Consider the following 122,539-nt stretch of genomic DNA (forward strand, 5'->3'; position numbering starts at 1 on the left):
TACAAATAGTACACAGAATCAAAGAGTGTTTCAAAACTTACTTTATGCCAGTTTCAGAAATTAACTTGTACATTATGGGGCAATATTGGCCCCCTGGATTACATTTTTGGGGGGCATTTTTGACCTTAATTAGGCATACTTTTTTAACCACTTAAAACAAATGTGTATCATCCGTTTATGTCAAATATTTATCAAGAATTTATTACCTCTTAACCTAAGAATTAAATGTATTTAATTTTGGTGGCATTTGAGCCCCGTGCCCCTCTAAATTTCTGACCCTGCTTGCTCACTAGGGCTGTCAAATTAAAATGCAAAATTTGAATATGTCAAATTTACGGGGAAAAAAAATGCTCAGCGGTTAAGGCTCTGGGTCACTGGGTTACTGACCAGAAGGTCAGGGGTTCAAGCCCCAGCACTGCCAAGATGCCACTGTTGGGCCCTTGAGCAAGGCCCTTGACCCTATCTGCTCCAGGGGTGCCGTATCATGGCTGACCCTGCGCTCTGACCCCAGCTTAGTTGGGATATGTGAAAAAAAAGAATTTCACTGTATATGTGTGAATGTATAAAGTGTGACAGAATAAAGGCTTCTTCTTCACATTCAAATGCTAAAACTGTGCATTTAGATGTGTGCCAAGAACTGACAGAGACTTCATATCAATTGCATTCTTGCACTAAAAAAGGCTAGACACAGCGCACCAAATACAGTTTAACAGAAAGCAGGTGTCTCAAGCAATGGTGTAGCCAAGGGTGGGCCAGGGTGGACCTGGGCCCACCCAGAATATTAGAGATTATTCTTTGATTTCAAATATATATTTATAAAATAGTTTTAAAAAAAATGCATGAATTCTGATTTCTGAAAGTATAAAAGAACTGTTTGAATGTGCCGCTTCTCTGTTGTTAAGGAAAATTTGGTTAAAAACAATTGGCAGATGCTATTTGCATCCTGGTGCAAATAATGGTATATGCTATCTACACCCCAGTGCAAACAGTGGCAGATATTATTTGCACCCCAACCCTGGTGATGCACATAGTGTCAGATACTATTTGCACCCATATTTAAATACTAACATAAGTATGGGCATCACTGTGTTTTTATTGTGTTTATTTAGAGTCCCAGAGACACACTACATTACACTTAATCTTAACCTTACCTTAGAAAAAATAACCTTGGTTTTACTACAGTAATTATAGTTTCACCATGGTATTTTTTATAAATTTACAGTAACCGTAAAATTAGCCATGGTTACTATATTACCACAATATTACTGTACTAACACCATAGTTAATTGCATTAAAACTATGGTTTCTGCCAAAAACACACTACAATATTAGTAATACAGTGATGCAATCTACACACAAGCGATGCCGAGCCGCGGAAATGAGTGCGATCAACAGACCCCACCTCCGTATCAAACTTTTCTCTGCACACCTCGACATTCATCATGACTAAATCACTGCGATGAAATCAACATAAATATTAATCTGTATCTATTATTTTAAGTAGTGGAAACAGGAAATCGGATGGGAAAAAGAGTGGGACAAAACACGGATTCGAACCGCGGTTGCTAAGACAACAGTACACATTCACACCATCTTTACACCCCATGCCAATGCAGCGACATATATTGTTTTGTTTGTCGTATATTTATGTGGTTCCACCACACTATTGGGGTGCAAATAGCTGCACTGTGTGGCAGATGCTATTTATACCGGGGTGCAAATAGACATTCTGAAAAAATTTGGGTGAAAAATTGGCCCATCCATTATTATTGAGGCTCACCCAAAAACAATGTCCTGGCTATGCCCTTGGTCTCAAGATGCTTTTTAATGTAATTTTATTTAGAAATAGCATCTAAAAAACAGCGCTCTAGCTCGAGACGCTGAATAAATAAAAACAAAGAGAAACAAAGACGTTCGTCTAGTGCGCGTTTACAAAGAAAACAAATGGATGGTTGCAAAAGCTTTCGGTGTGAACAGCCCCTTACAGTAGGCAGAGGTCTTTGTTGTGTCTTGCTCTCTTATAAGCTTTGAGTGTAGTGTCAGAAAAAGCGCTATATAAAAATGTAACATTCATTCACAACATTCATAATATAACGGTGCTGAATGGTTTAAGTATTTATTGCGCCCTCTTGTGGACTATGGAAACAGTGTCAATTTCAAAATCAGCTGACTTTAAAATTAGAATATTATTCGAATTTTGAAAATATATAATGTAAAAATATGAATTTAGTTTCTCTGCTCAATTGACAGCCCTATTGCTCATGTTTCATCAGATGATGATTTGAAATTGAGATCAGCAATACACCTTTTAAATATAGCATCTTTGTGTCTTGCTGAAACACAATCTGTTATTAAGCAGGACAATTGCATTTCAAACTATGATGTCTTTTTATGGTCTCCTTTACCTTCTCATGGCAATAATTAACTATGAAATGAAACAGGTTCCCTGTATTGTTAGAAAAACTATTATTAAGGACTTTCTTCACGTTTCTGATTTGGAAATGCTATATTTCAGCTTATTTATAAATTTTTTTAGTTTGTGTTTATAATTAATGTTCTGTATTTCAAAATAGTAAAAAACGTATAATTGTGTGTGTGTGTGTGTGTGTGTGTGTGTGTGTGTGTGTGAAAATGTATAATTCCCACCTTTTGCACTAATATTCTTTATGATTTATGGGCGTAATATTTGTTGATCCAAAACAATCATACAAATCATCTGAATGCCAGTGTCTGCATCTATCTCTATTTAATTTGGTATAGACAAAACTATACAGCAACGCAATACTAATGTACTGATCCCCAAAGGGCAATATACAGTAGTTTAGTCCATACCTATGAATTGCATTGTGAACATTAAAAATAGGGGGGCCTGGGTAGCTCAGCGAGTATTGACACTGACTACCACCCCTGGAGTCACGAGTTCGAATCCAGGGTGTGCTGAGTGACTCCAGCCAGGTCTCCTAAGCAACCAAATTGGCCCGATTGCTAGGGAGGGTAGAGTCACATGGGGTAACCTCCTCGTGGTCGCTATAATGTGTGGTTCTCGCTCTCGGTGGGGTGTGTGGTGAGTTGTGCGTGGATGCCACAGAGAATAGCGTGGGCCTCCACACGTGCTACATCTCCACGGTAATGCGCTCAACAAGCCACGTGATAAGATACGCAGATTGACGGTCTCAGATGCGGAGGCAACTGAGATTCGTCCTCTGCTACCTGGATTGAGGCGAGTCACAACGGCACCACGACCATTTAGAGCACATTGGGAGTTGGGCATTCCAAATTGGGGAGAAAAGGGGAGAGAAGAAGAAAAGAAAGTGCACAGCCCCTTTAAGAGAGCAGTGCGGCCCCTTTAAGAGAGGTTGAAGTAGTCGCTTGCGCAGACAACTGTGGAATTTACTGAGGAAAAAGAAAACATAAGCTTGCTGCTCTAATATTTCACCGAAATACAGTCAACAAACGACAACGACTGAACTATGACGTGTATTAAGGTAGCTCATGAAACGGAATAATGATACAATGGATATTCCAGTTTCCTGCGGTTTATTTATGTGTTTGTGTGATTAGATGCTAACGGCTAGCGAGTTAGCAGATTGCTAATGATAGCTGAAGAGCTAATAGAACTTTATTAAAATAATAAATCATTGTTCATTTTTTATTATAATTGGACTGACGATAAGAGAGTGTTATTGTGTTGAAATGGTTTATATGGCTTCTTTTTGAGAGCAAAGTACAAGTTAGCAATTGTTTTACCCTTCAGCTCACTTTTTATTATTATAGACAATAATATGACTAATATCCAGTACATAAACGTTGTCCAGTTTATACAGATAAATCATTAAAAGGCCTTTCGAGACAAACGTTATATTGTAGCTCATGACAGCTCTCTAATTAATAACTGTTAAAATAATTACTTACATTTTGCATTGTTTTGTTTCTGTTTATTGTGTATGTATTAATAGTTCATTGTTTATACTGTGTTATTGTTTACCGTGTACCTTCTGTACTGTCTGTAAATTGCACTGCAGACCTGTGTCACTCCACAATATTCATGGTACTGTATATAGTCCGATTGACAGTAAATACTACTTATTTAAAAGCTGTACTTTTAGATTACATTATGGTGAATTCAATGTTTGACAGATCTTACATATCTATTAAACTGCTGTGTTTCTTATTTGTGTGTTAAAGGAATGGTTCAACCAAAAATGAAAATTCTTTCATTATTTACTCGCCTTCATGCCATCCCTGACGTTTATGACTTTCTTTCTTCTGCAGAACACAAAGATTTTTAGAAGAATATTTCAGCTCTGTAGTTCCATACATGGCAAGTCAATGGGGATCCAAACTTTGAAGCTCCAAAAAGAACATAAAGGCAGCAGAAAAGCAATCCATAAGACTCCAGTGGTTTAATCCATGTCTTCTGAAGTGATCTAATCGGCTTTGGGTGAGAACAGACCAAGATATAACTCCTTTTTCACTATAAATCTTGACATCAGCAGTTCCATTGGCGATCATAATTTCAAGCTTATTTACACATCCTTCGCCATCTAGCTCTCTGCGCATGGGTCGTGTCTAAAAGGTATCCCTCTCACGTCAAGTGCTCACGCATGCGCATTGTATTATGATGCTTTTGCCATGTATGTGTAACTATGTTCATCACTTGACTATGTTAATCAAAAGAACGACATATGAAGTGAAAAATCAGATCAAGATGGCTAGCAAAATAACAACGGCATGCTCATGAACTGCTTTTCATTTTAAAAACATTGTAAGTGTCAATTATACAGTATTAAGAAGATAGCGACATATGTGCCGCAGTGATGTACTTGGGGAAACGAGAATGGGTAGCGAACGCTCCTCATTGCTCTGAGTTCCACATATTGCACTCCTTTCCAGTTGAATCGCAAAGAAAAATGCAAACAAATATGTCCCCACTCAAGATATACATCCACTGAGGTGCAGATGCAATCTTTGTTTATTAAAATATATTGTCACCTAAGGGCTGATTAGAACCCAGAGCCTCTAATACAAGGGGTGAGTTAGTTACCACTAGACCACCCAGTTCTCTTGACTCTTGACCGACAGTATTGAATTGGTCATCAAGAATGACTATTTATAAAAACAGACAATTTAGAATAATCATTTACGAGCACTCCTTGTTGCTGTGCGACTTCAAATTAACGTAAGAATCTTGTAAGATTGACGTGAGAGGGATCCTTTCTAGACACGACCCTGCGCATGCGTCAAGCACTAGAAAGTATAACAAGCTTGAAATCATGATCGTGCCTAGAGACTGCAATGGCAAGATGTGCAGTGAATTTTGGTCTGTTCTTACCCAAAGACAATTGAATCGCTTCTGACGACAAGGATTACACTACTGAAGTCGTATGGATTACTTTTACGCTGCCTTTATGTGCTTTTTGGATCTTCAAAATTCTGGTCACCATTGACTTGCATTGAATGGACCAACAGAGCTGAAATATTCATATCTTCATTTGTGTTCAGCAGAGGAAAGAAAGTCTTTCTATCTGAGATGGCATGAGGGTGATTAAATGATGAGAGAATTTTCTTTTTTGGGTGAATTATTCCTGAAGTATTTGGGGAGATGGCTATCCATTTCTTTCCTATTTTTCTTATTTAATGTCTGTACAGTAGGGCTGCAACTAACGATTATTTTAATAATCGATTAATCGAGCGATTATTAGAACGATTATTCGGTGATTCTGCAATTATTGCAATGATTAACCATTAGCTTTTAATCGATTATTCAGCTTGTGCCCCGAATTAAAAAGTTGTATTAAACGTGCTTGCTAACAATAAAAAATATTAAGTTTAATTCAGTAAAGAAATTCACTGCAAAAAATGATATTGTTATCAAGTGTTTTTGTCTTGTTTTCCATTTAAAATTGTCTAAAAATCCTTAAAACAAGATACATTTACTTGAGAAGCAACATATAAGATATTTAGACTTGCTTTAAGAGAATGTATCTTCAGTATAAGTGTATTTTGTATATAAGTGTATTTTTCGCTTGGTTATACTCCTGCGAGTGCAGTAAAGACAAAATATACTTATATTCAAGATCTATTCTCTAAAAGCAAGTCTAAATATCTTATGTTGCTTCTCAGGTCAATGCATCTTTTTTTAAAGTATTTTTAGATATTTTAAAATATTTGTATTTTTAATATTATATTCAACATTCTCAGATAACAATTGTTGTCTTCTGCAGTATAGCTGCTAAAGTAAATGTACATTGTTTTAAAGGAGTTTTAGATATTTATATTGGAAAACAAGCCAAAAGAAAAACAAATCATAAACATATTTTTGTTGCCGTGTGTAAATGGTGCGAAGACTACCCTCTCTCACCTTTCTGTTCACTTCAATCCATCTTTAACTAAAAAAAACAAACTCTCTCTTATTAATAATCTTCACGATAAGAAATGCACAGTGACACATATATTATGATTCAATAAGTCACGAGTCATCACGTTATAATCTAGCTGCATTAAGTGTGTGCGCTCGAGGGATGAGCGTCCCGTGACAGAGTGTACATCAGCCGGTGCAGTTTCAATCTCTCCCCCTTAGATCGGGACATTCACACAACTCATAGAAGAGGTGCTGACCGCACAGAGAAATGACCGTTTCAGAGTTTGTAGTTATTTACATGATCTGCTTCCGTATTATTTGAACTTTAATAAAGCTATAACGCATTAAATATAACTGCATTAAAGATGTAACGCCGGGGTTTCTCCTTTAAAGAGCTCCGGCTCCACTTATTCCACAACGAGAGTGCTTCTGTATTTACTTATTTGGTATTTTTGCATTATAATTCCCTCATACTTTGCGATCTACATCACCTGAAGCTGTTTGGAAAGTTTCGAGTGCATCTGGACTGTGATCTGTGTAATTCTTCCTCTCCTCAGTCAGGCGTGAACTTCAGTGCTGCTCTCATGCATCATCATTAGAGTTTAATGTGATCTCATGTTACGTTAAATGAGAGCAAACGACTATTCAACAATGACAATATTTGTTGACAATGTTTTATTGTCGACGTTGTCGATAACATTGACTAATCGATTCAGCCCTACTGTCCAATATCACCAGCTGCCAAGGCTAATTCCTCTTAAGAAAGACTTTTTAAATGTTATTGTAGGATGTGAATATTTTTAATTTGTGGTCCTGACCCAACTGCCCCAATTTCTCTTGCAGGAGTGAGTGAGGTGTATCATACCCCTCCCTAAGGATGGACAGTTATTTTAAGGCTGCTGTGTGTGACCTGGACAAGCTGTTGGATGACTTTGAACTCAATGCAGGTTGGATTTTTTTTTTTTTTTTTTTGGCTTCTATTGAAAAACAAACTGAAAACAGAAAATAGTTAAATGTTTCTATACTCATTTAAGTTAACAATGTTTGTACATTAAAATGTTTTAATGTCAGTTGCTTAATGTAGGTTGTCTTAATTTACGTCTGTATACAGTTGAAGTCAGAAGATTACATACACTTTAGCCAAATACATTTAAACTCAGTTTTTCACAATTCCTGACATTTAATCATAGAAAACATTCCCAGTCTTAGGTCAGTTAGGATCACAACTTTATTTTAAGAATGTGAAATGTCAGAATAATAGTAGAGAGAATTATATATTTCAGTTTTATTTCTTTCATCACATTCCCAGTGGGTCAGAAGTTTACATACACTTTGTTAGTATTTGGTAGCATTGCCTTTAAATTGTTTAACTTGGGTCAAATGTTTTGGGTATCCTTCCACAAGCTTCTCACAATAAGTTGCTGGAATTTTGTCCCATTCCTCCAGACAGAACTGGTGTAACTGAGTCAGGTTTGTAGACCTCCTTGCTCACACATGCTTTTTCAGTTCTGCCCACAAATTTTCTATCAGATTGAGATCAGGGCTTTGTGATGGCCACTCCAATACCTTGATTTTGTTGTCCTTAAACCATTTTGGCACAACTTTGGAGGAATGCTTGGGGTCATTGTCCATTTGGAAGACCCATTTGCGACCGAGCTTTAACTTCCTGGCTGATGTCTTGAGATGTTTCTTCAATATATCCACATAATTTAGCTTCCTCATGATGCCATCTATTTTGTGAAGTGCACCAGTCCCTCCTGCAGCAAAGCACCCCCACAACATGATGCTTCATGGTTGGGATGGTGTTTTTCAGCTTGCAAGCCTCACCCTTTTTCCTCCAAACATAACGATGGTCATTATGGCCAAACAGTTCAATTTTTGTTTCATTAGACCAGAGGACATTTCTCCAAAAAGTAAGATCTTTGTCCCCATGTGCACTTGCAAACTGTATTCTGGCTTTTTTATGGCGGTTTTGGAGCAGCGGCTTCTTCCTTTCTGAGCAGCCTTTCAGGTTATGTCGATATAGGTCTCGTTTTACTGTGGATATAGATACTTGTCTACCTGTTTCCTCCAGCATCTTCACAAGGTCCTTTGCTGTTGTTCTGGGATTGATTTACACTTTTCGCACTAAACTACGTTCATCTCTAGGAGACAGAATGCATCTCCTTCCTGAGCGGTATGATGGCTATGTGGTCCCATGGTGTTTATACTTGCGTACTATTGTTTGTACAGATGAACGTGGTACCTTCAGGCATTTGGAAATTGCTCCCAAGGATGAACCAGACTTGTGGAGGTGCATGATTTTTTTTCTGAGGTCTTGGCTGATTTCTTTTGATTTTCCCATGATGTCAAGCAAAGAGGCACTGAGTTTGAAGGTAGGTCTTAAAATACATCCACAGGTACACCTCCAATTCAGTACACCTCCTATCAGAATTTTTTACAGACTATCTGTCTGTAAACAATTGTTGGAAAAATTACTTGTGTCATGCACAAAGTAGATGTCCTAAACGACTTGCCAAAACTATAGTTTGCTAATATTAAATCTGTGGAGTGGTTAAAAAATGAGTTTTAATGACTTCAACCTAAGTGTATGTAAACATCTGACTTCAACTGAATGCGTAGAACTCATGATCTTGTGATGTACAGCATGACATACATGTTGATAGATAGATAGTGTAGAAAGTCATTTTTATAAATATATACAGTAAATTGGACACACAACAATAATATATTTACTTACACACATATATATATATATATATATATATATATATATGTACACTACCGGTCAAAAGTTTTGAAACACTTATAATTTTTTCTCCACATTTTAGAGTAATAGTAAAGTCATCAAAACTATGGAATAACATAAATGGGAATTATGTTGTGACTAAACAAAATCCAAAATAAATCAAAACTGTGTTATATTTGAGCATCTTCAAAGTAGTCACCCTTTGCCTAGAATTTGCAGACTTGTACTCTTGACATTTTCTCAACCAACTTCTTGAGGTATCACCCTGGGATGCTTTTTAAACGGTATTGAAGGAGTTCCCATCTATGTTGGGCACTTATTGGCTGCTTTTCTTTATTATTTGGTCCAAGTCATCCATTTAAAAAACTTTTTTTTATTTTTATTACATTTTAGATTTATAATGAAATAAATTAATATGGTGGCACAATTATATTTTTGTCTACAAAACTAATTTCAAACATTTAAGCATACGCCTTCAGATCAAAAGATTTTTAAGATCATGAGAAAAATTTCAGTCAAGTGTTTTAAAACTTTTGACCGATAGTGTTATATATATGTATATATATGCAGAATTCTGCTTTTGCAGTGAAATCATATTTCACATGATTCACTCTTAAAATTATTCTGCAGTTATACAATTTTACACAAAAATGTATTCCAGAGTGCCATGAAAAATATATTTCTTTCATTTGTTGTGTTTAGGTATTTATAACTGTTGTATTTTTGTTTTTGTTAATTTGTTTTCAGAGGGGCTTGAAAACAAGCCTTCCACATTTGCAAGTCCTTCATGTCCGGACTCTGCACTTTTCACTGGTCATCATGTGGGCCTTCAGATCTTCAAACCAGAGCAACACACAGTCTCACAAATACTCCCAGATGTCAATGCACTGCACTATGGACTGTCATCACAAAGTATCACCTTAAACCAAAAAGATTCTTACTCGAATGAAAGGCCGCTGACAGGTGTGGACCTCCTTTCCTCTGTTGACAGCAGAAGTCTCAAAAGTTCTGCACCTCCTTGTCCAGACCGGTCTTTGAAACCTGTGTGTGACCTGGTGAATGATACGGGATCTGCTAAGCTCCAGCAGGCTGATAGTCATGAAGACTTTAAAGAGCTGGATCTTACTGAGACGCAAGCTGATGAGGAACTTCTAGTGGACTTTGAGAGTCCAGTTGTATCTTTCCCAGATGTTTCTGAGTCCAACTATGTTGAACAGAAACATTTCTCTGAGGTTCCTCCAAGTTCCTTCAGTTTGCTCGACGTCATATTACCAGCAGCTTCAGACAAGATTACAGAACCTCAGTATGCTTCAAGTAACCTTACACATTTAGAAAGCAAACATACAGACATCCAAAGTAGCATTCTTGAAGACTCAAACTCTGATGACCCAAACAGTGCTCCATGTAGTCTAGAGAATGAGGAAGTTGTTAGAAATTCAGGTTCTCATGCTACAGACAATGACATTTTGGCAGCTAATGAAGACCATGCTGTGTCATTCCAGTCTGACTCAATGGATACTCAACCTTCTGAAGATGACAATGTCAAAAATCTAGATGAGTCACCAGAAAGTCCCTTTTTGGAGAAGGAACCTTCTCTGTCATGCTTGCCAATTGCCGTATCTATGTGTGAGTCTCTTGTGGCATCTTTAGAACCTCAGGAGACAACAGTGCTTGAAACCAAAGATGAGGCTGAACCGGAAGAAACCTCAGCTATTCAGGAGGCTGAAGGGTTAATTCTTCCGTTAGAAGAGCCCGTAGCTCCATTTTCGCCCATTAGGCCTGATTCGTCACCTGAAGATGAACCCGAGCTGGTCCAGATCATGTCTAACTCTGAAGGGGCTTTGGTTGTCTCAGGTCATTGCCCTAAAAGAAACTTTAAGCGGACCTTATCCCCGACAGAGAAAATCATTTGTAGAGATTCTTCTCCCTATTCAGAGAGCCCGAATTATTCATACGAGTTTGGAATTGCCAACGATTACCTTCATGAAAGTGACCAGACCGGGATGATGGTAACAGACGAAGAACTAGATGCCTTTTTAATGGGTCAAGGTGTGAAAATCAACTCCGACACAGCCACTGAAAAATGTGTTGATGATGGTTTTTCAGAGTATAATGGAGATGTGGATGGAGATGCCTTTTTACATAGAGAATTGCAGAGCTGTAAAGTAGAGACGTTTGCTTCACCTGAGAGTGATGGTTCGCTTCAATATTTGGAAGAGAGTGAAGGCTCAAATATTTCTTCTTCTTCTCAGGAAAGTAGCCCGTTGAGAACAGACTCCACACAAACAGTTTGCAAGGAAAGCACATCCAACCCTGTTGCAATTCAGTCCGTTTGCTCCTCCAACCAAGAATCAAATTATGGAGGTGCAAGACCAAAGCAGTTGTCCGACCAAACCATACGATACAAAACAAGCCAGGCTGAAGCCGATGTGATTGGCCCAGAGACAGAGACTGTCACTCAAGTTTCCACAGTGGTGCAACCAACTCCCAACCTGGATGAGCATAACTCTAATCACCCTTCTTATCAGCAATATGAGATCAGTTATGGTCTCGAAGAGCTCTCAGAACCTCCGCCTTACCCTGGAGAGATACTGGAGGATGGGGAACCATCAGATCAGCCAGGACAGGAGGCAGATGGTTTGGGTTCAAAGCAGCCTCCATGGGTCCCAGATTCTGAAGCTCCCAACTGCATGAATTGTGAGCAAAAGTTTACCTTCACCAAGAGGAGACACCATTGCCGGGCATGTGGAAAAGTAAGTCTGTTTTAGTTTTTACTCTTAGTGTCAATAGTCAATGTTGTCTGGAATATGCTGCAGCTATAAGCCGTGAGAGGCTGTGCATTACATTGATTTTACAAGTGTTAAGGTATGTTTATCTCATTTAATGTGGTAAAGCATAGCCTTAAATGGTTCATTGTTTTTATAAAGTGTAATGTATCAATTTATCAATATTAATAAACAACACAATAGAGTAATTCCACCAAGTAATATAATTCATTATCCTAACTGTTGGTTGCAGTTGCCAATGTAAATATTTATTATTTTACATTGGCTTTAAACATGGCATATTGAATCAGATACATTTGTTAATACGGCTAGGTGTCGAGCCCTACAGATTTCCCAATTTGCAATGCATTCAGTGGAAAGGAGGAGGCGAGAACCGGCTTGATAATATAAATAGTTTAATAATAAAATTAACCAAAAAGACACAAACATAAACAGGTGTCGGACAGCTGTCCTTAACTCTCTCTGTCACACTGCCGTCTCCGGTCGGCCTTATCCCTCTCGGGCTTAATCAGCCTAATTCCCCTCCGCCCTGCCACATTCCTCCCTCGTTCTCTCAGGCCGTGGAGCCCCCGGCATGACGTACACCCCCCCCCTCTTTCCAGGGGGGAGGCATGCCTTTAAGGCCCCATCTGCTGGCAGGTCATCCCCGTCTTCCTGGATCTAGGGAGGGGACAAGGGGAGGGAAACAACAATAATAAAAAAAACAAAAAAACACGGTACATACACTGTAACAGTGATAATACCAACAACAAAAAAAAAGACAAGAATATTTAAAAAGAGAGGGAAAGGCCAACGCGGAGCGGCAGCAGGAGAGAGAGAGGAGAGAGAAAGAAAAAATAAATACAACTTATTTGGTGGTTCTCCGATACGCCATAGCCTGGTCCTCGGCCACTCCTCCACCCTCTGGTGGACGACAGCCACGCCTCCCCGGGCAGACCGGAGGCAGTCCTCCGGCCCCTGGCGGACGGAACGCCCCGCCTTGTTTTCGGTGGATGGTAGGTGTCTCCTCCGCCCCTGGCAGCGGCCCTGACCACTCCAGGCGGTCGGTTAGGAGCCCCTCCTCCTCGCGGTCGGCGGCCGTTCCTCCACTCTCAGGTGGCCTGGCTCCTCCGTCCCCCAGCAGATGGTTGCGGCTGCTCCTTTGGGGTGGATGGTAGTGGTGAGGACTCTTCTACGGCGCATCCCTCCTCCTTCCCGGGTTTCGGCACCAGTGTAACGCATTCAGTGGAAAGGAGGCGGCAAGAACCGGCTTGACAATATAAATAATATTTTAATAATAAACTTAACCAAAAAGACGCAAACATAAACAGGTGTCGGACAGCTGTCCGTAACTCACTCTCTGTCACACTGCCGTCTCTGGTCGGCCTTATCCCTCTTGGGATCATCCCTCTTAATCAGCCTAATTCGGGGCCGGGTGTGCGGAATCACGACCCGGCCCCACCCTCCGCCCTGCCACAATGACATACTAGAGAGTGTATACAATTGTTTACTTAAAACCTCACCTAAAATTTGAGTGCATTTTATCATTTAGTTGTGGTAATGCGGATGCGCGCCTTCGCTGGCGCTTTCATCAGAGCACACATGCACAAAGCATGCGTACCGAAATGATTGATATAAAAAGTGTTTTTCAAATGTAATTTTTTTTTTTCCCTATTTAAAGGAATAGTTCACCCAAAAATTCAAATTCTCTCATTTTCTTACCCTCATGCCATCCCAGGTGTGTATGCCTTTCTTTCTTCAGCAGAACACAGAAAAAAATAGCTCAGTAGGTCCGTGCAAGTGCAAGTGGATGTTGATCAGACCTTTAGAAACATCATCCATGTGACTCCAGTGGTTAAACTAATGCCTTCTAAAGCGAAACAATCACTTTTGGTGCAAAAAATATCAATATTTAAGTACTTTTTAACTATAAATAATCGCTTCCAGTCAGCAGCAGTATGCGCGTTCATAAGAGCGCAGAGTTCATGCGGTCTCTCGTGTGACGTGTTCGCATTGGCATGTTGCAGATGTAATCTCAGGTTTTTCTCTCGGTTGAGAGAAACCAACGAAGCTTCTGTACAGCATTCCTTCTACTTACTTGTAAACAGTGCTGCTCTTCTTGGTGTGTCGCACGTGCGTCAGTTCTCGTGTGCACATGCCAACGTGATTATGTCACACGAATACTGCTGCTGACCGGAAGAGAGAATTTATAGTTATAAAATATCTAAATATTGATCTTTTTCACACCAAAAGTGATCGTTTCACTTTAGAAGACATTAGTTTAACCGCTGGAGTTGTATGGATGACGTCTGTGCTGACTGTCTGTGATTTTTGGAGCTTCAAAAGTCTGATCACCATCCACTTGCATTTTAAGGACCTACTGAGCTGAGATATTTTTCTATTTTTCTTCAAATGTGTTCTGGTGATGAAAGAAAGACATATACATCTGGGATGGCATGAGGGTGAGTAAATAATGAGTGAATTATCCCTTTATTAGTTGCATTATTACATAGCTCTGGAATACTTGGTTCAAATTCATCAATCGCAGCATTCTGTGGTCAAAGGTTTTAGGATAATGACTGCTAAACTGTATAGTTGTCTCAGTAGTTTTATGTCTCTCGTATTACTCTGCAATCTCTCTTCTTGCATAATGAAATAATTTCAACTCTATAAGTTCATATTTAATGTACATTTATTTATTTATTTTCCATGTTATAATATACTGTTTTGTGGAATCTTTGTTGTAAAATAAACCCCTTCAGGATGATACAGTTAGGCTATACATTATCCTTTTTTAGGAGGTTATTTTTGTAATTTGTTCCAGATCACTTCAATTCTGAAAGTGACTTTGTATAGAAGTTGGGCCTGTCCTGACTTTTGGAGGTGAATGGAAAATAACCGCAGTGTGAATCAGTGAATTAACATGCAGTCAGCTGCGTTGATTTTGAAGTAAAGGTCTATGACGCAATCCTTTTGCGTTTTCATCTATTTACAGTATAACAGCAGGAAAGCCTTAGACCTGTAGTCCTCTACCTGAGACAGCAGAAGTATTAATTTGGTCTGTTGGTGTGAGGTCTCTCTTTGTTTTCATTACGTAAGTGTGTAGTTTATTCTGCTCTGGCGGTGCTAAATATAGAGACGGATTTGCTGGGTCAGCAGGGTGTATTTTTATTGCCGATATAGTTTCCCGCTTGAATTGCTGCACTGAATTGCTCTTCTCAAGACATATTGGGCCAATAAATTAAATGGGCTAAAGGACACTAGAGAGTTATCTCCAGGTTTAAGCCTGTTTTCAGAGATGAAGTACTGCGTTTACTCCATGTATGAGTGCTTAATGTGGTCTGGTTTGCAGGTGTACTGTGCAGGCTGCTGTAACCGTAAATGCAGACTGAAATATCTGGAGAAAGAGGCCAGAGTTTGTGTCATCTGTCATGTTACCATACAGAGAGGTGAGTGCTAAACCACTTTAATGTAGTACAGTGCTCCAGACTAACATTTGAGAGGGGCTGCACCGGTGCCACCAAGTTCTACAGCTATAGAATGAAAAATATAATATATTATTGCGATATTATTATTGTATTGCACAAGTAAGTACAATTACCAATAATATTTCATATTTTGTCCCATTGAAATGCCCACTTAACAGTAAAGCATTGCTTTTTAGTTGGGATGCAGATGTAAATTTACTGATATTAACAACAGTAATCTGTAAAGCAATAACACTTTATTTATATTGGGCTAAATTTAAATAATCTGACAGTGGGAATGAGTTAGGACAGTGTCCTTTCATCAGGCTCTTAATGATTAAAATACTGTCATCTGAAGACAGACAAAGCCAGTTAGTTTTTCCTACAACCAGACAGATTTCTTTGCCTTTTATGAACTTTTACCATATAGTTCCACCATAGTATCCATAGGTTTAACTGTGGTATTTGCAATAAGACCATGGTAATCACAGGTGAAAGTAAACCACGGGTGGCTCCTCACTACCATGGTTAAATGTACAGTAAGTATGGTGCCATACAACAAACTATGGCATTTTTCTAAACAAAAATGCCGTTTATGATTATCTGCGCTGCTGTCTGCGAGTAAATGCACGCCCTGCGCTCGCATTGCTGTGTTTCGCTGTTTCGTTCCGCTTTTGGAGTTTTTGCTGTTTTATCTTTCTCCTACCCAACAGAACACAACAGCGTGTCGACAGTACTTGAAGTCGCACTAGTGCGACCTCTTTAGAAATTTAGTTTTTTAAAATGTAGAAGTTTCCTTCTTGGGTGAAATATCCCTTTTAAACTATATTCTCAAATTTCTTTTTTTCTTAATGATTATTTTTAGAGTAGCCTTAATGAAAGGTGACACAGATGTCCTTAGATGTGACGTGCTGTTATCATGAATTAAGACTCATGGACCACTCGTGCACCTTTTGAAAGGAAGCTAATGAGATGAGCTTTTACCCTTCTTTTTTTATTTGTTGCCAACTTTTTCAGATTTAACATCTGAAGCTCTTATTTCTCAAGAGCTGAATTAGTGAAGATCAAGGTTTCATGTGTTTTTTTTGTTTTTTTTTCTGGATAGTCTATAAAAAGAGGTTGGCTCACGGTGTGTGTGGCCGAGCGTGTGGTCCATTTGCACATTAAAAAGGACATTCATCACAAAGCAGTGTGTCAGTGCTGCGAGTCACCAGCCAGCTCTCGTAGGGTTTGGTGCAGGACTGGGTGGAGCCAGGGCACTGGTACATGTCCTTGAGTGAGTGTGTGTGTGTGTGTGTGTGTGTGGGTGTGTGGTAAAGGACCCACCTGGTGCAGTATTCGTGATACACTCTCTCACTCACTCCCTGTTTGAGGAATAGAGTTGGACACACAAACACACACAGCTCCTGCTTCATCACGCATTTGAAGAGACAAGGGTTTCGTCACCTCCTCAGCCCGGCGCAGCCATTTAACACGACCTCGTCTGTTTCTTCGATGGACAGAGCTCTACTAGGAATTCAGTTGGAGACAGATATATTCATATGACTGAATCCTGGTTCAGGCCATAAGAGAACCGGGCCGTCCCCCGTCTGTTATGAGAGATGCTCAAATACTCCCTCTTCGTCACTTGCAGGCTCTCTCTCTCGTGTGTCAGCATGGGCGACACTTCATCCTTTGCTCAGCACGTACTGACACGGTCCTTGGAGACTAACGTGAAACCTGTGATGAAGCTGAAAGGGAATTTGGGTTGGAGTTAATTTGGGATGAGGTAAGTTTAGGACATCACAGAACCAAAGAGAAATCTCTTGGGACTTAAAGGGATAGTTCCCCCAAAAATGACAATTCTGTCATTGTTTACTCACCCTCATATTGTTCCAAACTTTCTTTCTTTCTTCTGTGGAATGCAGAAAAAGATTTTAGGCAGAATGATAGCTACAGTCACCATTCACTTTCATTGCATCTTTTTTCCGTACAGTAAAAGTGAATGGTGACTGAGGCTGAGCTTTCTCTTTAAAGTGTATTTGTACATTTTGGAGCTTTATTATGCGAACTACTTTAACGTTTTATTATTAATTCTAACTCGAGTTTGACCGATATATCGGTTTTACCGATTAATCTGCACTGATAGTTGCTTTTGGACAGTTTTTGTTGTGTGTGTGTTTTCTTTACAAAGTCAAGGATGGAAACTGCTTACCTTTCGGATTTTGTTACATTTAAAGTTATAAACATGAGCACTCCGAAGTAGAGGTCAGTGATATATCAGATTTTCGGATTAATCGTTAGTTGCGTTATATACAATGTATAGATACAATGCCATTCTAAAATTTCATTTAAAAATACAAGACTTGAGTTTCAACAATTTCGCATGGCAAACGCTTTGAAGAAGGTACCAGTGTGAGAGAGATTTATTGAAGTATCGCCATGGAAAGTGATACAAAATTTCAGCACTATTTTACATTGAGTGGAAAGTTTTCATTCATATTATAGATGTCAAAAACTATCGGCCGATTAATCGGCTATTGGCCTGTTTCCCCACCTTAGTTATCAATAGTGGGCAAAACCAACTATTGGTCGACCTCTATTCCGAAGAGGTTTTGTTAAGTATCAGTTTTTTACTGGAGTGTTCTTTGGTTCATTTTGAATGTAACCATTTTTATTTACGTTTATTTACATTATTCGAAGTGTTACTTTTTGGTTCAGTTTGGATATGTATATCTATATGTAATCGGTTATCGGTTAATCGTATCGGCAAAATCCACTATCGATTAACCTCCACTTCTAACTTTTCTGCAGCATCTTTAAGCTGTTTTAGAGGTATTTGTCTTCGAGGCAGGTCATATTTGCAGTATAGTGAAGTACATTTTGCTTTTGCATTTACTTGGCTTCACAGTTTTCTTCTGCCTTAGTGTATTTGTCGTTGTAGTCATTTTCACAGTGAGCTTGCATATTTAGGGTTTTGTGCGTAGAGCTGACATGTTTGCATTGTCAGATGCAGTGCCAAGGCAATCAGGTCGATGAGCGTCTATGAATGTTAATCAACATAATGCACAGCAAGCCTGACACACTACTAGAGGAGGTATCAGCACAAAAAGCTGCGGTTTGCACTGGACATCCTGTTTCTTCGGTTCAGTTTGGTGGCAGATTACCCTTCAGTTTATGAACAACTCTCTGTGATTGTAATCTCAATTGTTTATTCCACTAGCTTCAGTCACAGTACAGCTGCCACAATTAAAGCTGCAGAGTGTAACGTTTTTTTTAATATGCATAGACAACTATAAAGTCCCAAGTATACTTTTCCACGTGACGCAAATTTCGTCATCAGCACAGTATGCGCGGACTGTTTGCATGCAGCAGATGAGAGGGGTATTCAGAAAGCTGGTTGAAAACAGTGTTTCGTTTTGCAATTCTATTTGGTGGCATTAGTGGAAATGAATCTCCTTTAACTAATTGTGAAAAATGCCAATTACAGCCAGGGCCGTAGCAAGGTAATCTGGGCCCCCTGACTGTATATTGCTATGGGCCCCTTTCCTATTAAAAACAAAATGCAGTTTAGAATTTGTTGTGGGGCCCCTGGTCCTTTGGGCCCTAGAATCATTACCACCTTTCTCCCCACTAGCTACGGCCCTGATTACAGCATTGCATTATGGTTTGCTTTCATTGAGTAAAATGTTTTAATCCACAATGTTTGTTTTTTTTGGAGTGGTTGTGCATTGTAACCAATCACATGTCCATTGCTCACTTTGTGTATAATTTATATAAGATAGCAAATAGGGTCAGTTTTAATTTCATGTTGTCTTAATGGTGTTGAAAACTTAAAACGGCCACTTTTTCTGTTTTTATTTCTCTCATTCTCTCTCTTAAACCCAAAGAATACTTCAATCAGACGCGAACGCTAGGCGTCTGCGTACAGGATGCGTGACACAAATTTCGTCATCAGTAGAGTGCTTGAGCACTGAACACATGCGGCCCGATTTTTCTAACTGTGCATACTTTGAATACACAGTATGTGCATACACCCGGAATTATTTGCACTAGTTAGTGGGTCCACTAGGTGGCAACACCCACAGTTGAGCCATTGCGGTCTCGAAAAAGTACTATAAGATGAAATCGCAGCTAAACAACATGAGACAAAGGTGGAAGCAACAACAGTGGATGTGCACGTCAAGAGCGCGTATGTGAGGAGGTCAGGAGATACCTGCATTTGTATATCTCAAGTCTGTTGGAATACGAAGACATCGTTATGGGTATGCGCCAATCGCCTGTGTATGTGCACACTGTCAAATGAAGTATACTTTGAAAGGCTAGCGTTCGACTGTAAACAGATGCTTAAGTGTTCGCGTCAAAACCAAAGTATACTTTGGGTTTTAGTATGATAACGCTAAAAAAAAAACATGATTGCTGATGATTTTTTTGTGCTTGTGTGCAGCTCAAGCCCATGAGAGAATGATGAGCCCCACTGGGCCCAGTCCCAATCCTAACGTCCCATCAGAGTACTGCTCCACCATACCGCCCATGCAGCAGGCCCGTGCCGACGGCACCCTCAACTCTCCCCCACCTACCGTCATGGTCCCCGTGTCTGTCCTCAAGCACCCCGGTAATGACGGTACGCACTGCGAGTTATAGGACAGTCCCAATGACCTCCATTAATTCAAAGGAATAGTTCACCCAAAAATGAAAATTCTCTCATTTACTCACCCTTTTGCCATCCCAGATGTGTATGACTTTCTTTCATCTGTTGAACTCAAATGAAGATTTTTAGAAAAATTTCTCAGCTCTTTTTGTCCATACAATGCAAGTGAATGGTGGCCAAAATTTTGAAGCTCCAAAAATTACATAAGTCAGCATAAAAGTAATCCATAAGACTCCAGTGGTAAAATCAATATCTTTTAGAAGCGATATGATAGATGTGGGTGAGAAACGGATCACGTTCACATTCTTCTTCTTGTGTTTTTGGTGATTCACGGTCTTCATGCATACTGCCCCTTACTGGGCAGGGAGAAGAATTTCAAGAAAAAAAGGACTTAAATATTGATCTGTTTCTCACCCACACCTATTATATTGATTCTGAAGATATTGATTTTTACCACTGGAGTCTTATGGATTACTTTTATGATGCCTTTATGTGCTTTTTGGAGTGTCCAAAATTTTGCACCCATTCACTTGCATTGTGTGTACTTACAGAGCTGAAATATTCTTCTAAAAATCATAATTTGTGTTCTGCAGAAGAAGAAAGTCATACAAATCTGGGTTGGCATGAGGGTGAGTAAATGATGAGAGAATTTTCATTTTTGGGTGAACTATCCCTTTTATAGTCTTAATAATTAGTTCTTGAATGAAACTGGCTGCATTCCAATTTGCATACCATCCATACTGTGTATAGTATGCAATATTATGACTAGTGTCTCCCAAATAATAGTATGTTGAAAATAGTATGTCAAAGGTGCCTGGATGGTATGCTTTTTGCGGTGGATTTTTGAAGTGTGTCAATACAACAACATATAACTCACAACCCCTAGCACTATCAAAGAGGAATTTTTGACAGTCTTCATAAACTTTTTCTATTACGACAGCTGTAGAAATATGGTGACAATTGTGAGCCCAAAACAGGGGACATACAGGTTTACATACATGCAGTTTTACATTGAAAAACAATGAAAAATCAGTGCAGACGGATGCAAAAACATGTTTGGGGTGAATGGTCCTTTGCCTCAGTGTGAGTCAGCCATTTGTCGTTCGATTTCCCAGAAAAGTGTAAACACTGGTGCTATCAAAACATTTTGTTTTTATTTGCGCCGTCCAACAAAAGCTACATTGACTCAAGCAAGTGCACCTTAAGTATTAGGGGTGTAAATCACCAGTTTCATCACGATACAATCTTGTATCGATTCTCTTAGCCAGCGATCCAGTGATTGCCGATACCTCAAAGTCTTGCACTTTGATTTGGGGGCCTGCGACTGATATTACGATATTATGTGTATTATGATTTTACAAAATCAATTACATTTATAATGTAAAAAATGCAACCAAAATATTTAGAGTATTTTATTGAGCTCTCTGAAAAGTCCACATTGAGACAAAAATATGTATATACAGAAAAATAAATAATATAAAAAATAAAGTCATAAAATCACATAAAAGTGATCATCAATCATTTGATGACAGCTCATTGGCTTGTGGAATGAGGGAAACACTACAGACAATTTGTCATCTCTACAACAGTCAAGCAAGTCTTTCAATCCAAAATACTTACTTACCCATGACAGGAGAGTATGTGCTATCCAAGTTTTTTCTTGGCTGCACCTTCCACGGTTGTATTGAAAAATTCTCCTACAGTTTACTGTGATAAATGTTGGTAAGGGTGTTGATGTGAAGATGTGAAAAGTCTTGTAATTGATGTGGGTGCAGCAGGGCAGGTGTTTTCTCTTTCCCTCGTCAGCTCTGTTCAGAGGACCGGGACTCTTTAGCTGTTTGACATGGTTGAATTGCTCCAAAGCGATTTAAAAGTGAAAATGCTCATGTAAAATTCAGATGTGTCACATGCGCCACCATATTAAGGGAAGTCCGGTTTAATCGCGCATATGAGTGGCACACCGCTATCCTGTCACCGAAGCTCACAGCCCTGTTGACGTGCGCGCACAGATAAAGCAGTGCAACTTTAATTAATCACATCCATGTCCCACATGAGAAACATATTTAGCGCTTATAAAACGGGATGAATATAATAAGGATGCTGTATCGCATGATAGAAATGCATATGGATGAGGTTGGAATTAGAGCATTAAAATAAAGGTGCATCTTAAAAAAAAAAATACATTGATCTTTAAGTGTTGTATCGATGACATTGCATCGTTGGTTAATTAATTGATGCATCGATCCAGATCGATGGATCATTACACCCCTACTAAGTATATACTTACATTTATGATAGTATATATAGTATGTCCCAAAACTGTTACACTGCCTTAGTACAGACTCAAATTACATTCTTAAGTTTTATGACCAACTATAGATAGGATGTCCCTGTTCTTGCATACTGTCTTAGTACACACTCAAAGTATATACATTAATGACATAGTATAGGTAGTATATCCCAATACTGTCACACTGTCTTAGTGAACACTCCAATTATATACTTAAATTGTATGACAAACTATAAATAGGATCTTCCTACTGTCTTATTAGACACTCTAAGTATGTACTTTATGACATAGTATAGAAAGTATGTGCCAATACTTTCACACTGTTTTAGTGTACACTACAAGTATATACTTACATTTTATGACACAGGATAGCTAGTATGTCCTAATACTGGTCTTAGTACTAGGCAGGGGCGGATCTAAAATTTTTTCCATGGGGTGTTATAAAGACTATTAGGGGTGGCAACACCAAAGCAAGTGCCCATGCCTAGTTCTTATGGATTTAGGTACCAATCTCTATAAAATCTCTATTAAAAACATTAAAAAAATTCTATATGTTCCTTAACTTGACATATAGAACTGACAGTCTGAACTAAATGTCACCTTATGCGGGCCAAATTGTTTTATTTTGTTAAGTGTACCCATGGATGGAGAGTGCATGCATATCCCATGTTATTCTGCTTATAAAGTCCTGTAGGCCTATCACCTTTGTGACCGCTGGAATAATCCATTTGAAAGCAAACATTAACACAAAGTTAGGCCTAATAAAATAAAAACTGTATGACAGTTGTACTGTGGGGGGCAGTGCTGTGACATTCATGAATATTAATCATGTTATGCACAGTAAAATATTCTTTTAAATGACCTGTTTTGAAAAACAGTCATTCTGACTGATTCAAGCACTCAAATAAATATTTCACATCATATAGTAATTTCATCTCTACAACTGCCACTGTCAGTCTTGGGATTTTATTATTCAGTAGATGAACACTTTAATTAAGAACATGACTGACTGGTCTGGTAGTGACTTTTTGCCTCTAGTTTTTAGAGTTTCCGGGTTCTAATTCGCCCTAGGGGTTGCATAGACTAGTTTACTACAACTAAGTCGATGCCTGTAGTGGACTAGTCACTCTCCACATGATTTATAAAAGGCGTCTGTAGGAAATACAGCAGATGTGAAGCCTGGTGGCTCTGCACTGAAAAGGCACAGTGGCTCAAATTTAAGAAGTGATGTTCTGCCTGACTCACATTAAAAGACCCACACACAGAATGCACTTCAGAACTGATGTTTGTTTACTGTGTCACTCTGCTCAACAATGCAATGTATCATCAACAATCTTGCTTAAATTGGAGTACAGTGACCACCCCCTTGCACGCTGGATCCCATTGCCATGTGTAAGCATATGGTAAAGCGGCTGCAAGAGGAGAGGGAGCTGCCTACAGTTACACGTATTCCAGGCTAAACTAAATATGTTCAGTTCAGACACTTATGTTAACTATTAGCTACTTTACAGCTTAACGTATGCATACTTACTGTTGCACACTTTTAAAAAAAAGGTGTTTATGATGAGATAACGTAATGGTTGATGTTTTTTTCCATCCGATCCGTTCATATACAAAAAAAACGCTTATTCTCCCCTCAGTTGTCAAACTATTACGCACGTTTCCATGGCAACCTATAGGACCCTAATCTGATGCCTGATGACATTTTTGGTATGTTGATTTGTTTGTAATACATGTAATTTCGCCCAAATATAACTTTTTATATATATAATAAACCAAGATTGCATCTGCATCTGTACATCAGAGATGTGGAACACATTTTGCTTTTCTAGAATTTACTCAGAATGGTGCCAAAAACAAAAAACATCCAGTGGACGGAAATGTCTTGTTGATGAGAGAGGTCAACAGAGAATGGCCAGACTGGTTCAAACTGACAAAGTCTACGGTAACTCAGATAATCACTCTGTACAATTGTGGTGAGAAGAATATCATCTCAGAATGCTGTTCTGAGATGCGGGTTGGCGCTGTTTGGATGGCACGAGGGGGACCTACACAATATTAGGCAGGTGGTTTTAATGTTGTGGCTGATCGGTGTATATACCTGTGAGTGTGTGTGTGTGTGTGTGTGTGTGTGTGTGTGTCTGTGTGATATATATATATATATATACACACACACACACTGGCGGCCAAAAGTTTGGAATAATGTACAGATTTTGCTCTTATGGAAAGAAATTGGTACTTTTATTCAACAAAGTGACATTCAACTGATCACAATGTATAGTCAGGACATTAATAACATGAAAAATTACTATTACAAACTACTTAAACTACTTCAATGAGTTCTCATCAAAAAATCCTCCACGTGCAACAATGACAGCTTTACAGATCCTTGTTATTCTAGCTGTCAGTTTGTCCAGATACTCAGGTGACATTTCACCCCACACTTCCTGTAGCACTTGCCATAGATGTGACTGTCTTGTCGGGCACTTCTCACGCACCTTACAGTCTAGCTGATCCCACAAAAGCTCAATGGGGTTAAGATCCATAACACTCTTTTCCAATGATCTGTTGTCCAATGTCTGTGTTTCTTTGCCCACTCGAACCTTTTCTTTTTGTTTTTCTGTTTCAAAAGTGTCTTTTTCTTTGCAATTCTTCCCATAAGGCCTGCACCCCTGAGTCTTCTCTTTACTGTTGTACATGAAACTGGTGTTGAGCGGGTAGAATTCAATGAAGCTGTCAGCTGAGGACATGTGAGGCGTCTATTTCTCAAACTAGAGACTCTGATGTACTTATCCTCTTGTTTAGTTGTACATCTGGTCTTCCACATCTCTTTCTGTCCTTGTTAGAGCCAGTTGTCCTTTGTCTTTGAAGACTGTAGTGTACACCTTTGTATGAAATCTTCAGTTTTTTGGCAATTTCAAGCATTGTATAGCCTTCATTCCTCAAAACAATGATTGACTGATGAGTTTCTAGAGAAAGCTGTTTCTTTTTTTGCCATTTTTGACCTAATATTGACCTTAAGACATGCCAGTCTATTGCATACTGTGGCAACTCAAAAACAAACACAAAGACAATGTTACGCTTCATTTAATGAACCAAATATCTTTCAGCTGTGTTTGATATAATGGCAAGTGATTTTCTAGTACCAAATGATCAATTTATCATGATTACTCAAGGATAAGGTGTTGGAGTGATGGCTGCTGTCTAGATTTGATCAAAAATGACTTTTTTCAAATAGTGATGGTGCTGTTTTTTACATCAGTAATATCCTGACTATACTTTGTGATCAGTGAATTAAAGTACCAATTTCCTTCTGAAACAGCTAAATGTGTGTGTGTGTGTGTGTGTGTGTGTGTGTGTGTGTGTGTGTATGTGTGTGTGATATATATATATATATATATATATATATATATATACACACTAAATAGAAGTAATGGATACCATCGCCAGTAAGAACTTTTGAGTGTGTAATAGAAATATGCGAATAAGAATGCAGCCCATGTCTTTTAATATCTCTTAAGCACACCCAAGGAAGTCACAGTTTAGGCAAACTTTATTTGTACACCATTTTAAACGTGATCTTGATGAAGCTGCCGTTTGTGTTTCTCTATTTGTTCTAGTAGGTTTTCCACGCGAACAGAAGCACGTGTGGTTTGCTGATGGTATTCTGCCTAACGGTGAGGTAGCTGACACCACCAAACTCTCTGTACAGACCAGAAGATCCTCTCAGGAGTTGAGTCCAGTGACACCAGACCTGTTGGGGGTGAGACAGATAAATCCTCTTCACTGATCAGCTCGAGGTAACTGATAAAGACTGTTGAAGTCATTCATTGATTTGTTGCCTTTCAGACTGATGGTAAATTTCCTGGCGAGAGTGGTGAGGGTGTTCAGGGTGCTGGGGTCAGTTCCTACAGTCCTGCTGAGTTGAGCCGCCTGCCCGTCAGGGGTCCGTGGGACTACGCCCTGCTCTGTGGGGTAGGCAGCTGTGTGGAGCGAGGGGTCAGTCTGGTGCCTGAAGATGATGAAGGTCTTCCTCCGCTGCTCATTTCCACAGGAGAGGAGGAAGATGGGGGTAAGAACATTTAAAGGGATAGTTCACCCTAAAATGAAAATTCTGTCATGTACTCATCCTCATGTCACCATACAACAAATAACATAATATGGAGAAAGGTCATACATGTTTGGAACAACATGAGTTGGTAATTGATGACAGAATTTAAAAGATTGTAAGTGTAATTAATCCTAAATACATACTAAATGAAACCAAACCATTTTTGGGGGCATACTTTAATGTTTTGTTAATCAAAATACCGTTTATGATAACAATTCTTTTGTAAATGTGAATCTGTAACTACACATTTTCACATAAACATCTAGCTGGATGCTAATTTTGCAACCACTCGGTCAGATTTTGCCACAAGTTTTTGTATTGTTCAGAACGAATCTTTTTAAACGGTTCATTTAACCCTCCTATGGTGCTGAAAAATTACACCTCCTTTTGATATTCGCAGCCATTTTTGACTGGAAGGGTCAGATGCGTAACTTTTTTTTTTTTTTAATTATTATTTTTTTTATGATAATGATACCATTTCTTCTTCTCTGAAGAACAATAACATTATGCATTTCTTTTTAATTTTATGCTATTTTGATCTTATTTACATGGCAATTTCTAAATTTGACCAGTTATTTGCATATACAATTTTTGAAAAAAATAAATAAATTCCGAACCTACACTTCTATAAATTGAAACATGTAGAAAATATGAGAATGTGACATAAATTGGTGGCAGATTGCTGCTATCTGGTGAACAAAATATAAATAACATGACTTGAAAACCAGCCAGTAACAGCCAATAGATAACTGTGGACACCTACTGTGTAGTCTGATGGCTTGTTGTAACCTAATTTTATATTTTATCACAATATGTGCAGTTGGATATATATTTAAACATTATCAAACTATTATTTGTCAAAGTTTAGCATTTTAAAATGTATTTGAAATGTCAGTTTTTGCAGTTAATGTTACTATGCTTGCAATCAAACCTGACCATGGTGTTACAAAGAGAAGACACAGAATAAGCATTTTTCTACCAATAATTATTTCAAAGTAAATGCATAATAATATCAAGAAAATTAACACCAAGAAACAGAAATGAAATACAAAATTCTGAAAATTAGAGCATAAAAGTAAAAAATTTGCAATTTAAAAACATGTAGCAAGTGTTTGTGTGTGTGTGTGTGTGTGTGTTCTACATTGTCAGTGTGTTATCTCACCCATTCATTTCTGAGTGTGTGTGTTTAGCATTGTGACTGATTTATTTTATAAAAATATTTTGTGACAAATGTAAACAAAGCTCTTTGTTATAGTCTCACCAGTTCATTTGTGTGTAAGTGTGTTTGTGTGTGCATGGATGTGTTGCACCGAGGATGTTTTAGAGTCTCACTCTGTAATTTCTGTCATTTTTTATTTTCTGCATTGTGGCTGATTTACTGATTGTAGTTGACAGATTAAAAAAATTGCTCTTTTTTTTTTTTTTTTTTTTTTTGGTCTTTCCCATTCATTTTCAGTGGTCGGTCAATTTTGACCGCGAATACCAAAGGTGTGTGTGTTTTTTTGTTGTTGTTGTTGTTGTTTTACGCCCACTTAGACTTATCGAATCAAGCCCACTTTTTATTTTGTTTTATTTCTTTATTTTTTTATGTTCAGATGGTAAATGGAGGAAAAGTCACCAAGTGTTGTACTTGTCAGATAAAGGAAACAATTTTTATTAAACGAAAAAAATTATTTGGGTCAAAAATGACCGAACAGCTCAGGAGAGTCATATTTTCATGAATCAGAATTTTACTGGTGAATCGGAATTAATTCGATTCAGCAAATTTTATTTTCCATTGCACTTAATAATACATGATTTTCTTTGGATTTCATCACAGATTTATTAGTCGAGGAACGTCCTGCTGTTTGCCAGATATTGCTGCTATTGGAGGAGGGAGGCCCACGACCTTTGACCTTTGTGCTCAACGCCAATTTACTGGTTAACGTCAAGCTCGTCACATGTATGTTTTAAGATATAGTTGAAATACGTGAGAATATACAACCTGTTTGTCTGACAAACATCATTGCTATCTTTGTCTTTTGTTTGTGTTGTAGATTGTGGGCGGAGATGCTGGTGCTTGAGTTCTAATGGTCTTCAGGGAGTGGGACAGAAGGAGCTGGTGTTTATAATTGAGTGTCTCCCAGAAGAAAACAGTCTGCCTAGAGACGTATTCAACCTCTATGTTAGTATATATCAGGAAGCACAGAAAGGTACGCCACTCAAAACTTTAATCTTTTAACAGATGGTTTATTATAAACTTTTGCCTTATTTTCCCCCACAGAGTCTTTGTAGTCTTGACTACAATGTCACTCAAGGTTTCTTACACAAAAAAACAGCCATTTAGTTTTTTATGACCATTTTCCATACTCTCTCTGACCCTTAGAATTAAACAGGCAGTTTTTGCTGCTATACCTACAAGACATCTACATATAAATGCCCTTAATGTTATGATTGACTGAGAAACATCACCTACAGTTTGGAGTTTTGAACATTACAGTATGTGTAAATAGTACACCAAACTGTTTTATTAACAAAAACAAAAGAGTAAGAAAAATCCTGTTTACCATGATAAATCCCCTTTATTATGTTGGCTTTACAAAGCCAACATACTGTTATTCTATAGACTCTGTTTTTTTTTCAAAATCCCCAAACATAGACCAAAATTATCAATTGTAACTCCTCCTAGAGCTTTCAAGCTACATCCACCAAACTCAGCACAGACTGTTTCTAACTCATGTTGCTATATCTTTTCTAACTGATCGGGAAAAAACATTTTCACATAGCGGACCATCAAAATACTAAAAAATCCCATAGACTTACATTGACAATGTTCAAATGGACCAATGGAATGCTCGTTAATTCAAACTCCAAATGTCAACAAATTAAAATGTAAACAAACACACTCAAGGCCAGCCATATCATGGCTTTAGGTTACAATACAAAATCTATCCACCTTTCTTGAGGTTAAAATCTTTCAAAAACTTTCAAGCCAACATCTTGACATGTCTTGACTAACTTTACCGATCTAGTAAATAAATCAGATTTATACCAGCAAAAATGTATGGTTTGCGAGGTGTCAATTGTTGAATCATATTCTTATAATTTGTTGGACAACAACAGAAAACATTTATGTAAACAATTAAAAGCGTTTATGTGGCTAATACGGTGCTTTTCTTTTATGGTTTACAGGGAGGTTCATCGAGCACCTTGGCAACGTGACGTTCACTGACAGTTTTCTGGGCAGTAAAGATCATGGTGGCGTGTTGTTCTTCTCTCCCAGTTTTCAGCCGGAGGATGGTCTGGCTCTGCCGCAGGTCTCTTTCCTCTGTGGGGTTTTGATTCAGAAGCTCGAGGTTCCCTGGGCCAAAGTGTTTCCCCTCCGACTGCTGCTCACACTGGGGGCGCAATACAACGGTGAGCCCTCGTCAAAACATGAAGCACCTCAGTAGAGCCATCGTTGCAATGGAAAAGCTTGTATTTACCCTTTTAATTATTTTGTATTACAGTTGTCAGGAAACAGGGGGGGTCTCCATTATTTTATTTTTTTTATAGGTCATTTTCGATTGATGCTTAATTTACCGTGAAGTCATTTAGTCGGAAAGAGCATGTTATGTTATTGTTTCATTAAATGTATATTATACTTTATTGGCCGCTCAGACCGAACACATTCTTGCACTAAAAAAAGCTAGAAGCAATCCAATAAATCGAGAGATGTTCTTGTTAACCTGACATAGCGCAACGGCCAAAGACGTGTCTAGCGCATATTTATATAGAAAAACAATTTTTTAAAAAAGTAGATGAGCGGGAAAATGCGTTTGGTGTGAATGACTCCTTATTGCACACCATTGTCATTCAGACCACTGCTGAAGGAAGCATATACGAGAGTGTGGTCATGTGATAAATGTTACTTTTCTCAGCACTGGCAGCGATGGTCAAACTGGTCCAATCACAGTGGTTTGTTATCACAGAAAAGGACAGTTTATTACATAGTTTTCTAGAGATTTCAGAGATGGATGTTCAGGTGTAACTCCAGTACCAATCTTTGCAGTTAATAGATTTAAACAAGCATGTGTTTTTAAGTAAAAATGTCCCCAGTAAGACAAAAAAGTCTTCATTTGAATGGGGACCTATGGATGATTCTTCTTTTCAGGCCAGTAAACGCCCTGAGAAGAATACCGCGTTGTTTTTCATAGGGCGCATTTGTTAGACGACAACGTTTGCCGCCAAATGATTTCCCGATAGTATAACATTAACATTTTTACAGTCATTGAAGAGTTTCAGGTTGGGTTGCACCAACAAGGATTAATCTTACATTTAGATTAAATCAAGGTTTATCTGATAATTTTGTTGCACCGAACTTTAAACCTTGTTTAAAAGTAATCAGGGTTACATTTTAACCATCGATTTGATCCTGATTTAAATGTTACAGTAAACCTGAATTAACTTTAATCCTGTAGCTCCAATACTTTAAAATCTCAGATAACAATTAACTTTAACAGCTGAAGTGGTTTAAATAAACAACGGACCTACAATTAAACATGAATGACTAGGTAAATGAACAGTGCATGTGCAGTCAGCCCTCTGAGAGACGTTTATCATATTATTTATGTTATTATGGTCTGAAATGTTGGGCCGTTGGCCGCAATGTGTGCTTTCAAATTTGGTGTGCGAGTGTGGCGGCTTGTCTCGATTACCCGCTTTTCATCCTTTACATGCGGAGAAACCGGACAGAGATGGGTCTCTCGAGGAGAAGCGAGAGTAAAGTGTAATTTCGGCATTTAACGAGAGCGGTTACAATGACAAGTGATCTTTATTGCTCCCCTTCTCTCTTATACTCGTTTCAGTCGGCAGCATGGCTGTTCATTTCTGGCCACAATAGTGGCGTTGACGAGGGGAGGCGGTCGATCCGAGATTCGTAAATTATGATACCGTATTTTAAAGCTTGTGACATTGTACATGCTGCTGCGACATTTTCTTAACCTCCTTGGTCAGCACTGTGTACTAACTATCAACAGCTATGTTTAGAATCCATCATGTCGGACAAAATTAATCGCAGGTGACCGTTTAATCACGGCTTAAAAGTTTAATCTCTGATTTGTTAAACCGTATTTAAAATTAAGTGGTGCAACAACTCAGATTAAAATAAAACTTGTATCAACAAACCCTGGATTAGCTCTAAACTCCGCTTAATTTAATCCTTATTGGTGCAACCCACCCTCAGGGTTTGTTGACATTACATCGTAATGGCAACGAAGTTGTAACATTGCACATAACTTTACACAGATGTGGTTGGTAAATGATTTTATCACACTTAAATCATGTTAACACGCATATTGTTTGATTTGTGGCTATACTTCTGAAAAGTATTTTAACGTTCAAATCTTTTCCCCCAAAACTTTTCTTTTCTTAAAGAGACAGTACCGTTTTAGCACTTGTTCTACAAGTCAATGTAAATACTTGCCAATAGTGCAAATTATGCATGTAAACAGAAAGCAATATGATATATGTAATTTCAAAGCATCATATTGATTGATAGAATAGATGGAATTTGTAAAATGTTCTAATAGCTAAAATGATAAAATAAAAACCATTGTAACCTGGGGTGGGGGTCATGTCCCCCACATGTCAATGAAACATTCAGTTTATATTTTTAAGGAAGTTATACATTAGCCTTTATTTTTAATTTTACCAGCCATGCAAGGAAATACTAGGTGGCTACCTGAATGACACCTTCAAGACCCATCAGAAGTCTCGAAACACTGTCAATAACCCCCGTTTGGGGAAACCCTGATTTACAGCATAAGCAGAGAGTATTTCTTTCATATGTAAGCAAAATGGACATTAGATCTGGAATATATACCCAAATGAATTGGAATTCAATCTAAATCTCAATCAAGAGCATGTGAATTGGAATCGAATCGGGAAATCTGTATCAATACCCAGCCCTAATCTGTTGTTTATTCTTTACAGTGTATCCCTGCCCAATGGTGAGCGTGCGTTTCCGTGAGTCAGTATTTAAAGAGACGGGACACACCATCATGAATCTGCTCACTGTACGTGTTCACACTTCATATGAACTTTGACACATTATGAAAGCAGAGTTCACACCAGATACTAATTCATCCTTTTATATGGATTGTTGTCTAATTAAAATTTTAGGTTTGCCATGGTTTCATTGAATATTTTCAGATTTTGGGTTCAGTGGAAATAGGATATAGAAATACATTTTAAGACAATTATGTGGCAGGAATTACCACATTATTAGTAGATGCAACTCTGTTCTTTTAGAAAGAAAGGTGGTTTGGTTAATCTGTTTTCCTGCCTGTCTCATCTGACATCTTTGGTTCAGCCAGAGTGTACTTCTGCTCTGAGTCGCTCTTGAGATTTGAGAATTAAAGGCCGCCTTTATGCCTTTTACTCCTGGCCACTTTCCTTTGCACAGGCATGGACATGTGTTGGAGTTATCTGATGCAGATTAAGTTAAATTCTCATTTAAACTGGCTCATTACTGGTGACTCTTTTACAAATCCATTTTAGTCTAAAGATAAACTTGTACGTGTTTTGCCTTTAAATGACAAATCCTTTGTGTCCACCATCATTCTTGTGTTGTGTTGATTTTGTCACAGGACCTGAGGAACTACCAGTACAGTTTACCGGTGGTGGACGGTCTAAGAGTACACATGGAGATGGGCAACAGCTATATCGACATTCCCAAGTCCAGGTTTAATGAGGTCAGAGTTTTATTGGAATATTGCAGCAGTGAGACAATTTCCTGCAATTCATACGTTCAAACAGACATGACATCATACTTTTTGTTTTGTAGATACTTCTCTTCAGGTCATTTTTAAGTGTGCTGTGTGTTTTTGGGTTGTATAAATGTGTAATTGTAGCATTAAAGTTACATAAAATCTTGCATTGACTGGTAGAATTTTCGGCGTACAAAATCTAACTTGTGTTTCATGACGTTTATTGAAAAATGAACATAGTTGAATACAAGTCACACTGTGTCCTAACCAGACCGACGTGACGCCACGATACGCGATGAAAGACATCTTTTTTCCTAACCAGCTGCGACGCACGATGAGCGACAGTGACAGGGCTTTGTATTTTTTGAATGGTTTCTTTTCTGTGACTTCACGTCAGGCAGCGCAGTCAACAATTGGGTTTAAAATTACAGTATATTAAAGCTGGCATCTAACTAGCTGGTTCACAACAACCTGATTTTGGCCGAGGGTGTCACACACCTACCGAATGTTGTGCTTGTGGTCTCGCTCTCTTCAGCCGGAGCTCTGTCTCGCACACACACACACACACACACACACACACACACACACACACACCGGTTCAGAATGACAGAGGGGAGACATACTGGCTCATTCTGACATTCTCTCCACTTCCCTGTTATGTGGAGATTGCCGAAATAACAACAGGAGGACCGTGTGAACATAAACAATCGTAACAGACTGAATAAGGATGCGATTCATAAAGTAACTTTTCCCTGTGCATGTGTGTGATTGTGTATTTATCCTCTCAGGGCTTGCCGTAGAAAGCGTTATGGAGCTGATGTGAGACAATAAGTTGCGTTCAATAAACAGACTGTTCTGTCTGTAATTGCTCTGTTTTCTACATTTTATTGTCAATTATCCTCATTTTAGTGTATTAATATCGTGGTGTCACGTCGTGCCTGGTGTGGACCAATGTTGGGTAAGTTACTAAAAACTAATTACATCTTCTATAGTGTAATTAGATTACTGTACTAATTACTCTGTCTGAAAAGTAATTGCAATACTTATTACTAATTACTCTCTAAAACCCTGATCAACCTCGACCAGATGAAAAATACAAGGACAGGCATGTTGATTTCTTTCAAATAAATCATATAAAATCAAATAAAATATTAATGAACTGGCCAAAGAATTTAAAGGGGCAGCGTTAAATTAGAAAACATATTTTAACATTAGACATTAAATTTTGATTTTAAATTCACTATTGTTTTATATAGAATTGTTCTATAGTCTATACAGTATTTAACGCAATTACATCAGAACTGTAATTACTGAAAAATTAAGAGTAATCCCTTTTTTCAATGAAAAAGTAATTTAATTACAGTAATTAATTACTTAGTAATGCATTACACCCAACACTGGTGTGGACAGACAGATTGCTTAGGATAAGGTGTTAAGCTCAATTGACAGCATTTGTGGAATAATGCTGATTACCACAAAAAAAAATTTTGAAAAAAAAAAAAAAGTAACAATTGCTAATAAAGTGAGGCATTTACAATGGAAGTGAATAGTGCCAATCCATAAACCTTAAAATACTCGCTGTTTTGAAAGTATAGCCACAAGATGTAAAAAAATATACATGTTAACATAAATAAATAAATAAAATCATGGACAAACCTTATCTGTGTAAAATTATATCCAATATTGCTTCATTGTCATAAACTCTGTAGTGGGTGATTTTATCCCACTAACATTGTTAGCATGTGTAATGTTTACATCTTGTGGCTATACTTTTGAAATAATGTGTTTTAATATTTATGGACTGGTCCCATTCACTGATCCCATTATTATTATTAACGAGGGACGTGTCAGTTATTTTCTGTGGTAAAAGTAAATAATAGGAATGCACTGATCCGATACCTGGATCGGTATCAGCTCCGATACTAACTGGGTTGGGTATCAGTCCGACGAGCCAGATGATCCAAATCCGATACTGTGTGTTAGTCTTTGTCGTTACCGTCAAGCTCCAAAAATGGCATAAAAGAACCATAAAAGCACCATTAAGGTAATCTATATGACTTGCATTTATTTAAAGTCTCTTGAAGACATACTATAGCTTAGTGAATCACAAAAGGCTGTGTTTAATAAATAAATATATAGTCTGCAATCTGCATGCGCAGCGCGCTTCAGTAAATGAACGGTGTTCCGTTGTCACACACACAGCACATGCGGACTAATGACGCGCTACTGTTTTCAGCTCTGAGTGAGCGCTGCACACGAACTCCATCTGAGATGTAGATGCTCAATAGTTCAGTTCACTTATAACACGCATTGAGATTGGAACCAGAGGAGCAATTCACCAGACCTTAAAAGAAAATGTTAACTATTATGAACTAGCCCTCACACAGACACTCTAAGGTTACCGTCGTCTTGGAGTGTCAAAAGAAAAGCTCCAGGGTTTTAAAGTGAAGAAATAATGACTGAAATACGTTACTATTGTATAATAAAGTTCCAATAATTATTATTCTTTTATTATCGTTGTTTTATTGTTGTTAATAATAATAATTGTATTATCTTTTCATATTGAATTACAGTAATATTGAAATAATAAATATTTTAATAATAATAACTGTGATTGAAAAGTGGACTGATATCCTATTACAACTAAAGTGGGGAAAGGAAAAAAAAAAACAGGTCTGAATCCAGAATACAGAAGTCCAGATACAAGTTAACAAAAATGTGTAAAGAGAACTGGCTTTTTTACTACTGAAGACTTTCACTGTTAATTAATAACGGCTGCATTCTCCATTAGACTATTAAATAAATAAATAAAGAATGTGTAGCGTACACACAGCCTACGTATTTGTAGCGACTCTAGTTAACTGTTTTGTTGTTGTCTGGCTGTTGCAGATGCTGAAGGTGGTGAACTCCTCCAACGAGCATGTGATCAGTTTTGGCGCCTGTTTCAGCACCGAGGCAGATTCTCACTTGGTTTGCATGCAGAATGAGGATGGAAGCTACCAGACACAAGCCAACAGTGTACCAGGAAAAACCAGGACCGGTTTGTAATCTAGTTGTAAATACATTTCCAATTTAGAGTCACAAATGACACTGCAATTTAGTACAGCCTGTGACACTGTTCTCGTTTGTTTGGAATACATCAGTCGATGCCTGTTTGACCTGATCCCATCTTTCCTTTACAGTGACTGGAGCAAGTTTTGTTGTTTTTAATGGTGCTTTGAAAGCTTCATCAGGATTCATTGCCAAATCCAGCATTGTGGAAGGTAATGCTTTCATTCTGGTTTTCTCAGTTTCTCTTAGGAAGTGTTTGAAACTAAGTTGTATCATTGTGTTTTCTCTTCATCTCTAGATGGGTTAATGGTGCAGATTCCTCCCGAGACCATGGAGGGCTTGCGGCAGGCGCTCAGAGACCAGACCGACTTCAAGATCCCCTGTGGAAAGGTGGATTCTGAAGAAACACGGGAAAATGTGAATGTACGCTGGGTCGACTGGACAGCACCAATCAACACTGGGTACTAAAGATTTATAATTTATGATCTTAACAAACGCTTTCTATTGGAAGTGCTGTATGTCCAAAATGTACCAAATAATAACTGTACGGCATGATTAAGCACTATTGATTTGATTAGCTGTTCTGTTTGGCCACTGCAGCGAGTCACCTTGAAGTTCTTTGCTTACTTCAACTTTGTCATTGCTGATTTTTCTTATTGATCGATATTAATTATGCTTATCCAGGTTTTTTGTTTTAGGAAAGAATACATGTTTAGGTTGTCTTGTTTTTGGTTAGCTAAAATGGAAAATAATAAATAGGCATAGCATAGTCTGTCACAAATAGGGGTTAGAACTGAGATCCTATTCATAACCGGTTCCATTTAAAAAAACAATACAGGAACTAAATGACTTATGACATTCAGTTCCGTAAATGTGTTTTTGAACATTTAATATTCTCCCGTCCAATGTAGATGGAATGGCGTATTTTAATGCTGACCCTGCTTCCCGTGCTGCTACCGAATTTACTGCGTCAAATTCTGAGTTGAGAATTTGCAGTCTGAATTGATAGTAATGTGATAAAAAAGACAAAAAACCATGTGACAAAATAATACCAGTATAATAAATACAACACGCTGGTTGCATACAGTAGCAAACAAAGAGCATGACCAATATAGTCCAGTTTTTGAATGAATGACTCTTATGTGTCAGTTCGTTTTAATGCTTCGACCAAAAAGACTCATGAGTTGTTGGTTTTAATCATTCAAATGACTCACTCGCTGTCTGAATCAGTCGGTGCGTTTAGTTTTCACTTTTGTCTTGTGCAATTCAAAACTAACTTAGAACTGTTTCTGTGGGCCTGTGAGACTTTTAAGTTGTTAAAAGAATAATTTATGTAATCATAATGAACTGGAATCATTAAATTCCTCACAATTCCAATTAGGGCTGCACGATATGGTGGAAAAATGCAATATGCGATAAATTGCTGAAAAAAGCAAAATGCACACGGATGCGTGCAGATTTTTGCATTTACACGTGCAACAATATCCGATCTCCTTGCTCACAAAAGCTTTTTCAGTTCTGCCCACAAATTCTCTATCGGATTGAGGTCAGGGCTTTGTGATGGCCACTCCAATACCTTGACTTTGTTGTCCTTAAGCCATTTTGCCACAACTTTGGAGGTATGCTTGGGGTCATTGTCCATTTGGAAGACCCATTTGCGATGAGCTTTAACTTCCTGGCTGATGTCTTGAGATGTTGCTTCAATATATCCACATAATTTTCCTTCCTCATGATGCCATCTATTTTGTGAAGTGCACCAGTCCCTCCTGCAGCAAAGCACCCCCAAAACATGATGCTGCCACCCCCATGCTTCACGGTTGGGATGGTGTTCTTCGACTTGCAAGCCTCACCCTTTTTCCTCCAAACATAACAATGGTCATTATGGCCAAACAGTTCAATATTTGTTTCATCAGACCAGAGAACATTTCTCCAAAATGTAAGATCTTTGTCCCCATGTGCACTTGCAAACTGTAGTGTGGCTTTTTTATGGCGGTTTTTGAGCAGGGGCTTCTTCCTTGCTGAGCAGCCTTTCAGGTTATGTCGATATAGGACTCGTTTAACTGTGGATATAGATACTTGTTTACCTGTTTCCTCCAGCATCTTCACAAGGTCCTTTGCTGTTGTTCTGGGATTGATTTGCACTTTTCGCACCAAACTACGTTCATCTCTAGGAGACAGAATGCGTCTCCTTCCTGAGCGTTATGATGGCTGCACAGATATTTGTACAGATGAACGTGGTACCTTCAGGCATTTGGAAATTGCTCCCAAGGATGAACCAGACTTGTGGAGGTGCATAATATTTTTTTCTGAGGTCTTGGCTGATTTATTTTGATTTTCCCATGATGTCAAGCAAAGAGGGTTTGAAGGTAGGCCTTAAAATACATCCACAGGTACACCTCCAGTTGACTCCAATTAGCCTATCAGAAGCTAATTGGCTAATTGCCTAAAGGCTTGACATCATTTTCTGGAATTTTCCAAGCTGCTCAAAGGCACAGTTAACTTAGTGTATGTAAACTTCTGGGCATCTCGGACATTGAAGATCTTTTTATTGACTAGACCATCTTGGTGTCGTAACAGTATTAATTTACAAATTAGATCATTCTATGTGGGACTTTTATTATGAATAATAATGTCCAGAAGTACTTGCTGTAAACATTTGCTTTCATCTTTGGTTTAACTTGCTTGTTGTCAACCTGCGCTGAACTGGAGACTGATAGGACTGTTTTCACGTGACAATCTATTAATTGAAACCCATCCTTGATGTCCACACAGACCACAGTGGCCAATAAACAAGCCGAGTTTGAGTTTGTATACCAGCATCTGGTCTCATTATTATCTACAGCACCGGTTACTGCTACATATGCATAAATTGTGACACACTCCATATAAGTCAGCCCTAATTCCCATCCATAGTCACAAATAAGAAAAGAGAACATTTTAGGAAAGAATTTAACAAAGATAAACATTGATTGCTAATGCTGTTTGTTTGCAGAGTCACCAGTCCAATAGACGGCAGATCTCTGGAGGGCATGTCCAGTGTGAAGATCCAACAGGATTCTGAGTTTGAGATGGATGGCAGGGTCATCAGGTGTACTGAGGTGTGTCCCTTACGCTGCTCGTACCATAAAACACACTGAGGGATGCACAGAGTCTGGTTCATGCCTTGTGTCTCCCTCATCAGGTCTTCTATCTGTTGAAGTCCTCAGACGTCTCTTTGTCTGCTGTCCTCACATCATCAGCTCAGTTCCAGATTGAGATCGCCACCGCCGGCTGCGCAGCTCTCTGTCCACACCTGTCTGTGCTCATGGCTATTGGAATCAACTCTCTCGCACTTAGAGTCTCCACCGACTTGGACATGGTAGTTATTTTTGGCCAATAAAAATTCTTCCACAAATTATACAGCAGTGTTGGGGAAACTACTTTGGAACTTGGTGTTGCCAAGCTAAAACCTGTTCATTAGAGTAACTTCTGAGCTGCTAGTTGCAGCAAACAGAATTGTAATATGTTTAAGCGGCCTGACTGGGCCAGACACAACAACATTGGCTCAACCAATGGCGTGAGTGTGGGGCGGGGCTACATAATTTTCCAAATAGTGTCCAACAGAGTCACTGAAATTTAATTAAAATCTTTGTATCTGCAACTTGATTTGCAATTCTGTTTTGTCACACTAGTGGTGCAGAAATTAAATTAAATTTAAACTACATTCAAGCAACCTATTTGGAAAAAGTAAATGGGAAAAAGTTAATTAAAAACTACATTTTTGTATAAGATATTTAAGGGGGTAAAAAAAAAAAGCCAAGAATGCATTAGGCATTAAACTTGAAGACATTTATGGTAAATACAACAAATGCATTCATAATATTTTATTAATAAAAATTGAAATATAATTTATTGAATATAATATCAAAGACCTAGGCCACATCCACACTTATTCGTTTTTGTTTGAAAACTCTGTTTTAAGTTTCCTAATGTCATTGTTTTGCAAAGTATGCAGGAATGGCGAGCGTTTTCTAAACGCTTCATTTTCAGTGGAAGAAAATGCCGTTCTAGTGTGCATAAGAGGCATAAATGTAGTGAAATTAATGCCTTTTCAAACGAAAATGTGATAGCGGGGACGTGGCCATAAATAAACTGTTTATTTGTTTTTTTTTAATGGGTTTGGACCAATGTAGACCCTTAGAGGGGTTTTTTTAAATAGTTTTGTATGCCATTACAATAATTTTTAAATTCCTCGCAATAAATTTACCATGGTTTTACTACAGTAACCATTAATTAACCATAAATAAAACCATGGAGACTATATGGATAGAGTATACTGTATTAAAACCACGGTTTCCACCTAAAAACATGGTTGGCATACTACAGTCATGGTTACTGCTATATTTCTAGATTTTTGTCAAAAAACTATGGTCAGTACAGTCTACAATATTAATATTGTAAAACCATTGTGTACTAGTAAAACCATGGGTTACGCCAAAACTTTGGTTACTACATGGTTACTAGTTTACAGTTTTGCATTCCCTCTAAATAAATCCATGGTTTTAATACAGGATACTGTATCCATGGTTTTATTATAGATTAACCATGGCTAATATTGTTGTTATGGTTTTACTACAAATACCATGGTTGAACTAGGCTATTTGTAGTGAAACCATAGTAACCACAAAATGATGACTTTTATTACCATTGTTTTTGTGTTTCTGTATTGTTATTATAGTTTCACTGCGAATATCATAATATGGTTACTGTTGTAAAACCATGGTAAATTTATTGCGAGGAAACTCAAAACTTCTTGCGAGGGAGCGCAAACTATTGCGAGGGAACATAGAACTTATTGCGAGGGAACGCAAACCATTGTGTGCGAACGCAAAACTTATTGCGATGGAACGTAAATCTTATTGTGAGGGAACGCAAACTATTGTGAGGGACTTTAAACTATTGTTAGCGAATGTAAATGTTATTGCGATGGAATGCAAACTGTTGCGTGTAAACGCAAAACTTATTGCGATAAAATGTAAAACTTATTGCGAGGGAACGCAAACTAATGTGAGCGAAGGTAAAACTTATTGCGAGCGAAGATAAAACTTATTAAGAGAGAACGCAATCTATTGCGAGGGAACGCAAACTAATGCGAGCGAAGGTAAAACTTATTGCGAGCGAAGGTAAAACTTATTAAGAGAGAACGCAATCTATTGCGAGGGAACGCAAACTAATGCGAGCGAAGGTAAAACTTATTGCGAGGGAACGTAAAACTTATTGCGAACGAAGGTAAAACTTGTTGAGAGAGAATGCAATCTATTGCGAGGGAACGCAAACTAATGTGAGCGAACGTAAAACTTATTGCGAGCAAAGGTAAAACTTATTGCGAGGGAACGTGAAACTTATTGCGAGGGAACGCAAACTAATGTGAGCGAAGGTAAAACTTATTGCGAGGGAACGTAAAACTTATTAAGAGAGAACGCAATCTATTGCGAGGGAATGCAAACTAATGCGAGCAAAGGTAAAACTTATTGCGAGGGAACGTGAAACTTATTGCGAGGGAACGCAAACTAATGTGAGTGAAGGTAAAACTTATTGCGAGGGAACGTAAAACTTATTAAGAGAGAACGCAATCTATTGCGAGGGAACGCAAACTAATGCGAGCGAAGGTAAAACTTATTGCGAGGGAACGTAAAACTTATTGCGAACGAAGGTAAAACTTATTGAGAGAGAATGCAATCTATTGCGAGGGAACGCAAACTAATGTGAGCGAACGTAAAACTTATTGCGAGCAAAGGTAAAAGTTATTGCGAGGGAACGTGAAACTTATTGCGAGGGAACGCAAACTAATGTGAGCGAAGGTAAAACTTATTGCGAGGGAACGTAAAACTTATTAAGAGAGAACGCAATCTATTGCGAGGGAATGCAAACTAATGCGAGCAAAGGTAAAACTTATTGCGAGGGAACATGAAACTTATTGCGAGGGAACGCAAACTAATGTGAGTGAAGGTAAAACTTATTGCGAGGGAACGTAAAACTTATTAAGAGAGAACGCAATCTATTGCGAGGGAACGCAAACTAATGCGAGCGAAGGTAAAACTTATTGCGAGGGAACGTAAAACTTATTGCGAACGAAGGTAAAACTTATTGAGAGAGAATGCAATCTATTGCGAGGGAACGCAAACTAATGTGAGCGAACGTAAAACTTATTGCGAGCAAAGGTAAAACTTATTGCGAGGGAACGTGAAACTTATTGCGAGGGAACGCAAACTAATGTGAGCGAAGGTAAAACTTATTGCGAGCGAAGGTAAAACTTATTAAGAGAGAACGCAATCTATTGCGAGGGAACGCAAACTAATGCGAGCGAAGGTAAAACTTATTGCAAGGGAACGTAAAACTTATTGCGAGGGAACGCAAACTAATGTGAGCGAAGGTAAAACTTATTGCGAGGGAACGTAAAACTTATTGCGAACGAAGCTAAAACTTAGAGAGAAGTTTTGAGAGAAAAACTGAGAGAGAATGCAATCTATTGCGAGAGAACGCAAACTAATGTGAGCGAAGGTAAAACTTATTATTGCATTGTGGAAATGGACAATGCAAAGGAACTGATTCAATGAAATTTGTGCATTTTGATTTTTGCTTCAGTTCACAGTTGTAAGACTGCTTGCACAACAATCTGACATAAAATGTTTCGTCTGCTGCTACTTGTTTTAAAAAATTGCTTGTTACTAGAAAAATGACACTAGTTTAAAAATGCTACTGAAAAATTTAGTTTAAGCTAGTTACTTCCCAAATGCTGTAATATAGATTACGTACTACTTGTACAAAAGATTCATTCATAACCCAGTAATCATTGTGTTTTTGTAGGTTGAGTACCAGGCTGGCTCTGGATGCCGCCTCCTGCCTCAGAAGTATATGAATGATCTGGACGGGGCCCTGATACCTGTCATTCATGGAGGAAGCTCCTGTGTCCCCCACCAGGCCATGGACATGGAGTTTTTCTTCTACATCACTCAGTGCATTTGATGCTGGTGACTTATAAACTTTCTTTCTATAAGCAGCCAAGGGACATTTATGAATGAGACCAGTGAATTGCTTATGAGTAGAGACAGGCCCATATATGAGCATCTGTCTGTGTGGTCTGAAGAGGTATGGACAGTTTGATGCATTTTAAAGGAAATAAAAAGCACTTCACAGAAGTGGAACTATTGAAGAGATCATGGTGCTTTAGAGTAAAGCAGAGGTCTTGTATTGGCATAAAAACAAAAAATACGCAAGACATCATACTTTTGCTGTGCATCTTCGGTTGTGTATGCTGGCCGATGAATGTTAGTTTGAACCATATGGAATTGTTTCTGTGTGACTGTGATGTCATATATACCAAGAATTATAACCGTTACTTGATTGTGCACACAGAAAAACAGAGCTTGTGATGCACTGCGTTTTAAGTCTGCTTTTCCTGAGCAGGTTTTTCCATCCGTCATAATTTATCGACACCAAATGAAGTCGCTTCATGCGGGCTGATGAAGCCATATAAAGATTTGTGTACTGATTATTGTACTTCCTAAGTACAGCATCTTATGGTTAGTCATTTTTCTTATTTGTAAAATACATTAAGGGTAAGATACACCTTTGTTTGATTGTTTAAATCATAGATGAAATCATCTGTTAATTCAATTAAGCTTTTTTTAAGCATAAATTCTATTTTTGGAACAGTTTCACATGGTGACTAAAGGTGATATTTTTGATAGGGCATTTAAAATTACTTTTTGCAAAACATCTGCATTTACAACCCCAGTTGATTTTATTCTGCAGTCGAGCGCATAGCTTGATGTCATGCCTTTGGGAAAAATAGTTGGATGTAGGTATCAAACAGGAAAAGAAAAAAAGATGAGTACAGAATAAGACGAAAAGACTTTTCAGCATTAACATTTAGATATTTATTCACACACTACTGCATTGATTGAATACCTGGATGTTGTGGAGAAAACTCCAGGTCATATTTCATCCCAAAATCAAAAGACAAAGTGATGAAATTACATTTTGCATTAAAAAAAATTAAGCCTGTTTTTTTAGTCCGCCAAGATTTATTTTGCTTTGATACAGTACTTACTGTATGCACCCCTCTATTCTCATTTCTCTAGTTCAGTTGTAAGTATCATGGAAGTATTTGTTGTGTTGAATTTAATTAATTCTGATTTTAATCAAATAAAAATGATTGTGTACGTATAGGTTGATTCTTTGGAGAATTTAATGAGAACTTGGGGGTTTAAATGTGCTTAATTATCATAAAAATAATGTTACAATGCAAAAAATCTTAATGGGCTTAAAATAAACTTTGTTTTATTTAAGAAAAATATATATGTGAAATTGACCTCTTAGTTCATTTTACTAGCCAAACTGAAAACCAACCCCATCTATTAACACTACAAATGTGTGTTGTATGACCAGCAAGATTTTTAAAAATCTTAGGACCCTTGAAAGTGAACAATGTGGACTGAAAAATAATTTTATCTCAACACATCTGAACACTTAATCTCCATGTTTTTTTTTTTACATTTTATTAGTGGTGCTTGTGGAGCAATATTATATTATTATTCCTAAAATTTGGTCAACCATAAAGCCAATTAATGAGGTGGCCAAATACTGTATGTACACTATACTCCAGGCATTAAAGTATCTATAAACATCTGTAACTTTTTGACAGATTTCAGAATGTTTTGAAAACACCTTCCAATGCTGGATGACATTTCTGAACTTTAGTAGCAGTTTTCTCAATGCAATAAAAAAGTTAACCTTTTATTTACATTTTATTCACTAATTGTGCAGTCCTGCATTTCCAAATCAGCTTAAAAATTACAGTTATGTTGATTACATTTCTGAAATCATAAATTTTAAGTGTTGCAGCTTAACGAAAGTCTAAATTAAATTCATTAATTTAGAAAATTCACTTTTCCTGGTAAAATTAAAGACAGGACGAGTGATTGTTTCTTAGTTTTATTTAGGCTTTTTGTCTTCGTAGTGATGAAACACAACATAAACAGTGATGCATCAGCTTATGATATATTGTCTCGCTTATTTAAATAACCTGAAGGCTTCTATACTTCTGTCACAAACCAATTACAAATATGTAACAAATACAAATGTACTTAAAATACAGATGATTGTTGTGGCAGGATTGAGATTAAATGTCTGTGAATTAAGTTTAGCATTTTATAAACATCTCAGATCTGCTTCCATATATTTGGGCTTAGTGGAATATTTTGGAAGTTAAATTATTTTCTCATTGTTACTGAATAATTAAAATCATCACAAAGTATTTTTATGCTTTAAAGCTCTTAAAGTGTAGCAATTTGCATAATGTATATCTATTTATTCATGAAAACAGATTTATTTGATGAATTATCTGGTATTGGACCTACATATGTTCTACAAAACAACATTCATTTCTAATATGTATCTCATGTAGAATAAAATTTTGATAAATATGCAAAAGCAATGTCTCATGCTCATTGATTACATTTTGTAATAACATCTTTTTGTTATTTTTCTATTTTTGGTGATTAGCTGCAAGTGTACAGTTTGGACATTATACAATGTTTTTGTATCAAATGTACCCAACCTGTATAAACACTTTACTGTTGTTGTTTTTTTTTTTTTACCATGAAGATGATGTTTTGTCTAATAATGAAGTTGTAGTTTCATTTTTGAGCATCAAGCACAACATACAAGCAAAGGTATGTGCTCTACACAATGACTCAACAAATGCATTGCAAATGGGCATGCCACTTTTCTATGCCATTAATAGATCAACTGTGAATGTTTTTTTGTTTTTTTTTCTTGAACTGTCAATGCTGTTTAATCAATGTTCTGTTTGTTTCTAATGGATGTTGTCTCCATCGATGCACACAGATGTAAAGTTGTTTACACTGTCTTGTGTACATTATAGACTAGACACAAGATTATGGTATTTGTTCAGAGCTTCAGGCGCCAGCAATGATTTGGTCTGTTAGAAGCAACCGTAAAGATATCAGTGACCAAAAATTTCTGTAAAATCACCAGGTCGTTTGAGCTGCTCCGTTTGCATGGAGTGCCTTCTCAGCAGCATCTTTCTGGTCTTGAGATCCTTGGGAAAACCTGCAGGAGCCGAGGGAATGCAGGGCTTTGTCCCTGCCACTATGCCACAAACTGCTTTGTTGATGCCACTTGAATTGCCGGTTCCAGTAATGTTTGGGATTGGGGCATGCTGGTTCAATGGAGGAAGGAAGCCAGCTCGAGGATGGGAGATGGGATCCAGAAGAAGCGCCCCAGAACCACGACGCTCAAAGCTGATTGGGTTTCTCATGTGCAGGTGCGCCAATGATGTGTTCTCAAGAGACTCTCTTGACCCTACCAAAGTAGGAGAACGAGACTTGACAAGCTTCCTCTTCTCCACTTGTCCTTTATGGTCTTCTGAAGAGTTGGCAAGGGTCACCGAAAGTTGGGAATCTGAGCTGTAGTGATCCATTCCTAGTTTCTTTCTCTGGATTATATTTCGGAGACTAGACACTGCCAGGTTTGGCAGGAACTTGTCGAACTTGTCCCTTTCTGCTGGTAAAGCATCAGCACTGCTTTTGCAGTGAAGATTGGGATGGGAAAGAGAGTGCAAGGAAGATAAGCTCTCAAAGGACATGTTTCGACACGGTACCCCTTCTGGTCTTAACCCTTTACCATAGTTATAGTTTATCTGGTGGCTTAGAGCTTGACTCAAACAGTTGGCTTCTTTCAGATCAACACTGCAATGTCTCGAGAGTGGCGTTTTACCGAAAGCCATGCTGTTCATTCTGAAAGTCATCTCTTCTTCAGGTGTAATGTCAGAAGGTTCCTCAGTAGGAGAGGTACTTTTTGCGAGCTGTTGGACCAGGAAACAATGGGGGATCTTCAACCATGGCTCGGAGTGTAGTCTTTGAAGATGATGGAGCTTGTTCAAGCGACTATGTACCAGAGATGCCTGGTGGGAAGGAGATGTTGGCTGAGAATTCGTTATGCTTTGGAGGTCCTGGAAGGAAAACATATGCTCTGTAAGGCTGGAGGAAATGGTCTCCTGTGGTGATGTACTGAGAAGAATATCAGATGGAGAAGCACATGGACCAGTCGAGGAATGCAGCTTGTCCCATTGTTCCACCGTTGCAAGTGGAGGAATGGATAGATGCTGCTTCGCCGTTTGCCTTCCACATGCTAGTTTATCAGGGGTGATGATGATAACTTCTTTTCCTTTGGCCTTGCAGGCATTCATCAACATTTTAAGTGTTTCTTCATCGCTGGCGTTGATAGCGTATATCAAAGCAGAATTACCAGCGTGGTCTTCCAGACACGGATCTGCACCGCTACCCAAAAGCAAAGACACCACTTCGGAACCAGCTTGCTCCAAACAGGCGTGCATTAGAGCCGTCTTCCCGCTCTTGTCCTGGATGTTAGGGTCAGCGCCACTCTCGAGCAGATATCCAACCATTTTAGCCTTTGAAACGCTTTGGTGGTCCATATGTCGGCTTTGGCAGGCGACCATCAGGGGTGTTTCCCCACGTTCATTACTCTCGTTTATGTAAGCACCACCTTCCAGAAGCAGGCGTGTGAGACGGAGTCGGCTTAGGTAGACGGCCTTTAGCAAGGAGTTGCCGTCAACATTGCCTGCTTGTGCACCGTCCATCCTCAACTCTTTCACTGTGACTCACTCTTGATATGGGTCACGAATGATGCCATCGCAAAGCCTGTGAACAAGGAAACAAGATTAGGTATCTACATGGCCTTCTTGCCATTATCATCTGTGATTCAGGTGTGAAAAGCAGTTCATTTTTGATAGCCCAGGTTACATCTAATTGCACTAGTGTTGGGGAAGCTACTTTGTACCGAGCCCCTCAGAGGACAGGGAAGGAATTTATTTTCTTAGTTTTGCGTTCCCTTACAAAAAAGTTTGCATTCCCTTGCAATAGCTTTATCTACCCCTTTCGGAAATGAACCATGGTTTACTATAGTAACCATAGTTTATGGAAAATATTCCTGGCACTGTTAATTATGATCAAAATGCCATATAACCATTATACCATTTATGGAAAGCTTAGGATGTCTTAGGAAGACCCTCTTTTGATCAAACCCCTGTTTTTTCTAGGCAATACTAGTAAAGTGGGACTCTCATATTGTTGTAGTACATACAACTAAAATGGATACAACAGTCATGGTTACTGCAAATTTACCATGGTGAAACCATGGTTAATTTTTTGTAAGGGCATGTTTGTTTTTTTTGGTGGAAACCATGGTTGTTTCATGACGCAACATCGCTACTCATTGGAAAATGTAGCTTGTTTCTGGAAAAGCTACGCTATTGTGAAAATAGCTGAGCTAACATCACACTACTGAACAATGCAGTTACAGTAAGTTAGTAGCGTCCCTACTTTGTTAGATACATCTCAACACTTAATTACACATTGCATACAGAGAATGGAAGGCTCAAAATTAGCGTTGAATTATCATGTGTTTTTTGCATTGTGATTTGCTTGATTAGTTGCTCACAGATCCCGCAAATAGCATAATAAATCAAATATGCCGGCATCAAATGCACTTTACCACTATCCTTGTTTTCTCATTCCTGCTCGGCAACGAGCTCTTTCTGTAGAATTACAGCGCTCTTTCTCCAGTACACTTCTGTTTTTTGAAAAGCTTAATTCAATAAAGCGAGGCAGAGACCTTGGCTTTATTGTTTGCTGTTACCGCCAGACAACATTCTTTGTGGTGCCTGTCCTTTTCATCATGAGCAGAGAGCTCGGCCTGCATCTCTCTAAAGGCCATTGTGCTGACTGTCCTTGGTGTTCGTTTTTTCAGAGCGCTGGTAGAACATGACGCTTTTGATAGGAGTTTATAAAGCATTTTTAAATACGTTAAAGTCAACTGGGGAGACAGTTACTGGTGCTTATGTAAAGAGGGTGGAGACACTTTATTCTACAATGCAGGGATGTATTTGAATTACTGTAAGTTGTGCCAAACCACTTGTTATTTGTTTGTTTTTTCAAACTTTTCTCATTAGGGGCCAAGCCCCGAAGGGGCATAGCCCCAATAGTTTGTTACGTTTCTTCTTTTTTATAACAAATATAAAAACAAAACAAATATATTTGGCACACTGATAGGGGTGGGTATGAATAGCCCCCTGACAAATGTTAAGGGGATATAGGACTCTCTCTATAGCGCCACCACCTGTTAAAAAAATCTACTTTTGTGCATATCTTTTTGAACTGTTTGTTCTTGAAACAAAATTATTTTTGTGTGTAATTTCTCTCCACATAATGATTGTAACGGACACTTCACATTAAAACTCTGCCCACTAAATTGACCATCTCGGATAGAGACGTTTGAAAATGGCTCTGATTATCTTCAGACCAGGCCACACAGAAATGACTGGACAGAATTAAAATTTTCGCCTCGTTGAAAAGTTACAGCAATGCGAAGTTAATGTTGATGTGAAGCAGGAAGGGAGGTTGTATCTCGGCAACGTTTTGGTCTATCGAAACTAAACTTGGTATGCTTGATTTTATAAGAATTTAAACATAACTTAGCTTTGCGAATTTAAGACAACCTCTTTGAAAACTTCTATTCAGACTTCGGTGCAGCTATTTACGTTTCCAGAAGTGTAACTGCTAATGAGCCTTGTTTTTATATACATATTTTTAATTTGCATATATTAAAGTAAACATAAAATCAAAGTTGACCCTGTTTACTTCATTAATATTCGTTCCTGGTCTTGTGCACAATTTGTTGGTGCATGTTATTTCAAAGCAAAATGAAAAATTATTTTCACTTTAAGCCATGAATCTCTTCAATTAATCTAGTCCCATCCTACTTTTTTTGTTTGTTTGTTTGTTTTGTTGATTTTCTTCCCAATTTGGAATGCCCAATTCCCAATGCGCTGAGGACGAATCTCAGTTGCCTCCGTGTCTGAGACCGTCAATCTGCGTATCTTATCACGTGGTTTGTTGAATGCGTTACCGTGGAGGCTTCACGCTATTCTCTGCGGCATCCACGCTCAACTCATCATGTGCCCCACCAAGATCGAGAACCACATTATAGCGACCACGAGGAGGTTACCCTATGTGACTCTACCCTCCCTAGCAACCGGACCAATTTGGTTGCTTAGGAGACCTGGCTGGTGTCACTCAGCACACCCTGGACTCGAACTCGCGACTTCAGGGGTGGAGGTCAGCGTCAATACTCGCTGAGCTACCCAGGTCCCGTCCCATCCTACTTTTAAAAAAAAAATACGCTTTCAAAAATATCACTTTGAAATATGTCAGATTACGAAAAGTAAAATGGGTTGTGACTTGGTTTCATGTTGACTTTGAAATGTGTTATTCAAAATGCAAAATGAAGCCACAGCTCTTCATCTGTCAATGGAACAATGTTATTGAAAGAGAATAACTACTTACTGTCCATATCCACACCTGAACACAACAATTGCCAAAAGCTGTAAAAGAGGGGATTTGTAAAATCTGGAGAGAGAAAAAAAAAAACACTCTGCAATTGCCTTTACTTTTGGTGGGAGGGTTATAAAATTGCAGCACTGGTAAGTATATTATCTTATTTATCATCCTCAAAAGGGTTACATTAAAGATCTTTAAGCATGCACATAGGCAAAATTTCAAAAGATTGATTGTTAAATGAAAAGTCACTCTGAAACATGAATATGCTTCTTGCAGTTAACAACATGCACTCCCTCTGTGTTAAAAGGGTTTAAATGACAAGTTGTCATGAGCAGCTTGCATGCTGTTACCATGGAGGAAATGACAATTGCATAAGAGTGCATGTGAGTTCTACCCTGTCAGCGATGTTCTGCCTAGGTGCTCAACTCTACTGGGAACAGGTAGAAAAGCTCCACCTGGTGCATGCAAAAAATGCGCCCAATACTGAAGTAGCCCCTGGAAATTAAGTCCAGCTGTTCTGCATGCCAGTGTTAGTTAAGAGTGCAAACAAAGGGACTTTATGCCATTATGAATATGGCTGTGATTTCTCCAGGCATTTGCAATGTACATGGAAGCATGATGTATGAAAAAGCATATTCAATATGCACTTCAGGTTTTGAAGAGGTCGCAAAGTGTTTCTATTTTTAATCAAGGTACTGCGGTACAACGTTTGCAATGCCCATAACTGAAATGGAGAAGGTAAGAAACACATTTACTGCAGATTTAAAGGGATCGGTCACCCACAATGTGAATTCTGGCATCATTTGCTCACCCTCATGTTGTTCCAAACCTGTATGACTTACTGATGTAAGACAAAATGAGAGCCTTTCATTGCATACAATAAATTTGAATGGTGACTGAGATTAACATTTTATGTTACACGGAAGAAAAAAGCTAGAAATGTTTGGAAAAACATGAGGGTGAATAAATGATGACATAATTGTAATCTTTCTGTGAACTATTTCTTTAACAAGGCATTAAGCAAATCTAATTCAATGGCATCTCAACTGCCACACATTGTGAATAGATAAATAAATGTTGTACCTACATTTGCATTTAATTCCATAAGCACTTGATTTTATAATTTGATGTCAAAATCTACAGAGTTGCAGTGTTATTGCAAATAATAAATAAACTTTGTTTACTTTCTATATATAAGTATATAGTGTGTGTATATATAACTATATAAAATGATGCTCTTACCGTATAATCGAACAGATCTGGACAGAGGCTGAAGTCGATGTTTTGTGGGTGTCACCAGCTGCCTGTTTGTAGTGTAAATGCGCTTGAATGTGCATGCATGACGGTGATGAGATCCAAGCGACAATGAGAGGTGCATTATTCACACACTCACAGGAGAAACATGCTGGGTGGGAGACAAAGAAAGCGAGATTTAAATAACCTTGATTCTCAAGAACTTCAGCTACACATTTGGACCCCTTCAGCATTGAGAGAATTAATTTATAAGCATGCAATTTGAAAGGTCACTGAAGTAATACTTTCAATATCTTATTTACTAGAGGGTCCAGTCACAAGACTATAAATACAGCGCATTACCAGCTGTAAAGGGGTGAATCTCACAAAACCTATCAAGAACATGTTCAGGTCATATTTCACCCCAAAATCAAAGGAAAGAAATGATGAATTTCTTGAGAAAAGCATGTTTATAGGATCAATGTGACATTTATTTTCATGACAATTAGAACACAATTTGATGACAATATGCAAAGTTTACTTTTAATGAAAATGATGTAAAAAAATGCAATCTCAGTGGTCCACAAATAGGCTTTATTATGCTAAATCGATTTATTTTCTTTTGATTTTGCAGTGTATAAACAAGAAAACATCCTGTACACTAATGTTGCTTGCAAAAATAAAAATACAAATAAAATGTTACAAATGTAATGATACAGGAACATTTTGGTGGTGTTGCCAGAAACAAGGCTCTGGGTGTGCTAAGGGAAACGTGAACTTTATTTTTTAGCCCCGTGTTACATTAAAATGACTTAAATAAACAAATGATAGAAATGACAGTTTTATCAATGAAGTATGTAAGTGTGTTAATGTATCCAAGTATTAATATCAATAGTGAGTCATAAAATTTGATTTACTTATTTTGTAACAGTTCAGAATTATTTTCCAAAATAGTGAAATTACACCAGGTTTTACATTCACTGCCTCAAAAACCTAATTTTGGATAAGAAATAAATATGTAATGCATTAGGTTGAACAGAACAATGCACAGCAGTCAGAAAATTCTAAATGTTCTCTGAACATTCTTTGCATTTGGGAGTACAGGGACGTTTGTTTCAAGTGTGACAGCAACTGCAAAAAACTAAATAATACTAATGTCAACTTGAAATATGAAAAGAATAACATCATGTCTGACTTGATGCAAACTGACAAACAGACTGTAAAAATGTGTAATATATAATCTCAGAGGAACTGTGTAAATAATAACATACTGTATATGAATGAAATAATTTTTACATCAAGCAGGGTCACAGAATTAACTAATTATAGCAAGCCTACATCACAAGTAAAAGCACGTTACGGTATTCTCCAAATATTCCAATTGGGGAAGCAAAGACCAGCAATTAACTTATTTTGCTCATATAAAGGCACATAATTATGAATATTAATGCAGCATAAACATAGTCATAATCATTTGTTAAATTCCGTATTGATGCATCGAAGTTTCAGCATCATGTCCATACATTTTTACACCCCTACATACTATTAATAATCGTCAAAAGGTATTTCATTTGAGTGTGCAAGCTGACGTTTTGGGTGGTATTTGCACTCCCTGGCACACCCGTGGCTACGCCACTGCTTGGAAGGTTGCATGACTGAAACATAACTGTATCAATACATTTGCATATACAATATTTTTTGCAAGCAACGGCAGTGTGCAAGACGTTTTTCTTTTTCTCTCGTTTTCTTCTATTTTTTTTTTTTTTCCTTCATATCAGTAAGAAGGTTCTTTTTATTTTGGGGTAAAATATGACCTGAACATGTTTTTTTCCGTTACACTGTACAGTATGTATAATATAGCCTACTGTATATATGAGTTTAAAGTACTTGTATAGTATACAGTGTGTAAGGATGAAAATAATTTGTTTTTGGTAGTTTGATGCTACTTTATTCTAGATTTGCCTAAACTGTTACAATCAGTCTGTAATTTATGAATTGCATGAAATATTTATTGGTAGGAACATTAAATGCATAAGTCTCTATATGCCAAACAGGGAGAAACTCTTATGTGCCACACTGTGTAAGGACAGTCCTGTCCTTTTTTCATCATTTATCCATCTGTGGTCGGCCTGAAATAGTCTCTCCCTTTCTCATGTGAAAGGAAATGTCGTCAGGTGGATTGGAAGGTGAGATGGCGTAGTTTCAGTCCACTTGAGCAATGCCATCTCCATGACAACCAGTGAAATAAAGAAATGGTGCGTATGTGTCTTGCGTCTTGCACACAGGTCTGACTACAGTCACTGTTAATTTGCACTTTACGGCTTGCCTCTGACTGAGTGGATTTGATCACATGGTTAACTTGATCTTGCCACCAAGAAATAATCTCCCAATAGTCTCAAAAATGGATATAAAGATAATTTTGGATGTTTAGTGGGATTGACTTGGGTTGGACTGTTACCAGGTGTCCTGGTGTCCACAGAGTTCGCTTTGTCACATTGGAAAATAATGTAGAAATGTAAATAAACTGACAGCACATATTTAAACATCTAAAATACATGCAGAATAAATGACAATATCTGAGGACTGTTAAATCTTTTTAAGCCTAAAAATGCTTAAACCAAAAGTACAACTTCGATAGACGTTTGCCATTCCTGCTGATTGCTAATTAACTTTGCACGTTAGCCTATATGGTGATTTAATAGTAATTAGTCATTTATACGTCTAAAAGTTACAAGACCATCTCCCTATAAAGGACCCTCCATATAATTATACTCCATATGCTATTTATAGGGGTAATTAAAGTATTCTCAGTTGATATCATTGAAAAGCACCTGTTCAAGGTGAGTAATTATGTAAAATACACATGTTTTCCCAGTTAAAAGTATCTAAACATCCTTAAAGATATTTGCAATTTTGCAACAAAATTGTGTAAGATCAGATTTGTTTTCAGGTAATATTTTCCATAGATTTAGACAAATGTACAGTATGTCTATATATTGTTTTTCTTACACCATTGGCATCATTTTACCCACAAAATATCAAGTTTTCATATCAGTCTTCTGTATTTCAGTGCTCTATGCCTTTATAGACATATGGCTGTTAACCATGAACCTGCATCATCACAGTGGACATTCTAATTGTTTAGTGATTGCCATGGCAACAATTCAAGAATTCTTTCTTTTCCAGTATACTGAGTGGCATTAATGAATGCTTTATCTGCACTCAGACACTGTCTGCTCACAAATTGATTTTCATTGCAAATGACGTACAAAGACTCGCATGTGAAATACACATTCTGACCATTTTTAAAATAAAATTTAAAAAAAGACAGATTGTTGCTTTGACATGCCACAAGAGGGCACGCCATGAGCAATTTTTTAACACTTCTATTTTGGGTTGAGGGCATGATAAAACAGCATTTATTTGTTTTTGATTTATTCATTTTATTTTATTTTATTTGAACTTTATGGAATTGCATTTTTCGTAATAGAATGGAAAAACTTGTTACCCAGTTGTGGAGAGCATATGTGCTTTTGTTGCATTAAAAGGCTGCATTCCCCGCTCCGTTGATTAATCACAAATGTATCCTCTCATTTCATTAAAAACTGATTTGTGGGATCATGTGACCATACTCAAAAGGAATATTCCAGGTTAGTTTTGATTACCATGAAAAGTTATTTTGACTCGTCCCTCTTTAAAATAATAATAAAATAAAATAAAAGCAGTTACAGTGAGGCACTAACAATGGAAGTGAATGGGGCCAGTTTTTGGGGGGTTTAAAGGCAGAAATGTGAAGCTTATAATTTTATAAAAGCACTTACATTAATTCATCTGTTAAAACTTGCGTATTATTTGAGCTGTAAAGTTGTTTAAATCCCCGTTTTAGGGTGTACGGCGTTATGTCATCACGGCAACGAATTTGTAAAATTGTCTATAACTTAACACAGAAAATGGGCACGTGGATACAAAAACGGAGGTGAGTGGATACAGTGACACCCGGGACAGAGAGGTGCAGCTGTGAGTGGGGTGGTCAGTGGGTTGGCCAGGTTTCTGTCCGGGGGCTCCCCTGGCCCCCCCTCTAGCTCTCCCCCTGATGTCAAGTAATGGTTAATTAAGACAACTTAATTTATGACAACATTAGTGTTTACAGTGGAATTCATTGAAATTCAACCTTTAAACAAAAACTAATTAAGTGACTAATTATGCCTATTTATTCCCTGATATGTAGAATATATTGGATTTCAACTGATTAGACATTTTCTAAACTTGTAAAAAAAAAAAAAAATCCCATCAAAACAGATTTTAATTTTGCCTTATGGCACCACAAAATGTCCTGCACATTGTTTTTAGATGACTTCAAAAAAAATTTGACCTTGTGGTAAATTGGAGCATTTTGGGTTTGGTTAATTTATTCTAATAAAATGTTGTGTGTATGACAACATGTTTATTGGTAATGCATGCACCCGAAAAATATTCTAGCCTATTTAATAAGATTTACACATTTTAATTTCATACCAAAATTCCATAGAACTGAATTGTGTATTTTTTTTTTTTTAACAAAATTAAAATAAATAAATCTTAAAATATTTAGGGAGCTTTATTTTATTTTGTAAAAGATTCCTCAGTTCAGTTTGATGGAATTTTGTTATAAAAATTGAAATGAGTAATCCTTAAAATATGTATATTTGTTTTTAGTGTTGATTGCATGTACATTCGTTTAAATTAAATTGAAATTCAGAAATTGAATTGGAATTTTACAGTCATTCAATTTAATTCTGAATGGTGCACAACTCTGGATTTTTGGGCTGATTCTGGATTGAATGCTGGAGCTCCCCACTAAAGTTTCTCTCACATTTAATGCATTAAAAAAATCTTCAATAATCTATCAGACAGAAGCTGATGGCAGGCTTACACAAAATACTAAAAATCAGCATGTTAGTGAAGACCTGCGGCTGGACTGTTGTGAACCATCTGCGTCTCAACACACAGTCAGGTTTGCTGCAGTACAAATTCTGCCTCTGGCCTGTTTAAAGCTCGTTTTAGCCCATTATCTGTGTTTTGCTGATCATGTGGCTTTTTGTGGTCTTACAGTCTAACAGCCTTTAGATTCATAGGCTCTCTGAGATTTTCAGAATGGATTTATTGTTTGTGACAGATGAAAATGCAACATGTGATTGCAGTCACGCATGTTCATATACTTTAGGAATAATTCACTCAAAGATGAAAATTCTCTCATCATTTACTCACCCTCATGCCATCCCAGATGTGTATGACTTTCTTCTGCAGAAGCTCTGTTGGTCCTTACAGTGCAAGTGAATTGTGACCAGAACTCTGAATTTGAAAGGTAATCCATACGACTCCAGTGGTTTAATCAAAGTCTTCTGACGCGATCCAGTCAGTTTTGGGTGAGAACAAACCAATATAACTCCTCCACTGCAGTAGGCATGATCATTATTTCAAGCTCGATTACACTTCCTAGTGCTTGACACATGCGCAGAGTCTTGTCAAGATTTATAAAGGGATTTACATTTTGATTTGATCACTTATGAAGACATTGATTAAACCACTGGAGTCATATGGATTACTTTTATGATGCCTTTACGTGATATTTGGACCTTCAGAGCAGGAGCGGTTCTAGCACCCCACACACATACACACACACCCGACAGAAGCCTGGCCACCCCATGTGCCCCCCAACTCACAGACAACAACCCCCCCAGGTTGGACAACACTCCACTCGCCCCAACCCCGGTCGGACAGAATTTCGGTGCCACCCCAGACTAATCACGGAACCCTGCCCGGCCCCCTCGTGAAAAAATCCTGGCACCGCCTCTGCTTCAGAGTTCTGGCCACCATTCACCATCAAATGATAACGTCGACAAATTTACACAACTAATAAAACTAGAAATCACCATAATGTATACAACCAGTCGAAAACATAGTTAAGAACAGCTGCATTCAATGAAATATTTCTATATAAAAAAGTCGCAAATGGAACTCAAATTACGCGCAGGGACAAGAATGAACAGGCGAATCGTTTTTGAGCTGGATAATGGAAATAAACCGTTCTAACAAACCGATTCACTATAATGAATCAATCCTATTCATAGTGATATTCGTAGTGAAACCATAGTAATAAAAATAATAATAATAATAATAAAAAATAAAATAAAAATATGGTAATAATTGTTTTTTTTTTTTTTTTGGTATTTGTAGTAAAACCAGTAACCACAACATTACAATGGTTAATCTATAGTAAAACCATGGTTACTATATAGATACAGCACCGTGTATTCAAATCATGGTTACTTTTCATAGTTACTACAATATATAATAAAACCATGGTTACTGCCAAAAAAACAAAAACAAAACAAGATTAACCTACTACAGTACAATATTACTGTAGTAAAATCAGGATTTCCACCACAAACTATGGTTACTACAGTCTACAATATTATACAATAATATGATAACTACTATAGTCAGGGGCAGTGCTGGCTCAGTGGTTAAGGCTCTGGGTTACTAACCAGAAGGTCAGGTGTTCAAGCCCCAGCATCACCAACATGCCACTGTTGGGCCCTTGAGCAAGGCCCTTGTCCCTATCTGCTCCAGGGGTGCTGTATCATGGTTGATCCTGCACTCTGAGCCCAGCTTAGCAGGGATATGTGAAAACAAATAAACTACTGTAGTCTAGTTAAACTATGGTATTTGCATAGTAAAACCACAAGGTTTTTGATTGCTATAGTTTTCATTTTCCTGCAATATTAATATGGTTTGACTGCAGTACAATATGGTTACTGTAGTAAAACAATGGTACATTTATTGCGAGGGAACGCAAAACTATTAAATGTTTTTTATATACATATATATATATATATATATATATATATATATATATATATATATATATATACACTATATTGCCAGAAGTATTCGCTCATCTGCCTTTAGACGCATATGAACTTAAGTGACATCCCATTCTTAATCCATAGGGTTTAATATGACGTCGGCCCACCCTTTGCAGCTATAACAGCTTCAACTATTCTGGGAAGGCTTTCCACAAGGTTTAGGAGTGTGTTTATGGGAATTTTTGACCATTCTTCCAGAAGCGCATTTGTGAGGTCAGACACTGATGTTGGACGAGAAGGCCTGGCTCGCAGTCTTCACTCTAATTCATCCCAAAGGTGCTCTATCGGGTTGAGGTCAGGACTCTGTGCAGGCCAGTCAAGTTCTTCCACACCAAACTCGCTCATCCATGTCTTTATGGACCTTGCTTTGTGCACTGGTGCGCAGTCATGTTGGAACAGGAAGGGGCCATCACCAAACTGTTCCCACAAAGTTGAGAACATGGAATTGTCCAAAATCTCTTGGTATGCTGAAGCATTCAGAGTTCCTTTCACTGGAACTAAGGGGCCAAGCCCAGCTCCTGAAAAACAACCCCACACCATAATCCCCCCTCCACCAAACTTCACAGTTGGCACAATGCAGTCAGACAAGTACTGTTCTCTTGGCAACCGCCAAACCCAGACTCGTCCATCAGATTGCCAGATGGAGAAGCGTGATTCGTCACTCCAGAGAACGCGTCTCCACCGCTCTAGAGTCCAGTGGCGGCGTGCTTTACACCACTGCATCCGACGCTTTGCATTGCACTTGGTGATGTATGGCTTGGATGCAGCTGCTCGGCCATGGAAACCCATTCCATGAAGCTCTCTATGCACTGTTCTTGAGCTACATGAACTTTGGAGGTCTGTAGCGATTGACTCTGCAGAAAGTTGGCGACCTCTGCGCACTATGCGCCTCAGCATCCGCTGACCTTGCTCTGTCATTTTAGTTGCTGTCATTCCCAATCGCTTCCACTTTGTTATAATACCACTGACAGTTGACTGTGGAATATTTAGTAGCGAGGAAATTTCACGACTGGACTTGTTGCACAGGTGGCATCCTATCACAGTACCACGCTGGAATTCACTGAGCTCCTGAGAGCGGCCCATTCTTTCACAAATGTTTGTAGAAGCAGTCTGCATGCCTAGGTGCTTCATTTTATACACCTGTGGCCATGGAAGTGATTGGAACACCTGAATTCAATTACTTGGATGGGTGAGCGAATACTTTTGGCAATATAGTTTATATATATAAATCTCGCCCTGTCCTCTAAGGGGCTCTGTAATTTTGAAAACCGTCTACTGTCACGATACAAAAAAAAAAAAAAAAAAAAAAAAATGTAGGCTTGTTAGGAGCGTGGCTACTTTTTGTACTTTTTTGTGGCGTTGCCCAACACTGCTACATAAAGGGGCAAAACTAATTTCACTGGCGTGTGAGAAGGATATAGTAGTATTTACTTTTATTATCGTGTATTTAAAATGTATTAGCTTCATACTGTGGGGTAAATAGTGACAGTTGGGGCAGATAGAGACTATGAGGGTAAATAGATCTGTCTCTTTAAGTTGATGTGAAAGCCGATTATCACCGAGTTGTGATTCTGTTGTACCGTCTGTTCACTGGATCTATTTTTGTTTTACGTTGCTGCACGCAGCTTAGGCCCAAAACATTTTTAATCCACATTTTCTGTCTCTTTTACTTTTTGAACTGTATTTTAGATTGTTAGCTACACTTCTTTTTTGTCGTGCGCTCCTTCATCTCAGTGCGTAATTACGCGTCATTCGCGTCTGGAATCTCCTTTGCGCGCAGCATCAGCGGGTTGGATTGAACTTTAGATCATCTCTGGCTGCTGGAGGTGTCATCAATGTGTGAGGATGATGATGATGTGTCCAGTGTGACATATGCAGAAGAGTGTGCACTATAATGAGGGACACGCGCTCTATCTGTCCATGGTTGCGCGTAAAGAAGGCATCAAGCCGCAGAAAACAGCTGCTGGAACAAGAAATACTTCACACTTTTCCAGAATGTGCTGTTTTACGTTGTGAACGAGCACAGTGCCAGACCATCAGGGATTTATCTACTGGAGGGATGCACATGCGAGAGGATTCCAGCTCCAAAAGTCTCCACCATCGGGAAAGAGAGTTCAGATAAACAGCAGGTATGAATCTGATCTCAGTTTCATCTATGGATGAGTGCTTGCTAATTTATATTAGGATCAAAGGCAAATTGAAGTGTGCCAGTTTGAAAGTGTATAGGAGAAAGTTGGTTTCTGTACCACGTGTTTGTGTTTATGTGTGTAATTCACTTTTAACACAGAACATGTTGGTGTAAATATTTTCATACCAACCATAAAACCTTATATATTGCACACTCAAAAAAATATTTGAGCCTATATTTAAGATTTTACGCATTTCAATTTCGTAACAAAATTCCATCAGATTGAATTGAGTCATTGTTAACTAAATTACTTTAAAATAACTTGAATATGGATTTCAATTAGTTAAAAATTACACAATTCAGTTTTATGGAATTTTGTAATAAAATTGAAATGTGCAAATCTTAAAAATAGGAATTTGTGTGTGTGTGTGTGTGTGTGTGTGTGTGTGTGTTATTAGATATGATAGCTTTTAATGATTGTCCTGTATAGTGTAAAAACCCCTTTAAAAATAATCAAATTATCAGTGGCAGCTTTTTCTATTTTTGATTTTCTTCCCTTTTCTCCCCAATTTGGAATGCCCAATTCCCAATGCACTCTAAGTCCTTGTGGTGGCGTAGTGACTCGCCTCAGGGGCGGAGGACGAATCTCAGTGACCTCCGAGTCTGAGACCGTCAATCCACGCATCTTATCACGTGGCTAGTTGAGCGCGTTACCACGGAGACATAGCACGTGTGGAGGCTTCACACTATTCTCCACGCACAACTCACCACGTGCCCCACCGAGAGCCAGAACCACATTATAGTGATCACGAGGAGGTTAACCCAACATGACTCTACCTACCCTAGCAACCGGGCCAATTGGTTGCTTAGGAAGCCTGACTGAAGTCACTCAGCACGTGAGTGCTGAGTGACTCCGGTTGCTAGGGTAGGTATCTTGCGACTCCAGATAGCGGCAGCTTTTTCTTTGCAGTTTCAATAAATATCTATCATTGTCAACAAGTCAATATGTAAACAATCACTATTTTAGGACATTTTCATTTATAAACAATGGACAACCCCAAAGACAGACATGCAAATGTCAATTAGAACAATAAAAGTCATTGCAAAATGCCACAGGAAAGTTAATTTAGTTCTGAGAAAAGCTCTAGCACCATTTGAGCGCAGATGCTTACATTTTTAAAGGAATTCTCCGGGTTCAATAAAATAAAGCTCAATCAACAGGATTTGTGGCATAATGTTGAAATTACCACAAAAATGTACTTCCGAGTCATTCCTCCTATTCTTTAAAAAAAAAAAAAAAAAAAAAAAAAAGGAGCTCAAATCTGTTCCAGTGAGTCACTTACAATGGAAGTGAATGGAGCCAATTTTTGGAGGTTTTAAAAGCAGAAATATGAAGCGTATAATTTTATAAATGCATTTACATCAATTCTTCTGTTAAAACTTGTGTATTATTTGGGCTGTAAAATTGTTTAAATTTGATTTATGGTCATTATAGGATTTACGGTCATGTCGTCATGGCAATGAAGTTGTAAAATTGGATATAATTTTAAACAGAAAAGGTTAATAAGCAATTTTATCACACTAAAATCATGTTAACACGCATACTGTTTATGTCTTATGGCTATACCTTTAAAAAAAGTGTGTATTTTAACGTGTATGGATTGGCCCCATTCACTTCCATTGTAAGTGACTCACTGTAACAGTGATTTTTGCTTTATGTGGTAATCAACATTGTCACAAATGCTGTCGATTGAGCTTATTAACTTGTATTAAACCCGAAATATTCCTTCAAAGGGGTCATGACATGTAGAACAACATATAAGAGGTCATTGTACTATAAAAACATATTAAGTTTCAGAACTCAAAACTTCCTCCTCACTGCAAAAAGAGCATTTGGTGAAACCAATCTGCCAAAACAACTCCGCCACATTGTGATGTCACACTGTGGTAGACATTTGCATATGACCGCCTCCAAAACAACACATCAACGTCTACATCACATCTACTTTACCGCTTCTGTAGCCCCGCCCAGTAGTGGTAAGCACTGAGATGACAAGAAGAGAGCAGGTCAGTCAAGAGCAGAAAGCCGATCACAACAGTGGCATTTACTGTCAAGTCTTAAAGGAGAAGCAGCACCAAAACCGAGCAGAGGTTGAGAATGAAGGTGGAAAATTATCATGTTTTACAAATATATATATATATATATATATATATATATATATATATATATATATATATATATATATATATATATATATAAACTTAACTGATATTATAAGTGAACCTCAAAGAACATATTAAATAATAAAAAAGGCATGTCATGACTCCTTTAAGTGTGATTTGCAGTAGAACAAGCCATTATTTCAACATCCATATTATAAGATATTTTTACTTACAGTAAACAATAAACAACACTAAAGGTCAACATGCGATTTGGATCAATAAACTAGCATGCACTGCAGTCTCTGCTCGTGTAAGCTGCGTCTTGCAGATTATATGATCTGATCTTCTGCACATACGTATAGCAGATATATATTCTAATCTCTGGCTGTTTGTTTGAACCACACGAGACATGAAAGCCCCTCATCAGCACACCAGCACTCAGTCCAACACGTTTTGTCCAGATTAAGGCCTGTTGTCCGTGGCTCCTAAGCATGAGTTTCTTGACTGCACTGATGAGGAGGATCAGTCTATTTTTTGCATCAGTCTGCAGTCTGATCAGTTTAAAGGTGAATCTCACAAAACTAAAAACATGTCCATGTCATATTTCATCCCAAAAAGCAAAACTAAAGAAATACGCTTAAAAACATGATTTTATGCATGATTTCCATAACAGTGAAGCACATTTCCGTCAAAATCCTCATTACTGTAATGCAAAAATAATTATATTTTATTTAAATAGTTCAGTATTTATTGTACTTTAAAAAATACTGATTAAAAAAAAAAAATCCTTCCATTACAGTAATCTTTTACTTTCATACAGTAAAAAGTATTGTATTATAGTAATGAGAATCTCTTGAGTAAACTCTATATACATGTACAAATCTAGATGCATTTGTTAATTCATTTTAGTGGAAAATGTGCTTATTTGACATGAAAATAACGTCACGATGCAAAAAATCTTAAAGGAATATTCCGGGTTCAATACAAGTTAATAAACTCAATCAACAGCATTTGTGGCATAATGTTGATTACCACAACAAATAGTTTCGACTCATCCCACGTTTATTTAAAAAATACAAACATTGCAAATATAGTATGGCACTTAAAATGGAAGTCAATGGGGCTAGTCCATAACCACTCTCAGTGGCGGATTTAGTCATGGGTGACATGGGCAGTTACCCAGGGTGGCATCTTGGCGGCACGAGGCACCCACACAGACCCCCCCCCCATCAACAACTTTGGAGGCGTGTTGAAGCGGGTTTCGCCCAGGGTGCCATGCAAGCTAGAACCGCTACTGACCACTCTGTTTCTAAAGTATAGACGTAAGACGTAAACATTACATGTGTTAATGTGATTTTAGTGTGACATTACAGGGTTTACCGTTTTACTGCTATGTCATCATGGTAACAAATTTGTAATATTGGATATATAACTTCACTCAGATAAGGTAGGTTTCTTTCGAAACAGTGTATTTTAATGGTTATATATTGGCCCCATTCACTTCCATTGTAAGTACCTCACTGTAACCCAGATTTTTACTTTTTTATTATTATTAACGAGGGATGAGTAAAAACTATGCAACCGAGTCTCATAGAATGAACATTACAATAACAAAAATTTTACAAACTGACTTTTACGTGCTGCTTTTTGTTTCACCGCAGTTTCCTGGAGGAATGTACACAGAGGGTGAGAATGAGGGTGGAAATTGATCATGTTTTATGAATTTATAACTGTTTTTTATTTATTTATTTTTTTTTGTGCAATAAACTTAACTAATATTATAAGTGAACCTCAAGGAACATATTAAAATGATAAAAAAGCATGTCATGACCCCTTTAATATGTCACACATTTTTCAGCCAATACTGATGTGGTCACCAATATAATGTGCTTTCCTAATGGGTAGTTTTCATGAAACCTGTCAAGAAAATGTCCTATTTTACTCCAAAATCAAAAGAAACAAATAAGAAATAATATTTTGCATATAGAAAATGAAGCCTATTTTTAAGGCCATCAAGAGTTTTTACATTGTGACATTATTTTCATGACTGTTATGCACAATTTACCCCCAATTCTCATTAACAGCAGTGCGAAAAAAGATGGTCATTTGGATACTCTCATTACAGCAACATGAAAACTTTAAAGTATGTATACATAGTAGTAGATCTCTCCTGTTGCTGCCTTTCATTTTTGCAGATTTTATTTAAAAAATCATTGTACAACAGCATCTTTTTTACTGTAATACATTAACAATGTAAGTGTGTTATGGCAATAAAAATTCCAACTGAAAGAAATGAGAATAGTTAAAGTAAAACGTCTGGAAGTGTTACAGTAATGATAACTGGGAGATAAAATGTGCTTAAGTGTCTTGAAAATAATGTCACAAAATGCAAATGTAACAGTAGCCAGCTGTAGCCTTTAGCTTCCTTGTTAGCACGCCCACCTCCCACGCAGGAGTCGCCGGTTCGAATCCCGTTCGAAGAGGGTCGAGCAGGACCGGTTACAGTGGTGCCGTGACCCGGATGGGAGTGAGGTTTAGGGGGGTGAGTGTAACAGTAGCCAGCTAAATAGATTGCTGTGCAGTGTGTGTAAACCTCATCTCCCCTGGCCTCAAGAGGCGCACTAGTGACTGACGTTGGGGGCTGTAGCCTTTAGCCTCCTTGTTAGCATGCCCACCTCCCACGCAGGAGTTGCTGGTTCGAATCCCGTTCGAAGAGGGTCGAGCAGGACCGGTTACAGTGGTGCCGTGACCCGGATGGGAGTGAGGTTTAGGGGGGTGAGTGTAACAGTAGCCAGCTAAATAGATTGCTGTGCAGTGTGTGTAAACCTATCTCCCCTGGCCTCAAGAGGCGCACTAGTGACTGACGTTGGGGGCTGTAGCCTTTAGCCTCCTTGTTAGCATGCCCACCTCCCATGCAGGAGTTGCTGGTTCGAATCCAGTTCAAAGAGGGTCGAGCAGGACCGGTTACAGTGGTGCCGTGACCCGGATGAGGGTGAGTGTAACAGTAGCCAGCTGACAGATTGCTGTGCAGTGTGTGTAAACCTCACTCCCCTGGCCTCAAGAGGCGCACTAGTGACTGACGCTGGGGGCTTTAGCCTCCTTGTTAGCACGGCCACCTCTCACGCTGGAGTCACCGGTTCGAATCCCGTTCGAAGAGGGTCAAGCAGGACCTGTTACAGTGGTGCCGTGACCCGGATGGGGGTGAGTGTAACAGTAGCCAGCTGACAGATTGCTTTGCAGTGTGTGTAAACCTCGCTCCCCTGGCCTCAAGAGGCGCACTAGTGACTGACGCTGGGGGCTGTATCATTTAGCCTCCTTGTTAGTGCGCCCGCCTCACACGCCGGAGTCACCGGTTCAAAATCTCGTTCGGGGTGGGTCGAGCAGGACCAGTTACACAAACGATCTTAATGGTTCTAAATGTAGGCTTCATTTTCTTTATGCAAAATATTATTCAATCTTTTTTCAAATTAGGGTTTAATATGACCAGGACATTGTCTTGTGCAGTTTCGTGAGAATCACCCAATATAAGGTTGTACACTTTTTTATGAACATTAAGTAATTTCTGCTGTCAGGATCAAACTGAAGAGAAATTTATATTTATAGAAAATTATTAGGCTAATCAGAGAAGTTACTTGTGCAAATAGTTTTTATTTACATTCCACTTGCATTTATTCTTTTCATTGCTTACGTTTTATAGTTCACCAGCGAGCCATCTCCTCCAAAAAAGACAAAGTTTGGTATTACTGTTAAAAATGTTGCCGTTTATTGTAGTTTTATTTGATGCGGCTCATTGCAGACATTTCTTTGCACCATTACAGCGTCCCTTTCTCAGCCGTATGAAGGAGTGGGAAGTTCAAACAGCGCAAAGCATCAGAGAGCTTCAATGTGCTCCAAAAGCATTTTATAGGCAAATGCCCAGTTGTGCTTTGACTTCTGGGCCAACTCAATTAAGCGTGCTTTTGTGATATGCAAAGTAACTGGCATATTTATAAAACGCTCATTTATTGATGCAAAAAATATTTTGTGCATGTAATGGCTGCGTTTAGTGGAGAATAAAATTACAATTAATTATGTTAATGTTTTTAAAATGCACTTCTAATTTATAGTTAGGGAACTTTTTATATACGATAATCCAGTTTGAACTGCTGTGATGCAAATGGATTATTAGTGCTCATAACTCCATTATCCGATTGACCGATATTTACTTTGGCTTCAGTTTGGGTCGTTCAGAGATAATCTGCCATTCTGAATGGACCTGATAAAGATTGAGATGCAAATGAAATATGCTTGATAGAACCGCCAGTGTGCTGATGACTTGGGTTACTATGGAAATCAGGCTTGATGTCATGTTGAAGTGCCACTGTATTATGCTTAAAGTACTTGCTTTAAAATGTTACGTAAGGTGCTACTGGATCAGAGTTTCCACAAGGGCAGGAAATCATAATTGATGCTATATACTTTATTAATGCATATGTAATGTATATCTTATTGTGCATGAATCATTAGTGCACTTTGTTCTAAAGCATTTTGCTTTTATCAAAATGTAACAACTTCATGTTGAATATAAATCATGCACAGTTTAGAAATGCATCATATTACAAAAGTGAAATGCGTTGTGAATGCTGTTTCATGTTGACTTTACAGTATTTTGTCCAGTCAGTTTGTGGATTCCTGCAGATGCAGCCCATCTGGAAATATTGCGATTTCATGAGCTCTGCTGATGGGTAAACGGGTTGCACACAAATGTGAGCATCCTTCTGTTGCACAATAGTGGGTTGTCCGTCTAAGAATAGTAGTGCCAGTGGTGGTGTGTTTCTCCTAGATGCGGTCGTTTGAATAAAAGTCTACAGAGCATCATTTCAAAAGGACAATCTGTGTGTGTGTCTGTGTGTGTAAACAAAGAAAACACATGCACACAGAGCTACGTGAAAAATTATGCAAAGATAGCAGATACAAGTGCTGAATCTTAACAATCCTTAAGCATTGTTATTGTAAACTGGCACAGAATCTCATAAGGGAAACAAGCAACCTTTTATGAAAACTCGATCCCTTACCAAAATAAGTGAAAAGAGTGATTACATAGATTGCACAAGGCTAAATAGCAACTTATAATGCCTTTTCAGTAATTAGCATCTAAAACAAGTCCAAAGTCGCTTTTAAGTGGCAGCTTTGATATGTGCAATTGATCCAGTAGTTTTGATGGTAGATTGGTGAAAGTTAAAAAGATTTAGAATATTTGTGGGATGGTCATGTCTGTTGTTATCTCTTGGTTTAAACAAGGCCTGCGGCTGAGGACAGTGCATTAAATACTGATAGGCGAAGCTCTGCAGTTACATAATCTCTCTCTCTCTCTCTCTCTCTCTCTCTCTCTCTCTCTCACACACACACCAGCCATTTATCAACACAAACAAGCCCTTAAGCCTACATCCTTGAAAACTCATATACTGTAAATGGTGAAGTATATACACCATGGTAATATGTGTTTGGCTGCCTTTAATATTATATTTGTAAAAATGGCTTGTTTTACTGTAATTTGAATTTAGTTAGAATCACCATGGAGAATAATCATTAACAATCAAAAGTAAATGTCTGGACTACACTAATGAACAGTGGTGGATTTAGGCATAGGCGACATGGGCAGTTGCCCAGAGCGGCACCTTGTGGGAGGGGCTACACGAGGCACGGTCCCCCCTCCCGGTCAACAACTTTGGGGGCGTGTTGAAGCGGGTTTCACCCAGTGCGCCATACAAGCTAGAACCGCTACTACTAATGAAAATAGGGGAAGATATGCTTAAATGTTGTGAAAATAATGTCACAGAACAAAAATCTTAAAGGTCCTAAAAATAAGCTTCATTTTCTGAATGCTAAACCTTATTTTAAAGTTGTCAGTCTCTTGATATTTTGTTATTTTTCATTTATGGGCTTTCCAGTCCATGTTTTGGATGTTTCTGTATGATTTTAGGGCAAAATAACTCCGTAACATGTCCGCTGTCACTTAATTTAATGAAACATAATAAGTGCATGCTTGTTCATGCCAGTGACCGCAGGAAGCATCTGTATTTAGGTCAGAACTGTTTTTATTCTGCCAAACCATCGGCCAAATGTCATACTGAATGTTGATTTGTGGCCTACTGATGTATAATCTCTTGTCTTATTCAGCATTGTTTTCTGGTGATTTTCGGCTATGATGGACAGAAGCCTCTGGAACTGCGGACGGAGATGGATGCTGACTACAGCGGATGGGTGGAGGCAATTCAGCAGGCCAGGTACAGCAATAAACCACAAAAGTCTGTTTACTTCAGTGTTTCAGAAGTTGCATCATTTAGTTAGTTTTGTTTGTTTGTTAGTTAGTTTAGTTTGTTAATTTGTTTTAGTTAGTTAATTTGTTAGTTAGATAGTTTAGTTAGTTTGTTAATTGGTTTGTTAAGTTAGTTTTGTTTGGTAGTTTCTTAGTTTGTTAGTTTAGTTAGTTTGTTTAGTTTGTTAATTTGTTTTAGTTAGTTAATTTGTTTGTTCAAATCAATCAAATCAAATCACTTTATTGTCACACAACCATATACACAAGTGCAATGGTGTGTGAAATTCTTGGGTGCAGTTCCGATCAACACAGCAGTCGTGACAGTGATGAGACATATACCAATTTACAATAACATCAAATTAACACAACACAATTTAAACATCTGATATACACATAATTACACTCAACAATATACAAATAATAACATACACTGTACAGTATACAATACGCACTATATAGATACACATTATTCAATAAAAAAATAAAATATATATAAAAAAGTATATATAGTATATATAGAATGTACAGTATTGTACTGTATTGACATTCAAGCTGTCGGTTGATAGTCAGTTGTTAAGAGAGAATATAATAATAATATAATTTATGACAGTCCGGTGTGAGATATAAGAGTAAGGGTAATAAAGTGCAGTGCTGATGTATTTTGATCGTGGGAGATCAAGAGTTCAAAAGTCTGATTGCTTGGGGGAAGAAGCTATCATGAAGTCTGCTGGTGCGGGTCCTGATGCTGCGATACCGCCTACCTGATGGTAGCAGTGAGAACAGCCCATGGCTCGGGTGGCTGGAGTCTCTGATGATCCTCCGAGCTTTTTTCACACACCGCCTTGTATATATTTCCTGGAGGGAGGGAAGCTCACCTCCGATGATGTGTCTGGCAGTTCGCACCACCCTTTGCAGTGCTTTGCGGTTGTGGGCGGTGCTATTGCCGTACCAGGCGGAGATGCACCCAGTCAGGATGCTCTCTACAGTGCAGGTGTAGAACTGTGTGAGGATGTGGCAGTTCATTCCAAACTTCCTCAGCCGTCTCAGGAAGAAGAGGCGCTGATGAGCCTTCTTCACAACGATTTCAGTGTGGATGGACCATGTGAGTTCCTCAGTGATGTGGACACCCAGGAACTTGAAGCTGCTGACTCTCCACTGGTGCTCCATTGATGGTGATGGGACTGTGTTCTCTGTCTTTTCTCCTGAAGTCCACCACAAGCTCCTTTGTCTTACTGACGTTGAGGGAGAGGTTGTGCTCCTGACACCAGTGTGTCAGAGTGTGCACCTCCTCTCTGTAGGCTGTTTCATCATTGTCAGTGATCAGACCTACCACCGTTGTATCATCAGCAAACTTAATGATGGCATTGGAGCTATGTGTTGCCACACAGTCATGTGTGTACAAGGAATACAGGAGTGGGCTGAGAACACAGCCCTGCAGGGCTCCAGTGTTGAGGGTTAGTGATGAGGAGATGTTGCTGCCTATTCTAAACCACCTGGCATCTGCTTGACAGGAAGTCCAGGATCCAGCTACACAGCGAGCTGTTTAAGCCCAGAGCCCGGAGTTTCTCATCTAGCTTGGAGGGCACTATGGTGTTGAATGCTGAGCTGTAGTCTACAAACAGCATTCTCACATAAGTGTTCTTTTTTACCAGGTGGGAGAGAGCAGTGTGTATTGTAGATGCAATGCCATCATCAGTGGAGCAGTTGTTGCGGTAAGCAAACTGCAACGGGTCAAGAGAGAGAGGCAGCACAGAGCAGATGTAATCTCTGATTAGTCTCTCAAAGCATTTGCTGATGATGGGGGTCAGAGCAACAGGACGCCAGTCATTTAAGCAAGTGATTTTTGATTACTTTGGTACAGGCACAATGGTGGATGTTTTAAAGCATGTGGGGACTACAGACAAAGAGAGGGAAAGGTTGAAAATGTCCGTAAAAACATCAGCCAGCTGGTTTGCGCACGCTCTGATGACGTGGCCCGGAATACCGTCTGGGCCCGCGGCTTTGCGGATATTCACCCGTCGGAAGGATCGGGTTACATCCACTACAGAGACGGAGAGTGAACTAACCACTGTAGCTTCGGCCGCGAAAGCTCTCTCTGCGAGGGCGGTGTTATTTCCCTCAAAACGAGCATAAAATGTATTTAGCTCATCCGGGAGAGAGGCAGCGGTGTTCATGGTGGAGTTTTTATTCCCTTTAAAGTCCGTGATGATGTAAATTCCCTGCCACATGCTTCTGGAGTTGGTGGTGTTAAACTGTCCTTCAATCCTGCTCCTGTACTGGTGTTTTGCGGTTCTGATAGTTTTTCGGAGGGCATAACTGGCTTGTTTATGCTCCTCCGCGTTCCCGGAATTAAAAGCGGAGGTCCGCACATTAAGTGCCGAGCGAACATCGTTATTTATCCATGGTTTCTGATTCGGATAGATCCGTATTGTTCTGGTCGGAACCACGTCCTCTACGCACTTTTTGATGAAACACATTACGCTATCAGCGTAAAGCTCGATGTCGTCATCAGAGGCGGACCGGAACATCTCCCAGTCCGTGTGATCAAAACAGTCTTGTAGCGTAGAATCTGATTGGTCCGACCAGCACTGGATCGTTCTGAGGGTGGGTGCTTCCTGTTTCAGTTTCTGCCTGTAAGCGGGCAGAAGCAGAATGGAAGAGTGGTCCGATTTGCCAAATGGTGGGTGGGGGAACTTCTAATTTGTAGCCATCCCGGAAGGGAGAGTAGCAATGGTCCAAAACCCGGTCCCCTCGTGTGTTGAAACTAATGTGCTGGTGGTATTTTGGTGCGACTGATTTTAAACTGGCTTTATTAAAGTCCCCGGTCACAATGAACGCGGCCTCAGGGTGCGCGGTTTCCTGCTCACTTATACTCCCATACAGTTCCTTGAGTGCCCGGTCTGTGTCGGCTTGCGGCAGGATGTACACAGCAGTGATGATGACCACTGTGAATTCCCTCGGTAGCCAGAATGGTCGACACAGAAGCATGAGAAATTCCTGATCAGGAGAGCAGAAAGACTTGATAGAATGTACGTTCCTCTGATCACACCAGGATTTGTTGATCATAAAACATACTGCACCACCTCTGCTTTTACCTGAGAGGTCTTTCGCTCTGTCCGCTCGGTGCACAGAGAACCCCGCGGGTTCAATGGCTGAGTCTGGAATCTCCGCAGACATCCAAGTTTCCGTAAGGCAGATAATGCAGCAGTCCCTCGTCTCTCGTTGGAAAGAGATCCGCGCTTTCAGCTCGCAGAGCTTGTTATCCAGAGACTGAACATTTGCCAGTAGAATAGTGGGTAGTGGGGGTCGATTTGCGTGGCGTCTTACTCTGATGAGAACACCGGCTCTGTTTGTCCTTTTCCTTTTGCGTTTCCGCGGCCAGGCAGCTCAGACAAAGGGCTCCGCTTGCGTGTTTGTAAACAGCGGGTCGGCACTGAGGAATTTGAAGTCCGGTTTACGGTGTGAAATTGCTGAACCAATGTCCAAAAGTGTTTGTCTGTCGTAGACAATAAGGCAGACAACATCCAAGACAAAAAAAATAAGAATTGTGAACAAAACAAACAAAACACTGCTATGTTGTGTCAGAGCTCGCAACGCAGCAGCCATACTCGGCACCATCTTGAGTCCTAATTTTTCAGCTGTTCATCAAACCAGATATATACAGTAGATAGATAGGATGGATGGAAGGATGGATGAATAGAGCACAGACAGATAGATACATAGATAGACAGACAGACAGACAGACGGCAGACAGATGGATAAAGCACAAATAGATAGATAGAAGGATGGATGGATGAATGGACGGACAGATGGATAGAGCACAAGTAAATGGATGGATGGAGCAAAGATAGATAGATAGATAGATAGATAGACAGACAGACAGATGGACAGATGATAGAGCACAAGTAGATAGATGGATGGATGGATGGATGGACGGACGGACGGATAGAGCACAAGTAAACGATGGTTGGATGAATGGATGGATGGATGGATAGAGCAAAGATAGAAAACCTCTGTTTTAATTGACTAACCAGCGCAGTTCACATTGTTATTCATCAGGACATTAAAACAAAAATGTTTTACTAGCATAGTATGTGTGAATGTTTACTTTTTATTTTTTATTTACCTTTGTGTAAATTAATGTTTTACTTTTTATTATAATAGTTATAATTTTTTATTGAATATATGTATATTTTTAATTACATTTAAATTGAATTCACCTTCAAGTCACTCAACATTACAAGGCAAGTTTTATTTTGGTGAATAACGACATATTTCAGAAAGCTCTCTTATTGCATATTTCACAGGGCTCCCATATGGCTTCAGGAGACTTGGAATATAGCATACAAGTCATATGGACTACTTTTATGACACTTTAATGTACTTTTTTGTCCTTCTTGGAGCTTGACATTGATTGTCAATGTCCACTTTTGTTGTTAGGGTTAAGGAAAAATAAATCATGTTTTGGTTAAATTAGTAAATTACATAATTTTCATTTTTGGGAATATTATTTCCTTTAATAATATTCATGTTTTACCCTCAGTGCTCTTTCACAAGAAGAACAAGATGATTCTCAACTCAAGATTGAGGACATTGTCCAAATGGTGCGTTCAATTCCAGTCCGTTGCAGTTCCTGTGAATGGATGTATTTCTTACATTCTTGTGTAATTCTGTGTTATTTAGTCAGAGTGTCCGAAGTTTGAATGCTTTGTGTCGCTCTCTGCCATGGAACTTGCAGAACAAATCACCCTACTGGACCATATAGTGTTCCGGAATATTCCATATGAGTGAGTGTCTATGAGTACAAAATAGTAACTTTAGAGTAGAGCAGCACGATTGATTTCCTGCCAGTGGCTTTTATTATTAACATTAATATTATTGAGTAGTATTTGGGAAAGACTATGTGTTCATAAATCAGACCTTTGGCTTTCCAGGCAGTTTCTTGGTCAAGGCTGGATGAAGTTGGACAAAAATGAAAGGACGCCGTACATCATGAAATCCAGTCAACACTTCAATGATGTGGGCAAAAGTTATAAACAATTTACATACACTGCCAGTCAAAAGTTTGGACACACCTTATCATTCTTTATTATTACAATTTTGTACAATTAAAGTATCATGAAACCCACCCTAGTTCAGCACCAATCGTTCACACCTCAGATTGAAAAAAGACTCATGAAATGGGTGTGAAAATATGTAAGAATGTGGGCGGTTACGGGAGAGGGTTAAGAGCTACTTCTAAACCACACTTATAACAAGTTTGCCTAAATGAATGGTGTCAAAAAACAAATCGTCACATTATCATGCATTTGCAAGACTCTTCCACTGTTCTCCCAACAGATGAGTAACCTGATAGCGTCTGAGATCATGGCTCATTCAGACATGAGCTCCAGGGCCAACTCCATTGAGAAGTGGCTCACAGAATCAAATGCTCTCTAGAATAAAATTGTCCCTTCCCCTAATACCACTTGCCACCAAATAGCAACACCAAGTAGCAAATCATGGTAGCTGTGAGGTAAGAAAACGAGATGCGCCCTTCGATATGTTTTTACAGTGAGTGAATATGTTTGCTTTCAGACCAAAGCGCTCATGGACAGACTGCAGAAGATCGTTTCATCTGAAGGGAGGTTTAAGAATCTGAGGGAAACTCTGAAAAAGTAAGTTTGTGTAAAATATTATTTTTACTCAAAAAATATAGAGAGAACTATATGCTGTAATTTTATACTTGGGGTCATGTGTAATCCGCAGCTGCAACCCTCCATGTGTACCATATCTGGGCATGTATCTGATGGATTTGGCGTTCATTGAGGAAGGAACGCCCAACTTCATGGAGGAGGGTCTCGTCAACTTCTCTAAAATGAGGATGGTAAACGTCCAATTTGTTTTTAAACTTCTTCAACTTACCCAGTTCTCAAGTGAGTTGCATTTTTTTCAATTTGGTCTGTATCATGATTTAAGTATTTGCAACCACATCATACACTGTCGACTAAGGCATTGTACATTTTGTAGAACTTCACATTCAGGATTTTGAAAGACATGGAAAGACTTTGGTGTTTTTCAAAGTTCGACATCTTTATTTGTCCATTTGCTATTTTCACAGATTTCACACATAATAAGAGAGATCTGTCAGTTTCAGCAAACACCATACAGGATCGAGCTGCAACCCAAGGTATGTTCTCTATGTATAATGACTTTTTTAATAGGTGAATATCGCTTTAATAGCATTTTCACACGAGAAACTTGATGTAAACCAGAGTCAATTTGACATCCAAGTTCGGTTGGTGTAAAAGGTGTAAGCACCCAAATCCCAAGTAAACACCTGAGTCTGCTTGTGAACGAGTCTAATTTTCATGTGGACTCTACTTACAGATTGCAGTTAGCAGGAATACAATCTAGCTTAATTTGTGGAAGTTAACTGCTATTGATGTGTGGTTATCTAGACTACACTCACACTAATGATGCAAATGTACCGCAGTTCTGAAACACATAATGCCATGTGAAAGAAGAGGAAGCTGGAGGAATTGAACTCCTCGAAACTGGACCAAGCGATCGATTTAAGTGTCAAACAGTCTAAAAACCTGTAGATGTTATATTTTTCCTTTTTCTCCATTTTTCTCTCAGGTAACACAGTTCCTTCTCGACAAAACAATTGTAATGGACGAAGATACACTTTATGAATTATCTGTGAAAATTGAGCCAAGACTCCCTCCTGCCAACGAAAAATGATGATAATGTTTACACCGGACTCAACTGCAAAGTTAGAAACCAAGCAAGATGCTTTTTATAGCAAATAATATGAGACAGTTTTCGGGAATCCATACATACACTGTAACATGAACGTTAAATGATGATGATGGAATAACCATCCAGTATGCAAACAACTTATCCTTCTATCTTTTTAACATATTTCCATTTTGGTATAATTTCTGTTTAGAGCGTGGAAGATTTGTCATTGAAATGGCCACTGTTTGAAATATTTTGGATATTATGGTTTTTATGCTGTAAACTCTTTTTCTGTAAATGTGCCTTTTTGTAAATATTATGTACAATTATAATATTTCATAGTACATATTTCTAGCATGATATAATTTAATATCAATTTGATAGTTTTTGGAAATGTTTTTACCTGAATGCAAAATATCAGTTCCATTTTAAGACATTCATTCGAATCGTATTTCAGAGATTTTGCGTACAATTGTATGTTATGTCCCAATGGATGTTCAAAGGGGCTGATGTTGACAACCTATCCCAATAATCCCTCCATTTTATAATGGCCAAGGAAGTGTTTGGGACCAAAATCTGCTTATGTGAATGACAATCATGACAATACCTCCATCTAGGTTACCTTAACTGTCAAATTATATCTGTTGAGATGAGCTTAACCAAGCACTTTTACAGTTTACTAAAAAAGACATTATTTTACTTTATTTGTAAATACAAGGTTTTTTTCAATCTTAAGTGAATGTTTTAAACAAGTATGTACAGTTATCTTAGCAGGTCAGCTGCATTTTGCATTAAAACTGCATTTGCTCATTTAGCATGGTTATGTTTGTAGAAATATTTCACATTCTTTGGCATGTGTTTGCATTCTGCATTAAATATAATCTAAAAATTGACAAAGATATATATTTGGGGGGGTGGGGGGGGGTTTGGGTTACAAACTGGTAATTATAAGGGTATTATGCTATAAATGTGGTTTATGAGGACATTTCTAGTGTCCCCATAATTCAAATCACTTAAAAAACATACTAAACGATGTTTTATTGAAAATGTAAAAATGCAGAAAGTTTTTGTGAGGGTTAGGTTTAGGGGTAGGGTTAGGGTTAGGGGATAGAATCTATAGTTCGTACAGTATAAAAATCATTATGTCTATGGAGAGTCCTCATAATGATAGCTGCACCAACACGTGTGTGTGTGTGTGTGTGTGTGTGTGTGTGTGTGTGTGTGTGTGTGTGTGTGTGTTTAAACAGGAAATAATTAATTCCCAGTTTACACCTTTTGGTTGTTTTCAGAAAAAATACTGCCTAGCAAAGTGTCATGGCAGTATTTATATAATATGCTTGTCAATTTTTTTTTAGTATATATGCTATAGCTTCATAAACAGTAAATTCCTGGTGGACTCTCGACTTTAATAAATGAATACACATACATTTTCCTTTTTCCAGTCGGTCTCTCTGTATATCCTGTCTGTTTGTCTATTTCTTTCTGTCTGTCTGTTTGTATGGCACTCTGGCTATCTAGTCATCTGGCTAGTGTAGATGAGGTGGAGGTACATAAACAAAGACAGTAGACGTTAAGATTGTTACGTTTTAAAGAGCTGACTGTACTTAAGACCAGTGCGTGCAGTGCAGAATGCTGGACTGTGGTAGCAGGTCGCAAGGGCAAGCTGGACGACAGACATGGGTTATGACCTGCCACTTGCACGGAAGAGGATTGGCTATCAGGCTGGCTTCTAATCCCATATCCAGGGAGGCGCCAGCTTTGCTCAGACTGTGTGCCTACTGACACAGCCTACTGTAACTGCGGACACTCTACAGGTAAAACTCTCTTCTCTTATCCTTCATGTTCAAACAAAATCCGTGATCTGAGCTTGAATGTAGATGTTTATTCTGAGGACACAAATCTAAGTAAATAGAAAAGGAATTCCAGTGGATGGTAAAAAAATTTTTTTTATCTGCAACATTGGAAACACTGATCTAAAGAAGCGGTAAGCCAAGGGACCTTTGGTTGACCAAAAAAATTTATTACATATATTTATCTGTTAATATATACTTATTTAGTAAGAAAATTCACTGAAGTGTAAAGTTAGTACCACTTTGGATGATTATTCTCTCTTGGATGAGATTCTTTTAAACTTTTTTGAATAACTGTAAAATTGATTGCAGATAACAAGCAAGGGCTACTATTTTAACACAAATTATTTGTTGGAATTTCTGAGGTGTCTTTAAGGACATTATAGTTGTAGCATCTTATTTGACAGCATTCTCTAAACATTATGGACAAATCCTCGAGTTAAAAGCCTAATAATCCTCCACAACTCCTCCAAGAGTTAGACCTTAAATTGGGGTAAAGTGCTGACAAGCCACCTGCTCAAAAGTATCACAGTTTGTTCATATTTTTTTATGTTTTATGTAGATCTGGGTTCAGGCTGCCAGATTGTAGCCATGTGCACTTGTGACCGGTTCAGAATGTTGAGCACGAGGCCTTAGGGTAGACTGGTGCCAGCTGGCGCTTAGTTCCAAACACTTTATATAGTCTATGAGTCTATTAATAACACTTTCACTTTCATAGAAAACTGTTCAGAGCCACAGTTAGACCAGCGTAAGGTTTGCCATCATCAAGGATGTAACAAAATGTTCAAGAATGTAAACATTTAAGAATCTACCATTGTTCAACCAATTCTTCATTTTGGGACATGTCCTCCTCAATTATATTCTTGAGAACTGAGGGATTATAAACCACAACCCAGCATTTGAAAGTGGAGTTTCTTCGTTGAGTTGACAAAAGAGTTGACACATGAGTTGTCTACATGTACTTTAGAAAATTCTAAGAAATATGTTGAAGGTTTATACAAAAATATCCTTTAGAATCCTGTACTGGTGAAGTCTTGAAGATGGGAACTGTATCCAAAGGTCATGTACATCTTTAACTCGATAGACTCAAGAGGGTTCATGCACAGAGATTCCTCAATTTTAATGTCAGGGAACTGAGAAGGACACAGGTGATATAGTTAACAAATTAATGTCTTAATAAGGTGACCAGAAGCAAGTAAGCTGCCATCTTAGATCAGGTGCCACTTGTCAGCTTAGGGGACCATCTGTCAATTTTATCATGAAAGTTGTTAGATACCTGAAGTGATACTCAAATAAGTCTGTGAAAACCCTCCCACCTTCTTCTACCAGTGCTGACCCCAACTGGATTTTGTAACCAGAAACGGTGTGAAGATGGCAAGCACATTCACCAAGATGTTGTCAGGCCGTACCACTGGCTTACTCATTGCAAGTCTAGGAGCTGGCGCCATGGCGACCGGTTATTTGATGAGTGAGAGTGCCACTATCTCTGCAGAGCAGAGGAGGAAACTCTACCCTCCCAGGTACCCACCAGAATGATAAAATTAATTACATCCTATAGATGGTCCATGCAATATTGTATCTACTCATTGTTTAATAAATGTCTAGAGACTCTCACTTGCTTTACCATTTCAAATGATGTAACTTAGTAATAATGTACAGATAAAATATGAAGGGCTAATAATTAGTTTTGCATTCATCAAATGTACCAAGAAGGGTGCAATACCATTTCTATTCCATCAGGGTTAACTTACACCTGTTTTATGATGGAAAAATATATAATCTGGCATAGAGTTCATGTGATTTGATGAAGTGTCACACAGTAACTGAGTGAAAGGTAAAGGGGAGGGAACATGAAACTTAAGTAGCTTATGTCCTGTCCTGCACAGCTCCACTTTTACACTACCTCATACTGATAGATGCCAAAGATCAGATCAGCAGTCCAAGATTTAAGCTCCTTGACGGAGCCGACTGCGAAGAGCTAGCATTTCCCTTTTTTTGTGGTTGCATTCTCCTAAATACACACCAAAGCCCCCAATTTATATATCTAATTACATCTCTCAGAGTCTTAACTACAGTTGGTCTTTGAAGGGGTGTTCACTCTGACAGCGATTAAATTAGTTGAAGTCACCAAGTTGCTGTGCTGTTGGTTGCTAGTTGGTGTTCCTAATGTACTGCAGAATATGTAGATGAAGACCTCTGCTAAACTTTGTCACTTCGCCAAAACTCTGTCTATCCTGTCACCTCAAATTGCCAACTCATTAAAAAATGAATGATTCTGGTCACTTTTTTTGTGTGTGAACACCCCTTAAGGTTGATCCAACACCAAAATCCTAATCCAAAATCTAAACCTTAACCACACTCTTTCTGATCAGCTAGTCTCTGTTCAAAGTCAATGACGTCTCCGCCCAAAATTGTAGTGGATGAGCTGTAATGTCTGATTGCAGTAGGCACAAATTACTTTCTGTAGAGCTCCCTGTTGCACCAAGGTTGGATCAGCCTACAGATGAATGTGCTCCTCATTCCAACAAGCAGGTCATGGAGGACAATTTGGACATGATTCTCCTCTTGTCCACCAACTCCAAAGGGTCTAACCTATGGTAATAACAGAACCTGACTGGGGATGTCATACTGTGTTTCCCAACAGTGCTGACTTCCCTGACCTTCGCAAGCACAACAACTGTATGGCCAGTGCACTGACACCTGCCATCTATGCCAAGTTGAGGGACAAGATCACCCCAAACAACTGGACTCTTGACCAGTGCATCCAAACTGGTGTGGACAACCCCGGTCATCCCTTCATCAAAACAGTGGGGATGGTTGCTGGTGATGAGGAGAGCTATGAGGTACAGCAATACGATCAAACTATGTAAATTTATTTTTCATTTGACAAAATTAAATGTTCAGCTTTCTCTTCTTCAAGATAGTTGTTTCTGTCCCCATCTGAAAAGTTCACCACAGCTGTTTATCAACATACATTTAGCACATTTCCACCATTAGGCAGAACAAGTCTGAAGATGGTGAGGCACGGTTCCGGTACCATTTCCACTTGAACACAGTTTGATTACAAACTGATTGCCACCTGGAATTAGTTACCATGCTCAGAACAGAGAACCATGATGGTGGAACGCCTGTAGTGACGTGGTGACTCATGATTGGTCACTTGCCCAGTCACTCCATTCTAATCCTTCTTTCGCATTACCACAGAAGAAAAAGAAACTATAACCATGCCAGCAAACCCGGATCGGTATGCAACGGCACGGTTCCCCAACAAGAACCGTTCAGTATGATGGTGGAAAAGTGCCTATTGTGTTTTGGATGTTGGTGCCCATCATGTAATGCTGGTGATACCACTGGGCTTCTTAACTAGCTTTGCAAGCAAAAGTCCCTTGGTCAACCAGTTTCACAGGTGAACAGCATGACTACGTTGGTCCACAAAGCTACACCAGCACCTTATCAGCATTAACAAACATTAACCAGCTTGGACCAGTATGGAAATTCATGTTGGTCTAAGGTGGTCTTTTTCGTAGGGTCTGGAGTTGCCTCAGCCTTATTCAAGAAAATATCAAAAGAAAATATCAGAATATAAATTATCATTAGGTGACGCCCTTTATTTTCTTATATGACATTGCAGGTGTTTGCTGAAATTTTTGATCCAGTAATCAAGAACAGACACAATGGCTATGACCCAAAAACCATGAAGCATCCCACTGACCTTGATGCCTCCAAGGTAAATGTCTGTTTGTTTCTCGATCTTACCTTTTAGAGTAAGAGTTTCTAAAAGTTCTATTTGATTACATGTAACATTTCCTGCTTGATCTTTATCACAGATCACATCAGGCATGTTTGACGAGCGCTACGTTCTGTCCTCCCGCGTGCGCACTGGCCGCAGCATCCGTGGCCTCAGCCTGCCACCTGCCTGCAGCCGCTCCGAGCGTCGTGAGGTGGAGAGGGTGGTTATCCAAGCCTTGGCTGGACTGAAGGGAGATCTGACTGGATGTTACTACAGCCTCACTGAAATGACTGAAGATGAGCAGCAGAGACTTATCAATGTGAGTTGCTTCTAGTTCTTTCATATCAGGATCTTTATTTTCTAGACCTGGGGTGTCAAACTTTGCTTCTGGAGGGCCACCGTCCTGCTGAGTTTAGCTCCCACCCTAATCAAACACATCTGAACCAGCTAATCAAGGTCTTCAGGATTACATAAAAATGCAGCCAACTTTGTTGGAGCAAGGTTTGAAACTAAACTCTGCAGGATAGTGGCCCTCCATTAGCAGAGTCTGACACCCCTGTTTAAGACCATTACAGGGCTCTGGGTTAAAGATTTGTCAAATAATGACATGAGGATGCTTAACTCTCCATTTCATGCTGGCATGGCTTAGGAGCATTTTCTCTTTGACAAGCCTGTGTCTCCCCTGCTCACTGCAGCTGGGATGGCCAGGGACTGGCCTGATGCTCGTGGGATCTGGTAAGGCTAGAGCGAAAGTGAACAAACTACGACTCTTATACACCCACCAGTCCTCAATCTTTAGTTCCAGACTCATCCTCATATTTTTGTAGTGTTTTATAAATTGCGTTTGAAATGTTCCAACCTTCTAGTCTTCCCCTTCTTCTGCGATCCTCCACCATTCTTCCACCTATTCCTGTCTTCCTTTCTTTCTCTCTTAGGACCACTTCCTGTTTGACAAACCTGTGTCCCCCTTGTTGACTTGTGCATTTATGGCCCGTGACTGGCCAGATGCAAGAGGCATCTGGTATGGTTCTAGGAATTTCTTAGCATGACTTGATCAACATTTGTGTAGCTTGTGTAGACATAACAAGAACATTTTAAAAAATTGTGCTCATGTTCTCACATAAAGAACTGGCTAAATGCAACGTTAGCCTGAATGCATGACATATGATACTAAAACAAGATACTAAAATGTTGACTTCATAATGAGAAAAGGACTTGCTGGCATTGGTGACAATGCAATAGTGATTCAGTGTATCATCCAGGCTTATGGTTCCTACATAACATGGAAATGGGTTTTTAACAAGAAATCCTCTTTATCTCTTAAACATGCAATCATTTTCAAGGCACAACAACGAGAAGACCTTCTTAATATGGGTCAATGAAGAAGACCACACCCGTGTCATCTCCATGGAGAAGGGTGGCAATATGAAGAGAGTGTTTGAGAGGTTCTGCCGAGGACTCAAACAGGTAACAACACTGCTGAGTGGTCATAAAAATGTATACAGTCACTTGATTGTCTTATTTATAAAGGATAAGTTGTCCTGTAAAGTTGATTTCTTCCACCTGTTGGCTATCTCTCTGTTGGACAGGTGGAACAACTTATTCAGGAGAGAGGCTGGGAGTTCATGTGGAATGAACGTCTTGGCTACATCCTGACCTGCCCATCCAACTTGGGTACCGGTCTCAGGGCTGGAGTACACGTCCGCTTGCCAAAGCTCAGCAAGGTAACCGCAATTAGCCCTCTCTTTTCATTGAAAGCTTTGAGAAAGAAATGTAACTTTGGTAAAATAATGAAGTAACAGACAGCAATGCCATCAATGATCCTGTGGTATTTAAAGTGTGTAAGGGATGTTGAAATGGATGTTTAATCCAAATAATTGCCTGTAGGACCCACGATTTGGCAAGATCCTGGATAACTTGCGGTTGCAGAAGCGTGGCACTGGCGGAGTAGACACGGCAGCTGTGGGCGACATCTTTGACATCTCAAACCTTGACCGCCTAGGCAAATCTGAGGTAGGTCATTCAAAGATCTTCTGTTTCAGAATCTTCTCTGCATGCAATTTTCAGACTCTGGTGTGAACCTGCTTTTCTTTACTAGGTGGAACTGGTGCAGTTGGTAATTGATGGTGTCAACTACCTTATCGAGTGTGAGAAGAGATTGGAGAAGGGCCAGGATATTAAGATCCCTGCACCTATCCAACAGTTCAGGAAGTGAGCAATGCACCTCTGATAAAGGCCGGACCCAGTACAGCAGAGATAAACATGGGCACTCCTTCCACCAATCCCAAAAACAGAAGGTTTATACATACACAATGCTCAATAAAATGAACCCTAAAACTACAAATGTTTATTAATTTGTCTCCAACCACTAAGACAAATGTTTGACTGCTCAAAATCCAAAATTATCGAAGTAGACATGCATGCAATTTTGTTCAAGTACTCACCTTATTTTGCTGTCAGAAGCATTCTACTCCTTGAAGGTATTTACCAGCAGGGTACCACTAACAATGGTGACACAGCTACAGACCATCTCAGACAGTAATGGGTTTATTGTAACAACAGTGAGCCAAGCTTCTAGTGGCAGGACAAATGGTCCGTGTGCTTAAATAACTGGTCAATCAAACCAAGACTGTCTTGTTTCAAATTTCTTACTTGCTAAGTTCTTATAGGAATTTTCTGATTGAAATACATCTTAAAGTCTATTTACAGCTTTTGTGGAATGCCACAGAAAATAATTTTGAAAAAACAAACAAAAAAAAAACAACGTCAACAGTAATGTGTAAACAATGGAAGTCTAAGTCAGACTTGGGTAAGAGTCTAATCATTTTCTGTGGTAATCGACTGCATGCCGCAGCTCCTGTCCATAGAGCTTAAGTTTTATTTTACCAGAACATTCCTTAAAGGATAGTTCATCCAAAAATGGAAATTCTCTCATGATTTACTCACTCTGTATTGTTCCAACCCTGTGAGACTTTCTTCCGTGGAACACAAAAGGAGATCTTAGGCAAGATGTTAGTCTTAATTATCCTTCAATTCCACTGCATTTTGTTTTTTTTGTTTTTTTTTGCTGAGGCTGTTAGTCCCTAACACTCTATGTGGGTATGACAAAATTTTCATTTAACCTTTAGGAGTTTGAACTGCACTGTTTGTTTCACAATCATCTGAGTCAATTAATATTACAATCTTGTTAAATAAAAATGCTAAACTTTGTAAACACTGTATTCTTAAAAGCACTTTTGTTTACCAAGCAGAAACATTTAGTTGCTTTTCGGCTGTTCCATTAGTCCAGATCTAGTGTTGAAATGTCTATTTTGACAGAGCCCCCTTTTCCATGATGGTTTAAACTGTAATTAAATTACCTTAATGCCAGACACTGGACTCCTATCATTAGACAGTCTAATCTAGAAGGGCCAATTGCTCCATTTAGAGCTGCTTAGTGCCGTATCTCATGCTAAACTTAGTTCTATACTTAAGAGGGAAATGGATTAGGGGTGGGGCTACAGGAACCAGAAGTGTAAAAGACTGTGGAATCGGTGGATCCCAGCAGCATTGTAAAGTGTGGGCTACTTTGTCATTTTGTTGGATGCATAAGACACTGAAATAGAATACAGATGGGCATTTCTAGTAGGGATGGGCACAAGTACTTGGGTACTCGGACATGGCAGCAATGATCGATCATGAAAACAATGATCAATGGTGATCATGCATGATGTGACTTTTCACTTAATTCGAAATTCAGTGACAATTTCCTGACAACTAAACACAAACATGTCAAAGAGGGAGCTTATTTTTCATTTTGAGATTGATTATGTTGTGGTTTTGAGGGGTACATTGATTGTCAGAGACGTCTCATAACAACCAAACTGATATATGATGCTGCAATGCCATCAATACGATAATCAATAGTGTAATTAACCATGTTTTGAACACCTGTCTCTGCAAAACATTTGCTAAACACATTTTATTATCCTTTAATGTACGAACTTTGACTCGTTAATGGATATTATTTAATAAAAGTGAATGTTTGTCACTGACTGTAAACCTCTCTGCCCTGGGTGCCGACATGTTTGTGTGACACACACCTGCATCTCGATGAAATGGGAGTTGTAGATTCCCGTATGAGTTTCCAAGTTAGAAGTCTGACATAATGTATCATTCCGTTGCACTTTCCCAAATTGAAAGGTGGAAATTCCAGCTTTCCAAATTGAATGGAACACTTCATGAATCATCACAGCAACAACAATACGGAGCATCGCGGCTTTCCCCACAGGAGCGAACACTTGGGGAGGCACACACACACCAGGCATGTGGCAGTGGACTCAATGCGCTGAAGCAGCGCATATACAGCAGGCGAGTGTTTCAATGGAACAGAATGCAGCATCTTCAAAACTGAACTTCAAATTAACAAGCATATTAAAAACGCGATGGTTATGGCGTCTCCTGTTATTTGAAAATAGACGGTTCAGACAGTCACTAAAAAAAACTGGTGCGCGCTTACTAAGATTACTACGGTAACCTGAAGGAAGAACAGACAGACGCACGTTGAGCACATTCTTTCACTGAGATGGGCAGCAAATCTTCACATAATGACAATATGATGCATTATATTTTGATTATGCAATCTTTTGTACATTTTGTAACAGATTATTTTATAACAGCCTATAATAATGAATAGACGATACACTGGAACAACAAGAAGCAACGAAGCAGCCAAAGATGTTTGTCAGACATGTTATTATATATAGTTATGTATATGTCATTGCCCCTTGAGTACTCAACGAGTACTCAAGTAGACAAAATGGCCAAAAGGCACATCCCTAATTTGTAGAGGTTGTACGTTCACCCAAAACTCATTTGGACAGATACCATGATAATACCATAATATTCTTTAAAATACTTTAGATTATCATGTAAACGTCATGGTACATAATTATGGTAATCGTTGAGTATCATGGTATCAAAGAATGAAATTGCCATCTGACACCATCACTCTACTTTTGTAAGAGAATATTGAACAAAATGGCAACACTGATAAATATTGGCAAAGGCAACAGCAAACTGTTAACTGTGTAATACATCCATTTGGCCTTTTAAACACTCCTTTTGTCCAGACAGATCTAGTTCATTTGAACTAGAATACTGTAACTTTTATAAAGTGTGTGAAGCTAGCAGTGGTAACGAAAATAAGACATGCAACCATAATGTCCATCAGAACAAGACAGCTGATGTTACTACAGTAAAATCATAATAATTTAATATGGGATCTCCTTAAAAAGAAGTGTAAGAGGCTTTTGGAATTGTTTTATATTTTTTTCTTATGACGACAGATTGCTTACCACGTTAACACTGTTTTATTGTAGTAAGTAACTAGGTCACTTTTAAGGAAACTATGGTCATCGTGTAAACTTTCTATAAGGTTAATAAACCTTATAGTTAGTCCATGAATTCTTACATTTACCTTGAAAATCCTCAGAACGATATTTTATCCAGATGTCGTCGGCCTCACAGATTTGGCGGTACATTTGAGGGAGTGTCTTCCAAAATCAAATGCGTAACACGCCCCCTAACGCCCGGATGCTGAAATGCTGCATCTTTATATACGCAGGCTGTTTGATTTTGGATAGTTATGAGAGTGCACAGGGTAATTTTAGAGTTGAACAAGAACACCACTGTATTACTTTAAATAATAACTGTCTCAACACCTAAACCTAAAATTAAAATTAAAACAAATCCAGTATTTTGGCTCCCTATAACCCTTACAAAAAGTTCTGTGGTTGTACCATGGTACAGTGATGTTATAAAGACATGGTACTGAATGATTACTCAAATACCATGGCATTTACTGTAAATGGTAGGCCTACTTCAAGGATGTGTCAAGACTATTTTACGAAGCCATTTTCAGGTGTGACCTGGTACTACCCCACAGATAGTTCTAAAGGTAAACTGTTCTTTTGTTGCCTTGAGCTTTGAATTATACATGCACTGTGTTTATAATTGGTTTCATGTCAGAATTTTTAAAAAGACAATCTTACCCATGCTTTTTACTAACAAAAAACTCACAGCACAATCTTTCTCAGGTTTGTTGCTTTCCAGAAAAGTACAAAAGTATCACCATTTGTGAATAATTTAAAAACAAACGTATATAAATTAACACAAACTCATTTTTGCTTTCCCTTTTATGACATCATAAACATTATATCGGTGACAGTGACTAAGCAGTGATTTAATGAGTAACAAACTGAGATTATTAAGAACAGAAAACAGTGCAACCTAAGCAAAGACCATAAAAAACAGATGAAATATAAAAGAAACATTTGCCACACACCTTTAGAACCTTGATGTATTGTGTTTCTATACAGTGAACTATTGGATTTTGCTTTATGTCATAAATGTGAAAGTGAAACGACTTAACATTACACTCTGTAGTATCGCACAGCAGACTGCATGACCTGAACACATCTCTGTGCAATTTTAGAAGAAATTAAAAGAAACAACCTTCCAACCCCTTAGCCTCGCCCCCATATCGCTCCACTTTTTTTTTAAGTTCTCATTTACACACATTACACCAGCCAATCAACACCCAGAAGTCTTTCTGCGGAAGGGACAATGAGCTCCACAGGCTCATTGCGGGATGACGGAGAGGGCGCGCTGGCTGGCGGGGACTCAGATTGGGGGAGACGGTTTTAGAGTAGTGGGCAAAGGAGATACACGGGAGACATGCCCATGTGATATCAGTCCACTGGCAGCTTCTCGCCATGTTTCTTTGTAAACTCTTCTGCATTCTTAAAGAATCTTTTACGGTCTTTTGAATATTCCTCTGCTAGGTCCGCCCTCAACGGATGTTCAGGTTGGGGGTCGTTGACGAGGGCGATGAGTGACTGGATTACTGTTTAGAGGTGGGGAAAAAAAAAAGAGTTACGAATAGTTCACCTAAAAATAAAAACTCTGTCATCATTTAGTCACTCTCGTGCTGTTGCATTTTTTCCATGCAATGAAAGTGAATGTTGACTGAGACTAAAGATTCTGCCAAACATTCTCCCAGTGTGTTCCACAGGTGAAAGAAAAGTCATATAGGTTTGGAACAGCATAAGGGTGAGTAAATGATGACAGAAGGTTTTCTTTAATATGTCAGAAGAAGTGCTGTACCTTGGTCAGTTTTGGTTGCAGGTTTCCAATTCTCAGCACTTATGACCGGCAGGCACACTTGACCCTTCTCATCAATGTTTGGGTGATAGATCTTTGTCTTAAATGTGATCTTCGGAGGTTTAAATGGGTATTCTGCAGGGAATGTTATCTCGATCCGGAATGCACCTTTATCGTATGGAGGGTTGTCCTGAAAATTAAAAAAATAGGGTATATAGTTCTAAGGGTTATTGACAAATAAGGTCATCCAAGGTGTAAAAAATAAGTAGGGTTGGGAAAATTAACACATTAATTTCTGTGATTAATATTTTTTGGTTTATCTGAACCCGTTTCAAAAGCGAAATCACCCGAAAGAGACCCAGCATGTGTGCGATAGAGACTGAAGGACATATCCATTCAGCAAGCTGCAGACAGGTATACTAGAACTGAACAAGAGCCAGAGAAATTAATAGTTTAGCATTAAATATGTTTTATATCTGTATGTGTAGTGTCTAATAATGCAATGGCAATGTACAGTGCCGTGAGTCCTGATTTCTTGTGTTTTTGTGTATATCTCTTATTAAATCATTTCAAAAATTCAAACAAAATCTAACATAAAACAAAGGCAATCTGAGTAAACACAAAATACAGTTTTTAAATGATAATATATTTTATTTAAGCAAAAACGTTATCCAATACCAACTGGGCCTGTGTGAAAAAGTATTTGCCCCCTTAATCTATGAAACTGCATTCATAATTGGGTTCAGCTGGACTAGACACACCCAGACCTGATTACTGCCAGCCCTGTTCAATCAAATCAACACCTTAATAGAACTTTTTCAGCAGCATGAAGTTGGTTTAAAGGTCTCATCCAGTAGCACACTATGCCAAGGTCGAAAGAAATACCAGAAATGATGAGGAAAAAGGTGATTGAAATACATCATTATCGGAAGGGTTACAAAGCCATTTCAAAGGCTCTGGGACTCCAGAGAACCACAGTGAGAGCCATTATCTCCAAATGGAGAAAACTTGGCACAGTAGTGAACCTTCCCAGAAGTGGCCGACCTTCCAAAATTCCTCCAAGTGCACAGCGACGACTCATCCAGGAAGTCTCAAAAAAGCCAAGGACAGCATCCAAGGAACTGCAGGCCTCTCTCGCATCAATAAAGGTCACTGTTCATGACTCCACTATCAGGAAGACACTGGGCAAAAATGCCATCCATGGAAGAGTGGCGAGGCAAAAACCACTGCTAACCCAGAAGAACATTAAGGCTCGTCTGAATTTTGCCAAAACACTCCTTGATGATCCTCAATGCTTTTGGGAGAATGTTCTGTGGACTGATGAGTCAAAAGTAGAACTGTTTGGAAGACAGGGGTCCCGTTACATCTGACGTAAATCAAACAATTCCACAAAAAGAACATCATACCTACGGTCAAGCATTGTGGTGGTAGTGTGATGGTGTGGGGATGCTTTGCTGCTTCAGGGCGACTTGCAATAATTGAGGGAAACATGAATTCTGCTCTCTACCAGAAAATCCTTAAGGGGAACGTCCGGTCATCAGTCCGTGAGTTGAAGCTCAAGCGCAACTGGATTATGCAGCAAGACAATGAACCAAAGCATAGGAGTAAGTCCACCTTTGAATGGCTCAAAAGAAGCAAAATTAAAGTTTTGGAGTGGCCTAGTTAAAGTCCTGACTTGAACCCGATTCAGATGCTGTGGCAGGACCTTAAACAGGCAGTTCATGCACGACAATTTTTCAATGTGGCTGAACTAAAACAGTTCTGCAAAGAAGAGTGGGCCAAAATTCCCCCACAGTGTTGTGAAAGACTGATCTCCAGTTATCAGAAGCATTTGCTTGAAGTTGTTGCTGCTAAAAGTGGCACAACCAGCTATTAAGTTTAAGGGGGCAGTTAGTTTTTCACATGAGTGCTATAGATGTTGGATAACTTTTTTGCTTCAATAAAAAGAAAAAAAAAAAAAAAAAAATATATATATATATATATATATATATATATTTGAAAAGTGTATTTTGTGTGTACTCAGTTTGCTTTTGTTTTATGTTATATCTCATTTGAAGATAGATATAAAACAATTTAGTATGAAAAATACACAAAAATAGAAGAAATCAGGACAGGGGCACATACTTTTTCACAACACTGTACACTGAAGTTTCTCTTGCCATTAAAGCTTGATTTTAATTGAATCTTCAATTGTTTTAAAACACAATTGTTTCTCTGTTTTGTTTTTTTTTTGTTTGTTATTTTTAAGAAATATTAATAAAAGATTATTCTGCACTACTCATGCATACATTTCTTTTTTCAAGAATTTCAGCTTTTAATGAGACCTTGACTTTTTTTTTCTCTCTGGATGGTTACACCACATGATATATTTGTACTTTAAACCCCAGAAAAAAAATATCAAAATGACTTTAAACTCAGAAATTAAAAATATGCTCATCATAGAAGAGGTGTATTCAAGTAATTGTTTTGTGTGATTTTCATTTTTTTTTATACAGAAATTTTTGAATTTATTAGACAAAAAAATTAGCGTCACATCACTGACCCCTAAATGGTTTTTGCCTCACAATAAAAATATATACAGTTGAAGTCAGAAGTTTACATACACTTAGGTTGAAGTCATTAAAACTCATTTTTTAACCACTCCACAGATTTAATATTAGCAAACTATAGTTTTGCCAAGTCATTTAGGACTTGTACTTTGTGCATGACACAAGTCATTTTTCCAACATTTGTTTACAGACAGATTGTTTCACTTTTAATTGACTATATCACAATTCTAGTGGGTCAGAAATTTACATACACTAAGTTAACTGTGCCTTTAAGCAGTTTGGCAAATTCTAGAAAATGATGTCAATTTTAGACAATTAGCTTCCGATTGGAGGTGTACCTGTGGATGTATTTTAAGGCCTACCTTCAAACTCAGTGCCTCTTTGCTTGACATCATGGGAAAATCAAAAGAAATCAGCCAAGACCTCAGAAAAAATATTGTGGACCTCCACAAGTCTGGTTCATCCTTTGGAGCAATTCCCAAATGTCTGAAGGTACCACGTTCATCTGTACAAACAATAGTATGCAAGTATAAACACCATGGGACCACGCAGCCATCATACCGCTCAGGAAGGAGATGCATTCTGTCTCCTAGAGATGAACGTAGTTTGGTGTGAAAAGTGCAAATCAATCCCAGAACAACAGCAAAGGACCTTGTGAAGATGCTGGAGGAAACAGGTAGGCAAGTATCTATATCCACAGTAAAACTATGTCGACATAATGTCGACATAAGTCCTAAGTCCTATATAGACATAACCTGAAAGGCTGCTCAGCAAGGAAGAAGCCACTGCTCCAAAACGGCCATAAAAAAGCCAGACTACAGTTTGCAAGTGCACATGGGGACAAAGATCTTACTTTTTGGAGAAATGTCCTCTGGTCTAATGAAACAAAAATGTTTTGGCCATAATGACCATCATTATGTTTGGAGGAAAAAGGGTGAGGCTTGCAAGCCGAAGAACACCATCCCAGCCGTGAAGCATGGGGGTGGCAGCATCATGTTGTGGGGGTGCTTTGCTACAGGAGGGACTGGTGCACTTCACAAAATAGATGGCATCATGAGGAAGGAAAATGATGTGGATATATTGAAGCAACATCTCAAGACATCAGCCAGGAAGTTAAAGCTCGTCACAAATGGGTCTTCCAAATGGGTCTTCCAAATGGACAATGACCCCAAGCATACCTCCAAAGTTGTGGCAAAATGGCTTAAGGACAACAAAGTCAAGGTATTGGAGTGGCCATCACAAAGCCCTGACCACAATCCGATAGAAAATTTGTGGGCAGAACTGAAAAAGCGTGTGCGAGCAAGGAGGCCTACAAACCTGACTCAGTTACACCAGTTCTGTCTGGAGGAATGGGACAAAATTCCAGCAACTTATTGTGAGAAGCTTGTGGAAGGATACCCAAAACGTTTGACCCAAGTTAAACAATTTAAAGGCAATGCTACCAAATACTAACAAAGTGTATGTAAACTTCTGACCCACTGGGAATGTGATGAAAGAAATAAAAGCTGAAATAAATCATTCTCTCTACTATTATTCTGACATTTCACATTCTTAAAATAAAGTAGTGATCCTAACTGACCTAAGACAGGGAATGTTTTCTATGATTAAATGTCAGGAATTGTGAAATACTGAGTTTAAATGTATTTGGCTAAGGTGTATGTAAACTTCTGACTTCAACTGTATATACATCCTGAAAGCTTTTCTGATTGGCTAAAAAATGGTTTGCCGCTCCCCAAGTTTTATTTCAGGGCATCTATTTTAGTGATATCTGTCGTTCTATTTGTGCTAAAATAAAATACAAATAACTTACAGAACCTTTAATCCTGCTTGCATTTAATGAGCATGCATACTTACAGGAACGATGAGGCCTTGCCAAGTCAGAATGTTCGCCTCATCCACCTGAATGTTGCGGAAATTCTTCATTCCAGACCTGCGAATTTCGTCAAGTTCCTGAAAACACAGAACATGATCGTCCTGTCAAGAAAACTGATACTTCTTGACCAATAAAAGAGCTGAAGCTGAGTGACTCCAGCCAAGTCTCCTAAGCAACCAAATTGGCCCTGTTGCTAGGGAGGGTAGAGTCACATGGGGTAACCTCCTCAAGGTCACAATTAGTGGTTCTCGCTCTCAATGGGGCACGTGGTGAGTTGTGTGTGGATGCCGCGGAGAATAGCGTGAAGCCTCCACACGCGCTATGTCTCCGCGGTAACGCGCTCAACAAGTCACATGATAAGATGTGCAGATTGACGGTCTCAGACGCGGAGGCAACTGAGATTCGTCCTCCGCCACCCGGATTGAGGCGAGTCACTACGCCACCATGAGGACTTAGAGCGCATTGGGAATTGGGCATTCCAAATTGGGGAGACATTTTTTTTTTTAATAAAAAATAAGAGTTGAAAAAACAAAGTCAGAACGAAACAAATACTTTCATTTTTACAATATTCATTAAAAGTGCACAATTCCAGTACACCAACACAAAATAGCACCACACGACTCTAGTTAAATTTTCATCGTATAAATTAAAGATAATTTACATCCAATATTTTAAAAGAGGAAATTCAGGCAAAAATCTGAGATTATTGTTGTGTTTTATGCGTTTAAAAGGTTGTCAAGACCAAGAGTATAAATTATAACATGTAATCACACAAAATGGAAAGAATTGATGTATTTGTCATAGTGTATCATAAATGTAAACATTAGAACACACATTTAATAAACTAAACTCTTTAAAACAAAGACAACAGACATACTTCCTGGTTGCGATTTCGTCACATGACTAATAACAATACCACAATTTAACTTAAACATTATGATCACACAGGCACCTCCATTTGGTATATTAAACTATTTATTAGTCATTAATCTATAACATGATTATTATATTAGCATCCTTTTAACTAGTTTCTGTCTCATCTATTAAACTTACATCATCAGTTAAGGTTAACACTCGTTTAAAAGTTTATTTTGAAAACAACATGGTGAATTAGACCCATTTAGAACATATTAGAAACATTTTTCTGCTTTATTTGAATGTTTATTTTAATTTCATGTGAATACTTGAACTACAGCTAAGCTAGTTAGCTTCTTCCTCATAATTCTATTCACATTTCACACGAGACAGATTTAAAGTTTCGGCTTTCCCACCGACAGTGACATTTATGTTTAAGAAGGTAATACGAGTAAAATCTTTACAAAATAATGATCAAATCTGATTTTTAGGGGTATTTACCTTATGCAGTCGCCTGCTCGCCGCCATCATGGACTTGTTGTTATATCTCACTGAATTCACTTCAAATCAAATCTGATCAATTATAAGAATATTTAACATAAAATATAAAGTCAAACCATTGAATGGTGGATACTATAAACGTCATGTTTAATAGTCTCATTTCAAACATCTCTTGAATTAGTGACTGCCTTGAAATAAATATGGGTAAATAAGGCACATTTATGGGTAAACAATTTCAAATATCTATAGTTATTAGTATTGGATGTATAAATAATTGAAATGTTGTTTTTGTTGCCGTTATTGTATACTTGTCATTTATTTACATTTTATTTACTATTGCAGTTTCCACTCAGATGTAATTGGAAATCTGGTATTTTTCAATTCCATGTTTGTTGTACAGTGGGCAAATAAATAAATAATAATAATTATTATTATTATTATTATTATTATTATTATTGATAAACATTTATGATCATATTTATTATATTATTAATGTAAATAATTATTTATATTTATTATTATTTGTATTATTGTTGTTAATTATAATAATAATAATTATTATTGTTGTTATTGTTGTTATTATTATTATTTTAAATGGTGAAAAAGGTACAGTCTCAATTGTGATTGGTGTATAGTGACCAGTGTTGGGTGTAATGCATTAATTACTGTAATTAAATTACTTTTCCATTGAAAAAGTAAAGTAAGGGATTACTCTTAATTGTTCAGTAATTTAATTACAGTTACTTCTGATGTAATGGCGTTAAATACTGTATAGACTATAGAACAATTCTATATAAAACAATAGTGAATTTAAAATCACAATTTTACGTCTAATGTTAAAATATATGTTTTCTAATTTAACGCTGCCCCATTCAATTCTTTGGACAGTTCATGAATAATAATAATAATAATTATTTGATTTTATATGATTTATTTGAAAGAATTAAAAGAACAGTTTCATGTCTATTCTTGTATTTTTCATCTGGTCAAGGTTGATCAGGGTTTTAGAAAGTAATTAGTAATATGCAATTACTTTTCAGACAGAGTAAGTAGTACAGTAATCTAATTACTGTAGAAGATGTAATTAGTAGTTAGCAATTAATTATTTTTTTAGAGTAACTTACCCAACACTGATAGTGACTGATAGCCTGTTTGAAAGTGATTTACAGCCAGAGATATTGATATTCACATACAGTATATGAATATACATTATACAGTATTGACAAGCATAACTAAGGGGTTGAATAGGTTGCTACAGAGATATCATCAAGACTGACACACACACAATAGCACTGGTTCCTGGTTTCCTAGAATTATTTTATATTACACATACATTTATGTGTCATTTTAAACCGCAAATGTAAACTGACAGTGTCTAAATTTATTTAAAAAAAATGAAAGAAAAAAAAACCTACATTTTACTGGCTAAACTGACAATTATTTAATTGAACAAAAAAAAAAAAAAAAGAAAGAAAGAAATAAAATAAAATATTCGACTCCAACACAAAAAAGTTAAGTAAACTTCCAACACAGGAAGTTAGTAAATCAGTCCACTGGGGGGCGGAAGAGAGCTTTGATTATTATACACATTCTCACTCAAACCCAAGGTTTTTCTGTTTCAGTCACCTTGATCTCAAGGCTGTTCTAGTTATTTTAGGCAACACATGTCTGTTGCAAAGTACACAAATGAAATGAATGAACTGAAATGTGTCTTGAATAAAAAGAATAATATGAAAGAGTATGGAAGAGGAATATATATATACATATACAGTGCTGTGCAAAAGTTTAAGGCACTTAAGATGTTTCACAAAAGCATTTGTCTTAAGATGGATATTTATATCTTCAGCTTTAGTGTGTCAATAGGAAATATAAATGTTAGATTCCCAAACATTACTTTTGCAAATAGAAAAGATTAGAATAGAAGAACAGGGAGCCCTGCAACAGATGTCATTGCCCCCACAGATCCCCCCACTGAACATCGAGTCAGTCTGAGATTACATAAAGAGACAGAAGTAATTGAGACAGCCGAAATAGATAGAAGAACAGGGAGCCCTGCAACAGATGTCATGGCCCCCACAGAGCCCCCCACTGAACATCGAGTCAGTCTGAGATTACATAAAGAGACAGAAGTAATTGAGACAGCCGAAATAGATAGAAGAACAGGGAGCCCTGCAACAGATGTCATGGCCCCCACAGAGCCCCCCACTGAACATCATGTCAGTCTGAGATTATATAAAGAGACAGAAGCAATTGAGACAGCCGAAATAGACAGAAGAACTGTGGTGAATTCTCCAAGAAGCTTGAACATCCTATCTGCCAACAACCAAGAAAAACTGTGTCCAGGTGTATCTAGGAGAATTGGGGCTGTTTTAAAGGCAAAGGTGGTCACACCGAATATTGATTTAGCTTTTTTATGTTTACTGGACTTTGTATGACATTAAGTGATAAATGAAAACTATTTATGTCATTATTTTTGAAGACATCCTCACTATGCAACATTTTTCCCAACTGCCTAAAACTTTTGAGCAGTACTGTATATAGAGAGAGAGAGAGGAACAAGATGGCTTATATAACATTATAAATGTAACTTCATCCTAACAAATAAATTATATGAATCAAACTTGTGTACAGTTTGTTTAACTGCTTAATTTCTATACATGACACATAATATTTTTTATAAACATACATGTACAGATACAATATTCCTATTAACCTCATATTTAAATATTCTATTAAATTTATTAATTGTTTTACACAATTTTAATTAATTTGTAAGCTTGTTCCATAATTCCACTCCTTTTATTTTTCAGATCAATCCGTCCTCTACTTGTCTTAAATATTCATATTCATTTAAAATTATAATGACTCTCTCTCTCATAACAAACATCTTTTTGTACATTTTTCGGTAATAAAAGCTTGTATGATTTTTACAAAATTTGAACAAATTTGAAATCCACCAAATCTTTAAATTTCAATATCTCTAGTTTTTATGAATAGATGATTTGATGGCTCTCTATAATTACTTCTCTTTTTGTTTTTTGTTTTTTTTTTGTTTTAAGTCCTTTCTTTACAAACCTGCTATTCTTGTTGGTCCATCAAACACACTGGGGACTTGAAAACTATCACAAATATTCAACATACATTAAGAGTAAGACAAAGTCTGGTGGAAAGAGATTAAAAAAAAAAAAAACTTTTAAGTTTAAGTTTTAACATACAGATTTTATTCTAAAGTCAAAGTTGAGTCATTATCGTTGACTAATTTCAGAAAAAATCCAACTATTGTAAATATGCACATACTGTACAAATGAATACAATGCATTAAAAAACAGTCTTGCCCAGAAGCAAGCAATTTTCTTACTTTAATCAATAAAAAGATTTGTCCTAAACCATTCTAAGTAGTGTTCTTGTAAAATAATTTCAAAATAAATCTGTTTTAGCCATGGATAGGTCTGAGAGGGGACTAGGGGTGGTATTGCCCCCTAGACTTTCCTTGAGCATTCTGAAATGATATTGTGAAAGTATAGTCCTGGCCCAGGGGTGGCATTTCCAAGGCCAATATAATGAATGAATGCATCTGCACTAAAAGCAATGTTTGATATCAGAATTAAATGCTTTTCCTGCAATAATGACCCATGCATTTGACATCTGAGACCTACGACGTGAAGATGCACATGACAGAGTCCCACACAAGGAGCATTGTCTTGCTAATCTGGCAACAGCAGCAGCAGGTCGCGGCACGTTACACCATCTCACCAGCCCAGGGCAGTTTCGTCAAATGAGCGAGTCTGGCTGGCAGAGGCAGGGCATTTCACCCTCTCTCTCTCTCTTTCGCCCCCTCTCTTTACTGCCTCTTATTCAAATGTGGGTCAGGGGTGAGGATTTCTAACGTCACACGAGCTCGCAAAGCAAGATGGCGTTTGGAAAGCTGTGAGATGTGAAAACAGGATGGCTGTTTGAAGAGCTACTGTCAATGCATTAAGGTAGAGATACGTCATTTTTTTTTTTTTTTTACAAAAGCTTTTTACATTTCGTTATAAACGCTCACTAGGGAAGCATAAACGGGGGAAATTGCGATCTAGTTTCTTGTCTTTTTAAACAAACATTGATTCCTCAAGCATATTGCTCTTGTCGCGTGCCCACTGGTGCTTTTAGTGTACACACACAGCGCGAGCGCAGCCTGGCAGAGGCAAATATGTGTGTGTTGTTTTATCAAAAGGCTCGTGCCTGCTTCAGTATGGTGCATGCAATACTTAAATGCATTCTTAAAGAGATGAAATAAACGTATAGTGTATCTTTATGTTTTAGCTTAAATGATTAGTCGATACCTTGATAACAAACGCCTGGCAAAACTGGATCGGTCGCCCTTTATGTGGACGACACTCTTGTTTCACCCCCCACCCTGTGTGCATTTCACCTTTTAACATGTATAATATTTGTGCTTGGCGTTAATGCATGCAATAAGATTATCATAATGAAGATTTGAGTTTTTCAGTGTTTGTTTCGGTGAATTCATGGACGCAAATCAGTATTTATGATTGGGGAAAAAATGGGAAAGTTGTTTGATGATGGGATCTGTTGAGTCTTGCCTGCTGTGTTTATGTGCTTGTACATTTACATCATAGACACGATTATGACTTGATTGCATTATGAAGAAACACTGCTGGAGTGATTATGAGTTTGTTTTTGTGTTTCTTTATTAGGGGGCTGATTGTTGCATTTGAGGTTGAATGACCAACTCGTTGTTGTTAGTGTTTAAAAGTGCGTTTGTTGTCTCGGTTCCTATTGCATTTTAATGATGCATGAGTCTTCTTTATTAAAATTGATGATTTTGCCTTGATATCATGAAGATGTTTCCTAAGGAACCTTATCTCATCTATTTTAATGGACTGGGGGAGGGGGCTTGTTTTACAGTGGTTGTTGGCTTGATCTGTAACATCTCATTAAAGGAACTCCCTATCTAGATGACAGCTTGCTTGAATAAGGCCTATAAGAACTTCATATCAATGATATGATGGAAAACTACATGCACTCAAAAAATATTTTAGTCTATTTTTAAGATCTACGCATTCCAATTTCATAACAAAATTCTATCAAATTGAACAGTGTAATTTTTTAACAAAATAACATTAATAAAACTTATCCCCAAGCACACTTTTTAGGTAGATATCTTGTATATCTGCTGTATATATTTTTGTATTTACAATTATATTTTTATGTGTAAGTGTCTGATAGCTGATATGTAGATCCAATGTTTAGTAGTTCTTTAGTTCTGCTTTTTAACACAATAACAGCTAAATAATCATTACAACAATTAAGACAACATGCATTATGAATATTTTGAAAAAGCATGTAAGCCATTATATTTATGCAAAGTTTTTTTTTTTTTTTTTTTTTTTAATCTGAATGGTCACACTTTATTTTTTGGGCTATGTCTGACTGTTTAAAATGCTTAAAATGTTATGCATTTTTAAAGTGAGAATGGATTTTATGTACATACATTTTAATGCATTAAAAAGGTACTTTTTCAGTTAAGATTATTTTAAACCGAGTTTAAATTGGCGGGGGAACAAACTGTGATAAATAGTAATAAAAAAACACCAGCCTATCTGTACTTCTGTGCATGCTGTTTTGATTAATATGTATGAAGGTAAACAAACTAGAAACTTGGTGTCTTTGGTAGTGAAGTGCTGTTGTTTAGGTCCATGGTCCAGTGTGGCTTATCTTTGAATTTTAGAGGTTGTGTCCAAATGTTTCTCAGCGAGCTCAAACTGGCCCTTTCATAATTGTTTTGTTGTCCTTCACAAAGGTATTTGAGTTGAGTCAAAGAAACTGAGAATAAAAGATGTTTAACAGATCTAAGTGGCATTCATGTTAAATCCAATCAATACTCGTATGAAAGGCAGGTTTTGGTTTCTGCTTTGAATAATGCAGATGATCAGATCTATTGAATGAATGGGGTGGGGACGTCCCTTGAAGACAGTTCATTTAGAGCAATTATCATTAAGAGAGTTACATTAGTTGAATTTGGGTTTAAATTTTGATGTATAGCACCTAACTAACTAAGAGTTTTGTCTGTTTCATTTTCAGAGAAACAGAATCTACACCCATTCATTTAAATTTACAATGTTTATGACGGCTTTATCTGTACATCTAGTCATGCCACCTGTACTCGTCTGGATGGAACTTTTAAGTAATGATGGAAAAGTATGACTGACTAGTTACGTTTCATATTCCCCTCATGCTTTTAAAAAGAAAATGTTAAAGGCTGGAAACCTTGTTCGTAGATTGGCAAAATGATTCAACAGCGGCTTATTGCTGTTCTTGACCAGAATAAAGGATGACTTTCAATTTAATAGTTTAGTTTGATCTTTTTAGACCAGTTTAGACATACATGCATATACAGCTCTGGAAAAAAATAATAGACCACTGAAAAATGATCAGTTTCTCTGGATTTACTATTTATAGTTATTTGAGTAAAATGAACTGCAAGGTCTTAGGTCAGTTAGGATCACTACTTTATTTTAAGACATGTCAGAATAATAGTAGAGAGTGATTTATTTCAGCTTTTATTTCTTTCATCACATTCCCAGTGGGTCAGAAGTTTACATACACTTTGTTAGTATTTGGTAGCATTGCTTTAAATTGTTTAACTTGGGTCAAATGTTTTGGCCCATTCCTCCAGACAGAACTGGTGTAACTGAGTCAGGTTTGTAGGCCTCCTTGCTCACACATGCTTTTTCAGTTCTGCCCACAAATGTTCTATCGGATTGAGATCAGGGCTTTGTGATGGCCACTCCAATACCTTGACTTTGTTGTCCTTAAGCCATTTTACCACAACTTTGGAGGTATGCTTGTGGTCATTGTCCATTTGGAAGACCCATTTGCGACTGAGCTTTAACTTCCTGGCTGATGTCTTGAGATGTTGCTTCAATATATCCACATAATTTCCTTCCTCATGATGCCATCTATTTTGTAAAGCACACCAGTCCCTCCTGCAGCAAAGCATCCCAACAACATGATGCTGCCACCCCCATGCTTCACGGTTGGGATGGTGTTCTTCAACTTGCAAGCCTCACCCTTTTTCCTCCAAACATAACAATGGTCATTATGGCCAAACAGTTCAATTTTTGTTTCATCAGACCAGAGAACATTTCTCCAAAAAGTAAGATCTTTGTCCCCATGTGCACTTGCAAACTGTAGTCTGGCTTTTTTTTATAGCAGTTTTGGAGCAGTGGCTTCTTCCTTGCTGAGCAGCTTTTCAGGTTATGTCGATATAGGACTCGTTTTACTGTGGATATAGATACTTGTTTACCTGTTTCCTCCAGCATCTTCACAAGGTTCTTTGCTGTTGTTTTTGGATTGATTTGCACTTTTCGCACCAAACTACGTTCAACTCTAGGAGACCGAATGCGTCTCTTTCCTGAGTGGTATGATGGCTGCGTGGTCCCATGGTGTTTATACTTGCGTACTATTGTTTGTACAGATGAACGTGGTACCTTCAGGCGTTTGGAAAATGCTCCAAAGGATGAACCAGACTTGTGGAGGTTCACAATTTTTTTTTAATTTCTTATGATTTTCCCATGATGTCAAGCAAAGGGGCACTGAGTTTGAAGGTAGGTCTTAAAATACATCCACAGGTACACCTCCAATTCAGTACACCTCCTATCAGAAGCTAATTGTCTAAAGGCTTGACATCATTTTCTGGAATTTTCCAAGCTGCTTAAAGTCACAGTTAACTTAGTGTGTAAACTTTTGACTCACTGCAATTGAGATATAGTCAATTCAAAGTGAAACAATAAAAAATGACTCGTATCATGCACAAAGTAGATGTCCTAAACGACTTGCCAAAACTATAGTTTGCCAATATGAAATATGTGGAGTGGTTAAAAAATGAGGTTTAATGACTTCAATCTAAGTGTATGTAAACTTCTGACTTCAACTGTAACTATAAATAGAAAATACAGAGACACTGATAATTTTGCAGTGGTCTCTTAATTTTTTCCAGAGCTGTATATGTCTGAATGTGCATGCATTGTGTGCATGTTGCTTGAAGGCATCACTTCTGGTCTGAAATCTTGTCCAACACGCTTGGCATGTTTTTGGTTGAGACCCTTTCAACTTGAAACCTTTTTAACCACCTCTTGTTAAATGCTAAAATAAGAAGTAAAACTTAGCAGATATTTTATGATTGTGTAGAAAAGCTGAAGAATATGAATATGATTTTATCTATTGAGGGTTATTCCAGGGTGGCCCAATCTGGTTTGTCAGATGTTTCAAGACGTGTTTGTTTCTTTCCCAAATTCACTAATTCTTTATTTACGGCTGCTCGGGGATGTGAAGCATTTTGTGTTTTGTGATCTTGGGTTTGGTTCCTGTTTTTTTTTAAAGCAGAAGTTTTGTAAAGATACTCTGAACATGCAGTATGCGCATGCAAATGTGCCTGGAATTATTTGCACCAATTATTGAGTCCACAAGGTGCGGCAACACTCACAATTGAGCCGTTGCTGTCACGGAGAAGGGATAGATGTAATCGCTACTAAACAACAGGGGACAAGTGTATGTGCACGTCAAGAATGTGTGTGAGGATGTCAGGAGATACCTGCATTTGAATAACTCGAGTCTGAAGGAATATAAAGACATCTTTATGGGTCTAAACTCCTGAAGAGAAATAGTCCAGAAATAGGCATGCGCCAACTGCCTGTATATGCATGCACAGTCAAATTAAGTATACTTTGAAAGGCTGAGTGTTCGATTGTAGATGCTAAACATTCGCAATTAAACTGAGCTTGGGCTGGGCTAAATTTTAGGGGCTAGTGGATCTTGTTTCTCCGGTATTCTAAAACTAACTTTAAACCCAGTTTCAACATCACAGATAATATGAATGAAAATCCAGATCAACTTTTGGTTTATTCACAAAATATAGTAACTGTATCTGGCCAACACTAAACAAATGCCTGAAATCTGCCACTGATTTCGAAGAGTGTATTTTAATAATCAATAGTGTAAGCTTAGTTAAAATTTTAAAGTCAAAATTGAACTTGACCATATTTACTTTCTTAATAAATATTCCTGGCCTTAATGTGCATGTTTCATTGTTGCACATAAAAATAAAATAAAATATATATATATATATTTTTTTTCTTGTAATCGCTGAAATGACTTTCCTTTTAGGCTGATGTCACCAATCCCTCTTATTTTTCAACCCCTCCCCTCCAACCACCTGGCTCCATTCTGGGATGTAACACCCACTTTTCATGATGCAATCAATTCCTAGTGGATAAAATCAAGTCCCGCCCGTTTCACTCAGAAATAGGCCTGGCTATTAAGTAAAGTGGGTTGTCACATTGACTTAAGTGCATTTATCAGCAGCTATCCAGACTAATACCTGTGTACTTTACACTTTAGTTTACAAAGTTGTGTTGTCACCTTTTATCATAAATCAATTTTTATGATTGGATTAAAAAGAGAAGCCATCTTTTAGCACAAAAAGTGATAACACTGAATAAAATGAACATGGGCTCTGGGCAAAGACCTTGCATTCTTCAGATAAGAAATATTCTGTGTTTTCATAGCTCTTGGTTAAGGTTGTTGCATTAGATTATTTGCATCAGGTTCTTCTGGCTTCCAGGTTTAACCAGGGTCTCCAGAGGCTAGTGGTTGTTTACAGTAAGCACTTACAATTAGCACTCTTATCAAGTTAACTCACCTAATGTCATTAAAATTAAGACCACATGGTTACAATTCCCCTACACTCCACTTTTTTGAGATTCTAGTTACCTTGAATCTTTACTCAAACATTAATTGTGTTCGGATGTTGTGGTTCTATTTTTAGCCCCCAAAAATCCACCAAAGGATGGATGTATGTTTACGTGGCTGGATCTCATGAATAATGTTTTGTTTCACCAAAGCCCTCTTTCATAACAGCAAAAGTGCTTGTGTTTTTACTGCATTAAGATAATAAAATCAGGGCCCCAGGGGTCCGTGCCACTGGATAAGCTTGTTTATGAGGTTAAACATACTCCTTGCCAGACTTGTTTACCCATGTTGTTACCGGTCCCTCGTGCACTTTGACTTTTTCAGACAACTGTCTGTCTGATTAGAGGAGATTGTTTCATCTGTGTTGGAACAAGTGGTTTTTGAGGAGAGGTCGAAATGTCGGCAAAGCGATTGGCAGACCAGCAGCATCTTAAGACATCTTATCTAAGACTCTTAGATAAATGCATTTTTTGAAATGTTGCTTGTCTGTTTTCCCCTTTTTTTGGGGGGTGGGGGTATAAAGTGCTATTGAAGTTTGCTCTAAGAAAAGTGGTTTATGCTATCAATGCAGTTCTTTAAGTGTACTCGGTGTACTTGAGGCCTATAAATACTGTATACTCTGAGAGATGGTATCATGGCGACGGGATTTAGTTTTAGGGCTGGGCATACTGGTTTTTATGTTACAGGTAAATGGAGATGATGGAGATGCCTAACCTTTGTTCTGAATGTAAACATGAGCAATGTTTGTGTGACAAGCTAAATTATGTTAAAAATCTGTTTTTCTTTAAAGTAAATGAAGTAAACCTCTTATGCATGTTTTTTGTTCCTTACAATGTTTCTTTTTACTTAAAAACAACAATATTGGCTAATCATTCCCAATATGTTTTTAATATGTTTTCTCCCCAAAATTAGTTATGTCTGTTACAAGATGATGGTAAATATTCCAGAGTTACATAGAGCATCACCAATTTCAACAGCCATGTTGAATTTATGTTGTCATAAATTAAGCAAACACAATGACAAATAAAAAGGACAGTCATACAGTTATGAGGAAGGGCCAAAGGTAGTCACAAATAGTAGTTCTGATGTATTAATTTCTTGAAGCTTTTAAAGATCTATCCATTGTAGTGTACACAATGCATCAGAGTGTTAGATGAGAAGGGTTTCTTGATATATTATTTTACATAAATCGTCTTTGCTGTGCCATTGCCAGAAGTGAAATATCAAATTCCATGTTTATTTTATCACACAACATCCAGAGTCAAGCAGTCTTGAACTTAGAATTCTGCTGACTGATTCCTATTCTGACCCCATTATTGGTTTTGGCTCAGTTGCACACTACCATCATGAATTAGCTATAAATAGTTCATCTGTGTTAGACTTCACTGGAACAGCTGATACAAATTCAGCGTAGTAAATGCATAAATAGATCTGTTGTTTTATGATAATAAGGTGTTAGACACCTCTGTTGAACTTTAGAAATATTATTATTTTGGTCCTGAAATATATGGCTTCAATATAAATTTGTTTCATTATTGATTTCAGTGGATCTAATATACAAGCACAACCATTTGCAATAACCCAGTACAAAAAGAGTTTTAAGTCAGATGTACCTCAAGGACGGGAACTCCACCTTTGCTATTTCTTGTTAAAAAAATTCACAGATATGGCATTGAGCAATCACAACATGACGTTGCAAATGTGAAGATGTGTTTGGTCATTGTGCAAAGAGGATTTCTGGTTAAATAAAGTCTTGTTGACTGGCAGAAGTTGTCTTTGCTGCATTACAAAGATTCTGCTGCAAGCTGAGGCCTGTTCACCCACTGGAAAGGGTGCTGGTTTACCTGATTCCCACCACACCCTTGGTGATCTCCCAGCTCGGGTTTCAAGCTGTCCATCACACAAGCCAGCCAGTGAAGTCCACTAGCATTTTTCACCCAACCCCCATATCACAACAAAGGGACTGACCCTGGAGGCTGGCATTAATGACTGTTTGCAGGAACGTTAAGCCTTTGTGGACGCCCAGAGAAGAAAATAATTTGTTACTTTTCAGACCTTTCTTTCCTTCTCTGTATTAAGCTGAAAGCTAAGAATTTGTATACTCTTATGTATATGATGCCAGCTTTTAGGTGCTATCAATAGAGGTCCAGCTTTTTTTTACAAGCATGTTCTGACAGCATGCACCATAGTGTTGTGCTTGGAATTTTAAATTAAGGCCATGGAATTCTTTAAGAATTCATGTGAGACCATGTGTGCCCTTTTCTGGTTGGATCTATTAATGTGAATTGGATTGATGCTAAATGGTTTGGAAAGTAACCTAAAATGAAATGGAAAAAAAGAGTAGGTTTTATTAAAAGAAGACCAAATAGATTACATTGAAAGACTTAATTGGAAGAAAGAAATTAATAGTATTTTGGACAAATGTTTAAAATGGTGTACAAATGAGATAAATACTACAGGAATATCAGTGGCCTAAAAAAGCTTCTTTTATTTTTTTTATTGTACACATGGTGGCTGCCTTGTTGATCACATTGCCGGCTATGTTTTCAACCAATTTAATAAACACAAACTTACATCAAACTCTGAAATCTTTCAACATTTTTAGTGCTACAGTCAACCTGTGGTTACATTGCATAAGCACCATGGGTGCTCCAGAGCTGGTGAGGGCAGCAGGTAGGTTTATGCTGGGGTATCAGTTCTGTATAAGAAGACAAGTGTCAGTCAAACAAACATGCTGTGCTTCTCACTTCTAAATTTGTGCAACCTCATTTCCTTAACTTGCTTCCTTTCCTTGTGTCCAAGCTCCTCCCTCATGGGATGCCAGATTTTGATCCATTTTGGGGTCACTGGCTCAGACAAAGGAGCAAGGAAGCATTAATTAGGGTATTGAGAAGCACCCATGAAGTTATTTGGTGCACCTTTAATGTAAGCTTTCAAACAAAGGTTTTCTATAGGACATAAAACTATACTGAGTTTTGTTTTTTGCAATGACTAACTTATTTTTTTTTTCTCTTTTAGGTTTTATAGGTTAAGAAAAAGAAGTTGGAAATGGAATTGCCAAATCATGCCAAACAATTGCTGCTGCAGCTGAACCAACAAAGAGCCAAAGGTTATCTGTGTGATGTGATCATAGTTGTAGAAAATGCCCTTTTTCGGGCACACAAGAACATCCTGGCAGCCAGCAGTATCTATTTCAAATCCCTTATCCTTCATGACAACTTGATTAACCTAGACACGGACATGGTCAACCCGTCGGTTTTCCGGCAGGTTCTAGACTTCATTTACACTGGCAAGCTTTTGTCCTCCGATCAGTTCAGTGACCACAATTTCAATGCCCTTCTGACAGCAGCAAGCTACCTCCAACTTCATGACCTGGCTGCTCTCTGCAGAAAGAAGCTTAAGCGCAATGGAAGATCCCTTCTTAATAAACCCACAACCCCTTCCAATGGAAGAAATTCTAGGAACCAAAGGTTGTCTTCTACACCTGTAACTCCAAACAAAATGTCAGGGTTAAAAGACAGTGAGAAGACGAAGAGGCAGGAGGAACTACTCAAAGATGACTTGTCTGAGGATGAGATTTTTGTGAGAAACTCCACAAATTCAATCAGTCCCTCTACGATTAAAAACGGAAACAATGGTAACAGCAGTTGTGGCATGCAGGAACTTGGTCTAGACCTTTCCAAGAAAAGCCCCTCAGGGAGCACAGCCACCGAAGAAGTAAGTCCCAGCAGTATCCCACAAGAATCACCTCAATCTGCCTCAGAATCCACAGCCAACAGTGCCTCATTTGATGAGAACACCAACACGCAGAACCTCACTGGGGGAGAGCCCATGGACCTTGGTGGAGGTGAATGTGAAGAGAACCAACCACCTCCGGACATGGACCAGCATAAAAGTTCCCGTCAGGTTACACGACAGAGGCGGCAACCCAAGAGTGAAGGCAACAGGGGTGAAGACCCGGATCAAGGGCCTTTACCCAATGGAGTTGCCAAAAGATTGAATGTGACTGGTAGAAATGGCAACTCTGAACTGTACTTCCAGTGCAAAGATGAGGAAGACTGTTTAGAGAATGAGCAAAGTGAAGAGAGTGGACAGAGCGAGAGCGAAGGTGGACGGAATAGCACCAATTACATCTATCGCCAGGAAGGCTTTGAGCCTGCCCTTGGTGACAACCTTTACGTTTGTATCCCCTGTGGTAAAGGGTTCCCGAGCTCTGAGGAGCTCAATGCCCATGTGGAGACCCACACAGAGGAAGAGCTGTACATCAAAGAGGAGGATGATGATTCTTATCCAAAGGAAGATGAAGTAGAAGCAGAAGACTTGTCTTCACAAATAACCCATGTCCAAGGCACAGAGTCGCGTCGCTTCAGCTGCTCAGTCTGCAACAAGAGCTACAAAGATCCGGCCACTCTCCGTCAACACGAGAAGACCCACTGGCTTACCCGTCCCTTCCCCTGTAACATCTGTGGCAAGATGTTCACCCAACGTGGCACCATGACGCGCCACATGCGCAGCCATCTGGGGCTGAAGCCCTTCGCCTGTGAAGAGTGCGGCATGCGCTTTACCCGCCAATACCGGCTCACAGAGCACATGCGGGTGCACTCAGGTGAGAAGCCGTACGAATGTCAGCTATGTGGGGGCAAGTTTACCCAGCAGCGTAACCTCATTAGCCACCTACGAATGCATACCTCCCCGTCATAAGCCAAAGACACCTTGAACAGGATACCCTCAGCAAAAAGAGACCACGCACACATCTTTCTTTGAAGTCCACCGCAAGGAACGGATAACCCAAAGCAGGATTCTTTTCTGCTCTGACTAGACTAGAGGAGCCATTCAAACAAGGATCCCTAACAATGGAAAGATTAAACCAATCGGTATGATTTTATAGGCTTATAATTTTTGTTTTAATTTTGCTGTGAATGTAAAACTGGTATACTGATGCTGTTGTATGACTCCAACCACTGCAATCTATGTGTTGGTTTTATAAGTCTCAAGTCCATGTGGTCTGTCTTGATTGTTATTTTGGTATCCCAGAGCATATTCTTTCTTTTCATTCTTGGTCATTCAAAGAGTATCGCTAATGGCCTGAACAGAGAGTTCTGGTGGTATGTATTATGTAGAACTCTCAACAAAGTTTAGGCTATGACCAAGTTATTCTATGCGCATTAATGTATTGTGAATTTAAAAGGTTCAAATTCTTTGAAGTGTCTCTAAGGGTCTCAGACATAGTGTTGTCAGACTTGCGAGATAGCTTGTCTGTTGTTATTTGTACGGTATTTCATGAAAGCTTTGTGCATCCAACCAAACATTTCCCAGTATGCCTACTCTGTACCTCGTACCAATTGGCTTATTCTAGCTGTAGCTGGGAAACCATCTTTAAACTTTTGGACTGTAACAGGACCTTCTGTGGATCATCGACAGAGATATTGGAGCTTTTGAGATTGCTATACCTTAATATACCTTGCTGTATCCCACCTACATCTGGACGTAAGCCAATGGCAACGTGGTGACGAAAGGCCATGGGCATCCTTTAAGCCGTGTCATGTACTCGAATAGTATATATGGGTTTACTCTCAAAGAAAAGCCAAACCTAAAGGTACTTGTTTTAAGATTTACTTTAGATAACTTATTGATATGCTTTTGTGAATGTTTTAACTGGAAGTTCTTTCGATTATTTCTTTTGGGATCAGAGAGGGCTGGGTTGGTTCGGGTGATGGGTTGGGTAGCATTCGTTTTAGTGACGTTGAACTTAAAAAAAATCCATTGGTACTGTTATTTTTCCACTTTTTTACGTTTTTCCCTTCACTGAAAAAAGGCAAGTCCATACGGTCTTGTCACATTGCTACCTCTTAATTCTTGAGAACAATACATTCATTGGACATATTGAGGTCTCTGAATATACAGTAGATGTGTAAAATTTGCTGAGGCTTTTAAAGTAGTTGTAACCTACCCATCAACAAAGGTTTTAAGTTTTAAAAGCATTAATGTAGGCTATAGCTTCTTTGGGCGCATGTATTTAAGATATTGAAAGTTTTATGTCAGAGAAATCCAAAGAGAAATTGTAATATTGGGGAGAATGGCAGATGTTTCATGTAGAATATCCCTACCAAAGGTTTTAGATTACATTGCAGGAGGTAAGGATGTAATTTTTGTCTTTTAGTTTTTGACAAAGAGCAATGTAGTGGTTGCGTTAGTTTGTACTTGACATTTACTAAAAAAAAAACAGTGAACTTGCTTCTGCCGGTTGGTGGGCCGGTGGCTTTCCATTTGTGAAGTTTACAATAGTTTTTCAATAGTGTATTTGGGTTTCTTTCATTGTCTGCAGAGGGACTTTGAAGATGTTCAGAAGGACTAATTTATTTTAGTTCAGACCAAGAGAAAACAAGAGTAGCAGGTGTCTTTGTGTTACATGTCAACCATATGTGGAAAGCTTACTGAGTGAGGAATTAATGCAGTGATGCTAAGTAACATGGCATTGCATAAAAAAACATTATCATTTATTAATTCGAGGTATAGGAATGATGTATATGCATGTTGAAAGAATTTAAGGTTATTCAAAATGCTGGTAATTGTGTTGGGTGAATGTTACATTGTCAGTGTTAGGTAAATGCTGATGTATGTATTTATCGTTCAGTGCTGAAATTTCTTGCTGCCATCTTCTTCATTTCATAACTCGGTTACAGATTAAGTTTTTTCGCCAATCCAAGTGCATCACATTCCATGTGTAATTCTTAGCCTTCTTATTGTTAAAGTCTTAATGGCATTTCTTTTTTGGGTCGTTTTCTCCAAAGTCTTGTGTTTTGGCTTGCTAACGATGAACTTTGTGGTGAAGCTATAGTCATTTTAAATGGAGCACTGTTTACACTTTCCTGGAATCCTATATATTTTTAATTCGCCTTTTACATTAAATTCATCTCCTTTAGTTTATTTAAGTCAAGACACTGGAGACATTTGTACTGCGCTTATAATTTCACCTCATTCCATTACTGCCCAATATTACTGATTGCCACATGTTCAAAAGTGTTAAACGATTGTTATTGATTAGAGTCATGTCATTGCAGTATTGCACACCAAAGGTAACCAAAATAGCCAATGATACACTATGTGGCCAAAAGTTTGTGGACACCATATGTGCTTGATGAACCTTCAATTTCAAAACCATAGGCATCAATTTCTCCCTTTGCTGTAATAACAGCTTCCACTCTTCTGGGAAGGCTTTCCACTATACTGTATGTAGTAACATGGCTGCAGGGATTTGCTCTCATTCAGACTCAAGTGCATCACGTCCGGCACTGATGTTGGGCGATGGGGCCTGGCTTTCAGTTGGCATTTCAATTCACCCCAAAAGTGATCAGTGGGGTTCAGGTCTGGGCTTTGTTCAGGCCAGTCAATTTCTTCCACATCAGACACAGTAAACCATTTCTTTATGGACTTTGCTTTGTGCACAGGGGCATTGTCATGCTGAAATAGAAAAGGGCTCTCCCCAAACAGTTGCCATAATGTTGGAAGCACTGAATGCCCTAGAATGCCATTGTTTGGAGTAGAATTATGATTTATCTTCACTGGTATTAACGGAGTAATCAAACTCTTTAATTAGAAGGGGGTGTCCACATATTTTTGGCCATATAGTGTATTTAACTTTAACTGAATGAATGATGGTCACCAATAAGTCTTATGTTTCTTAGGCATTCTTATCTTGGAGTTTGTTTTGTTAGTGTAATTAGTGCGCTCTGGCGTTGATGCACACCTCAACTCAGGGAGACTATTTTAAACCATTTTTATGTACTATACAGGATTCCAGGAAACAGTTCCCATTGATATCTTGCTAATTTACAAGCACATAGTTCGAACAACTTAAAGAACCGATGTTTTGGGTTAATAAGATGCTCTATTGTCGATTCCAGCATTTATGACTATAGCTGTGAGAACTGGGAGAGTTGAAAAAGGATGACAAAAAGTTTCAAATTGTGACAATAATGTTTCTACTTCAAATCTTCAGGGATAGTTCTGCATATTTTGAAATGTGGAGCATTCAACTACATTTGTAAGACCGTGTCAATACTGTGTCAATTTCTGTATTTTAATGAAAGAAAAGCAAAACACTAGTTTCCTACGAAATAAATTTTACGAGAGTGCGTTCCCATTTCAAAACAACACCTTCGACAAAAAGAGTCAAGAGATGTACGTTGAAGAATTGTACTTTTAAGTTCGAGTTTTTGAAAAAAAAGAAAGGAAAAAAAAAAAGAAAAAAAAAACATTCTAGTAAGCGCAAAATGTATAAACAAATAAGATAAAAGCTCATACCCAAATTTTCTGACTATTTTCTAAACCAAAGCACATTGATTGATTGATTGATTGATTGACAGCTTGTCTGACATAAAGATACTTGTGCATAAAATCTCATTGTTTACATAAACTCTTACAGTTGCAGACCTCAGGTGAGGGGAGGCCAGTTTGAATATGCTTCTGTGTAGGTCACCATCTTAAAACGGAAGTGAAACAAATCGTAACTGTGTCTTACCCTGTTGACGTAGCCAAATGCTTTGAGCTGGCTTCTACATTATGGATTTTACCACTTGATTTACGATTGGCCCTTTAAAATGTGCAGAGATATCCCTTATGAAAATCATATCGTCGTTGAACTCAATATTTGTATGAATCTGCTGCTTTTTTCTTTTTAAATATGTAAATACGCATGAATAACTACGTTCTCATTTACCTCAAAGAAACTTTTTAGGACTTGCTGCATATATAGTATATATAAATATAAATAAATATATTTTATTTTTGATTTTTTTGAGAGCTTAATCGGTTTATTTTTTTCTTTCCGTCTTATTATTTTGTTTTTAATTTGTTTTTATGTATTCTGAGCTGCCTGTTTTAATTTGTCCACAAAAGAAGCAAGTTAAAAAGCGACTGGCCTCTCCTCTCTCATCATTGGTGCAAACACTTACTGACAGTGTTCACTTTTTATATCAAATGTCTATTGTCAGTGATGAATGTATTTATTTGTCTGATCCTGTTTTCACTTTTTAAGAGTTCACTTTGGGTGAGACGAGGTGTTTTCAGGGTCAGGGTTTATTCTGTTGTAGTAAGCCGAGCGGTAAATAAAAATAAGTGACACAAAACAGATCATTTTCAAACCTGTGAAGATATAGACATGAGGAATGTATTTCTCCCATGAAGTGTCCGTCATAAACATGGTTCTGTAATCTTAAATCACTCAAAGCATGCATGTGCTCTCGATCATGCATTTTCTTGTCATGGACACTTTGAAATGCTGATTAAACGTTCTCTGTGTTTATATGCCTCTGCCTACCGATACAGGAAGTTATCATTTAGAATTGTGTCAAAGGCATTCGAGGTTTTGTTTTTCTGTCCCGAAAGCTTCGGTGTTGTCACGTGCTATTATTCAAGGCCGTTCAATTCCGTTTTCTTTCTTTGGGATAGTTTATCTATAAAATGCCCAACAGAGCCAAAGGTTTTTTTTTTTTTCGTTTTTTTTCTTCGTAAAAACGCTACACATCTGACAGTAAAAGCAAGCAATAAATATACATCTTGTTTCTATAAGATCAAATATCTTTAAGCTTTATAAAATGCACTTTCTACGTTCTCACTGAGGTCCTGTAGATCTATGCGATGCACCATATCAGTTATTTTAAATGGAAAATGTTTACTTCAGTTGCGATGCTTTAAGTAAACTCAAAGATTAATGACAAAATATAAAAATCTCGCACTGTTTGCTGCTAATGTGTAGTTTTGTCTGATTATTCTACATATCCCATTTAGTGTTATACTTCAGAACATCGCCTCCGTCATTATAACCGGTACGTAAGCATTCGCTGGGACCTCAAGTTACCAAAACAACCCAAACTAACTAAACCAAAGCCAGATTTACAAGCATGTGCATAGCAGGTGGGCATTTGTCCATATGTTTTTACTTAAACGCCATATCACGTTGAAATGCCCTATTAGCGCTAGTCATACGGCTAGCCTGTCAAACTCCCTTCAGAACCCTTTTTTTTTTTTTGTCTTTATAAGCATTCCAATAACTTTTATACGGCAATTAATATTGATCTTCACAACTTTGAAAAAGGAAAAATTAGTAAGTATTTTAGTTTAAGGAAATTTGGAAGGAAAAATGTTAGCAAAATGTTTGCATTAACATTAGTGATAGCTAAATGCAGCCTAAGTTTTGTGCTCTTGTGAATGGAGACAAGTCAGTCGCCCTTGCTGATTATTTGTTTTTGGTCAGCTTTGAACATGGCTCGCAGACAACACCGCAGTTTCACGTTCCAGTTCCTCAGAGAGCTTGTATTCAGGTCAGAGCTACATGCCGCATGCAGCTCAAATTCTGTGTCATTTGAATAAAACACGGTGTACAGAGCTCATCGCATTCACAGTCTTAATGTACAGCTACGAGAAGTCATTTTAGAATCTTTTCATTAAAATCTTGATCAAAAAAATCCTGTTTCTCCTTGTCTTTTTGTGTGTGCGTCCACATCAAATTGCCTTAATTTTTCAGGTTTCTTCTCCACAGTTTTCTGCAAAGATTTAAACTCAATCCAGTAAATTCAGTTTAAAGGGGAGTTCACACAAATATTAAAGTTCTGTCATCATTTATTCATATTGTTCCTAACCTGTTGGTTTGGACTTTCTTTGCCTGAATTTCTCAAGGAGAAATTTTGAAGAATGTTTTTTTTTTTTTTTTCTCCATACAATGCAAGTGACCAGGGCTGGATTGGTAATCTGGCATACCGGGCATTTTCCCGGTGGGCCGATGCACTTTGGGGCCGATCAGGGGCGGACTGGCCATCGGGAGAACCAGGCGGGCTGGTGGGTCGGCCGCGTAACGGGCCGAATGGGCCACGATAAGCTGAAATGAGCTGCTGCGTTATGCAGAACGGGCCACAAAACGGCGCCGTGATATGCCGAAGGGGGCAGCAATATGCAGAAAAGGACAGCGAACCCCCCACCTGCCAGGGCCAGTTGCTATGTAAAATCCTGGGCCTATTTCTCTTCCCAGTCCACCCCTGCAAGTGACTGTCAGTCGCTAACATCTCCTGCCTAACAAACGGTTAACTTTTATATTCTTTAACTTTTATAATCTTGTGTTCCATGGAGTAAAGTCATGGCGTTGCAGGTGTTATTTGAGGGAGAGACATTCTCAATGTAGACAGAATTTGATCGTGCAAACAGAGTCATTATTATCTGCAACCTGGTCTCATTGAAACCCGTTACTATACCTACACTTTTGCAAAATGATTTTAAAATGGCTCGTTGTGCGTATTGCGGCAGTATCCTGGTTAAATGTACACAGAGGCGCTACAACAATAATGACATTTATTCACTTTTACACATCACGAGTAAAACGAGATTATCAGTTCATAAATGCTTTTTACTCTGTTCCTCACACAATGCGATTTTATGACAACTGAACAATTTTACTATAGCGCATGACTCATTTTAACATTTGCATCACATAACTAACTACACTTACAAACTTGTTCAAGAGTGATCAAATTGTGCAGTAGCTCAACTGATAGAGTGTTGCACTTGCGATGCAAAGGACCTGGGTATGAGTCACGAAGAGCACACGAGTGGACACGTGAGCCAAAAGTGTCATAGAAGCACCACAAAATGACGAGGTTGTTGCAGCAATCATGTTTTTCATTCAACCCGATCTCATGAAAATTCGTACATAATTTACGAGGTGGCTATTTCGTATGATCTTGATCTTGATGATTTTGTTTGCATAAGCTTGTACGACCTCATCACGTGCAAATTCCCGGATATCTAATGCAGAGGTGTTAAGGACATACTTATTAATTTTATGCCCTTATCTAAACTTAACCAATCAGTAGAGTGTGTAAACATGATAGGACGCTGTTGTGCGTGACAGAAGCAAGTAGTTGTCGCGTGTTAGATGGAAACGATGTCCAGCGACGTCATTGGCTGTAGTGAAAGTCGTAGAATTCAAACGAGTGCAGTCGCATGATATAATACGCATTAGCCAAATTTAGAAAAGTCGTACAAATCCTGACAATTTCGCTGTGAGTGTGTGTAGTTTTCATCTCACATTTGTTTTGGCTGTCAGTATCGATTATGTTTAAGGGTTAGGGTAGGGAGGTCAGTTTTGTTCATTTTCAACTTGACTGAGCATTCACCTTGACCTCATCTGTTTGGGACGACATTTATCTCCTTTTAAGTGCAACACAGTGGACATTTCACCTCGGAAGGAGCCAGGTAATATCATTTTGCAAAAATGTTGCCACGGTTACGTAATTTTCACGAGATCAGGCTGAATGTTTTTTTGGAAGAGACTGTACATTTTAAATGTGTGTGTGTGTGTGTGTGTGTGTGTGTGTGTATATATAATATGTATATATATATGCTTAAAGTGAATTTTGTTAATGTTTAGGATCACACTAAAATATAGATGACCTCCAAGCTAACAGACTTAAAGCCACAAAACCCTAAACATTATGCTTAGTTAAATCTAACTAAGTCTAGTTACATTGTCAATTGCATTTTGCTTTCTGCGACGCCCACCATCCAGTTCCACATTTAGACTGAACGCTGCAAGACGTGTTGGGTTGGAGAGCCCGGGGGTCACCGATGATTAATGACGGGCGGGTGAGAAGGAACCTGGTCCCCTCCCCCCAGCTGGGCTCTAACCGGTCGTGGCACAAGGGGTTCGTCTGCCATCTGGGAGCCCCTCTCTGAGCTTCACCAATCAGAGGTGGCCACTGGCCCCTTCACCAGCCCTTTTCTTTCCCCTCTGCCTGGCCCTCTGCTCCGCATTCTCTGGGCCATTTTGAACGGCCCTCCTTTTGTTCCCCCCAAGCTTGCCAGTGTATGTCAAGAGGCCAGCGTGCCCCTCCCTACCCCGAGGTAAAAGAGGGTTGGCATTTTTATGGTCCTTGTGTGGTTGATTCTACGGGTGCTATTAAGCCACGCCTCAAGTGGTGTCACATGCCAAATGACCCTGAATGGGGTCAGTTTCAGGCACAATGAGTTGTATGTTGATGCCGTCTCCCCTTGCTCTCCCCCGTCTGCCAAGTATAGATTAACCATAGACACATCTGCGAGGAGGCAAAATCACATGTAGATCTTGCAGCAAACACTTAAATGCATGAAAGGCCATTCAGCGTCTAATGCCCATGGTTGGGGCATCTGCTGCATGATGCAAATTCGTATTTTAAAATTTTGCTCTTAATGTTTTAGGTGGTGTTTTCTAAGGCAAGCATCACTATTACTATCCTTAACCCTGACTCTGAAGTATCAAACTTAAGCACTTCAAATACGTACATTTTGTGGCTTGTTGAGGAGAGGCGTGATTATTACTTTTCTAAGATATCAGACTTAAGAATTATGCTTGACTGTTGATAATCGTGCCAAAAGCCAATAGACATGCACTGAAGGAGCTATATTGAGAGACTAGAATATCATCGAGACTTGGGGATGGACCAACATAGTCTCATGACAACTCGTAATAATGATGACGTCTTTCATGAATATCTCACAATTTCTTGTATTAATTATTACAACTTGCATTAAGACCGAATTGGGGTGGACTCTCTTCAGTTGGGCCAGTAATCAACCACCAAGTAACCACCCAGAACACCTTAGCAACACGCTAACATTCAGAACACCTTAGGCCACATCCACACTAATGCGTGTATGTTTGATTTCGCCACGTTTACACATGTCGTCCACACTGGAAAAGTGTTTTCCTCCAATAAAAATGGAACATTTCAAAAATGCTCTCCATGACCACATATTTTTGAAAATGATGACATTTGGAAACTGATTTAAATGGTTTAGTGTGGACGAGGCCTTAGTAATTACATAACAATGCCCTGGCAACGACCCACAACACCCTAGCATCGTGGCTACGAGTTTGGCAAGCACCATTCATATTTTAAGAAAATATAAAAATCTAGTTTACGGTTACATTTATTTGTCCTTTTTGTCATTTTATTTACATTATATATTCAAACTAGCTTTATTTATTTGGATGCAGTATCGTAAAATGCTTGCACAACACTGTTTCAATGCTTTTCACCCTTTTTTGTCGTTGGTTTGCATAAAAAGTGTTGCACCAGGTGTCTCCCTCAAGACCACAGCAGCTGCCCCTCGAACCCTGGATTAATGCAGGACAGAGAGAGGGAGGGGGCGGGGAACATGCGAGTCTGTCCAGCAGAATTGAATCTATTCTTCTCCTTCTTTCTTTCTTTCTTTCTTTCACTAGGCTGAATGTAATGGCACACTCCGCCAGGCTGACAGTGCGACGGGCGCAAAGAAATGTCCCTACAGGTGGTGGGCACTGCTAGAGTTTAGCATATTGATCCTTTCACACTGAACAGTACAGCAGCCCCTCAGAGAGAGAGAGTGAAAAAGAGAGAAAGACTGGACCTCCCACCCCCCCACACACACTCTATTTACACTGTGCCAAGGTGCTATACAAAACAGGCTTTAGGCAACACATAATGGGCTCTTTTGCCTGGGCTTGAAGGGACCAGGGCCACAAAAGATGTCAGGAAAAAAGGTTTAACGTGAATTTTTTTTCTCTTGTTATTATTCGTTATGCTATAATGATGCTAGTCTGGATAATTCAAACGTACAGTTGATTTGAAAGATGCGGACTGCAAAAATTGGTGCCGTGACCTGTAAGAACATAACTATTTTTGAGTTTTGATGTGGATAACAACTGTAAAACTAGCTTATTTTAATTATCTACTCAAAGGGATCGTTCGAACATTTTTGCAAAATAAAATAAAAGTCGATGTTTCAACGCCTCTGGAGTTCATTTCACCAGAAAACTGCCGTACAACGAGTCGCGTACAACCGTGTTTACATGCTATCCATTCCAATTGCGGCAGCGTTTTAAAATGCACTGAATGTACCTGCACTAGGGAAGTCTGGCCCCAAGGTAAGATTTTTTAAAATCAAGAGCTGTCGAATGCATTTGATTAACATTAATGGGTCACATGGGCCGGGCCCCCGCCATATGTATGCAGATTCACAGAGGGCGCACACTTGGCATCAGCGCATCCAAATTCAGGCGCCGCTCTCGACCCATTCATCACTGTCATGTTGCGTTAGCTCTGTGTGTTTGTGTTGCAGAGGGTATGCGATGAAAATCACACTTGCCACCCCCCTGTCCTCATTTACTTGCCTAAGAGGATACAGTGAGGTCTGTAGCGGCTTCTGCTGATAATGCTATGGTAATACTGGGATGAGCCGGATCCTAACCCACCATTGTCACCTTTACTCACCCTGACCTGGATTTTATTATTTTGCACAAGAAGAATTTTTTGTTTACTTTACTGCTAAATGAAATTGCATTATTGCACAATATAAATGGGCTGGACTTATATGTTCTAAATAATAATAATGATAAATTTTAAGAGATATGCAAATTTGGCTTTGATATGTTTGGCTTTCTAAATAGGGTTACCAGACATCTTGGTTTGTCCAGGACCATCTGGACTCCTTGAGGTGTGACATGCATTCAAAAAAATAATTTTGCAGGTTAAGTTTACTTAATGAACCTATTCATTAATTAATGAATTTTGTCTTCTGGTTGGGGATGGACTTTCACTATTAAGTGATGTTTGATTTGAGTGCTGCTTGTTTTCACTGTCCTTACACTTTCTCACCTGGCCTATACTACTGATAAGTAAATTAAGTTGGACCAACAGAAGAAAATTAACTAAATATAGCATTATTAAATTGAGTGTGACAAACCTAATGAAGTTGATTTAAAATTACTGAAGTACATTGATTTGGCCTAATTTAATTATGTTGGCTCAATGAAACTGACTTAATCTGAATGAACAAAATTAAATTGGTTGTAAAAATGCAATTAGGTAAGGGTAACGACTTCATTATTTTTTGAGTGCACGGTGCCCTGTCAATTCACACATACAAAATATGTCACGGTGTCTGCTGTTAGACTCATTGATTTAAGATGAAGTATGCTCAGTGTACATTATTTGTCAAAAGTTTGGACACACCTAATCATTCTTTATTATTAAGCTAGGATTTTCTACATTTTATAATAATAGTAAAATCATAAAACTATTAAATGACACAAATAGATGTGAATTATATAGTCACCAAAAAAAGTAAAAAATAAAAATAAAACTCTTTATATTTGAGCTTGATATACAATATTTGAGCTGTTAACTGTTTAGCTGTAAATTGTCTAATAAAAAATAAAATATATAGGCACACTTTATATTTATGTACAAAATGAATTTTGAGCATTTAAGCATAGATTAAAGGGTTTTTAAGAACATGAGAAACATAAATTGTCAAACATGTCCAAACTTTTGACCGGTAGTGTTAATATTAAAATCTACAGAAACAAAATGTTTGTTGTTGCACTCAACAATTAAAAAAATTCTAGCCACAAAATTCCATCAAATTAAATTAATAATAAGTAAAAATTGTATTATTATTTCATAATAAAATTTAAATGTGTAAATATTAAAAATATGTATTTATAGTGCATTACATTTTTGCTAAAGCCATTTGCTTGTGTTCAAAGTTTGGGGAAGTGCAATATCGTGGGAGTTGCCACCGTATTTACCGTTGAGGCTTTAAAAAACCTGCTCACTCTATTTTTAAAGCTTGTGTGATTTTACATAACCTGCAGAGTCAGACAGCCTTAGATGATGTTCAAGACAACTATAAGAACTACAAGAGTTTTCACACTCAGGTAATGTTACGTCACAGTGTGATGACGGAAATTAGTTTATGCAATCAGGCTACAGGGAGCAAACAGGATTACGGCTGCAGACAGGTTAAGAGTTTTCTCATTTGCCAATTCTGTTTACGACATTTTATTATGCATGTGTGGCGGGATGATTTCACACACCGTTGATCTCTTGGAATTAGCTGATTACGCCACCCTGGATATTACACCCAGGGAGTGTTATCAATTAACCCTTTTTAACAAGACACACAGGTTTGTGGTACTCAACAAAATGAAGGCAAAAAACCGGTTTTCAATAAAGAATCAACTTTTATTTGATTTAAGTTCAAAAGCAGTGTGGGGTAAAGACAGGAACCACAAAATAAAATAAACAAGAATCAGGAAAAGCCATAACACAAACAAATAAAGACAAGACAGCAGCTTGAGGCATTGCGTACAGCTCAGGTGACTACAGCAGGTTACCAGGTGCCTCTCAAACTACCCAGAGTCTGAAAAGCAGGCCACACGTTTTGGACAGATAGCCTGGATTAGACAGGACCAACAGGCCTAAATGAACTAGGTCAGCTGAGAACAAACAAACAAAAAAATGTATAACTAAAATCTCTTCAATGACCAAAGTTCTCTAATCAAATGGGCAACATACCTTAATGAGAGCAGCACTTGGGAAGAGAGGACAGGACAGCACAGCAAAGCACACAAAACAAATATAAAGCAATATAAAACAAAAAGAGACGAAAATAAAAGACATAAAATATTCAAAACATTTCACCCTGATCACAAGAATGGACAATGTTGAAAAACGGGTCAAGTTACTGGAATCAGCCAAAAGACAGCTACAGGCTAACCCACCTGCTACCAAGGCTGATGTGCAGCGAGTGTGGGAAAAAAACTAGAGGATATGGAAAATCAGAGCAGACGTAATAATGTTCGTTTCGTTGGTATGCCCGAGGGAAAGGAAGATTTTTGGAGGGGCTCATTCCGAATTTGATCGACACAGCAGACTGTCAGCTCGAAATTGAGCGCGCCCGCAGAGTTTTCGGTCAGCTTCCTGGGGCGGGTGACAGAGAGTCTGGCAAGATTCTTGCGGTCGGCTGACAGAGACTTTGTTCTACGAGCAGCGAGGAATAAAGGCAAGTTGTGCTGGGAGGACCACAACATCATGGTTTTTCCAGACTTTGCTAGATCGACTCAAGCGAAGCGGGACGGGTTCAAAGAGTGTGAAAAATTACTGCAGCAACAGAAGGTAAGCTTCACATTGCTTTATCCTGCTAAGCTGAGAATTGATGCCAAGGATGGACGCAAGACTTTTACATGCCCACCACAAGCTATGGCCTTCATTAAATCAATGGTGTGAGAGGGTAATTTTGCCTGCACTCGATTAACAATACAGACTACACATTGTGCATTTTACTGATGCAGCCTGTCTGGTCACTGGCTCCTGCCTGACTCTTTTTTTTATTTTATTTTTTAATTTTTTATCCCTTTGTTGACTTGCTGTTGAGCTCATTGGTTCACTTTGTGGGTTCGA

The 122,539-nt window shown here is 38.3% G+C and overlaps 5 protein-coding genes and 2 pseudogenes across 10 annotated transcripts; 5 read left to right on the forward strand and 2 right to left on the reverse strand.

Moving 5' to 3' along the window:
• Window positions 1–3,358: 3,358 nt before the first annotated feature.
• On the forward strand, window positions 3,359–43,164 carry LOC127432306 (zinc finger FYVE domain-containing protein 16-like). 4 transcript variants are annotated; one of them, XM_051683200.1, is made up of 18 exons: window positions 3,359–3,485; window positions 7,205–7,308; window positions 9,858–11,863; window positions 15,228–15,324; window positions 19,769–19,945; window positions 25,886–26,025; window positions 26,112–26,334; window positions 28,193–28,315; window positions 28,410–28,565; window positions 29,545–29,769; window positions 32,326–32,408; window positions 32,982–33,086; window positions 35,991–36,141; window positions 36,284–36,364; window positions 36,451–36,613; window positions 39,145–39,250; window positions 39,334–39,510; window positions 42,999–43,164. In XM_051683200.1, exons 2-18 carry the CDS (start codon window positions 7,239–7,241, stop codon window positions 43,155–43,157), a joined length of 4,242 nt encoding a protein of 1,413 aa, XP_051539160.1. In that variant the 5' UTR covers window positions 3,359–3,485; window positions 7,205–7,238; the 3' UTR covers window positions 43,158–43,164. The 4 variants fall into 4 exon arrangements, with proteins under 4 accessions (XP_051539160.1, XP_051539161.1, XP_051539162.1 ...); XM_051683201.1 differs by having other exon boundaries at window positions 19,769–19,936; XM_051683202.1 differs by lacking the exon at window positions 19,769–19,945 and having other exon boundaries at window positions 25,883–26,025.
• A 2,788-nt stretch (window positions 43,165–45,952) lies between these two features.
• LOC127432307 (ankyrin repeat domain-containing protein 34B-like) lies at window positions 45,953–50,635 on the reverse strand. The gene is made up of 2 exons (XM_051683205.1): window positions 50,582–50,635; window positions 45,953–47,878 (listed from the first exon to the last, which is right to left on the reverse strand). Exon 2 carries the CDS (start codon window positions 47,815–47,817, stop codon window positions 46,162–46,164), a length of 1,656 nt encoding a protein of 551 aa, XP_051539165.1. The 5' UTR covers window positions 47,818–47,878; window positions 50,582–50,635; the 3' UTR covers window positions 45,953–46,161.
• Window positions 50,636–60,588: 9,953 nt separating this feature from the next.
• LOC127432252 (ras-specific guanine nucleotide-releasing factor 2-like) lies at window positions 60,589–69,337 on the forward strand (annotated as a pseudogene).
• A 3,889-nt stretch (window positions 69,338–73,226) lies between these two features.
• On the forward strand, window positions 73,227–76,047 carry LOC127432254 (ras-specific guanine nucleotide-releasing factor 2-like; annotated as a pseudogene).
• Window positions 76,048–77,739: 1,692 nt separating this feature from the next.
• Window positions 77,740–85,540, forward strand: LOC127432309 (creatine kinase S-type, mitochondrial-like). 2 transcript variants are annotated; one of them, XM_051683208.1, is made up of 10 exons: window positions 77,740–77,842; window positions 79,208–79,398; window positions 80,523–80,721; window positions 81,510–81,605; window positions 81,706–81,927; window positions 82,258–82,343; window positions 82,952–83,075; window positions 83,198–83,332; window positions 83,496–83,621; window positions 83,707–85,540. In XM_051683208.1, exons 2-10 carry the CDS (start codon window positions 79,250–79,252, stop codon window positions 83,821–83,823), a joined length of 1,254 nt encoding a protein of 417 aa, XP_051539168.1. In that variant the 5' UTR covers window positions 77,740–77,842; window positions 79,208–79,249; the 3' UTR covers window positions 83,824–85,540. The 2 variants fall into 2 exon arrangements, with proteins under 2 accessions (XP_051539168.1, XP_051539167.1); XM_051683207.1 differs by lacking the exon at window positions 82,258–82,343 and adding an exon at window positions 82,544–82,629 and having other exon boundaries at window positions 83,707–85,537.
• Window positions 85,541–87,769: 2,229 nt separating this feature from the next.
• LOC127432310 (ubiquitin-conjugating enzyme E2 L3-like) lies at window positions 87,770–94,641 on the reverse strand. Of its 2 annotated transcripts, XM_051683210.1 has the most exons (5): window positions 94,530–94,544; window positions 93,155–93,250; window positions 91,663–91,805; window positions 88,755–88,941; window positions 87,770–88,494 (listed from the first exon to the last, which is right to left on the reverse strand). In XM_051683210.1, exons 3-5 carry the CDS (start codon window positions 91,693–91,695, stop codon window positions 88,340–88,342), a joined length of 375 nt encoding a protein of 124 aa, XP_051539170.1. In that variant the 5' UTR covers window positions 91,696–91,805; window positions 93,155–93,250; window positions 94,530–94,544; the 3' UTR covers window positions 87,770–88,339. The 2 variants fall into 2 exon arrangements, with proteins under 2 accessions (XP_051539170.1, XP_051539169.1); XM_051683209.1 differs by lacking the exon at window positions 91,663–91,805 and having other exon boundaries at window positions 94,530–94,641.
• Window positions 94,642–98,258: 3,617 nt separating this feature from the next.
• On the forward strand, window positions 98,259–113,219 carry LOC127432308 (hypermethylated in cancer 2 protein-like). Its single transcript, XM_051683206.1, has 2 exons — window positions 98,259–98,509; window positions 107,304–113,219. Exon 2 carries the CDS (start codon window positions 107,334–107,336, stop codon window positions 108,984–108,986), a length of 1,653 nt encoding a protein of 550 aa, XP_051539166.1. The 5' UTR covers window positions 98,259–98,509; window positions 107,304–107,333; the 3' UTR covers window positions 108,987–113,219.
• The last annotated feature ends 9,320 nt before the right edge of the window (window positions 113,220–122,539 follow it).

This window comes from Myxocyprinus asiaticus, chromosome 42, assembly GCF_019703515.2.
Source record: "Myxocyprinus asiaticus isolate MX2 ecotype Aquarium Trade chromosome 42, UBuf_Myxa_2, whole genome shotgun sequence".
NCBI lineage: Eukaryota > Metazoa > Chordata > Actinopteri > Cypriniformes > Catostomidae > Myxocyprinus > Myxocyprinus asiaticus.

Bases quoted from the DNA above. Each gene is read 5' to 3' on its own strand.
- LOC127432308 (XM_051683206.1), top strand. From the start codon at position 107,334: ATGGAATTGCCAAATCATGCCAAACAATTGCTGCTGCAGCTGAACCAA.
- LOC127432306 (XM_051683200.1), top strand. From the start codon at position 7,239: ATGGACAGTTATTTTAAGGCTGCTGTGTGTGACCTGGACAAGCTGTTG. The intron at 32,409-32,981 runs GTACGTGTTCAC...ATTTTGTCACAG, and splicing joins CCATCATGAATCTGCTCACT to GACCTGAGGAACTACCAGTA. The intron at 39,511-42,998 runs GTAGTTATTTTT...GTGTTTTTGTAG, and splicing joins TCTCCACCGACTTGGACATG to GTTGAGTACCAGGCTGGCTC.
- LOC127432310 (XM_051683209.1), bottom strand. From the start codon at position 94,559: ATGATGGCGGCGAGCAGGCGACTGCATAAG. The intron at 93,251-94,529 runs GTAAATACCCCT...CTGTGTTTTCAG, and splicing joins CGAGCAGGCGACTGCATAAG to GAACTTGACGAAATTCGCAG. The intron at 88,942-93,154 runs GTAAGTATGCAT...TTTAATTTTCAG, and splicing joins GGCAAGGCCTCATCGTTCCT to GACAACCCTCCATACGATAA.
- LOC127432309 (XM_051683208.1), top strand. From the start codon at position 79,250: ATGGCAAGCACATTCACCAAGATGTTGTCAGGCCGTACCACTGGCTTA. The intron at 83,333-83,495 runs GTAACCGCAATT...AATTGCCTGTAG, and splicing joins GCTTGCCAAAGCTCAGCAAG to GACCCACGATTTGGCAAGAT. The intron at 83,622-83,706 runs GTAGGTCATTCA...TTTCTTTACTAG, and splicing joins ACCGCCTAGGCAAATCTGAG to GTGGAACTGGTGCAGTTGGT.
- LOC127432307 (XM_051683205.1), bottom strand. From the start codon at position 47,817: ATGGACGGTGCACAAGCAGGCAATGTTGACGGCAACTCCTTGCTAAAG.